The 144179-nt window shown below is 44.2% G+C and overlaps 1 protein-coding gene and 1 long non-coding RNA gene across 2 annotated transcripts; both read left to right on the top strand.

Moving 5' to 3' along the window:
• Window positions 1-3602: 3602 nt before the first annotated feature.
• On the top strand, window positions 3603-7102 carry LOC139683028 (uncharacterized). Its single transcript, XR_011699738.1, has 2 exons — window positions 3603-4302; window positions 5021-7102. It is a non-coding gene; the product is annotated as an uncharacterized lncRNA (long non-coding RNA).
• A 36275-nt stretch (window positions 7103-43377) lies between these two features.
• Window positions 43378-117703, top strand: LOC139683031 (splicing regulatory glutamine/lysine-rich protein 1-like). The gene is made up of 6 exons (XM_071577736.1): window positions 43378-43487; window positions 44298-44459; window positions 75584-76150; window positions 111560-111646; window positions 112341-112476; window positions 113852-117703. Exons 1-6 carry the CDS (start codon window positions 43378-43380, stop codon window positions 114002-114004), a joined length of 1215 nt encoding a protein of 404 aa, XP_071433837.1. The 3' UTR covers window positions 114005-117703.
• Window positions 117704-144179: the final 26476 nt, after the last annotated feature.

The raw sequence follows: 144179 nt of genomic DNA on the forward strand, positions 1-144179 counted from the left end.
AAGACAAATTCTACAGCGACCTGTGCCGCCTTACCCAAAAGGTTCCTGCAGATGATAAGATCATAATCCTTGGTGACTTCAACGCCGGAGTAGGTAAGAACTCTGAAGCCTGGAAAGGGGTCCTGGGCAAGCATGGCGTTGGAAACTGCAATGACAACGGACGCCTCCTGCTAGAGTTTTGTGCAGAACAGCAGCTCACCGTCACCAACACTATCTTTCAGACAGCCTGAAGACAACCTGGATGCATCCTCGATCCAAGCACTGGCACCTCATTGGCTATGTCTTAGTGCAACAGAGAAATGTTGGTGATGTCCGTCATACCCGAGTGATTCCTAGTGCAGAATGTCAAACAGACCACCGCCTTGTGCGTTGCAAACTTAACCTCCACTTCAAGCCCAAACCTAGGAGGGGTGGCATTCCAAGGAGAAGGCTCCAAGTTAACAATCTTCAAACAGCTACAGTGAGAGACAGCTTTCAGGTAAACCTTCAAACTAGACTTAAAGATAATCTCATAGATCCCTCTCCTGAAGCACTTTGGCAATACATTAAAAATAGCATCCTGCAGTCCTCTGCAGAGTCCTTAGGGTTCTCCTCCAAGAAAAACAGAGACTCATTTGATGAAAATAATCGAGAGATACAGGAATTGTTGAAGAAGAAGAGCCTGACCTATATACAGGAAGACAAGGTATGACTTTCCTAGCTCTGATTGGAGATCCATATCAGTGTATTTGATCAGGGCTTCTTGTAGTCTATTAAGATAGTCTGTTGGAGATTCATCCCTATTTTGTTTCACGGTATATATTTTTGACCAATTTAGGGATAGCATGTCACAAGCCATACAAAACCCAGTTCCGGCAATTTCTAAACTTTTCCACGTCAGCTTTCCTATTTGTGTTCCACCCAGGGTCTCGTAAAGAGAGAATTTCATCAACAGTGCCTTGCAGCTGGTTGGCTACTATGTGTGACTCAATTACATTTCTAGCAGCTCTTCGCACCATTTCCCTATCTGTTCTATCAAATAACGTCTCTAAGATAGTTTTGAAGTCTGGCCAGTCTGGGTTTTGAGACTTTATGTCTCTTTCTACAAAGTTAGCCATTTGTTCTGGATTATTCCTATATTCTCCAGCTCCAGCCCTCCATTGCTGCGGTTCAGTAAGAGAAAAAGGCACTTTTATTAAAACTGGACCATGAGCATTTACAGCTTGCCTTAGAGGAGCTTGCACAGCTGGATCTGACTCCTTTTTTGATCTGACTCGTGAAGCAACTGTGTAGGGGGAAATTTGAACAGCACAGGCCACGGCATGCTGCTAGAGGCCTGTATGCACAACCCAGCCTATGCAGGGTCACAGCGTCCTTGAGCCTGTTTCAAAAAGAAACAAACTTGCAGTAAACAGCAGCAGCGGACAGGTAGCAAGATGCAGGAGACCGCGAAACAAGCAGAGACATGGAGGCGCGTGGCTCGGAAGGAAGCACCAACTGAATTTTTATGTCAAGCGCGTGCTCTAAGGGCAAGGGCCAATTGGGTCGTATTGTGAGGCGCGTGGACACTAGCTATTAGCCAATAGGGCGCTTGTATTATTCGTGTGCTTTTAGAAATATGAGATATAAGTAAGTTTGTAATAAACAATAAAGTGAGCATTGACCATACCTCTGTGAGGATTCATCTTTGACTCCGCACCGGACCCCTGGAGGCTCCTTACCTTACAACTGCATCTCGAGCTGCAAGAGTTTCTCGAGTTCTTTTTCCTTGTTCCTTTGTGGTTGCTACTAGTATTTCTTTCCTGGGTCCCTTCTTTACAATTTCCTCCACAGAGCTGGTGTCCGATTCTATCTCTGTTGAGGATTCTGAATCTGTATCTTTATCTGTATCTGTAATTCTTTTATAGGGAAGTGTCCTTCTCCCTTTCCTTGCAACAGCCATTGGTTTTTTTCCTTATAGTACTGGAAGTATCTCTTTGGGATGGACCTGGTTCTTCAAAAGAGGTTACACCCCCTTTTGGGGCACCGTAATGCGTTGCAATTTGAGGGCCTGTAGTAGTAGCTGTCCCCACCCCAGCCCCCAAAGGACCAGGGCCCAGGAGGACAATGGCTGCCGAAACTGCTGCAGTTCCTGTGCCATCCCCTGTAACCATAGTGAGCGCCCTCCATCCCCCGCCCAACGTGGTCACGGCACCCTGTGAGGGAAAGGTGGCTTGATAGCTATAGCCTGTTGTCCCAGCAACAGCAGCCGTGGCGGGGCCTGCCTGAGCAGCGCCTGCTCCGCCCCCCCGTGCCCGCTGCAGTTTCAGCTCCAGAAAACCCCTGGGCGGGGCCAGCCACAGCGGCGGTCATCCCAGCCCCAGTCGCAGCCAGCGGCAGGGCCCACCCTGCCCGCCATGGCGGTGGAGGCGATCGGTCCCTAATTTGGGCCAGCCGTCGTGTCAGCGCCTGCCCTGGGCCCGACAGCAGCCGGCCCCTGGGCAGGGCCAGCTTCGGTCCCAGCCCCAGCTGCAGCCACACCCGCCCTGCCCACGACCACAGCCCCCGGGGCGGTGCCCTGCGCAGGGCCAGCCATAACAGAGGCAGTGCTCTGGGCTGGTCCCACCGCAGCCCCCCCAGAGGCCATGGTCTGGCCAGAGGCGGTCCCGGAGGCAGTCCCAGAGGTGGAGTCTTGGGCAGCCATAGCGGTGGCGGTGCCCCGGGCAGGGCCAGCCATCACGGGGACAGTGCTTTGGGCGGGGCTCACTGCTGCCCCCCCTCCGAGGTAGTGCTCTGGCCGGAGGCAGTACCGGTGGCAGCTGGGGCCGATCCCTTGGCAGGGCCAGTGCCCACAGTACCCGCTCTGGCCCCCCCGCGGCTTCCCTGGGCCCCTCTGCGGCTCTGGCGCCTGGGAATTGCCCCCAACGCAGATCTGGAGAGATTAATAAATCTAGATCTTCCAGGGATTCCATAACTGGCACTTGGGAATAGGAATCTTTTTTCCCTTTCACTTTTCACTTTTTCCCAACTCCATAATTGACATTTCTGTGGGTGTTTTCCTAGACTCAGTCTCTGATGTCATCTGGGAGCCACTGTTTCTTCTTGAATCTGGATGCTCAATTAGCATCAGAAATAGATCTGCATATCTTGCTTCCCTCCATCTTTGTTCTTTATGTAGATATGATAAAAGTTGCAGTACTAAATTACTCTAGAGAGATCCAAACGCTGGCCAATCTCCACCATTTCTCTTAGCATAAATTGGCCAAGCATTTGTACTTAATCTTATAAGTTCTTGTCTGGTTAGGTCTCACTCTGATCTCATCAACTCATACCAATATCTTAAAATAAATCCCAAAGGCATTTCCTTAGGAATTTTATGTCCGGTGGGATGCAGAAGCCCCATTTTCCGAGTAAACCGCAACTAAGAATGGAGAGAAGGCATGGTCTTCCCCCTCCTCCCCCCTTCCAACTCCATATAACTGATCTGTACAGTTATCCAGGGAGGGACACGGCCCTCTCTGCAAACGGAGTGGACCTGTTGGGCAAAATACAGGTTCTGGACACCTGCCAAAACCTATTGGGCTAGATATAAATTGGACAGCTGCCACTTTTGACAATTATGGGCAACTTCAGAAGATAAGGGAAGAATGCAGATACAGAAAAACCAATTGAAAGGAAGGAACTCAAAGTGACCCAGGTCTCTTGCCCACACTTTAGATCGGGGATAACTATAGAGAATTTTTTGCCGAATGTTGGAATTTTATATAGTATTTCACCTAGAAAGCAAGCCATATGCTGAACTGCCTATGTAAATAAGTGCTGTAGCCTTAAGAACTAATTAATGAGATCAGAAATGGCTGCTGCCGTCTTTCTCAGCAGATGTGCATGGTCAGCCAATTATGAAGAGCTTTGTAACATAAACAACATTGTTAGCCAATAATGAGTGCCAAAGTGTCAGCACCTGCAGAAGGTTACAGTCTTAAAGATGTATATTAGTGTGTGTGCGGAAGAATAAAGGGGCCTGTTGCTGCTAACTTCTGTGAAGTCGTCTCTCAGGTCCAAAAACCCGCCTCCCCCCGGATACAACTGGCGCCCGAAAACAGGTAGCCAGCCTTTCGCAAAATCTGGCTGGACCAGACGTGCGATTTCAGTCCGCAAAATCTGAAGAATTCAGACGTGCAGGACGCTGACCCACAGAATCCAGCCCCGGCTGGACGTGTGAGTGCCCTTGGAGACGAGGAAGAAGTTGGGAGGAAAGGTCGTTCGCCGTCAAAGGTCGTGGCCGGCACCCCGGACGTGCGGTAAGCTGCAAACTCGCATAATGGAGAACGGAGCAGCTCGAAAGTAAGTTTTAGAATTCCTCGCTATGCGAGAGCTGCCGAGTCCACCGAAAGGCTGGTGTATGGCTTAAGTAGACTAAAAAAGCAGAATTGCCTCGTTGCTCTTAGAAGGGGCAAAAAAGGCGGAAAGTAAGCAATAAACTTGAAAAAAGAACAAGAAAACAAACTGCTAATGAAAGCCAATAGGCAAAGGAATTAAAGTCAATCTAGCAAAAAGTCATAAACTGCCTTAAGCAGTATAAAGTGGCGAAGATGGGAACAGTCGTGGCTTGGCAGCTGTTACATAGATGCAAAAAGCCGCAACAGCTTTTCAGCCATCGCCTCTGGCTCGGGGGAGGAAAGAAACTTGGTAGTCGCCTGAAAACTCTGACAGCGACCCTGTTCCCAGCCCCCCAGCCCTGGCCGCCACCGCGCGAGTCCAGCTCCGCCGCTTTCGGGACTCGCTGCACCCCCCACCGCTCCCGCTCGCCCCTGCTGCCCTACCAAGGGTCCCAGCATCGGCGCAAAAAGGAAAAACAGCACAGAACGAGAAGTAAAAAGAAAAGCTCCGTATTAGTAAAATAGTATAGTCCCATCGCACCACGTGGGTTTTGTTTGTACCATCTTTGAGCTCTGCGTGTTCCTTTTCAGCTTGCAAAGTGCTGTAAAGTTGCCGAAAACTGTTGTCTTGACTCTGTTTTGCTTTGTTTCCATCTCTAACGCTGCAAAAGTGTTTTTTCCAGCCGCACTCCAACTTGCGTTATAAAAGAATTTTGTGCTGCGCAATTCGAACATGGCGCTTCTTCTCCAGCGGGGAGGAAAAGTTTTCCCCCCCCCCGGCTCTAAAGAAAGGGGGGAGAGCTTCTCGCATTAGATCATCGTCTCTTTCTGTCATGCGCAAGTCTCGCAAGGCATTCTGGGAGTTGTAGTTTGGACAGGTAAAGCTTTGCATTACGTCATCGGCTCCTTGCAAAGTCTTATGGGAAATGTAGTAATCTCGCAAAGAGCCTTGAGAATTGTAGTTCCAGCATACCCACCCCCGACGAACTGCAAGCCTGTCAGTGTTGCAAACAGCAAGTAGCCTCAACGAACTCACTTTAACAACCATCAGCTCAGTTTGCCTTTGAGACAACGGAACACAGACACCTGATGCCCTGCGATCACAGTCCTGCAGTACAGCATGCAAGACAGAATGCAGTGTCTTTCTCCAGCAATTCAGAGAGCAGCAGAGAAGTCTAAAAGAAATTTGTTGAACTGATTTTCTGTTAATTTAGCTTTTGTTAAATGGTTATAATGTGTTGTAGCATTTAATAATCTGGGGAAAAGTTTCTATTTTTCTCTCCACAGGTTGAAGTTAGCAATGGATAAGAACAACCAATTTCCTCTGACTGAATCAAGATCAGTTACCAGAACATTTGAGCAACTGGTTGAAGCTTTTAATTTGATCCCTCAAATTCAAAATTCAGAACACCTGATAGTAACTGATGTGTTTCCATTTGTTAGTGTTAAGCATTTTCCAAAAGTTCTTTTAAAACTACCAAAGTAAACTAAGACACATAATGGTATTGGTTATACAACATTAGATTAGTTAAGTTATGTTCTTTTTAATTAAAAAATGTAATTTATAGAAATACTGTTGTGTAGTATTGTTATATTTCTGTTAAGGTTTTGTGTTTCTTTTGGTGCACCAATGACAATGCCTGCAGGAATGTTTTTTCATTTGTTAAGAAAATTAAGTCGTTAAGCTAACAAAATAACATTTTTAATTTGTTAAGCAAATAAGGATTTTAAGTAAAGTTAAATAGTGTTTTTAATTTGTTAAAAAGCTAAAATATCAAGCAAAATAAGTTAAGTTACAGCATTAATTAAGTTATCTAAGTAATGTTCATTTAGTCCAAGTTTAAGTCATTAAAATTAAGTTACATTTATAGCTTATTGTCAACTAGTACCCTTCCTACATTAAGCTTGCTACATTACATAACAGCAGCCGTTAAGTTACTAGTGCTTATAATCAAAAAAAAAAAGGAGGAAAACTAAGTAAATGATTAAATAAATCTTAATAAAAAAATTTAGGTCACATAACTTGTCATCTGCAAAAGCAATGGAACTGTAAATGCTGTTTGTCGTTCTGCTGTTATGAATGAAGTTAGCTTTAATCTATTGCCAATTCAAGATATTTAGTTTACCTTTGTCAATGTAACCAGATAGCAAGAGCTTTGTGTTAGCTGATATCAAGTAAGAAACCCTTTTAAAACATGTTTAAGTAGCATTCTAAGTTCAATAGCTAATCAGTGCCTTATAGCATTAATAATGCCAGTATTTTATCTGTTTTAGCAACTAGTGTGAATAATGGTTCTCTTTCAAATTCTTAGTTTAATTCCTTAGAATTAATAAGTAGCTTCGTAATTTAATTAAGCAAGTCTTATTAGTGTTATTGCTGTGTGTATTAATATTAAGCTATTAAGATGTTTAAGTGTATTAAACAAGCCATTCTGTAAGCAGTAACCGGACATAGGCAGTTCAAAAAAAAAGGAGGGCATATGTTGGAATTTTATATAGTATTTCACCTAGAAAGCAAGCCATATGCTGAACTGCCTATGTAAATAAGTGCTGTAGCCTTAAGAACTAATTAATGAGATCAGAAATGGCTGCTGCCGTCTTTCTCAGCAGATGTGCATGGTCAGCCAATTATGAAGAGCTTTGTAACATAAACAACATTGTTAGCCAATAATGAGTGCCAAAGTGTCAGCACCTGCGGAAGGTTACAGTCTTAAAGATGTATATTAGTGTGTGTGCGGAAGAATAAAGGCGCCTGTTGCTGCTAATTTCTGTGAAGTCGTCTCTCAGGTCCAAAAACCCGCCTCCCTATGGTTACAGCCGAACTCAAATCCCCAGTCTTCCCTCCCTCGGGGTCTCTTCTATCTGCCCAGATTTTCAATAGCTAGCTAAAACCTTAACAAGATTAAAAACCTTCTATCTTACCTCCCACAAACAGGTCCGCTGAGTCGCAGGTGTTATCCCCTCAGTTGAGATGAAAGAAGAAAACCTCCTAATTCACGGCAGGGAGTTCTCCTTCTTTATGGATGGTTAATTTCTCAATCGAGAAAGGCCAGCCTAGCAACTTTGACTTCCTGGCCAATGCACCAAAACTGTTGCCTGTTCTTGTGAAAATAGAGACATGAAAAAAGTTTTAATGGAGAAAGATATACAGGTTACCTTTATTAGAAGCTTCTAAGGCGCACACCAGAAGGTCTTCACCCTGTGACCAGGAATGTTACAATTTTATAACTTCTCTAGTAATTTGCATGTGAGATATCGATAACCAACCATGATCTTTATTTGCCTCTGTGCCTCACCCATAGGGGTCCTCAGAACTGCCCCTTGGAGATCTTCCAGGACCTCTAGGCCTTCTTCTTGTGTTTTGTCTTTTCGCTATCTACAGCTGGCTTCCCACAAACAACATGGCCTTGGCAGGGCATGAGAAAGCTCACGATTTGTGAGAAAGAGCTTTAGTAACTGACTTTAGGATGTGAGCAACCTAGAAGGATCTATGCAACTTACATGATTCTAAAGATCTACAAAAACACACTAGAATCCTTAGGCATCACCACCACAGATATTTCACACTCCCTATTTCATAGAATCAATCATAGAATCATAGAATTGATTGGGTTGGAAAAGACCTCCGAGATCATCAAGTCCAACCCTTGGTCCACTCCAGTCCGTTTGTATGTATGGCTCAGCTTTGTGAACGAAGATTTGGGAAGGGCTCTACCCACATAGGTGTATCCTTTGAGCCTGCGCAGTGGTTGTTTTTTTTTTTAGGTGAGGCACAGCATGCGCAGAACTGGCCCCACCCTTTAACTCCTGAGGTTCATCTGCCACAGCCCAGTGAGCTTGGATGATGACAGTGAAGTCCTCAGGACTAGAACCTACAGCCCTGGGTCGGTATTGCCAGGAAGTGTCCCATCCAAGTAATAACCGGGGCTGACCCTACTTAGCTTCCGAGATCTGATGGGATCGGGTGTCAGGGAGGCATTTCACTGCCTACACTCCCTATTATCCACAAGCAAATGACATAGTCGAGAGGACAAGTGGCCTGCTTAAGCGATTCTTAAAGTTCCAAAATTCCAATTGGACTGGACGACTACGGGATGCTGTAAAAATGGTCAGTGACCGATGGGGAGTGAATGGATGCCCTAGACTCACAGCTTTTTGTCCACAGCCTCCCTCTTTGATACCAGCAGCATCAAAAACTACAAGTAATCAAGAACCCTCTCACTTTCCAGGACAATCTGTATTGGTAGAGCTGCCTACTGTGGGAGCCATACCCATAGTACTCATTACTCCCTTAAATATGTACACTTGGAGAGCAAAATATGCTTATGGCAAAGAACACAAAATAAGCTCTCAGTGGATTGTTCCTACATTTTGATGTTAGCCCTAGAAGGGGCCGGACAGACATTTTCTTTTCTTTTACAGGTAGCTGTTCAATGAAGAAAAATGCTCAGAACTGTGAATGAAAAGCCTTTGACTTGGACTATGGTTCACCATTCTGATATTGGGTTTGCTGGTAACTGTGGTTATAATATGTTGGTTACATTTGTCTGGTTATTTACCTTGTGCATGTGCTCAGCAGAGTAGACTTGGAGGCAAGAATCAACAAAACTTCACTTGGGAACTAGTCAAAGTGTTTGTGAAAATATGGAATCATACTGATGGAGGTATATGTGTAGCATTACCTGGATCTGCTGAGTAAGGTTTGCGATTTTTTAATAATACCATTGAATTTTCTTTTATTTTCAACACGGCCAATGTGACTGCTCCATTGTCCCAACCTGAACATTGGATAAGTAAAACAAAAGGAGCCCAGACACACTGGGGAGGTACTCCTATGGTTCATGGCGTTTACCAAATGTATAATCCTCCTTCTAATGCACCTCGTGAGTGGATATTAAACTGTAAACCCTGTAAAACTACACACCCAGGGATAAATGTGACCATCTCATCTCAAACTCAACCCCCTCATCCAGACATAATGGAGTAGAGGTGAAGTTGGACCTGAGACTATAACCTTTGAGGAATGTAATGGTATTCAACTGATGCCTAAAGGTTTTAGTGTGTATTTTGTAGATTTTTAGAGCTTTTAGAATTATGTAGGTCTTCCTGGGTTGCTCACATATTAGGTGGCATTAGAAGTTACTAAAACATTTTCTCATACATTCTTAAGCTCTCTCAAGGACATGGTGTTTTGAAAAAAACACCTGCAAGATCGCTTAGAGAGAAAACAATAGAGAGGGCCCAGAGTGGGCATCAGGGAAATTGGTACCCCCGGGTTGGCTATAAATATCAGATATGCTAATAACTGGAGGTTATAAAAACTGTAATATCCCTGAACACGTGTGCGCATACTTCGTGGTGTGCACCTGGAAGCTTCCAAATAAAGGTACATTTCTATCTTTCTCTGCTAATGTTTTGAGTGTCTTTTTGCAGGAATTTTAGGCATCAGTTTGGTGCAATTGGCCACGAAATCAGAGTTGATGAGTTGGCTTCTCTCGATCGAGAAATTTTCATCTAGAAAGAAGGGATTCTTCTCTGCTGGCAATTCTAGGAAGATTCCTTCACATCAACCAGGGAAGCAAACAGCTGCCAGCTGCAACTCGACGGATCCATGGGAGGTAAGATAGAAAAATAACCTGCTAAGGTTTCAGCTAGCTATGGGAATCTGGGCATAGGGAGATCTCCAAAGGACAGATTGGGGGGATAAGTGGACGAGTATTTGTTTATGGTTATCCTTGATCTCAGGGCGAAGGCATAGACTCAAATCTTGTGTGAATATTTTTTTTATCTCATCTCCTTCTGTTTTCTTCATTCTTTTCCTCTCTTGTAATTCGCCAGTAATTAATGCAGATTGGAGGCTGTCCAAGCTGTACTTGGACCAGTTAGGCTTTGGCAGGAGTCCAAAATCTGTATTTCGCCCAATCTGCCCTGTTTGGAAAGGGAGGAGTGTGTGCCTCTCAGAGTAGCTATAAAATAGTTGCATGGAGTAGAAAAAGGCGGGGGAGGGAGGGAAGCTGTTAAAGATTCAAACAAAGGTTGGGTGGGGGCTGGGAAGAATTTTTTCTCTCCCTCCCAACACAAAGGTCTGGGGAGAGTGGAGTGCCAAAACCGAGAACAAAGGGGACAGACAGGGGGTTTTCTGGGACTTCCTCTTTCCAGTCGCTTAGGGGAGAGAAAGCTAGCTTTGGCGGGGGCCACTGAGCTCCTTTTCCTCACTTGGTTCTTCCTGTTTTTTCCCCCTCAAACTTCTCCGTGCACCCCTGGGTTTCAGAGAGAGAGAGAGAGAACCTTTTGGACTTTGCTATGGGCTTTTCCTGGGGACTCGTTCCGTTCATCCCCAACCCCCCTAGCACCTCTGTCTTCGGAAAAAGGGACAAGGAGAGAGAGAGAGAGAGAGAGAGAGAGAGTGAGAAAGAGAAAGAGAAAGAGAAAGAGAGCACCCTACCTTCAGACAGTTCACTGTGATCATGGGACTGATATTGCTGAGTGAGTTTTTGAGGAGAAGGGGGTGGGAATACCTCACCCCTACCCTCTCTCCGTTTCCACCTCACTAGAGGACTTTGCTGCCAGCCGAGGCACAGCAGTTACCCCTGCTGTTTGTGAATATAATTACACCAAAGATCCAAAGACAAAATTCCATTTCATTTAAAGGGGTTGTTCTTTTCTTTGGGGGTACAGTTTAGTTGTGTATTCTGTCCCAGTTTTGGTGTATATATTTGTACTTAAGAGCTGTTATCCTCTGGGTTTTTTTTTCTTCCTTTGTTAAGTCATAAGTTTCGTTTTGATTAAAACTCCTACATTTCAAAGCAGTGGTGATTGTGTTTTGGGGAGCTCCTCTTCTCCTAGTCCATATAAATATCTTAGTTTCTTCTAAACTAAGACAGAAGCCTCCATTGTGGTACTGTGTGGTACTACTGGAGTTATATTTTTTACTTGAAAATATGGGTCCAAGGCATTCAGCAGGACAGGAAAACCCTAAGGAAGCTCCCTTAGGGTTAGTCTTAAAGGACTGGTATAATTTGGCTGACCCCATTGCCTCTGTCTTGAGCACCGCCTCTGGCATGAGCACTGCCCTGGGGGCTGGTGCCTTTGCTGGCCCCGCCACTGGCGCCGCCCCAGAGGCCGCTGCAGCCACCGGCCCAGCCCCTGTCACTGGCACCCCAGGTGCTGGCACTGCCTCCACCCCCAGAGTCAGCACTGCCCCCGGTGCTGTGGGCCACGACCAGCAGCCAGTCACTCCCACAGCAAAGGAGGGTGGGGTGAGGACTGTGGCTGCAGTGGAGACCAGGGCTGTGGTGGAGGTGGGGCATCGAGGAAGGGGGATGCAGGTCCCCCAGCTTCTGCCTTCCCAACTCACTCCTTTTTTGAGGATCCAGGCCCATCCAGAGAGAATATTTCCACTCCCATGAGGAAGGAAGCTGTTGCAAGGAGGGAAAGGAGGGGGCCTCCCTATGCTTCCTCATTGCAAAGAAGGGGCACAGATTCAGATTCCTCTACAGGGGAGGAATCAGACATTAACTCTGAGGAAGAAATCACAGTTGTAAAGAAGGAAACCAGAGAGGAAATGCCTATGACTACTGCGAGGAGAAGGGGAAAGAGAACTCATTAAGCTCTCCCAGCTTCCTGTTGCTTCATGAATAAGAGCAAAAACAAAAGAGTTTGATCCTGCTATATTGGGTCCTTTAATACAAGCTATGAGTAATTGTTGGTACAGTAAAATCAAAAGTGAGCAATTCAGATCTATAGAAGACCCTGTGAGACTGAAGGCAGCTAAGAATAAACAAGTCACAGCTGCTCGGAGGAGTTAGTTTCTCATGGGAGCTCCTCTGGTTTCTCACAGCACACTGGAGAGGTTCTTGAAAACATCTAGGGTAAGTTACTATAAACATGGGACTTGTGAGATAATGGGTTCTAACCAACTGAAGTTTCTAGCGTGGTGTTGTGCAACACGTTTTAGCCAATAAGCTGTAGTTCTAACCATATATAAACTGTGTGCTATGTGTAATAAAATGTCTTCACTATGAATCTCATAGATTTGTGTGAAGTCCAGTTCCTCCGCCATTTATTTTTTGTTTACTTCGAGTAATCAAGGTCCAGTTTTAATAAGAGTGTCCTTTACTCTTACTGAATTACAGTGACATAAAGCCACAGTTGGGGAATACAGAGGGAATCCAGAAAAGGTGGTCAGTTTTGCAGAAAGGGCTATTAGGTCACAAAACCCAGACTAGTGTGACTTGGAATCTATATTAGAAACGTTAATGATAAGACAGATAAAGATATGGTGAGAAGAGCTGCTCGAGCAGCAATTGATTCACATATGATGCCGAAAGGGTTTTTGTTCTGATTTTCACATTTTGTAGATTTTAGGAACACAGTAGTTGTAGATTTTTAGAGGGTTAATATTTCTAACAGTTTAATGCCTTTCTATCACTACCCCTGTCCCAGAACAGGGAGCTCAAATTCCTTTAGTTAATTAATCTTGTTTAGACTCCTTTCCAAGGTAAAGAGCTGAAGGATATCAGAAGGCCTACAGAATGAAACATAAATATAGGTCAGAGTAACCCAAAAGCCAGAATTGGATGAACTCCAAGAGACCTTTGTGTGCCTGAGGAAGAAGAGTTGATGAAGACAGAGGGTCTTGACGACCCCAGACCCAATTCCAGGGGGTTGGACCAGGGGTGGGACTGGGACTGGACTGAGAAATGTGTAAAGCAATGATTGGAGGGATCTTAGTATAAAAGCCATGGAAACAAGAACTGAGACACATGCATGTCATCCTGTATTCCTGTGGGCTGTAGGCCCTGTGTTATTAAAGGACCTTTACTTTTTATCTTACCCTACACTAACGTGCCTCGAAGTCCTGGTTTTTTGGGGGGAAGGGTCATTCACGGCATCACATATATCAGTCAATCAAAATCAAGGGAATATTGATGATATTTTCCCTCTATGGGACCCTAAGTGAAATCCAAATGACCCAGCCAATCAAGAAAAGTTAAAAACGTAGCAGATGTGGGTTATGTTTGGTTTGCAACATGCTATTCCTAAAGCAATGAATTGGTTGAAAATATATTCTATAAAACAAAATAAAGATGAATCCTCAATGGACTGTCTCCATAGGTTACAAGAAGCTATGATAAAATATACCAATGTAGACCTCCAATCAGAGGAAGGGAAGTCACGCCTGATTTTTCTGTATGTAGGTCAAGCTGCTGACGATATAAGGAAAAACTGCAAAAATTGAATGAAAAAACAGATATAGGTAAATATTTGGATGTAGCTTGGATGGTATTCAGAAATAGGGATTCACAAGGAAAGGAAGAAATAAATGAGTATCATCATAGATGTAAGTGTCCTGAATGCAAACCACACCAGGATAAAAGGATTAATAAGGAAAAGGAACCTAAGAAGAGTACTTCTACCCCTTTGAGACAGAGTCAATGTGCTTTTTGCAAAAAGGAAGGACACTGGAAAAAAGACTGTTCACTCATGAAGAAAAAGAAATTTCCAAATAAATATCCAGACCCAGTCTCCTAAATGCATGTGGATGAGGCCTGAAGAGGAGCAGAGGATTCTCCCCCAGCAGAACCTCTGGTTATAGCTAAGATGGGAAAGGACAACGTTGAGTTTTTGATGGACACGGGAGTGACATATTCTGTTTTAAATACTTTAGAAGGGAAACTGAGTCACAATACTATATGGGTGGTTGGTGCTACAGGGGTAACAGAAATGAGACCTTTCTTTCAACCTTTTATCACAACATCTAACTTCACACAGACACAGTTCTGAGTGTGTAGTAGTATGCAGTAAAGTTGTGGCAGCCAAAAACAAAGAGGGCATAGTTCGCAGGTGTCACACACAAGACAGTTTATTAAATCACTCCATGTAAAAAGGAAAAAGGGAAAAAATAAGTAAAGGTAAAAGCCAACTCTAACTTCAAATTACACAATATATATTGTAAAATCCCACCCACAGCCAAGTTTTATAGGTTGTATCACAGTGTCTATAAACCTTATTACAGCTTCTAATTGGATGTTACTTTCTGCACAGATGTTCTCTTTGCCGTGAGAAACTTATCTCTTCAACATTCTTTTCTCATGCCTGCTTCTCCCAAAACCTTCTTATCTCATTTTTGTTTTTGCTACCTTGCTAGTTTTTCTCACAGAACTAATTACCAGCTAGTAGGCCTCAGAATCTGTTTGCAGCTCCAAAACCTTTTCTAACTCAAAAAACCTTTTTTATCATTACATGAGTGGGCTTCTGCAAGGCTTAGAAACCTCTAGTTGTTAAATAAAGTAACTTGACTGCATCTAATTAAAATTTGAGAGGTTATTCCAAGTCCTCATTGTCGTAGGTTACAACAGAATTGAGTAATGGTGGAGAAAGGCACACTATATTTACATTAAGGTACCTTTATCCTCCCCTGTGCAGGGATCTTACAAAGTACAAGAAGAGTTACATACAGAACTACTTTAACAAACAGTTGCACACATTTTTAAAACTTATACACACCATTTAAACTATCTAACAACACACTGCTACAGCTAAATATTAACTAATATATATTTCATAAAATTGGTGGATCCACACAGTTGTTGTCTATCTTATTTTTAACTTTATTAATAGAGCTATTCATATGTATTTCTCCTCAGAGTTCAGCAGGTTTCTTCTCTCACTTTGCCATGAGCCCAAGGTCATCTGGGAGATTCCACTGTTATCTCTGAGGCTCCCATCTGGGAAGCAGCCCTTGGCTCGCCAGCCTGAAAACCTGCATGTTCTCCAACAACCTTTAATGTTCAAACTAAGTAAACACTGGGTAACTCACCAATTTCTCTATATGCCAAACTCTCCTAAACATTTACTGGGTAGGGATCTATTGGAGAAATTAAAAGCTGAAATTACATTCTGTGAGGGGGGAGAAATAAATACTATAATTCCAGAAACTAAATATGTCGAGGCAGCTACTCTTTTTGTACAGGAAAACTGTGGTGAGATCCCCACAGTGGTTGAGAGTGCTGTCATTCCTACTGTGTGGGCCAGCAACTACCCTCTGAAGTTAGACAGTCACAAGGGATTAGTACCTATAATTGAAAAGTTCCTTATGGCATCACAAATCACTCCACCCGCAGGAAAGCTGACTGGGTTGTCTGCTATGCCTTGGAAAAACACCAGAACCTTGGGAAGTGGCATCAAAAACAGAGCTTAAATCAAAGTTTGCAGATACCCCTTATCTGCTGTCTTTTGCATTTAAAAGAAATGTAGCCTGTATGTGTGCCTTTGCTCTGTGTCAAGACCTGTGAAGACCTATGTCACATTATTCCTTGTTCTTCTCCCCCTTGTGTCATGAATAATGGATTAACTTTAGGTTTCTGCTCTCCTCAGATAAACAAACTGTAAATTCCTTAGTTAGTCCAGCCCTCCTCTGTTTTGCATAACGCCTGCCCCTTAATTAAAATAACCCTGTATTATTCTGAAAGTCCTTACAATATATTGTCTTTATCCTTCCCTCAAATAAAGTCCATTATTGCTCGCCACAGTTCCTTAAATTTGGGTTATTGGTAGAATGTGAATCGAGGTACACCACACCCATATTGCCAGTAAAAAAGGCTGATGGTAAAAGCTATCAATTGGTGCAGGATTTAAGGTCCATTAATAAAATAACAGAGGACATTCACCCACTATTGGCCAACCCCTATACTCTTGTAATCAGACTGACATAGGATTTTGGGTGGTTTGCAGTACTTGATCTTAAAGATGCCTTCTTCTGCATCCCCGTACACAAAAATAGTAAAGAGCTTTTTGATTTTGAATGGGAAAATCCTGAAACAGGGAGAAAACCTCACCTAAACTGGGCTGTCCTATCCCAGGGCTTCAAAAATAATCCAAAAATATTCAGGAATCAGTTGGCAAAAGAGCTGGAGGACTGGAGAAGACAGCAACAGGAAGGAGTAGTTCTGCAATATGTGAACAACATCCTCATTGCTGCCAAGGATCGGGACAAATGCATCCAGCTCACTGTAAGTCTGTTGAACTTTTTGGGACTGAGTGGGTGTAGTGAGCCACCATGAGAATAGAAAGAAGGAGGCCTGGGAATTGTCAAGATAACTTTGTATTGTTTTATCTAAAGCCTTGATTTACTGTCCAGGGATGGAGCCAAGTTCTCAGCTTGTAATGCATGGAGTGTGAATGGGTTGCTTGAAACTCCCAAAGACTGTGTATGTGTGTCTGTGACTGGCCAGCTGTGAGTGTGTGTGGTAGTTTTAGTTAGGCCTTTTGGTAGGCCTCAGTTTTAGTAGGCTTGATGGTGCTAGGTAGATTAGGAAAGACAGGTGTCACCTGACTTAAGCAACCAAAGAAATATTTCATACCAGATGACACAAACTGGGATATAAATATAGTAAATTAGGAGGAGTTCTCTGAGTTTCTGATGGCTTCTCATCTGGGAAAGACGTATCGTGTTGTTCTCTTGGAGCAGGCCTCATCGTCACTTGCTGCTATGGTATCTTAGGAAAGGAAAAGGTGCAGTTTTAGTCTTCTCTCTGCTTGGGTCTGTCCCTGGGGGATTGAGTTCTCTTGAATGATTTGTAGCTAGAATGGTGAGATTTGTGTTCGGTGGGGGGTAGGGAGTTATTGTTTGTTATTTCTAACTTGTGTAAGTGTGTGTTATATTGTAGTCTTCTTTCAATTTTCTTTCTTCTGTATAAATATATATAATTAGTTTAAATCTTAGAGTTTTTCCCTCTCTCCCTTTTCTCAGCAAGGGGGGGGGTGGGGGGTGGGGGGAGAATGACTCTGTATTGGGCAGTTGGCATTTTGCCAGCTCAACCCAAGACAGGTAATTGGTGCCGAAACTCAGAAATGACTAAGGACCTTGGCAAGTGTCCTGAGAGCTTGGCAGGTTTCCTGGGAATTGTTTTATAAACTGTTGCGAATTTATCTCACGTTTTGAGTACATGGAGAAATCATAACATAAAGAATGGTTTCTTGCTGCTGGATGCTTGTTTTATCCCTTTTACTGACTGTCTTTGTGAGTTCAGACAGCTCCAATTGTATCTGCTGTGAATGTACCCAGTCCAGGGAGAGGCCTTACAGCCCAAGAGACCAGTCTTTCTCCCCTGCCCCACCTTGACAGAGAGTAAACCCCAAGCGTAGGTCATGTGGTGAACTGTGGTCCTTCCTGTGTGACCACGGGGAAGACATGAAGAGGTGAGACAGTGAATCTGTTTCTATGCTTGATGTCCAGGTTTGGAAATCAAAATGAAAGAAACCTAGTAAAAAAGCTGTCCACATCGTTGAAGCAGAGATCCCAGAAGAGAGTAAAGAACAGCAATAAGGCTGCCCTGCCTCCAGCCAGGAGGAGGAGGACAACTGAGTCAATTGGACATTGCTGAACCAGAGGAGTAGCCAAGGCTTTACCTCTACACTGACTTGTGGATGATAGCCAGTGCCCTGTGGGGAAGGCTAGACTGATGGAAGAAGACTAATTGGAAGCATGGAGAGGCCCATGTGGGATGTTGATATGTACTGGGACACTGACGCTTCAGTAGAATCTGTGGAGATTCGTCGTGTAGATGCTCATGTGCCCAAAAACTGAGCTAATGAGGAACATCACACGTGGACTAGTGTTGGTTCAGTAAAATCAAAAGTGAGCAATTCAGATCTATAGAAGACCCTGTGAGACTGAAGGCAGCTAAGAATAAACAAGTCACAGCTGCTCGGAGGAGTTAGTTTCTCATGGCAGCTCCTCAGGTTTCTCACAGCACACTGGAAAGGTTCTTGAAAACATCTAGGATGAGTTACTATAAACATGGGACTTGTGAGATAGTGGGTTCTAACCAATTGAAGTTTCTAGCGTGGTGTTCTGCAACTCTTTTTAGCCAATAAGCTGTAGTTCTAACCATATATAAACTGTGTGCTTTGTGTAATAAAATGTCTTCACTATGAATCTCATAGATTTGACTCCGGAGTTTTCAAGAGGTGTTCCTCCCATAGCTAGCTTCTCAGCCAGTCACCCTCTAAAGTAAACAAACTTTCGCAGAGAGAAAGGACTTCACAGTACAAATCTATGAGATTCAAAGTGAAGACATTTTATTTCAAACAGCACACGGTTTATATAGGGTTAGAGGTACATCCTATTGGCTAAAAAGGTCTCACCCCAACACCCTAGAACTTCTAATTGGTTAAAAGCCTATACCTCACAAGTCCAGTGTTTGTATTATCTCATCCCGATGTTTTGAGGTCCATGTCCGGAGATCAGGAAGGCAGTTGAGACGTTCTCATGAAAACACTTGCAAGGAGTGACTGTCGCCCAACGGACAAACAGCAGGTGTGTGTCCTTGCAAGCTTAAGTATCTGCATGATTCTCACGGAGCTGAAGCAGTTTGGATTGCTCAGAAATTCACTTTTTGCAAGCAATCTCACAACAACCCTCCTGCAAATGCTGTGTGCTTTGCCCTTCCCGAGGCTCAAGGGACAACTCCGTCCCTCCCAGGCGAAACCCCTCGCCCTCCCAGGCCAGGAAACTGGCTAGGCCCAAGGCCAGTTCACCCTCCCAGCCCCTCTGTATTCCTACCAGGGGCAAAAATCCCCCCCTTCCGTAGCCAAATGCTACAGAAACCCAAAGTAACTGCTCGTTATCTCACCTCCATGGTCCGGACCAGGTAATTAATGTGAGTCAGGTCCTGTAGTTTCCACCTTTTGGGCAGCCAAAACTGTTGCCATAAAAGTCTTTAAAAAGACTCTGAGCCAAGTTTTTGTAGGAGATAAGATAAAGGGCAGTCACTTTAATGAGCAACCTCGCTCATCCAGGAATACATAGACGCGCGCGTGTGCAAGCTTTAATTTCTATAGCTTTTATAATATAGTCTATTCAATCACTACCTTACACATGTCCAGTTCCACCTCCGTCCCCTCCCAGTTCCCACCCCCTGTTGAATTGAGGCTGGAGGTGTCAGGACCCTCTGTCTTCATCCACCTCCTCTTCTTCAACACATAAAGGTCTTTTGGACGCTCTCCAGTGCTTCGGGTCACTCTGCTCTATGTTTATGTTTCCCTCTGATATCCTCCAATCTTGTACCTTGAGAAAGAGACTAAATAGCTGGCAGATCTTAGTTGCCTGTTCTGGAGCAGGGATAGAGATAGAAGGACCTTATACTATAAGCTGCTAAATATTAACCCACTAAAATCTACAGTGTTACATTTACTGTGTTCCTAAAATCTGCAAAATATGAAAATTGGAAAATCAAAAACCTCTCCGGCATCAAAACCATTCCCCCTTGTCCTATCACTTGTAAAAAGTCCCTTTCCAGCCTTCTTGTAGGCTCCCTTCAGGTACTGGTGGCCACAATTCAGTCACCCCTAAGCCATCCCTTTTCCAGGCTGAACAATCTCAATTTTCTCAGCCTTTCCTCATAGGAGAGGTACTCCATCCCTCTGATCAACTTGGGGGCCCTCCTCTGGACTCACTCCAACAGGTCATTTCCTTCCTGTGCTGGGGACCTCAGAGCTGGATGCAGTGCTCCAGGTGGGGTCTCAGCACAGCAGAGTAGAGGGGGAGAATCACCTACCCCAACCTGCTGGTCACGCTTCTTTTGATGCAGCCCAGGCTACGATTGGCTTTCTGTTCTGCAAGTGTTCATTGCCAGCTCATGTCCAGCCTCTCATCCACCAGCCCCCTCAAGTCCTTCTCCACAGGGCTGCTCTTAATCTGTTCATCCCCCAGCCTGTATTGATACTGGGAGTTGCCCCAACCCAGGTGTTGCACCTTGCACTTGGTCTTGTAAAACCTCAGGAGGTTCCCATGGGCCCAATTCTCGAGCTTGTCCAGTTTCCCCTGCATGGTATTCCATCCCTTCAGGCATGTCAACCCTACTACTCAGCTTGGTGTTGCCTGCTGTTGCCTTAAGAGACCGCAGAAAACAAGACTCCAGCCAACTTAGTGCATGAGATAAGATAAAAAGGGTAGGTCCTTTAATTTCCAGGCCTAGGGCCTTCAGGAATACATATTGACACATGTCCCTGAACACTGGCTCCATAGTTTTTATCATAATGTCCATCCAATCCCCGCTGGCCTATCCCCAGTTCTGCCCCGTCCTGCCCCCTGGTGCACCTCATCAGGAATTGAGTCTGAGGAAGTCTGGGACCCTCTCTTCATCATGCTTCATCTTCCTCGCAGCACGCAGGGTACTTGGAGGCCATCCAGAGTTCTGGGCTTAGAGGTCACTCTGTCGACGTTTGTCTCATGGTGCAGGCCTTGATGTGTCTTTTAGCACTTCTACCTTGAAAACAAGTCTAAACTGCTAAAGGAATTTTGAGGGATTGATAAGAGTATGGGGTTAGTATGTATAAACATCGAACTTAAGCTACTAGAAATACTGGTACACTAAAATCTACATTCACTACAATTACAATTACTTCTAAAATCTATAAAAATTAAAAATATCAAAAATCAAAAAACCCTTTAGGCATCACTGCAAACTTGCTGAGGGTATACTCAATCCCTTCACCTATGTCATTAATGGAGATATTAAACAGTACTTGTCCCAATACGGACCCCTGAGTGACACCACTTGACACTGATGTCCGTTGGGACTGAGCCATTGACCACTACGCTCTGGATGTGACCATCCAACCAATTCCTTATCCATCTAAGAGTGTACCTGTCAAATCCATGTCTCTCCAATTTAGAGAGCAGGATGTTAGGGGGGACCGTGTCAGAGGCCTCACAGAAGTCCAGATAGATGATGTCTGTAGCCCTTCCCTTGCCTGCTGATGTAGTGACTCCATCATAGAAGGCCACTAGGTTGTTCATGCAGGACTTACCTTGGGTGTCCTGGGTTGAGCTGGCAAAATGCCAACTGTCCAAGACAGAGAAAAAGTGTTCCTCCCCCCCCAACCAGCCAAGGGAAAAAGAAGAGGGAGAGGGAAAAAAAAACCCTTCAAACCAGGTTTATGCTGAAACTAACTACATGTATTTATACAGAAAAGAGATAATTAAGAGGAAACTACAATATAACACACACTTACACAAGTTACATATATATAACAAGGAATAACTTCCCACTGCCCAATTAATACAAAGCAAAGTCTATTACACTAGATCTGTAAGTACTCTAAGAGACACATAGCAAGAAACAGAAAGAGTAACAACAAAAATGTTTCTGCTTCCCTGATTGCAAACAAAATGCAAGCAGAGGCAGCAGGGGCAAGAGCAAGGCCTGCTTCAAGACAAAAGCTGGATCACGTCCGGCTTGTACCTCGGCCATGGCAGAACTGACCAAGCCACTCCCACACACTGGATTTTACACCCTTTGAGATGATGTAGTATGGTATGGAATACAATATTATTGGCTAGAAGAAGTCAGCTGACAATTTCAGGCCTGGTTTGAACTGTAAAGCCTAACTTCTTGGCCTACTTGGTTAAACCCATAACACTGGGTGAAGCCATCCTGGTTATCTCGAATCCCCTCCCTGTCCCCTATGTGCCTTAGCATAGCTTCTAGGAGGATCTGTTCCATGATCTTCCCAGGCACAGAGGTGAGGCTGGCAGGTCAGTAGTTTCCAGGGTCCTCCTTTCTACCCTTTTTAAAGATGGATACAATGTTTCCCTTTTTCCAGTCACCTGGGACTTCCCCTGACTGCCAGGACTTTTCAAATATCATTGAGAGTGGCTTGGTAACTACATCAGCCAATTCCCTCAGGTCCCATAGACCGATGTGCATTCAGGTTCCTCAGGTGGTCATGAACCTGATCTTTACTTACAGTGGGAGGGACTTTTCTCTCCCAGTCCCCATTCTGCTGTCCATCCATTCAAGAGATGTGGGAAGAGGGGTTGCCATTGAAGACTGAGGCAAAGAAGTTGTTGAGTACCTCAGCCTTCTCCTTGTCTATTGTTACCAGTTTACCAGCATTGTTTATCGGGGAGCACACCTTTGACCTTCCTTTTCTGATTAATGTACATGTAGAAGCTCTTCCTGTTACTTGTGTCCCTTGCCAGGTTCAGTTCCAGCATCGCCTTAGCCTCCCTCATCCCATCCCTACTCAACTGAACTTCATCTCTATCCTCTTCTAGGTTACCTGTCCTGTTTCCACTGTCTGTGTGTTTGCTTTTTGCTGTCATGTGAAAAGGGGCAGAAATGCAAAGATTTCTTGTCCCACCTGTATTAATATATTTTTATTGGCTATAAGTGTCCCCAGAATATCAAAGCTTTTTAAAGCCCAAAACAGTCTGTCTGCATCTCACCTAAAGAGACCCTTTGCTAGACAGATTCACTGTCTGGTAGGACTTTTGGTACTCTGATATGAGGACGGTACTTAACAGCAATAGACAACCTTCTCCGTAAAGTTCTCCTACAAGTTATGAGGCTGCCTGTAGTAGTATGCAGTAAGGTTGTGGTGGCCAAAAACAAAGAGGGCACAGTTCGCAGGTGTCACACACAAGATAGTTTATTAGATCACTCCATGAAGAAAGGAAAAAAGGAAAAAATAGGTAAAGGTAAAAGCCAATTCTAACTTCAAATTACACAATATATATTGTAAAATCCCACCCATAGCCAAGTTCTATAGGTTGTATCACAGTGTCTATAAACCTTATTACAGCTTCTAACTGGATATTACTTTCTGCACAGATGTTCTCTTTGCCGTGAGAAACTTATCTCTTCAACATTCTTTTCTCATGCCTGCTTCTCCCAAAACCTTCTTATCTCATTTTTGTTTTTGCTACCTTGCTGGTTTTTCTCACAGAACTAATTACCAGCTAGTAGGCCTCAGAGTCTGCCTACAGCTCCAAAACCTTTCCTAACTCAAAAAAACTTTTTTATCCTTACAGCTGCCAGCACCAGAAACAAACTAGACTAACTGTAGCAGTTCACAAAATAACTTTTATTAATACAAATATGTGACAACTACTGTAGGGTTTGTGTCACCAGTGATAACGTTTAACTGCATGATTGCTCTTAACTAATAACAACAACCCCAAAACCAGAAGTATGCTCCATAAAACAGCACAACGACCTAAGCCTCAATACAAAACCCAAGCAACCCCTCCTCCATGACAGACCAATTTACAAAGACAAGAACAAAATCTAAACACATTTGTTAACAGAAAGCAAAAAAGAAAGAATATAGCTGCTTCCCACTAACACATATTTTAACTCACTAAGATAAGGAACTGCACACTTTAAAGCAAACCATGAACAACGAGCTGGCAATAAAGTACAGTGTAGGATAACAAAAAAAGAACATAAAGTAAGATATATACCCAGTAAGTTACAAAGTGTAGGGCAAGGTAAAATTGGTATCAAGGTAGCAAAGTAAATAAGGTATCTATGGGGTAAAGGTGAAAGACGGTAACCTATAAGGTATAAGGCATACAGTTGTTCCAGGGAGGGTTGGGAGGGATGCCAAAACTGAGACCAAAATACCATTGAAAGCTTAACAAAACAGTATTTTATTACAAGAGGTGGCCAAATAAATGGAAACCAGAGAGAGAGAGAGAGAGAGAGAGAGAGAGATGAGGAGGGAAATATACCCTACGTAATACACCCCCACTCACCCAGGTGTTACTCACAAGGTTGTCTTACTGACCCCAGAATGCCAAGACAGCCCAGAGCAGAGGCTGCATCCTCCAAGTGTCAGCAGGCTCACAAGACAGTGAGCGTCCCTTCCAGAGGCAACATTGTCCTTCATGTGAAGCGAGCAAACTCAGAGCATGAGCCATCTGCTTTTTACCCAATTTGCCAATGACGTCTCACCTGGGCAGGTGTGGCCAGCACTGCCCAGCCAGAGGCCCTGGGTCCCTCCCCCTGTTATGTAAGTGGTACTCCATCTGCTCATGTGTGTGAGCATTGGAATTTCCTTGCGCTTGCGTGTTATAATCCAGAGGGTCTTTATTAAATGGGTCTGGGGGCTTACTTCATCAGCCTTCTCTTCACTCTCTTCTCCAAATGCCCTTGAAGTGCCATCAGCCAATAGTGAGGGCCCAACTAATTTTAGTTTATACAAAATGCTGCCTTCAAGGACAAAGCTCTCGCTTATCAGTGCTTGTTTTCCCATAACTTGGCAGGAAAAAAATAAAGTCTCAACAGGTGGCTTGTCAGGGTAAGGTAGATTTGCGGCAGTCAGAGGAGGCAGAGACAAACTCAGGAAGCAGTTAGATCAGAAGGCTTACACTGAAGACAAAGGACTTTATTTTTAGTTACAGCTCTACTTTTATCTATTCCTGTATATAACATGCTAGCACACTATTGGCTAGTCAGTTCACCTAACATACATGGAAACATTTTACTGGTTACAAGGGATCCCACATTCTACAGGTGGCTCTCTGGTCCTTAAGGGTGCACTCATCAATTACCTCAGACCTTAGGAGATCCAATCCACACATACAATGTCACCCTCTACAATTACCCCTCTGTGTAATTGTGCCTCAAAAATGGCTGCAACAGTCTTCTGCAGGGCCCTTAGAAGAAGACTAACTGAGCTTGGTATTATTAGCAGCACATCTATCACGATCACAAAAATCAGCAATCCAGTCTTCACCATAGATAAAAACCATCCAGTTATAGCCCATCTATAGTCCACTGTTGTAGTTTGGGATTATTATGTAAATTCTCTCCCCTGCCACTTAACTGCCCATGCCAGCAGTTAACAAAAGAAATAGTTAACTGCTGATCACTTGGATGGGGGCAAGTTTGTCTCTTTTGGTTTTTTGGGGGGATCTTTTTTTTTTTTCTTAGCTCGGCAGAACGCGGGAGCAGTGGTGGCCGAGGAGGGAAGCCGCTCGGCTGGCTACTGCTGGGGCTTCTGGCTGAGACGCTGGTTTTTCTCCTCGCCGCTGCTGTTTCTGCTGGTTCCTGCATCTGGGATCCCGGCCTCTGTTGCAGTCTGACCACCGCCTGCACTGACCACCACCTGCACCGACCACCGCCTGCACTGTCACAGCCTGCCCGCCTCGGCCGGGGCAGTGACCCGGGAGAGAGAGAGGTGGGCAGCTGCTTTTGCAGGACACGCAGTGGTTCCCCATTTTCAGCTTTCCTTTTCCTTCATCTGGGACAAGAGACACAGAGTTCATCTGAGAGCTAACCACTCATCTGTCTCGCTGGAGAGGCACTTGGAATTACTGGGAACTCACTCCGCAGCCAGCCGGACTGTGACATTTGACACTGCTTAAGTATAACTTTCCTCCTGGAGGAAAACCTGCTGGGTTTTGTTGTTGTTTGTTTTTTTTTCTTTCTCTTGTGGTGTTGGGGAAGTGGGTTGCACTAGTCTGTTTACATATATATATATATATATATATATATATATATATATATATATCAGTTATCCTTCTTGTATTAAAATTCCTTTTCTTAAATTTGATAAAGAGTGGTGTGATTATCGTGGAGGAGGCCCCTCCCCCGCTTGTGGGTAAACATTTTGTTTTTTTTCCCCTCAAACCAAGACATTTCTTGGCGCCCATCGTGGGGCGGCTTGTAAAAAAAGAAGGATAACTGCTATTTAGTGGCACCATGTGGGTCTTGAGTTTAGGGTTCATCAGGACCATCCTGTATAATATATTGGCTTTTTGTTGGTACAAAGTCATGCCAAAAGGAGCGGCAGGTTTAAGTCTTATCAACAAATCAATGAGTAAAACTCAAATAGCCGCAATTGTTATTGAGTTCTTACTCTGGATTTATGGTGCCATGAATTCGATGCCTTTGGATGTCATGTGGGTGGTGTTCTCCAGGCTGTTTTCCTGCCGTAACCTAAGCTGCTACCTCTGGGGATTCAGTGATAATAGTACGGACCCTTGGGAAGGAACAAAGGGGAATTTTTTCTCCCAACCCTTTGTCCATTCCCCATTCAAGTCTGCTACAACAGCTTTTGAGATGTTTAAATTCTCCCTGGATGCCAGAGATATCTTGCTCTTTATGGTTTTTCTGCAAGGTTGTATCCCTGCGTCCTGCAGTATGTTTGAAGGTAGGGCCAGGGTTTTTTGAGAACGCATTCAGAAGCCTAGCCCAGTGAAGGGGGAAAAGCAAGAGAATAAAACCCCTGATGCCACAGTGAAGGGGGAAAAGGAAGAAAATAAAACCCCTGACGTCACAGTGAAGAGGGAGAAGGAAGAGGGTAAAACCCCTGACATTACAGTGATGCAGGATGGGGCTAAAAAAGGGGAAGAGGGTAAAACATCTGATGTTACAGTGACGCAGGACGAGGCTAAACCAGGAGGACAGGCCAAGCCTATGGAAGTTGCCCCTATCCAGAAAAGGAAATATAAGACCAAATCAGACCATCCAGCGGACGATGAGGGGGCTGCTGCACCTCCACAGCAAGCAGACCCAGAGCCTGAGTTCGTCACTGAGTCATTGTCATTTGATAATCTCCGTAGTTTGCGGAAAGACATTGCTTGACACCCGGGCGAGCCCATCCTGACTTGGTTGATCCGAGTTTGGGACCTTACGGGTGAAACCTTACAACTGGATGGTGCTGAAGCCAAGTTTTTGGGGGCTCTGGCCCAGGATGGGGCTATTGAACGGGTGTTCGTGAGGGAATCAAAGCCCCTTTCACTCTGGGCACGACTTCTAATGAGTGTAAGAGAGAAGTTTGTTTATAGAGAAATCCTGCAGGAACATCACATTAAGAAGACTTGGAAGACGATGGAAGAAGGAATTTTACACCTCAGGGAGATGGCAATGATGGACGTGCTTTTTGGAAGAGGTGGGCAAACCAATAATAACCCTGACAAGGTCAGATGCACACCACATATGTGGTGGAACCTTTCACACTCGGGGCCAGCTGAATACACCGATTTCTTGGCATCCATGTATAGGGAAGAGAACCAAGAAACAGTGGGCGCTGTAGCAAATAAGCTGCGGATATATGAAGGCATGACCCACAGCCCACTGCAGGCCCATATTTCTGCTGTAGAGACATTGGTTGAGAGTCTCAAGACACTGCCTGCAGAGGTAAAAGCGATCAGAGAGGAAATTAGGGAAATTCTCCAAGTGGCACCAGTGCGAATGAGAACCTCTGAAGTAAGAGCCAGACGCCCCCCAACCAGAGGAAGTGGACAGACCTCATGAACTGAGATGTGGTACTTCCTGGCCAAACATGGAGAAGACATGGGACGGTGGGATGGGAAACCCACCCATGCCCTTGCAGCCCGAGTACAAGAACTGAAGGAGAATGGAAGAAGGTCAGTGAGAGTAAGTGCAGTCCCAGTTTCCCACGGGCAAGAATCTGACCCACAGGAGGACACCTCCCAGGTGTACTCATCGAGAAAAGGTTTTGACTGCTATGACCAGGATCAGTGTTAGAGGGGCCCTGCCTCTAGCCAGGTAGAGGCACGGGACAACCGTGTCTATTGGACTGGGTGGATTCGATGGCCTGGTACATCAGACCCACAAAAGTATAAGACTTTGGTTGATACCAACGCTCAATGCACATTAATGCATTCAGGACCTGTGGGCTCAGAAACTATTTCTATTTCTGGGGTGACAGGGGGATCTCAAGAGTTGACTGTGCTAGAAGCTGAAGTGAGCTTGACAGGGAGAGATTTGCAGAAACACACCATTGTGACTGGTCCAGCCGCCCCATGTATCCTGGGCATTGACTACCTCAGGAATGGATATTTTAAGGACCCAAAGGGGCATAGATGGGTTTTTGGAATAGCCACTGTAGAGACAGAAGGGATTGAACAATTGAACTCATTGCCAGGTCTCTCAGAAAGTCCTTCTGCTGTCGGACTGTTGAAAGTTGAGGAACAGCAGGTGCCAACCGCCACCACAACAGTGCACCGTCGGCAATACCGAACGAACCGCGATGCTGTGATCCCCATCCATAAGATGATCTGTGAACTGGAGAGCCAAGGGGTGGTCAGCAAAACCCACTCACCCTTCAACAGCCCCATCTGGCCTGTGCGTAAGTCTGATGGAGAATGGAGATTGACTGTGGACTATCGTGGCTTGAATGAAGTTACCCCACCGCTGAGTGCCGCTGTGCCGGACATGCTGGAGCTCCAGTATGAGCTGGAGTCCAAGGCAGGAAAGCGGTATGCCACTATTGACATTGCTAATGCATTCTTCTCCATTCCTGTGGCACCAGAGTGCAGGCCACAGTTTGCTTTTACGTGGAGGGGCGTGCAGTACACCTGGAACCGACTACCCCAGGGGTGGAAACACAGTCCCACCATCTGTCATGGACTGATCCAGACTGCACTGGAGAAGGGTGAGGCTCCAGAACACCTGCAATACACTGATGACATCATTGTGTGGGGGGACACAGCAGAAGAGGTTTTTCAGAAAGGAGAGAAAATCATCCAGATCCTTTTGGGAGCTGGCTTTGCCATCAAACAGAGTAAGGTTAAAGGACCAGCCCAAGAAATCCAGTTCCTGGGAGTGAAGTGGCAGGATGGACACCATCAGATTCCAACAGAAGTCATCAATAAGATCACAGCAATGTCTCCACCTACCAGCAAAAAGGAAACACAAGCCTTCCTGGGTGCCATAGGGTTCTGGAGGATGCATATCCCAGCATACAATCAGATCATAAGCCCTCTCTACTTGGTAACCCGTAAGAAGAATGATTTCCACTGGGGCCCTGAGCAGCAACAAGCCTTTGACCAGATCAAGCATGAGATTGCTCAGGCTGTAGCCCTTGGACCAGTCAGGACAGGACCAGACATACAGAACATGCTCTACTCCGCTGCTGGGAATAATGGCCTGTCTTGGAGCCTTTGGCAGAAGGTGCCTGGTGAGACTCGATGCTGACCACTTGGATTCTGGAGCCAAGGCTACAGAGGATCTGAAGCCAACTATACCCCAACAGAGAAAGAGATCCTAGCCACCTATGAAGGAGTTCAAGCCGCCTCAGAGGTGATTGGCACAGAAGCACAGCTCTTTCTGGCACCTCGACTACCAGTGCTGAAGTGGATGTTTTCAGGACAGGCTGCTTCTACACATCACGCCACTGATGCTACCTGGAGCAAGTGGATTGCCCTGATTACGCAGCGCGCCCGTATAGGAAAATCAAATCGCCCTGGGATCCTGGAAATCATCACAAACTGGCCTGAAGGTGAAAACTTTGGTTTAGCAGATGAAGAGGAAGAGCAGGTGACACGTGCAGAAGAAGCTCCACCATACAATCAATTGCCAAAAGAGGAAATGCGCTACGCCCTCTTCACCGATGGTTCCTGTCGCATTGTAGGGACTAATCGCAAATGGAAAGCAGCTGTATGGAGTCCCACCCGACAAGTTGCAGAAGCTACTGAAGGAGAAGGTGGGTCGAGTCAGTTTGCAGAGCTTAAAGCCGTGCAGTTGGCCCTGGACATTGCTGAACGAGAGAAATGGCCAAAGCTTTACCTCTACACCGACTCATGGATGGTGGCCAATGCTCTCTGGGGATGGCTAGACCGATGGAAGAAAACCAATTGGAAATGCAGAGGGAAACCCATCTGGGCTGCCGATATATGGCAAGATATTGCCACCCGAGTAGAGAAGCTGATTGTGAGAGTCCGCCACGTAGATGCACACGTGCCCAAAAATCGAGCCAGTGAGGAACATCTCAACAACCAACAGGCAGACCGAGCTGCGCAAGTGAAAGTATCACAGACAGATCTGGACTGGCAGCACAAGGGAGAGCTGTTCTTGGCTCGATGGGCCCATGATGCCTCGGGCCATCAGGGCAGAGATGCCACTTATAAATGGGCACGAGATCGAGGGGTGGATTTAACCATGGACATTATCTCTCAGGTTATCCATGTCTGTGAGACATGTGCTGCCATTAAGCAGGCTAAGAGAGTGAAGCCCCTGTGGTATGGTGGACGCTGGGATAAGTATAAGTACGGGGAGGCCTGGCAGGTTGACTACATGACACTGCCACAGACCTGCAAAGGCAAGCGCTATGTGCTCACCATGGTGGAAGCAACCACAGGGTGGCTGGAGACACACCCAGTGCCTCACACCACTGCCAGCAACACCATCCTAGGCCTGGAAAAACAAGTCCTGTGGCGACATGGCACCCCAGAGCGAATTGAGTCAGATAATGGAACTCATTTCAAGAACAGCTTAGTTGCTACCTGGGCGAGAGAGCACGGCATTGAGTGGGTGTATCATATCCCCTACCATGCACCAGCTGCCAGGAAAGTTGAACGGTGTAATGGACTGTTGAAAACCACTTTGAAGGCGTTGGGTGGAGGGACTTTCAAACACTGGGATCAACACTTAGCAAAGGCTACATGGCTAGTCAACACTAGAGGCTCTGTCAACGGAGTCAGTCCTGTCCAATCAGAACCCCTTCACACTGTAGATGGAGACAAAGTCCCTGTAATACACCTGAGAGGTATGCTAGGGAAAACAGTCTGGATCAACCCTGCCTCAGGCAAAGGCAAACCCATTCGTGGGGTTGTCTTTGCTCAAGGATCTGGTTCCATCTGGTGGGTGATGCAGGAAGATGGAGAGACACGATGTATACCTCAAGGGGAACTTATCTCTGGGTAAACGACCCATATTACTGTATTTGTAAACATTTAAATATTTGAAAGAAAATTTAAGTTTAATGTAGAGTATTGGCATGGAAGAGAATTTAGGGGTGGATAATGTTGTAGTTTGGGATTATTATGTAAATTCTCTCCCCTGCCACTTAACTGCCCATGCCAGCAGTTAACAAAAGAAATAGTTAACTACTGATCACTTGGATGGGGGCAGGTTTGTCTCTTTTGGTTTTTTGGGGACATCTTTTTTTTTTCTTAGCTCGGCAGAACGCGGGAGCAGTGGTGGCCGAGGAGGGAAGCCGCTCGGCTGGCTACTGCTGGGGCTTCTGGCTGAGACGCTGGTTTTTCTCCTTGCTGCTGCTGTTTCTGCTGGTTCCTGCATCTGGGATCCCGGCCTCTGTTGCAGTCTGACCACCGCCTGCACTGACCACCGCCTGCACCGTCACAGCCTGCCCGCCTCGGCCGGGGCAGTGACCCGGGAGAGAGAGAGGTGGGCAGCTGCTTTTGCAGGACACTCGGTGGTTCCCCATTTTCAGCTTTCCTTTTCCTTCATCTGGGACAAGAGACACAGAGTTCATCTGAGAGCTAACCACTCGTCTGCCTCGCTGGAGAGGGACTGGGAATTACTGGGAACTCACTCCGCAGCCAGCTAGACTGTGACATTTGACACTGCTTAAGTATAACTTTCCTCCTGGAGGAAAACCTGCTGGGTTTTGTTGTTGTTTGTTTTTTTTTCTTTCTCTTGTGGTGTTGGGGAAGTGGGTTGCACTAGTCTGTTTACATATATATATATATATATATATGTATATATATATATATATATATATCAGTTATCCTTCTTGTATTAAAATTCCTTTTCTTAAATTTGATAAAGAGTGGTGTGATTATCGTGGAGGAGGCCCCTCCCCCACTTGTGGGTAAACATTTTGGTTTTTTTCCCCTCAAACCAAGACATCCACCTTTGAAGCAATTTGTTTAGCTACCTTCATCCATCATTCACTCTTTCAATTCTTTCACTGTTTTTTTTTAAGCTCATACAACACAAGCTTTCAAAATTCTCACATTTATTACCTTGGGCCAGTAACATAACCTTAATTGCTGCTCTATATTGCAATGTAGCATGCTTAACACTATCTACTAACAGTATTAGTTAACAATGCACTCAAAGCCACAGATGTAGCATTACTCTGTTTACTTGACTAATACCTTAATATTCTACCAAATTAACATTAGTCTGCTTACTTAACATCCTAATTTTTTTAACAAACTAAAAACATTATTCTATTTACTTAACATCTTAATTTTCTTAAATAATTAAAAAGATTCCTGTAGGCAATGCCACAGGTACATTACAACACTTAGAAATCTTAACAGAAATATAAGCACACCAAACAATAGTATTTCTATAAACTGGTTATGTTCCATTAATATTCTACATCTACAAAACCAGATCCTAACAATTCTGATTCTTGTAGTACTTGTGTTACTTGTGGTAAATATGCATTTGGTCCCAGTTGTTCACATTAGTAACAGTGAGGGATTCCAGTAACATGAGTAACACCCCACTTGTCTAAAAAATTCTTAGTTTGTTGTGCTATATAAGCAGGACCATTATCTGTTTTAATTTCCTTTGGTACTCCTAAAACTGCAAAAGCTCTTTGAAAATGCCTAATGTCATCAGATGGAGATACATCAATTGCTAATTGGTGTTTTGGATTTAAATCTGAGGGATCAAATTGAAAGCATAAAGGTAAACTGCTTATTAATTTCTTGAACTCTATTGAAATTTAAGGAAAACTATCTTTTAAGGTTCAGTCAGGGGAATTGCTGTTTGTATCCATCGCTGACTTCAACCTGTGGAGACAAAACCAGAAACTTTTCTCCAAGTTATTAAAAGCTCACAATGCTCTATATCTTTTTAACAAGAGACAGATTAACAGAGGAATTGATTAAGAATGGGATTTCTTGCAGGCTTCTCTTGATGCTCTCTGCCTTGCTCTGAGGGATGCTGCAGTCTTTCTTCTCATGATTGATTTTAGAGCTCCAATCTTAGGGCTTGAGGTGGCTGCATTCCACTTTGCTGAAAACAAGACCCAGCCGCTGCGTGTTGTATTCAGTGCAGCTGTCTGGTAAGAGTTATGCTTTATCTCAATCGGCTGTTTGTTTGAACTACAATACCCAGAGATGCTTTGCGAGAACTGAAGCATGTGACAGGAAGTTAGATGACATGCAGAGATCTTCTCTGTGTGCGGGTGTCCCCCCTGAAGTAAAAAATGTCAATTTTTTGAGCTCCCAAGGGTCCGGCGCGAGAGTCAAAGACGTCGCCTTCACAGAAGTATCGTCAATGCCCTAATTTTATTCTTTATAACACATAAACTTAAATCTCATACTTCTAAAAGCACGTGAATAATACAAGCACATTATTGGTTAATAGTTGGTGTCTATGCCTTACAACGTGATTTGATTGGTCTCTGCTTGCTGCTGCTTACTGCAAGTCTATTTTCTTTTGAAGCTATTTCAAGGCCACAGGCTTTGCTATGTTCTGCATAGACTGGGTTGGGCATACAAGCTTCTAAGTTCAAATTTCTCCTTACAAATGCCCTTTTTTCTTTTTGCACAACCCAGGCTCGATTAATTGCTTTTAAGAATAATTGTTTTATACAGCTTAAAGCATAGCTAAGTATAAGCAAGCAGATAAAAATGGCAATTAAACATATAATACTTTGTTTAAGCAAATTTTGTAGCTACTTGGTAATTGTCTTGGTTTGAGGGGAAAAAAACCCAAAATGTTTACCCACAAGCAGGGGAGGGGGCCTTCTCCACAATAATCATGCCACTCTTTATCAAATTTAAGAAAAAAAGGAATTTTAATAGAAGAAGGATAACTGTTCTTAACTGCTATATATAAACAGACTAGTGCAAACCGCTTCCCCAACACCACAAGAGAGAAAAAAAAAACCACCAACAACAAAACTCAGCAGGTTTTCCTCCAGGAGGAAAGTTATACTTAAGCAGTGTCAAATGTCACAGTCCGGCTGGCTGCGGAGTGAGTTCCCAGTAGTTCCCAGTCCCTCTCCAGCGAGACAGACGAGTGGTGAGCTCCCAGATGAACTCTGTGTCTCTTGTCCCAGATGAAGGAAAAAAGAAAGCTGAAAGTGGGGAACCACCGCGTGTCCTGCAAAAGCAGCTGCAAACCTCTCTCTCTCCTGGGTCACTGCCCCAGCCGGGGCGGGCAGGCTGTGACGGTGCAGGCGGTGGTCAGTGCAGGCGGTGGTCAGGCTGGAACAGAGGCTGGGATCCCACATGCAGGAACCGGGAGAAACAGCCACGATGAGGAGAAAAGCAGCAGCTCAGCCAGAAGCCCCAGCAGTGCCAGCAGAGCCACTTCTCTCCTCGGCAGCCACCGCTCCTCCCTTCCACCGAGCTAAGCAAAAAAAAGGTGTCCCCAAAAAACAAAAGAGACAAACCTGCCCCCATCCAAGTGATCAGTAGTTAACTACTTCTTTTGTTAACTGCTGGCATGGGCAGTTAGTGGCAGGGGAGAGAATTTACATAATAATCCCAAACTACAACAGTAATGCTTAACAATTTAAGTTAATTACTGGAGAAGTTGAAATTGTTAATTGTTGAAAACTGTTTTGCAGTTGCTCAAGGCTTTCATGTATACTTTGGGAATGACTAGATAGGCTTACACAACACGTTTCTTTACAGCCTTTGCATCTATGGCTTTGAGCTAACAGTAGGAAGTTTATGGCTACTTCATTTTGCAGAACTGCATGTTTGATGCTATCTACATTAGTGGTTAATTTTGAAAGAGTTTTTGGCGTTACGTTTAGTTCTTTTGCTGTTTAATAAGCTAATTGTTAAATTAACTTTAAAGTTTTTGCGGTGACTTATTAAACATGTCTTAAACGGGTCTTTCGGTGTTGCTATAGAGAGACAAAAATAATTTTCTTTAGTTTTTTTAGCAATTAAAGCAATAGAACTAAAATAACTATAGTGTTTTGAAAACTGAATAACTAACTATTAAATTTTAACTTTTTTAACTAAAAATTAAAAGCAGATAATGTTACTATTAGCTTTTTCATATAGCTTTTTAGCTATCTAAAAATCTGCATGAAAAGACACTGAATGATTTGACAAATTTATGCAGCACGTCAATTCTTTGAAACTAAGGACTTGAGTTAAAAGCTGTGCTGAAAGCAAAGAAAATCAAAAGCAACTTTAATTTGCAATAATGCATACTTAATAGTTATCTAAATCAGTGGTAAGGCAAGGCATCTAAATTCTTCAGGTAGTTCTTTGGTCCTTAAAGATGCATTCATCAGTCATTTCAGACATTAGAGGATAGATACACACACAGAGTCATTCTGACAGTTCTCTCTTTCTGTAATTGTGCCATAAAAAATAGCAGCAGTAGCCTTCTGCAGGGCCCTTGCAGAAGACCAGTTGCACTTGGTGTTAACCACAGCACAACTGTCACAATCACAAAAATTCACAATCTAGTTTTTCTCATAGATAAAAACTTTTTAGTTGTAATTCATCTGTAGTTCATTTTGAAGCAATTTGTTTAGCTACTTTCATTTATTATTCACTTCATTATTCACTTTATCATTCACTCTCACTTTCACTGTTCTCCCCCTTTTTTGTTTTTTTAAGATTAATTTAATTATTTATTTATTTTTCACCAATTTTTTTTCTTTTTTGCTTTATCTACTGTTCTATCCTCCTTTTTATTTTTAGAACTAGTAACTTAAATGTTGCTGTATTTGTAATGTAGCAAGCTTAATTTTATATAGTAAAAGTATTAGTTATTAATACAGTTAAAGCTATAAATGTAACTTTATTTTAATGACTTAAACTTTTACTAAATTAACATTACTTTCTAACTCAGTTAATACTTTAACTTTTAACTTATTCTGTTAAACATTTTAACTTTTTAACTAATTAAAAAGACTATTCTATTTTATTTAAAATTCTTTTTTTTAACAAATCAAAAATATCATTTTATTAGCTTAACAAATTAATTATTTTAATAAAAGAAAAAACATTATTTTACTTGCTTAGCATCATTATTTATAACAAATGAAAAAACATTTTTGCTGGCATTGTCATTGATGCATCAAGAAAAACTTAAAAACTAACAGAAATATAACAACATCACACAACATTATTTTTAAAAACGGGTTATGTTGCACTGAGTCTTATAATCATAAAAACAGATTTTAACATTTTTAAGTTTTGCAATTCTAGTGTTACTTGTGGTAAATAGGCATTTTTGTATTTAAAAGAACATATTTTAATTAATTTAATGTTTTATAACTAAAACTATTATTTGTTTTAATTTACTTTGGCATTCTAAAAAAAAAGCTTTGTTTTGAAAATGCTTAAAACTAACAGATGGAAACACATCAAGTATTATCAGGTGTTATGAATTTTGAATCTGAAGGATTAAATTTAAAAGTTTTAATCAGTCCCTTTAAAGTTCTGTCATCTGATCTTGATTCAGTCAGAGGAAACTTGTTGTTTTTATCCATCGCTGACTTCAACCTGTGGAGACAAAAATAGAAACTTTTTCCTAGATTATTAAATGCTTACAACACTTTATAACCATTTAATAAATGCTGAATTAACAAGGGAATTAGTTTAACAGATCTCTTTTAGGCTTCTGTGTTGCTGTCTGAATTGCTGGAGAAAGATGCTGCATTCTGTCTTGCATGTTGTATTGCAGAACTGTGATCGCAGGGCATCAGGTGCTTGTGTTCCCTTGTTTCAAAGGCAAACTGGCTGATGTGTGTTAAGGTCTGTTTAGGCTGCTTGTTTTCTCTTACGCTGACACAGTTTGGGTCTGTTACGTGCATGCTGGAACCACAATTCCCAAGGTCCTTTGCGAGACTACTACATTTCCCATAAGACCTTGCAAGGAGCTGATGACGTAATGCAAGGCTCTGCCTGTCCAACTACAACAACCACAATGCTTTGCGGGACTTGAGCATGACAGAAAAAGCTGATGATGTAATGCGAGAAGGCTTTCCCCCTCCTCTTGGAGCCGGGGGGGGGGGGGGGCGGTGGGGGGGAGGGAGCGCCATGTTGTTGCGCAGCAAAAATTCTCTCGCAACAGCGAGCTTGAATGCGGCTGGAAAAAAACACTTTTGCAGCGTCAGAGATGGAAACAAAGCAAAACAGAATTAAGACAGCAGGTTTTGGCAACTTACAGTTTTTACGCAGGCTGAAGAAAACATGTGGAGCTTGGAGATGGTATAGAACAAAGCGTACGTGGTGCGTGATGACCAGCAGCCACGTTTGGGGTTATACTGTCCTTTAGCAAGTACAGATTTTTTCTCAATTCTCGTTTTGTGCTGTTTTTCTTTCTTGTGCTGATTTTGGGACTTATCACAGGACGGCGGAGGGGGAGGCAAGGGCAGCGATCCTCAAAAACGTCGGGAGCTGGGGCTGCAACGCTGGTGAGGGAGCTGAGGGGCTAAAGAGGTGGCAGTGGCTTTCCACAGGGATTAGAGCGGACTCGCGCGGCAGCGGGGTCAGGGCAGGCAACGCGGCTGGGAGCGGGAAGCAGCGGGGGCAAGGGGAAAGCCAGAGCTTGTGCGCGACTTCCAAAGATGTCTCCACAAGGTGGCTTGCAGCGAGGGGCTGTGGCGGCTACAGGAGCTGTTTGCCATCACCACGAAAAAAGTTAGCAGTCCCTTTAGATTTTATGTTCTGCAATGTGCTCTTTGCAAGTTTCTTCTTAATAACGAGTTTATACTAGAGGCTTTTCCTTATGGTTTCCCGTGTAAACAATTTAAAATGCTGAAACACCAGGAAAAAAAGTTCCTATTTTGCATTTATTTTACGAGCTTTTCATAAAGCTTCTCGCTAATTGCCTTCCCTTGCTTAGCAAGAATACCTAGCAAAAGCCGTTTTGCAGCAGCGAATTTCGGCTTCCATTTTTTCAATAAGCCAAAGTTTTTGATAGGAGGGAAGAGAGCGACTCACTTTTGCTTACTGCGGACTTCGATACCGCTGGTAGCCTCTCCTATCTCCGCCTCCTCAGCTTCCACGACCAGCATAACTCAGCAAACACCGATCACAGCTCCCTTGTCCAGTCTCCGATCGACCTGTGGGGATGATTTATCGCCACTTCTTTGCCCGCATTCTCCACCACTTAAAGTAAAAAATGTTGATTTTTTGAGCTCCCAAGGGTCCGGCGCGAGAGTCAAAGACGTCGCCTTCACAGAAGTATCGTCAATGCCCTAATTTTATTGTTTATAACACACAAACTTATATCTCATACTTCTAAAAGCACGTGAATAATACAAGCACATTATTGGTTAATAGTTGGTGTCTATGCCTTACAACACGATTTGATTGGTCTCTGCTTGCTGCTGCTTACTGCAAGTCTATTTTCTTTTGAAGCTATTTCAAGGCCACAGGCTTTGCTATGTTCTGCATAGACTGGGTTGGGCATACAAGCTTCTAAGTTCAAATTTCTCCCTGCGACACCTCCCCTCCCTGGAGGAAGTCCGCGCCATTTTGAAATACGCAGCAAAAATTTTTCTCACAAGCAGAAGTTGAAAATAAGCTGTGAATAAATTTCTGAAGCTTCTCAGAGAGAAAAGCGGAGGAAAACAGAACCAAAACAGCAGTTTGTGGTAACTCAGAGCTTTCCGCAGGCTTAGAAGGTAATAAGTCTGTTTTATAGATGCAATAAAAAACTGTTCTTTCTTGAAAGTGGAGTTTATTTTCTTAAGCCAAATGGTATTTGCTTATCAGTTCAGCTTGTCAGAGTTTAAGTGCTAATTAGTACAAGTTTAGCTACTAACGAGGTGCTTGATTTATTGTTGCTGAACAGAAAGCTGTTTCAAAGTTAACTCCTTTCTTGTCAAAAAACATTACAAAAAGCGAATTTAAGCTCATTTTTCTTAGCTCAACAGAGAAAATTCTGTTGTGCCGTCATGTTCCTTAGAGGATTTCTTAGCAATCTTCACATTGTTAACAATTCAGTGGCTTTTTCCTAACCCCTTAAAAACTTCCAGGGTCTGTCAAGTCTCTACATTAAAAGCAGCTTATATAAAAGCATTTTGTCTGTGCACTTTAAGCATTCTTTTCTATGAAGATAATTACTAAGAATTCCTCCCCCTATGCTTCGCTCTATCCCGAGGTCTAACGATCGGGGGGAGCAGGGGATTAGTAGCTGACACAACATCAGTAGCAGTTTCGACTTTAAGAATTTCTTTCGAGTTACTTTCAGTTCCAGCTTTAGCAATTTCTTTTAAGTTACTTTGGTCCTGTACTTCTGACTCATTATTTTTCTTATCACTCTCTTGTTTATTCAAATGCACCTTTCAAAGTATTTCTTAAAATTCTTCATGTCATAAATAAATCAGTGGCCTCTTTTGAGCCTTTAGCAGCTTCTTCGAAAAGCAGCGTACCAAGGGATTTCTATGTCTTTATGCTAAACAGCGATTGAACTCAGTTGCAGACTTTATTTACGATCCCATAAAAGTATCCCTCTGACACATAGTTCAGACACTGCGAGGCCTTGCATTTTTTTTCCATGGAGATAAAACCAGAACCTCCTTTCTGGAAATTAGTCCTCCCAGGATTGCCCCCAATGGCTCACCTGAAAAAATCACAGGTGTTCTCTGTCAAGTCCGGACTGTTGAAATATATATATTTATTTATATTGCTCTTCCCATGCCCTTATATGTGAATTCCACAGAGAAAACTCTGCTTCATTGGGGAAACCACCTAACAGGTATTAATCTCCATCGTAAATTATGGAGATCGTTGATCCGGGTCGTCGGCACATCGGCACGTCGAGGGTCACCATTTGTCGGGGTAAGGTAGATTTGCGGCGGTCAGAGGAGGCAGAGACAAACTCAGGAAGCAGTTAGATCAGAAGGTTTACACTGAAGACAAAGGACTATAATTTTAGTTAAAGCTTTACTTTTATCTACTCTTGCACATAACATGCCAGCACACTATTGGTTAGTCAGTTCACTAAGCATACATGGAAACATTTTACTGGTTACAAGGTATCCCACATTCTACAGGTGGCTCTCTGGTCCTTAAGGGTGCATTCATCAATTACCTCAGACCTTAGGAGATCCACACACACACTGTCAACCCCTACAGCGGCTGGCCAAAGCACAGACCAAAAGTATTAGCATCTAATGAAGCCCAGATACAATGGTGTAAGGTATAAGGCATAGAAAAGCAGAATAGATGGTTGCTCACCCCTACAGTGTCCGACAGAGTGGGAGGAGACAGGGCAACTCGTTGGTTACCTCCACAGAGATGATGGAACTTCTCCCCCAGTTTTGCTCATGTCCAATCTCTTTTTATACCTTTTTTTTCTTAGGCAGTTTGTGTGACTATAGCAAATAATAATTTTTGGGGTGATAGACAGATGATATAGGCCTATGGGTCAGCTCCTTGTGTTCCTGTAGGATGTTGCGAAGAAAGGCCATGCTATTTCCATAACACTCCATTCTTTGTTAATCCTATCAGGCTGTTGCTGGAAGTCTCCTCATTTTGTTGAGGACTTTTGGGAAGCCACTGGGGTCTCTTAGTCCCTTCTTGTGTAACCCATTATCATCTGACAATGGTTTCTGGGAATGCCCCCTCCAGGTGCTGAGGTGTATCCCGTATCCGATCAGGATGGTCATCGTGGCCTTGAACTGGTCTATAACCCTATACTTGCCCTTTAGTTTGACCAGCAGTTCCCTACTCAGCCATGCCAGTCTGTTGCCTTCCTTTCCTGATTTCTTGCTCCTGGAGATTGCCAGCTCTTGCACTCTATGGAAGGCTTCCTTAAAGATCTGCCACTCTTCTCCACTTCCTTATCCCCGAGGGCAGTTTCCTAGGGGATTCCACTGACTCTCTCCCTGAAGAGCTGGAAATTTGCTTTCCTGAAGTTCACGGGCCTAACTTTACTCCTTACCTGACCCATATTCCTCAGGACTGTGAACTCCACCAATGCATGATCCCTGCAGCCCGGGCTGCCTCCAGTCCTGATGTCCCCAATTAACTCACTTACCTTGGTGACCATCAGATCCAATATCGCAACCCCTCTGGTAGGGCTGTCTATTACCTGGCTCAAGAAGTTATCCTCCATGCATTCCAGGAGTCTCCTGGATTGCCTAAAGCCCACTGTGCTACTTTCCCAGCAGATGTCGGGTGGTTGAAATCCCCCAGCAGGGCAAAAGTCTGTGAGCATAATGCCTCCTGTAGCTGGAGCAAGAAAGCTTCGTCAGTAGGCCTTCCTTGATCAAGTGGCCTGTAGTTAGACACCAACCACAAGGTTCCCTTTATTGCCTCAGTCTCTGATTCTTACCCACAGGCTTTCGACCTGCTCATGGCTGTTCTTCAGAGACAGCTCTTCACGCTCATTCCACCTCTTGATATAGAGGGCAACCCCTCTGCCTCTCCTTCCTCTCTTCTGAACAGCCTGTAGCTATCGATAGTCACACTCCAGTCATGGGACATGTCCCACCAAGTTTCAGTAATTGCAACAAGGTTGTAGGTTTCTAGCAGCATGGTGGCTTGTAATGCCTCCTGTTTGTTGCCCATGCTGTGTGCATTGGTGTAAAGGCATCTCAGCTGGGCTGTCGTGCATGTCGCCTTCCTAGAAGAACACCCCTTAATTCCTGTGAGATAATTTCCTGGTGTTTCCTTGTTGGCTTTTATTAGCTCACAAGTCCATGGCTTGTCCCCATAATACTGAATGTGTTCCAGTGTGGCCAGCACACTTCAGAGTCAAGGGGGTGTAGATGCACTTCTGCTGGGCTATTGATTTCACTCCCAACCCTGGCATGCCACCCCTTGATTCATCTCTGCTGAGCCTGGTTTTATCCCCTTCCCCCTTCAAATCTAGTTTAAAGCCCTCTCAATCAGCCCTGCCAACTCATAGACTAGAATCCTTTTCCCCCTTTTAGACCAGCAAATCCCATCTGTTTCCAGCAGGCCTGGTGCTGTATAAATCACCTCATGATTGAAAAAGTCAAAATTTTACTGATGGCACCAGTCTTTAAGCCATGGGTTGACCAGGTGGGTTCTCCTGTTCCTTTCGGCATTCTTCCCTGCTACCAAAGGAATCAAGGAAAACACCACCTGTGCTCCTGTCCCTTCAACCAGTTGCCCCAGTGCTTTGAAGTAATTTTTGATTGCCCTAGGACTTCTCTCATCAACCTTGTTTCTGCTGACCTGGACAACCAGCAGTGGGTAGTAATCAGAGGGCCAAATTAGTCTAGGGAGTCTTCTGATAATATCCCTTACCTAGGCCCCAGGGAGGCAACAGATTTCCCTATGAGATGGGTCCAGTTGGCATATGGGGCTCTCGGTTCCCCTCAGAAGGGAGTCACCCACTACAATTACCCTTCTTTCTTTCTTAACACCCGTAGTTGTGATGCATCAGGTTGACTGACTTGTTCTGGGCAACCCTCCAGATAGACCTTCACCTCCACTATCATTTGCCTGAACCTCGAGTTCCAGAGCCTCATACCTATTCTGTAAGGGCGCTTGGGAAGGTGAGGGAGGCCAGGAGATTCTACTACCACCCCAAGCAGGGACCTGTTTCCATTCCCTCCATCTTTTAAGTCCTCTCCTTCTGTCTGATGGCGAGAGGGTTGGGGATCCTCTGGATCTTCCTGAGATTTCATCTGCTGAATTTCTCTCAGGGATGGAAGGGTGTGACTCCACCAGTCTGTTTTTCTCACACTCCTTGATACTCCTCAGCCTCTGTACTTCCTCTTTAAGCTCTGCCACTAGGCTGAGCAGATCATCTACCTGGTCACACCACACATGGGTGTTGCCTCTGCTGTCCTCTGATATTATTGCCGGGAGTACATGAGTATTACTGTAAGGAAAGGAGCCACAAGTTTACAGCGCGGAGTCAAAGATTCTCCTCACAGAGGTAATGATCAATGCTCAGTTTATTGTTTATTACATACTTTCTTATATCTCATACTTCTAAAAGCACGTGAATAATACAAGTGTACTATTGGCTAAGAGTTACTGTCCATGCGCCCCCGTCTCTGCCTGTTTTGCACGGCCACCTGCATCTTGCTATCTGTCTGCTGGTATTATTCACCGCAAGTTTTGTTTACTTTAGACACAGACTGAAGGACTCTGTGGGCTCACTGCAACCTGCACAGGTGGGGTTGTGCAAGCAGGCTTCTAGCAGCATGCTATGGCCTGTGCTGTTCAGATATTCCTCAACATTACTGTATTGGGTTTCTGTGGCCAGGCTTTTGGTAGCAGGGGGGCTACAGGGGTGGCTTCTATTAGAAGCTGCTAGAAGCTTCCCCCATGTCTGGTGGAGCCAATACCAGCTGGCTCCAGGATGGGCTTCCTGCTGCTGGGCAAGGCTGAGTCAATTAGGAATGATAGTGACGCCTCTGTGATAACATATTTAAAAATGGAAAGAAAGTTATTGCGCAGATGAAAATTGCAGCAAGGGAAGAGCAGAGTGAGAACATGCAAATAACAATGTAGACACCAAGGTCAGTGGAGAAGGATGGGGAGGAGGTAAACCTGGCACCGGAGCTGAGGCCCCTACAGCCCATGGTGTAGACCATGGAGCAGACTGTCCCCCTGCAGACCATGGAGGATCATTGGGGTGCAGAGATCCATCTGCAGTCCATGGAGGAGCCCACGCCAGAGCGGGTGGATATGCGAAGGAGGCTGTGATCTCGTGGGAGGCCCATGTTGGAGCAGGATCCTGCAGCCTGTGGAGTGAGGAGCCCACGCTGGAGCAAGTTTTCCATGGTAGGCCTTGTGGCCCTGTGGGGGACCCCCCGCTGGAGCAGCCTGTGCCTGAAGGACTGAATCCCATGGAGAAGTGACCCACGGGACAGTAGTTTTGAGAAGAACTGTTGCCCATGGGATGACCTCACCCCGGAGAGGTTTGTGGAAGACTGTTTCCCATGGGAGGGACCCCACGGGAAGCAGGGGAAGGACTCCTCTCCCTGACAGCGACAGAAACAACAGACCATAACCCCCATTCCCCATCTCCCTGCACCGCTGGCGGGGAGGAGGTAGAACTTGGAAGGAAGGAGGGGTGGGGGGAAGGTGTTTTTAAGATTATTTCTCACTCTTCTGGTCTGATCTTCTTAGTAATAAATTTAATTAATATCCCCACTTTGAGTCTGATTTGTATGTGATGATGATCAGTAAGTGACCTCTCCCTGTTCTTAACACATGAATCCCTCGTTTGTGTTTTTTCTCTCCTCTGTCCAGTTGCAGAGGGGAGGGAGAGAGCAGCATTAGTGGGTACCTGGCATCCAGCCAGGGTCAACCCACTACAATTACTTAAATGGTGCATTATTTCAAAGGAGAGCATGTGCACCTGGTGAAGCTTAAAGTATCCATTTTTACAAAAAATGTTGGTAGGCAGTATATTACTGAGGTGTACCTCTATGTAATTTTATGTAGTGAGGCAAGATTTAGAGGGAGAGGGTCTTATTTCCTTCTTGGTCCACCTAATTTTTATGAAGTTTAAATATTAAAGTATTTTTCTCCTGGCAATATTCATATAGAAGTAGATCTCACAACACGTCACTCTCAAGACATAAGGACAGACGCGGATCCAGAAGTCCCCTGAAAAAACGGTCTAGATCTAGGGAAAGGTGGAGATCAAGAAGTCACTCTCATTCTCGGTCAGTCCCATTCCTGAGAAATAATACTGTTCTTCCTGGCACATAGTACGAAGTTTTCAAAAAAAAAATCTAACAAACCTTTCAGGTGATGGCAAAGGATCATAGAATCAATTGAGTTGGAAAAGACCTCCGAGATCATCAAGTCCAACCCTTGGTCCAACTCCAGTCCGTTTACCAGATCATGGCACTCAGTGCCACATCCAATCTCAATTTTAAAACCTCCAGGGATGGTAAATCCACCACCTCTCTGGGCAGGCCATTCCAATGCCTGATTACTCTCTCTGTAAAGAATTTTTTTCTTATATCCTACTTAAATTTCCCCTGGCAGAGCTTAAGCCCCTGCCCCCGTGTCCTATTCCTGAGTGCCTGGGAGAAGAGACCAACCCCCACCTGGCTAGAACTTCCCTTCAGGTAGTTATAGACAGTGATGAGGTCACCTCTAAGCCTCCTCTTCTCCAGGCTAAACAACCCCAGCTCCCTCAGCCTCTCCCCATGGGACTTGTGCTCCAGTCCCTTCACCAGCCTTGTTGCTCTTCTCTGGACACGCTCCAGCACCTCAATATCTTTCCTGAACTGAGGGGCCCAGAACTGAACACAGTACTCAAGGTGTGGCCTCACCAACACAGAGTACAGGAGGAGGATCACTGCCCTGGTCTTGCTATCTACAATATTTTTGATACAGGACAGGGTACCATTGGCCTTCTTGGCCACCTGGGCACACGGTTGGCTCATGTTGAGCTTCCTGTCAATTAGTACCCCCAGATCCCTTTCTGCCTGGCTGCTCTCCAGCCGCTCTGTCCCCAACCTGTAGCGCTGCATGGGGTTGTTGTGGCCAAAGTGCAGGACCTGGCACTTGGCCTTGTTAAACCTCATCCCACTGGAATCAGCCCATCACTCAAGTCTATTCAGATCCCTCTGCAGAGCCCTCCTGCCTTCCAGCACTCCCTCCCAACTAGGTGTCATCAGCAAATTTGGTGATGATGGTCTCAATCCCCTCATCTAAATCATCAATAAAGATGTTAAATGGGAATGGGCCCAACACTGCCCTCTGGGGAACACCACTAGTGACCGGCCGCCAGCTGGATGCAGCTCTGTTCACCAGCACTCTCTGGGCCCGGCCCCCCAGCCAGCTCCTAATCCAGCAGAGGGTACACTTGTCCAAGCCATGGGCTACCAGCTTTTCCAGGATTATATTATGGGAGACAGTGTCAAAGGCCTTGCTGAAGTCTAGATAGACCACATCCACAGCCCTACCCTCATCCACCAGGTCGGTCACCTGATCGTAAAAGGAGATCAGGTTGGTCAGACAGGACCTGCCCCTCCTAAACCCATGCTGGCTGGGTCTAATCCCTTGTCCATCCTGAAGGTGCTGTGTGATTGCACTCAGGATGAACTGCTCCATAACCCTGCCAGGCACGGAGGTCAGGCTGACAGGCCTGTAGTTGCCAGGGTCCTCCTTGTAGCCCTTTTTGTGGATTGGGGTGACATTGGCCAACTTCCAATCATCTGGGACCTCCCCAGAGAGCCAGGACTGTTGGATGATGATGGAGAGTGGCTTGGCAAGCTCTTCTGCCAGCTCCCTCATCACCCTGGAATGGATCCCATAGACTTGTGAGGATCCAGCTGGCTCAGTAAGTAACTATATCCTCCTGGAATACAGGGGGGCTATTCAGCTCCCTCTCTCTGTCTACCAGCTCCAGAGGCCAGTTGTCTTGAGGGCCACCTGTGTTACTGGTAAAATCTGAGGCAAAGTAGGTTTTAAAAACCTCAGCCTTCTCCTCAACTTTGTTAACTATATTTCCCTCCAAGTCCAACAGAGAATGGAGGTTTTCCTTGCCCCTCCTTTTGTTATTAATGTATTTATAGAAGCACTTTTTGTTATCCCTAACAGAATTGGGCAAATTAACTTCAAATTCCACTTTTCTTTCCCTGTTTTTTTTTTTTTGCATGACCGAGCTCTCTTCATAAATTCTTCATAAGTAGCCAGCCCTTTTTTCCACAGTCAGTAAACTTTCTTTTTATCCTTGATTTCCTTCAGAATCTTCCTATTTAACCAAGCTGGCCATTCTTCCCCTCCGGCTGGCCTTTCGGCACACTGGTATAGCCTGTTCCTGCGCACTCAAAATTTCCTGCTTGAAACATGTCCATCCCTCCTGGACCCCCTTGTTTTTAAGGGTTGTTTCCCAGGGTATGCTCTGAATTAGTCTTTTAAATAGGCCAAAATCTGCCCTCCGGAAGTCCAGTGTAGAGGTTTTAATGATGGCTCTCCTTGCATCTCTGCATGTTGGAAATTCTACAATTTCATGGTCGCTGTGCCCCAGACAGCCTCCAACCACTACATCATTCACCAGCCCCTCTCTCTTTGTAAACAGTAGTTCTAGCAGGGCCTTACCCCTGGTAGGCTCATTTGCCAGTTGAAGGAAATTGTCCTCTATACACTCCAGGAACCTCCTTGACTCCCTCTTCTCTGCAGTATGGAGCTCCCAGCAGATATCTGGCAGGTTAAAGTCACCCACAAGAACAAGGGCTGGAGATTTTGAGACATCTGCCAGCTGCTTGTAGAATAATTCATCTCCTTCATCATCCTGGTTGGGCGGTCTGTAACAGACACCCACAAAGATGTCAGCCTTGTTGGCCTTGCCCCTGATTCTGGTCCACTGGCACTCAACCTTGTCACTGCTGACCTCAACTTCAACAGAGTCAAGAGACTCTCTAACATAGAAAGCCACCCCTCCACCTCTCCTTCCCTGCCTGTCCTTTCTGAAGAGCCTGTCGCTCCCCATAGCAGCACTTCAGTTGTGTGAGTAATCCCATCATGTTTCTGTGACAGCAACTATGTCATAGTTTTCCTGCTGCACTATGGCTTCCAGCTCCTCTTGTTTGTTTCCCATACTGCGTGCATGTCGCAGGTTTGGCCTAGCTGTTGCCAACCCTGGACTGGCCCCCCCCTTCCCCCTCCCAGAACCTTCCCAGCAAAGGAAAGGGAAAAAAAAACTGAAAAGAAACGCACTTTAAAGAAACTGAACTGAATAAAAAGAATAAATTATATTTACTAACATTTACAAACCACACTGTATACACAATACATAGGATCTCACCCCCCAGGGGAGAGGGGAAGGGAGAAAAGGGGATTGATTAGCTGGGAAATAGGGAAGACACCAACCCAACCCAGAGAAACCGAATGAATCAAAACAAATACAATTAAAAACTCAAGGAAGGGGAACAAGAATGAAACAATCTCACCCAGGACAGGAGAAACACCAGGGACCAGAGGGACCAGACTTCCACCACCTCCCTCCAACTCCTCAGCCAAGGACCGGAACAAAGGAACAACCACTCCCCCACTGCTACGTGGAAGACACGTGTGGAATACTTGTAACTTCCTTAGATACAATGGTTACTGGGGAAGCCATGGGTCAAACCATTACATTCTCCACCCCTTATTCCACACTGGTCTTTCCACGCAATCTTTGTATTATTGCATTTGCTTATATCCCACACACATATATATATATATATATAGTCCATATGCGGTCCTTCAAGGCAGATGTCTTGTCATCAAGGATCAACACCAGCATAAGTTCAGCTTTAGTCCATTGCCTTTTGGTTAGAGTCACAGTTCCAAGTTGAGGCCTAGTCCACAGTTTAGGGCTGCCTTATCGTTGGACATCATGGGATACCAGTACCGGCTTTGTTTGGGTTCTTTCCTCGTCTCGTGTCTGGTTTTCTGCAAAACACAACTCAAAGCACAACATTAGTTCTTCCCCAAGGCTAGATTGCCTTGGGGCACACACTGGATCTCACCATCCTTCCTCATTACCCACCAGGTGTTTCCGGACCCTTGGGCAAAAACAATCCCACAAATGGGTTTGTCTTGGCCCAAGGGAGGGGTAATCCAGACAGATTTCCCTAACATGCCTCTCAAGTGAATCGCTGGAACTTTGTCTCCATCTACCGTGTGGAGGGATTCTGCTTGGGCAGGACCAGCTCGATTGACAGAGCCTCTGGTGTTAACCAACCAGGTGGCCTTGGCTAAATGCTTATCCCAGTTCTTGAAGGTTCCTCCACCTAGTGCCTTCAGAGTTGTTTTTAACAGTCCATTGCACCTTTCAACCTTTCCAGCAGCAGGTGCATGATATGGAATGTGATATACCCATTCAATACCATGCTCCCGTGCCCAAGTGGCCACTAGATTGTTCTTGAAATGAGTCCCATTATCTGACTCAATGCGATCTGGAGTGCCATGCCTCCACAAGACCTGTTTCTCAAGGCCCAAGATAGTATTCCGGGCTGTTGCATGTGGTACTGAATATGTCTCTAACCATCCGGTGGTCGCTTCCACCATGGTAAGCACATAGCGCTTACCTTGGCTAGTCTGTGGCAATGTGATGTAGTCAACCTGCCAGGCCTCTCCGTATTTATACTTGTCCCAGCGTCCACCATACCAAAGGGGCTTCAACCTTTTTGCCTGCTTAATGGCAGCACAGGTTTCACAATCGCGGATAACCTGGGAAATAGTGTCTATAGTTAAATCCACCCCTCGGTCTCGCGCCCATTTGTAGGTTGCATCCCGGCCTTGATGGCCTGAAGCATCATGGGCCCATTGAGCTAGGAACAATTCTCCCTTTTGCTGCCAATCGAGGTCTACTTGTGACACCTCAATCTGTGCAGCTCGGTCTGCCTGTCTGTTATTATCTTGTTCCTCGTTAGCTCGACTTTTGGGCACATGGGCATCTACATGGCGGACTCTCACGTTCAATTTCTTTACTCTGGCAGCAATGTCTTGCCACAGATTTGCAGCCCAGATGGGCTTCCCTCTACGCCTCCAATTCATCTTCTCCCACCGATCTAGCCATCCCCAGAGAGCATTTGTTATCATCCATGAGTCGGTATACAAGTAAAGCCTTGGCCATCCTTCTCTTTCTGCAATGTCTAGGGCCAATTGGACAGCTTTGAGTTCTGCAAACTGACTCGATTCGCCTTTCCCCTCAGTGGCTTCTGCCACCCGCTGGGTGGGATTCCACACAGCTGCTCTCCACTTCCGGCTCCTCCCTACGATACGGCAAGAACCATCAGTGAAAAGGGCATAACGTGTTTCTTCATCTGGCAGCTGAATATATGGTGGAGCTTCTTCAGCTCGACTCACTGACTCTTCCTCTTCTTCATCTGCCAGGCTGAAGTTCCCACCTTCAGGCCAATTGGTTATAATTTCTAGAATTCCAGGGCGATTCGAGCTCCCAATTCGAACACGTTGTGTAATCAAAGCAATCCACTTGCTCCACGTGGCATCGGTGGCATGGTGTGTAGGGGGCACTTTTCCCTTAAACATCCAGCTTAACACTGGTAGTCGAGGTGCCAGGAAAAGCTGGGCTTCAGTACCAATTACCTCTGAGGCTGCTCGTATGCCTTCATATGCCGCTAGGATTTCCTTCTCCATAGGGGTGTAATTGGCCTCAGAGCCTTTGTAGCTTCGGCTCCAGAAACCAAGTGGTCGCCCTCGTGTCTCACCAGGCACCTTTTGCCAGAGGCTCCAGGAGGGACCTTTATCTCCAGCTGTGGAATAAAGTACATTCTTCACATCTGGTCCCGTCCTGACTGGTCCAAGAGCCACGGCATGTGCGATTTCTTGTTTGATCTGCTTGAAAGCCTGTTGTTGTTCAGGACCCCATTGGAAAATGTTCTTTTTACGGGTCACAAAATAGAGAGGGCTCACAATCTGGCTGTACTCTGGGATGTGCATTCGCCAGAAGCCTATGGCTCCCAGAAACGCTTGGGTCTCTTTCTTGTTAGTCGGTGGAGCCATTGCTACAATCTTATTGATGACGTCGGTTGGAATCTGGCGACATCCATCTTGCCATTTCACCCCAAGGAACTGAATCTCTCTGGCAGGTCCCTTGACCTTGCTCTTTTTGATGGCAAAACCAGCTTTGAGGAGAATCTGAATAATCTTTCGTCCTTTTTCAAAAACTTCTTCTGCTGTGTCTCCCCATACAATGACATCATCAATATACTGGATGTGTTCTGGGGCCCCACCCTTCTCCAATGTGGCCTGGATCAGCCCATGACAAATGGTTGGACTGTGTTTCCACCCCTGGGGCAATCGGTTCCAAGTGTACTGCACGCCCCTCCAGGTGAAAGCAAACTGTGGCCTGCACTCTGGAGCCAGAGGAACGGAGAAGAATGCATTAGCAATGTCAATAGTGGCATACCACTTTGCTGCTTTGGACTCCAGCTCATACTGGAGCTCCAACATATCTGGCACAGCAGCACTCAACGGTGGCGTAACTTCATTCAGGCCACGATAGTCCACAGTCAATCTCCATTCTCCATCTGATTTACGTACAGGCCAGATAGGGCTGTTGAAGGGTGAGTGTGTTCTGCTGACCACCCCTTGGCTCTCCAGCTTCCTGATCATTTTATGGATGGGAATCACAGCATCTCGGTTTGTACGATACTGTCGCCTATGTACAGTTGCAGTGGCCATCGGTACTTCTTGATCATTGACTCGGAGTAATCCCACAGCAGAAGGGTCTTCTGAGAGACCAGGGAGAGTAGACAACTGTTTGGACTCTCCTTCAATCACTGTGGCTACACCAAAAGCCCACCGGTACCCCTTCGGGTCCTTAAAGTGTCCTCTTTTTAAATAGTCCATACCAAGAATGCTAGGGGCTTCTGGTCCTGTCACAATGGAATGCTTTTCCCATTGGTCTCCTGTTAGGCTCATGTCAGCCTCTACCACCGACAGGTCCTGAGACCCTCCGGTTACTCCAGAAATAGACACAGTCTCTGTACCCTCATGTTCTGATGGCATTAATGTACATTGGGCACCAGTATCTACCAAAGCTCGATATTTCTGAGGATCCGATGTGCCAGGCCATCGAACCCACACAGCCCAGTAAACCCGATTATCATCCTCGTCCCTCTCCTCCTCCTGGCAGGAGGCAGGGCCCCTCTATTGTTGTTTCTGGTCGGAGCATTCTCCATCTGACGTGTGTGATGCTCTGTCAGAGGCTCCTTCATCAGCATGGGGGGAGTTGTTTCTTTTGCGTCTCGGAGATCGATGTTTCTTTTCCGGGGTCTTTGCTTCAACTATGTGGACAGCTTTCTTGCCAGCTACTTTCCGTTTTAATTCTTGCACTCGGGCTTTAAGTTTAGAGGTGGGTTCACCGTGCCATTTTTTCATGTTTTCCCCTAGTTCGCGCAGAAGGGCCCACAAGAAACCACGCTCACTTTGTGTCTTACTCCTGGGGCTTCCAGTTTTCTCTCGTGCTGCATGAGATGACCGAGAACGGGAGCGGGAATGAGAACGAGAACTGGAACGAGAATAAGAACGAGACCTTTCTTTGCGACCTCTAGAACGTCTGTGTCTAGGTTCTTCTTCATACACAGAGCGTCTAGTATTCCTCTGATGGTCTCTAGTTCTCCCTCGTGCTGCATGAGGTGACCAAGAACGGGAACGGGACCGAGAACGAGAACAGGAACTTGAATGAGAATGAGAACGAGACCTTTCTTTGCGACCTCTAGTACCTTTGCCTCTAGGTTCTTCTTCATACACAGAGCGTCTAGGATTCCTCCCTACCCTTTCCCCACTGTAGAGGGAAGAATGCTGGTGGTTAGAGGGGACTCTCATGGTTTCTGATATTCTCCGTATCCAGTGACACATTCTGTCAACGTGTATCTCATTCTCGTCCATACTTAGAGGGTATGCAGATATCAGACATGGCATATAAGACTTAGGGGCCCCATTCATCACCTTATCCCACATCGGCTGTGTGCATGGCATCTTCTCTGGGACCAAGATGTCATAGTAATTTGGATCGGAGTATATAATCTCCAGCATGGCCAGTTCCCGCAGATACTGGATGCCTTCTTCTGCAGTATTCCACTCTCTCGGAGCACTCACCAAATACTCTTTAAATGGGTATCTTGCCCTCACGGCACGGAGGATTCGGGTCCAGAGACTGGATGCCATCTCCCCCTGTCCCATTTCCTGTTCTATTTCACGGTCTCGGGCAAGAGATCCCAATTGTTGTGCTTCATGACCTTCCAGCACATGACTACTGGCCCCCTGGTCCCAACATCGCACCAGCCAGGTGAGGATGCGTTCATCGGGCCACCGACTGTAATCCCTTCGTATATCTCGAATCTCCTTTGGGGTCAATGATCGTATAATTTCACTTTCCCTCATTATTTCCTGTCCATCTCTCCCACGTACTATTCTCTCTACCTGTGTTTTTACTCTTCCACTCCTTCGTGGAACCTCTCTCACTTCCTTTCTGACCCTCTCACGAGAAGATGGGGATTGTTCAGGCCGTGAAGATGAGCTTCTATGGTGTTCACTCCGGGAGGATGGGCTCCTACGTCGCCCACGCTGTGGAGAGAGACTTCTACTTCGTTCGAGCCGTGGGGAAAGACTCCTAGCTCGTGCACCCCGTAAAAGGGAGCTCCTGCGTTGTTCATCAGGTCTGATGAATGGAGGTAGCACATAGTCTTTGGAAGGCCGGGGTAAGGGCCTTCCCCGGTCATCTATTCCCTCAAATGTAGGTCTAGTATGGGGAGGCGGAATCATACTTCCAAGGGAGGGTTGCCTTTGGAGAGGCTGAAATGGTCCTTCCTCAGGCTGACGGAAGCGCGTTGACCTCCTCTCTTCCTCCACTGGGTACTTGCGTGTGTAGTCAGAGCACCAATCGTCGAATGTTATTCTATCCCAGGATGCTCGCACCGTCCCTTTCCTTTCTCCAGGCATGCCTCTGGTCTCTTTTGGGCGTGCCCCCAGTCCCATTAGGTGTGCCCCATCCCTTGTGACCACTCCTCCCTCTCTGGCGGCTGCTCCCTCTTCTACTGTGACTATTCTTTCCTCTTGTGCCGTCGCTCCTTCCATCGTCACAGTAGTTTCTTCCTCTCTCGCAGCTGCTTCTTCGTCTACTTCTTCTTCTTCTTCTTTTTCTTCTTCTTCTTGTTCCTCTTCTTCTTCTTCTTGTTCCAATTGCAGAGGTGGCTCTATGGGTTTTGTAGTCTCCTTTGTCCTCGTTGTTTTCTTCTTTATGGGGGCAATGATAATCTTCCAGTCCATAACTTCAGTTTGAGTTCCCACAGAGCGAATAGGAACTGTATCCGCGTCGGCTTGAGTTTGAGCTTCAACTGTGGTCTTGGTGGGTTTAGTAGGAATGGCCGCTTCCAGATCTGCAGCTTGAGTCTGAGTTCCCACAGAGCGAATAGAAACTGTATCGACGTCGGCCTGAGTCTGAGCTTCAACTGTGGTCTTAGCAGGCTTAATAGAGATGGCAACCTCCAGATCTACGGCTTGAGTCTGAATTTCTACGGAACAACTGGAAGCTGTATTAGCTTCAGCTTGCGTCTGGGTTTCAGCCGTGGTTGTAGCGGGGACAGCAGAAATAGCCTTGTCCAGATTTGCAGCCTGAGTTTGGGTTTCTGTCGAGCAAACAGAGGCTGTATTAGCTTCAGCTTGCGTCTGAGTTTCAGCTGTGGTTGTAGAAGGGACAGCAGAAATGGCCTTGTCCAGATTTGAAACCTGAGTTTGGGTTTCTACTGAGCAAACAGAGGCTGAAACTTGAGTTTGGGTCCCTACAGAGTGAATGGGGGCTTTGTTGGCCTCTGTTTGAGTCTGAGTCTCAACTGTAGTTTTAGCAGGGACAGCGGAGGTAGCCATGTCCGGGTCTGCAGCTTGAGTTTGGGTTTCTACAGATGGGACGGAGGCTGTATTAGTTTCAGCTGCTTGAGTTTGGGTCTCTACAGAAACAACATCGACCTCATGCTGTGTTTGGACTTCACTTTCGGTAGCCTGAACGGGGACTGCACAGGTCTCGGATGGCATATCTCCATATTCTATCCTGTCCTCAAGCCAGTGACAGTAGTCTATGGCACATCGATAAGCACTAGCCAAGCCCCAACACAAAGCAGAGACTCGCGTATACGGGTCCTCATAGGAAAAACACTCTTCTGATAAACAGCGGGCCACCTCGGCAGAGTCACACACTTCTTCTGGCGTGAACTTCCAAAGAGCGGAGGGTGAGATACGCCCTAGCACTTTACCGAGATCCGACCAAGGCCCATCCCACCCAGGGACTGGCCTGTCCAAAGCCCCTTCCAAAGTTCCAGCGAGTCCCCCAGAGGCATAGCCTTTCTTAGGTCTGAAACAAGGGAAGCAACAAAGTGCCAGCATTCTTCCAATCTTATACAACAGTTTCATTACCTTCATAAACACTAGTGCTGTCACAACACAATTTAGGTAATAACTGGGACCAATTGTAACAGTAGGGATCTCTCTCAATAGTCCATTAATGTCATAATTTAACAGACCTTTAATGTCAAGATTCAGGAGGGCCTTACATGGATGACAATTATCAGGCAGACCTAGGTATGTCCCTAGGAGACCTCTCAGAGTGGGAGTAAGCATTAGCACCATCAGTGTGTAAAAGAATAGAAAGACACTTAACAGGAGGCCTTTCACTACAAGAGACTGCCAGGCCATGCCAGCATGGTTGGACTGACCTCCTCTGGTACCTCTCAGGTATTTGCTAAAAAGGGTGAAAACCATTCTTTCTATTGTTTACCTTATGCCTGAGTCCTCTGTTCCCAAACAAAAACCTTGTTTATAACAAAAAGATACTCTTTTGATAATACCACTTCAGTTGGCAGTTCTCCCGGCCACTGTTCTCTAAACAGAGAATTGTTTACCAAACAACTCAAGGTCAGTATCTCGGTGGAACCTCCAATAATGTCGCAGGTTTGGCCTAGCTGTTGCCAACCCTGGACTGGCCCCCCCCCTTCCCCCTCCCAGAACCTTCCCAGCAAAGGAAAGGGAAAAAAAACTGAAAAGAAACGCACTTTAAAGAAACTGAACTGAATAAAAAGAATAAATTATATTTACTAACATTTACAAACCACACTGTATACACAATACATAGGATCTCACCCCCCAGGGGAGAGGGGAAGGGAGAAAAGGGGATTGATTAGCTGGGAAATAGGGAAGACACCAACCCAACCCAGAGAAACCGAATGAATCAAAACAAATACAATTAAAAACTCAAGGAAGGGGAACAAGAATGAAACAATCTCACCCAGGACAGGAGAAACACCAGGGACCAGAGGGACCAGACTTCCACCACCTCCCTCCAACTCCTCAGCCAAGGACCGGAACAAAGGAACAACCACTCCCCCACTGCTACGTGGAAGACACGTGTGGAATACTTGTAACTTCCTTAGATACAATGGTTACTGGGGAAGCCATGGGTCAAACCATTACAGTGCATTAGTGTACATGCACTTCAGCTGGGCTGCTGATTTCACTCTTAACTCAGGCTTTCCATTCTTAGGCTGATCTTTGGAGAACCCAGTTTCAATCCCTTCCCCCTTCAAACCCAGTTTAATGCCCTCCTGGTTAGCCCTGCCAACTTATGGGCTACAGTCCTCTTGCTCTTCCTTGAAGGATGAAGCCCATCTGATTTGAGGAGACTGGGTACCATGGAGTTTGCCCCATGGTCAAAAACCTCAAAATTTCGACGGTGGCACCAGTCCTTTAGCCACCTGTTGATGAGATGAGCTTTTCTACTCCTCTCATTATTTAACTCCTCATCCATCCCAGATGCACAGGAACTAAGGCAAATATCACCTGCGCTCCTGTTCCATGAACTGACCGACCCAGTCCTTTAAAGTCTTTTTGAATCATCCTGGAATTTCTTCCACTAATGTCCTTGCTGCCAGCTTGGACTGCTAACAGGGGATAATAGTCTGAAGGCTGAATTAGTTCAGGAAGTCTCCTACTAATATCCCTCACCCTGGCCCCGGAAAGGCAGCAGATCTCCCTGTGGGATGGGTCTGGATGACATATAGGGCCCTCTGTCCCCTTCAGAAGAGAGTCACTGACTACAACCACCCTTCTTTTTCTCCTTATAGCTGCGGTTGTAATCCGTCTTGTAGTTGGTGTCGAGCCAGGAGGCTCTCCAGGCAAATCTTCTTGGCTGTTTTCTGCCTGACTTTCTGGGTCCAGGGCTTCATATCTATTCTTTAAGGGCACCCAGGGTTGTGATGGGGTTCGAGAGAGGGTTCTTTTACCTCTCCGATCAGGGACCTGTTTCCATTCCCCCCCATCAATTTGGTCTGCTCCATCTGCCTTATGACAGGAGGGGCAGGGCTTCGTTACCTCTTGTTGGACTCCCTTAGGGGTCAAAAGGGTTTGACTCCACCAGTCAATTTCCTTTTCACTCTCTGTAATGCATCTTAGTCTCTCTACCTCTTCCTTAAGCTCTGCCACCAGGCACAGCAAGTCATTGACCTGCTCACATTGTACACAGGTGCCTCCCACACCATTCTCTGGTACCAATGCCAGGCTCACACACTCTGCACAGCCAGAGGCCTGGGTGGCTGCATCCATCTTGGAGGGTAGTGTCTGTGTAGGCACACTCCATGTAATAACAGCAGCAGTGGTTTTCATTTTTCTGGAAACCATTACTAGCTTTAGTGAAGTTGGGGAAAGAGAAAAAAAACCCAACAAACAAAAAACAAAACCAGAAAAACCCCAACAACAAACTCACCTATGAGAGCTGGTTGTGCCCTGTCTGCTAGCCCTGCCACGCCCCTGTTTACCTGCTCCTGTTGGATGCATGAGCAACTGCTGTCACTGGTGCTCCTTTGGAGGCTCTTATATAGCCTCCCCTAGCACCCGCTAACGAGCCTGACCCACCCCTCACTCACCTGAATCCGTTTGGAGGAGTAGCCATGCCCAGGCAGGAAATGGAATGGAATCCCTAAATGCTTTAGCCAGTCCCTAGGGCTTTGTTTGTGGAACAAAAGAATAGAAAGTAATTTTTTTGTTCTGAGTGTACTGATTTTTGCTGAGATTTAGTTAATTTTCTTCATAGTAGTTCATTTAGTGTCTACAGGTGTAGTAGGCTGACCTGGCAAAATGCCAAGTACCAACTATAGAGTCAGAGGCCCCCACCGCTGAGGGAAAGGGAGGAAAAAACCCTAGAATTAAAACTTAAAATGGCAAGGTTTTTATATTTACACAGAAGAGATAAAATTAAAAGCCAAATGCAATATAACACATAAATACAAAGGTAAGAAGAAACAACAATAACTCCACACTGCGTCGCCTACCCAGTAATACAGATTCCACCACCCAGACCCACAAAAACACCCCAAAAGACTCTTCCTGAGAAACATCCAACAAGAGAGGAGAAAAACCAACAATAAAAAATGTTTACTTCCCCAAACCAAAACAGCTGTGAAGTAGCGGTCAGCGGCAGTGAGGCCTGGTCTCGCAGAACAACACAACACGTCCTTCCCAGTCAAGTAGCTGTGAAGGAAAAGGCAGAGGCACCTCCCTCACTTGCTTTTATACCTGATTTGATGTCAGATGATATGAAATATCTCTTTGGTTGCTTAAGTCTGATGCCCAAAGAGGAAGAATAAAACTGTTTAGAGACAGAATTTTGGTCAATAAACAGCAAAGGTATTTATTGGTGCAACGTTGGGGAACTCTCCGATTAACATCTGGAAATAGAGTTCCAAAGTCAACAGTGCAAAGCTACAGTATTTATACATTTTCTGTGAGAGACTGCAACATTTCTACATGAATATTCATATTATTGCAACACATAATTATAATATTGCAACACTTAGTTGTACTATTCATAGCAGGCGGAGTCCAGGCGGAGTCAGGGGTGTGGTTGTCTTTTTGAGGAATATTCTGGTGGGAGATCCTGTTACTTCATCTGGCAGTGGTCATATTTCTGGTCCTCATCCTCAGTGAACTTTTCAACTTTGCTTGGGTTTTGCTGACTTTAAGATGGGCTTTGCCAAAAATGGTGCTTTGAGTTTCTTATCTTCTTTCTTTAGGTCAGTCTGTTCTGTTATATATCTAAGTATGCATATTTTGTCTTGTTTTGGATGAGTCTCAAGCCTTATCTCTTTGGGTAATTCCTCATGCCTGGCTTGTCTAAATGTTGGGTACTTTCCTGTCTTAACTACCTTTTAAGGGTTATTTTACACAACTCTTTAGGTTCTGGGTTTTGCTCTGCTTCATTTCCCCCCTTTTCTTATGGCTTACGGATTCTTCCATCAAGCATGAAAGAGTTCCGATAGGTTTGTATCATGATCCACATTGTTTGTGTTCTTTTAATGATGGTGCTTACTTTGAACCATAGATACACATTCAGGAGTGTTAGCAGGATGGTACTTACTGCTATGGCTATCATTGGATGTACTAGGGAGTGGAACACCTGAGTTGCAGTAGGGGAGCGTCCTGTTAGGATATCCCACCATTGATGTTCTCTTTCTTGTTCTACCTTTGTCAGGATAGTTATGTCTGCTGCGTCATGTTCTACTTGCCATAGCATGCGTTGAGTGCTCTTATTTACTCCCTGTATTAGCTTTTCTATGTCAGGATGTTTAAGCATTTTTCTAAGAAGCTCAGTGTTCATGCCTATTTGCAGGTTGGGTATATTGTGATACAGACTATAATCTACTTCTATTAACTGCCTAGTGGTTACAGGAACAGTGTAATTAAAGTCACAGCCTATGATGTGAGTAAAGTTGCATACACAGAAATTAGTACCGTTAGTTGCTTCGTGGCAATGGTCAACAGTAAGGCTGGTACAAGGAGTCCTAATACATGCGCATCCATTACCGATATAGTAGACCTGCGATCGGGTTTGATTTTGGGGAAGCATTTCAAAAGTGCAGATGCTATTTTCAGCATCTAAGCACAGGTCTTCCCCTTCTACAATGGTGTTTTCGCAGATATAACCTAGGTGTCCCTTAAGGATACATGTCTCTAGGCTAACTGACTGCCATTTGCCTTTAATGTGGTCGTAACTTGCCCAGACATTATGATTTATCGGTCGTACTAAAACATTCTGATGTATCAACCCTAAAGTTAAAACAGGAAAAATTGCTCGTTCTTTTGCGGCACTGATCGTGAGCACATACGCCTCAATTTGTTCATGCTGAGGGTTATAAGTGAAATTTACTAAATGACACCAAGCTTGATGATCTTTCTCGAACTGAGTAGTGGAACTGTTTCTGGCTATTATTTCTCGTATTTCCTGGGGCAAAATTCCTGAGGTTCCTTCTCGTAGAATTCCTGCTGCTACGGATTGCACCCACTGTTGCGTTTGGATGCATTGCAGGGCTAGTGCAACTGTCCTACTAATATCACCAGCATAATCTGCAATTTTGAGGAAATCTTCAGCTGTATGATTAGCTACTAGGGTCAGTAGTTTAGCCGCTACTGATTGCGTTTCAGCCAGAGCAAGCGTAGATGAGCTTAGGGGAACTTTAAGCTCTCCTAAATTTGAAGTGGCTGAGCTTAACTTATTTATCAACACTTCTTGATCAATCGTGTTCAGTACTCCTAATCCTGTTCCTAACCACCCAGTCACATCTCTGCGGGTTCGTTTGGGATACGACCTGACTGCTAGCCATGCATTCCAGCCTGTAAGGCTTTGGTGTATAAAGGGCCAACATTCCCCTTGCAACTGCGATACATTTACCTGAACATTGACTTGAATTTTCTTTAGTGAATATGCGGGATCTAACAATAGCTTCTGCCCGTTTGAGTGCCTTATTACTTGAGGTCCAATGAAGGTCAGGTTATGCATTCTTTTACAATTTGGGATAGAGGCTGTGGGAGTTGTGGGAACGTTAGTTGTTGTTTCTATAGGTAAGGCAATGGTAGGATTTTCTATGACTTGGATCATGAACATTTCAGATGTAGCTTGATCTTTGCTGATCCATATGAGAGGTACCGTAACTGGTTGGGCTAAAACTATTTTGAGCTCACACTTTGCCTCACTATTGTCTCTTACTTTGTCCCATAAACAACTGACTGGGCCAGGTCTCTGGATCCAAACAGAGTGCTGGGTGTCTTTCATGTGGCTAGATGTAAGTACTGAGTTTTTCTTTGGTGTTATGGTCAATTTAACTTGTTCAGTCCCTTGCCCTAACATGTTAATGGCCTTGCACCCTATTTGAATTTCTTCTCCTTTTCCCCCGGTTATGCTGTCTAACTTACCCTGGACTTCCTGCCATTCTTGTGGCATATATGACTGGTTGTTATGTAAGACATAGATAGCTAGGCTTGGCTCAGGGTCCTGGTCGGTGTGTGGCACATCAATCCATGGGCGTGTTTCAATTATTCGTGTGTTAGTCCATGGCCATTCTAGCGCGGGGTCTTGTGACGAGGTCATACTTATCCAAAGTCCGGGAATCAATGCTAGAAGTTTGGTCAGGTCCATCTTTTCAAAGTCGTCTCGGGGATCCTTTTCTGTTTTCTTACGATTCAACGTTCAACCTCCCCCAGAACTCCTGGTCCAGTCTATAGGGAGTTGAAGGAACAGAAACAGTTGCTGTTGTTAGTCTTTCCCACGATTCTTCGCTGTAACTTTGCCATGGGTTGGCTCTAACTTGTGCCCCACAATATTGAGTTAACACTCTGGTTGAGTCTTCACTGAGAATCCTTTGTACAGCGGTCCTGGTTCGATACTCAAAATCAATTAAGTCCCAGTGTTCTTTGTTCTCTACTACCAATGCTGCTGTTTCCCACCACTCTAACTCCGAGTCCCGTGGTGACCAATGTTGCTCTATTAAATTTCTATAATTTTCCAAAATGAATTGGTTAAAATTGTCATCACAATTTTCACAAATACCGATTACTCTATAGAAATTTTGATGAATGCACCAGATTTGCTGACATCCGCCACAAAGTATTTTGTACCAGATATAGTGGCGCTTATGCCACTCACGTTTACATTGGTGACCTGGTCCTTTTGGCCATCTTTGTCTGATTCGTGGTGACCGTGACCAACCTCTTCCCCTGGTCCGGGCTAACTCCTGGGCTAATGGTATTACCTCCCAGGGTTTTACTTTTGGTCTAAGTTCTGTAATTATTGTTAATAAGACTCTTATCCAACAATGTTTCTGTACGTTAGTGAAACTCGGACCCATTTCCCGAGGAGGAGTTTTCTTGCTTGGGCTCTGGGGCTTTCTTAACTCGTGAGTAGTGGATCCAGGTAGGCCGTTCCTTTATCCGGACTGCAGTAAAGGTGGTCAGCAACACCTGGAACGGTCCTTCCCACTTTTCTTGTAGGGGTTTTCCTAAAAGATTCTGAAGATATACCAAATCACCAGGGTTAAACGGGTGCAATTTACTGTCAGGCTGTTTGGGTTGTTGTTCTATTACTATCGTGGCGTTTTTATCAAAATGTTTTCCTATTGCAGTAACATAATCATATACATATTGGTTACCTACTTGATCTATAGCTTCACTGTTTACAATTTGCATTGCATAGGGTCGCCCATAGAGAATTTCAAAGGGACTCAGTTTCTCTTTTGATCTTGGCTTGACCCTCAATCTGATTAAAGCAATAGGCAAAGCTTGGTACCATTGTAAGTTAGTTTCTTGGCATATTTTAGCAATTTGTGGTTTGATAAGATGGTTCATTTTTTCCACTTGCCCACTAGCTTGTGGCCTATAGGGCGTATGCAGTTGCCATTTGATTTGTAATGCTTTGCTTATTGCCTTTACAACTTTTGCACAGAAATGTGTTCCTCGATCCGAGGAAATGCCCTTAGGCACGCCAAACCTTGGTATGATTTCATTCAGTAAAACTTTAATCACCTCTCTTTCTTTGCATGTTCTACACGGAAAGGCTTCAGGCCACCCAGAAAATGTGTCCATTAAAACTAAAAGATATCTGTACCCCCCTTTTCTTGGGAGTTTGGAGAAATCAATTTGCCACATTTCTCCTGGGAATTTTCCTTTGTTAATTGCCCCTAAGTGTATTTTGGTTCCAGTGTTTGGATTGTTTTATCAGGCAACGCTCACACTGGGAGGTCACTTGCTTTATGGTAGTGATGCCGTGAATGACCCTTCCCCCCAAAAACAGGACTTCGAGCCACGTTAGTGTAGGGTAAGATAAAAAGTAAAGGTCCTTTAATATCACAGGGCCTACAGGCCACAGGAATACAGGATGACATGCATGTGTGTTAGTTCTTGTTTCCATGGCTTTTATAATAAGATCCTTCCAACCATTGCTTTACACATTTTTCAGTCCAGCCCCAGTCCCACCCCTGGTCCAACCCCCTGGAATTGGGTCTGGGGTCGTCAAGACCCTCTGTCTTCATCAACTCTTCTTCCTCAGGCACACAAAGGTCTCTTGGAGTTCATCCAATTCTGACTTTTGGGTTACTCTGACCTATGTTTATGTTTCGTTCTGTAGGCCTTCTGATATCCTTCAGCTCTTTACCTTGGAAAGGAGTCTAAACAAGATTAATTAACTAAAGGAATTTGAGCTCCCTGTTCTGGGACAGGGGTAGTGATAGAAAGGCATTAAACTTAAACTGTTAGAAATATTAACCCTCTAAAAATCTACAACTACTGTGTTCCTAAAATCTACAAAATGTGCAAATCAGAACAAAAACCCTTTCGGCATCAGTAGTATAGAATTTCTGTCCTGCTATTCTAGCTTTCAGGTGCTGATAGAGGGGATCTGGACCTCAATGGGTTTTCTCATGTTCTGTTTTTATAAATTGCCACATTAATTTTCCTGGTAATACTAACTGTCCTGTTTCTAATTGGCCCCATCCATTATCTAGTAGCTTAACTTTATTTCTTTGTATCCATCTATGATCTGCTTCCTGATATTCTGGTTGGAAGTTGGTATTTAACTCCCCAGGTCCTAATGCGGCTATTAGTGACTCTTGGCTCTTTGTAGCAGCCAGCTTAGCCTCTGCGTCGGCTTTCCTATTACCTATTTCTGGGACGGTGTTACCTTTCAGGTGTCCCTTACAAAGCATCACGGACACTTGTTCCGGGAGCTGGACAGCTTCTAGTAATCGTAGAATTTCTTCCGCATGCTTTATGGTCTTTCCTTGGGCAGTCAATCGTCCCCGTTCTTTCCAGATCGCTCCACGAGCATGCACAACAGAAAAGGCATATTTAGAATGTGTCCATACGTTTATACATTGTCCTTCTGCTAACTCAAGAGCTTGAGTGAGAGCTATCAGTTCTGCCTTCTGTGCAGAGGTTCCTTCCAGTAAGGGATTTGACTCGATTACCTGCTCCGTTGTGGTTACTGCATAACCAGCCATTCTCACGCCTTGCTTCACAAAACTGCTGCCATCTGAGAACCAGTTTTCTGCTCCTGGGATTGGTTCTTCTTTGAGATCTGGACGGCTGGAGTACACTGCTTCGATAGTTTCTATGCAGTCATGTTCAAGTGGTTCTCCTGACATTCTTCCTTCTAAGAATGAAGCTGGATTGACAATGTTAGTCACTTGAATCGTTACGTTGTCTGATTCAACCAGTATCGCCTGGTACTTTAGGAATCTCGAAGGTGACAACCAATGGCCACCCTTTTGTTCTAATACTGCTGATACAGTATGGGACACTAACACTGTCATCTTTTGCCCCAAGGTGAGCTTCCTGGCCTCTTCAATGTTTAGAATTATGGCAGCCACTGCCCTCAGACATGTAGCCCATCCTTTGCTCACCTCATCTAGTTTTTTTGAGAAGTATGCTATGGCCCTTTTATATGGTCCCAATTGTTGGGCCAGCACTCCTAGGGCCATTCCTTGGCGTTCATGTGAAAACAGCCAAAATGGCTTCGTCACATCTGGCAAGCCTAAGGTTGGTGCCTTCATGAGTTCTTGTTTTAGTCTTTTGAAGGCTGCATTTTCTTCAGGGATCCATTCTACAGTTCTTTTGGTGTCTTTAAGTAAGTCATATAGAGGCTTAGCCAATACCCCATATTGGTATATCCACAACCGGCACCATCCAGTCATGCCTAGGAAGGCTCGTAAATCTCTGGCTGTCTCTGTCCTGGGCATTTGGCATATAGCTTTTTTTCTTGCTGTTCCTAGGGACCTTTGTGCTTTTGAAATTTCATATCCTAAATACACGACTTGTTTTTGTACTAATTGCGCTTTCTGCTGAGAGACTCGATATCCGTTTAAGCCCAGGAAATTTAAGAGAGAAATTGTCCATTCTACACATTCTTCTTCAGTTTTTGTAGCCACAAGCAGGTCATCCATGTTTTGTAGAAGAACGCCATCTCCCAGTGGTCGTTCCCACTGTTCTAATTCTTTAGCCAATTGGTTTCCAAAGATTGTGGGACTATTTTTGTATCCCTGTGGTAACACCATCCAAGTTAATTGAGTTTTTCTTCCTTCAATAGATTCCCACTCAAAAGCAAAAATTTTCTGACTTTCTGATGCTAAGGGAAGGCAAAAGAATGCATCTTTTAAATCTAACACTGTAAACCAGATTAAACTATCTTTCAATTTGGTTAAGAGGGTATATGGATTAGCTACTACTGGATGTATGATTTTCGCAATTTCATTTACAGCCCTTAGATCCTGTACTAGCCTGTATGTTCCATTCGGTTCCTTAACTGGCAGGATGGGTGTAATAAATTCTGACTCGCATTCTATTAACAATCCTAACTCTAGGAATTTCTTTATTACGGGTGTTATTCCTTCTCTATCTTCTAACTTCAGTGGATATTGCTTTATGTTTACTGGTTTTGCCCCGGTATTAGTTCGATTTTTATGGGTATTGCTTGCTTTGACCTCCCAGGTGTATCGGTCACCCATACCAAGGGCTATGCTTTATCCATAATTCGCTTATTATTTCCATCGTTTTGCTCTGGCTCAATGCAGCTCACAGCCAAACTTAGGGCAGCTATCCACTTGTCCTCATCTACCATAAATTCAAGTTCTCCTTTATTAAAGTTAATAACTGCTCCCAAGTTTTCTAGCAAATCTCTCCCCAACAGGGGCTTAGGAGAGTTAGGCAAATACAAGAATTGGTGTATACCCATTTGTTTCCCAATCTTGTACTTTAGGGGTCTTAGAAAGAATGCTTTTTCTGGTTGGCCTGTCACTTCTATAACTTGTACAGATTCATCACTTTTTGGTACCAGTTTTTGATTTAAGACCAAAAATGTTGCTCCAGTGTTGATTAAAAAGTCTAACTCTCTGTTACCTTCCCCTAGCTTTAACCAGTGGATCTGCTAGGGTACAACCCACCGGTCCCCTTCATTCATTGTTTTGATGTGCAATGGTGGTGGTGGGGGAGTTTTCAAGATTTGTTGCCAAAAGGGGGCAGTCCCGTTTCCAGTGACCTATTTGCAGACAGTAGGAACACTGGTTCGGTCCTATTCTCGATATATGGGTACCTCCTCTCCCACGCATGGGGTTGCCACGGCCTCTACCCCTGGCATTAAATCCAGGGAACTTTCCACTGGGTCCCACAGGGCACTGACCATACGTTCCAGGGAATTCTTGGGCCATAGCTACCAAATGTGGTTTCTTTACTGGTTTCTTTTCTTCCTTTTCTCTGTTATTATACACTTTCCAAGCTTCAGTCATCAGTTTTTCTAGGTTTTTATTATCTGGGTGTTCTAATTTCTGCAATTTCCTTCTAATGTCTGGATTGCTTTGTCCTATAAACAATCCTATCAATTGTGTTGTGCCTACTTCTGAGGCCGGATCTAAGGGTGTATATCTGTGCTGGTTTAAAGGTGAACCAGCAGGGGAAATGAACTCACCACAAGAGAGATTATAAGTCAGACCTAAAATTTAATAATAATATTACAATAACAACACTGACACACAAGGGAGATTGCTTTCAACTCACAATACCCCAGCAGTATAACCCAGTGTCCTGGGGCACGAACCCAAGGGGGTTTGTTTGCCCTTGTGCTGAGACCCCTGTGGCTCCCCCCAGTCCAGAGCAAAAGGAAAAGAAAAACCTGTTGGTGCAGGCGAGGGCTGTGGCCTGGGCGAGAGCGGTGATCTCCTCCTGTCAAGGTCCTGCTGCTACTCTGGATCCGACGAGAGGTTCCCGAGGTCTTCTTACCCACCACTTATGTACCCTCAGGGAGCACTCAGTCCCTCCCCCTGGGCGGGGACTCACACAATGGGTGATTAACTCTGGGAGCCAGGGGGTGTTGAGCTGTTGATGGCCCATTAGCAGCTCCGCCCCCTCAGGCTGGGTGTGAAGGTGCTAATGACTCCCTGGGCAGCTGCTGCTAATGGCCCATTGACCTTGGGGAATGAATAGAGGGGGTAGAATACACAGCTTTGATCACCCCCACACAGGGTTAGCTGGTCCCTCCTGCTGAACTAGGACATTATCGTCTCATTGCTACTCTGAGTCTATCTAAGTAATCTGAGGGTGATTCCCCTGTCTTTTGCCTAGTCTCATATAAAGCATCCCAATTTATTGCCTTGGGTATCGCATTTCTCAAACCTTCTCCAATTATATCTCTATATTGCCTCAACAATTCGTATTGTTCTGGATGGTTAATGTCCCATCCTGGATCATCCCTTGGGAAAATATCTATTAGATTTCCATGCAAGGATCGTGCATATGTCCTTGCCGCGTTCAATACTAAATCTTTCTCGGTAGGAGTGAGTGCATTTAGTAGAAGGTCTATATCTTCCCAATCGATATCCTGATTCCTGGCTATTAGTTCAAATCTTTGGGCTATACTCTCCGGGTTTTCTCTGAAACTTTTTACAGTCTCTTTCCATCTATCTAAGTCACCTGAGGAGAAGGGTACCTTTATTCTCCCTTGCTCTCCTTTGAGGTTCATTACCTGTCTAAGAGGTGCAACCACCCAGGGCTGGGTATCAGCTCCTCTTCCTGCCTTCCCTTTACTGATTTTTTGTTTTATTGCCCTAGTTTGATATGGGTGACTTTCTCCCTCTTTTGGGTCGTCACTATCGCTACTGCTTTCTACCAGGCTGGGCATCGTTGCTCTTTTTGGAGTTCTGTATTCTATTCTATCTCGTTTTAGTGTTATGCTCGGCATTGCCATATCTCCTTTCAGGCTCTCGGTTGTCTTCTCTTTTGTCCTTCTTTGGGTTTTGCAATCTACATCTTGCTTCTTAGGCTCCCTCGGCACTGTAGTGTTTTCCACTAAGCTCTCGGTGTCTGTCTTATCTCCTGGCCTTCTTACTATCTCTGGTGTTTTCGGTGGTGTCTTGATTTCTGTCATGTTGGCCGTTTCTGTTTTACCCTTTTCCTGTGTTGTTTCACCTGGAGTTTCATACTCCACACTATCTCGCTTTACTGCTACACCTGGTGTTGTGGGAGTGTCCTTTGCTGCATCTGCTCTTGTGGAAGCCTTGAATGCTTGAAACCTTTGTATTAGGTCTTTTAAATCTGTAAAGCTTTCTTTTTCACTGTCACTGTCTTTTCTCTATATATATTTAAGACACCGTTTGCCAACGCTACAGGCATCACAGCAGCGTTCTTTGACTAGATTTCTTCTGATCCCTCTGTAATGCTAACACTAAAGGGTCCTGGGGTGGGATATTTATTCCACAGTCTCTCTGCCACTCTGGTTTATCTCTTAAGGTGAAAAACATATCACAATACATTGTTTCATCCCATTTTTGTAATCTACAGAGGAACAGCATGAGCTGTAAAATTGTATTATAATTGAGGCTTCCTTCTGGTGGCCACTTTTCTCCCTCATCTAGAGTATATAAGGGCCACCAGTCCTGGCAATATTTAAGCAGCTTCTTTTTGCTTATGTTTCCACCTGGAACCCCTCCCAGTTCTTTCCAGTGCTTTAGGATACACCCTAGGGGAGTTTTTAAGTCTATTTCCTTAATTTCTTTGTTCTGGGGACAACCCATTATCACAATTTCAGTAGTTTTTTTATTTCCCCGCAGCTTAGACAATCAGGGGCTTAGAATTATCAATCACTTCGTCCATCTCCAGCTGGCCTTCTCGCGAAGGATGCGGAACCGTGGATCGGGACTCCTCACTTGCTTCACAGTTAGACTGCGTCTCACTCACTCTTCCACTCTTTTGCACACTCAATATTAGATTTATAATTCTGTGTTACCGGGAGAAGTCACAAGATGTTGCTGTGGACCGCGAAATACTGGTCTTCTGATGGTCCTTCGATTTTTGTTGTTTTGAAGCTATAAAAATGTGTTTCTCCTAAATTACAACAGATCTGGATGTATTTGGACAAAGACTAAGCTTCGAGTTCTTTCACAAAAATATTCCACCCACTTAACTTCCCTTAAAGCTTGTGTCCTGGGTTGAGCTGGCAAAATGCCAACTGTCCAGGACAGGGTGAAAAGGGTTCCTCCTCCCCCCAGCCAGCTAAGGGGAAAAGAAGAGGGAGAGAGGGAAAAAAAAAAAACTTCCAAAGCCAGGTCTATGCTGAAACTAACTACATGTATTTATACAGAAAGGAGAAAATTAAGAGGATACTACAATATAACACACACTTACACAAGTTATGTATAACAAGAAATAACTTCCCACTTCCCAGTAAACACACGTTCTACCATTTTAACTACAAATCATTCTAGAGAAGTTGGTTCTTCAGAGACAGACTTAAGCAGAGAGAAAAGCTAAGAACAAACATTTTACTTCCCTCAGATAACATGATGTTAAGCCGGTGCTCTGGGCTTGGGCCTCCCCATCCCTCCTGGGACAGCAGAGTGTCTTGCTGGCACCACAGCTGTGAAGCAACTGCCCAAGCCACACCCACACACCAGCTCTTACCCCTTTTGAGATGATGCAATATGGTATGGAATACAATATTATTGGCTAGAAGAAGTCAGCTGTTAGCTAGCTCAGCCCAGCTCAAGTCAGCTGACAATTCCCAGGCCTAGCTGAACTTTAAAACCTAAATTTAGGCCCACCTGGCTAAACCCATAACAGCTTGATTCAAAAAGCAATGGTCACACTTTATATAAGATATTCCTGGCTCGCAGTTTGCCCCAAAGATTACCTTATTGCAATAATTACACCTAGCAACTATATATAATGAATAGTCGCAAAGTGGACAGATTTTAATCTGTGGTTTCGAGGAGCTGTGTCCATCCACTGTTAGTTTTTCAGTATCCTTCCCCATCAAAAATGACAATACTAAGCCTATCTCATATCTAGAAGGAACTATACAGACAACTAAAAAAATGTCGATATTTTTTGAGCTCCCGAGGGTTTGGGCATGAGAGTCAAAGATGTGTCCTTCATAGAAGTATCATCAGTGCTCTGATTTATTGTTTATATTACACACACACATATCGCATACTGAGTCCACGAATAGTACAGGAATATTATTGGTCAATGGCTAGGGTGTGCTTGGTTTACCACACAACGGGATTGGTACTTTTCTCAAATCTATGCCCTTCTGTATCAATGTGTTTACCTGCTTCTTCTAACGGCTGCCGCATTCTTTCTATTGTTTACTGCTCTTCTTGAAGCAGGCTTAAAGATGCAGGGGCCCTGTTTCCCTTGCCATGGGCTGGGTTGTGCACATAAACTTCTAAGTTCAAATTTTTCCCTACAGACAACATAGAAAATGACAGTTTCACAAAGGCACTTCTGATCAGAAGTTAGCAGCAATCTAGAAGTGCTTAATGCCCTCCCAGATGACACATAGCAGTTTGAAACAATTAAACTACCACAATTAACAGGATTACATTCACCATACAACTTATAACAAAATCACACACAACAATTAACAAAATTACACACAACATACAGCTTATAACATGTTAACCCTTAATAGCTCTGTGGCCACTGTTTTTGTGGGACTCAAACCTACATTCCTCTGTGGGACTCAAACCCACATTTTTAGAAGAACTCAAACCCCCACGGAACTCAGAACCTGGGGACTTGAACCACCAGTTCTGGGGGCGTCCCCCACGTCCCGTTTATCTTTACAGTAATATTCCTCTATTTTGAATATAGTTACAAATACCTTTTAATCCTTCAGGAAGTTCTTGTCCAACGGTGCATGAAGCCAAGGGGTTGGGGAGACTGTCGACAGAAAATTCGGTCGTGGGTCCCCTCAGCGTCCCCAGACTCCCGGATTCCAGCACAGGTGGAGCCGACTCTCCTGCCCGGCTCGCCAAATTATGATGCCCAAAGAGGCAGAATAAAACTGTTTAGAGACAGAATTTTGGTCAATAAACACCAAAGGTATTTATTGGTGCAACGTTGGGGAACTCTCCGATTAATATCTGGAAATAGAGTTCCAAAGTCAACAGTGCAAAGCCACAGTAATTATACATATTCTGTGAGAGATTGCAACATTTCTACATGAATATTCATATTATTGCAACACATAATTATAATATTGCAACACATAGTTATACTATTCATAGCAGGCAGAGTCAGGGGCATGGTTGTCTTTTTGAGGAATATTCTGGTGGGAGATCCTGTTACTTCATCTGGCAGTGGTCATATTTCTGCTCCTCATCCTCAGTGAACTTTTCAGCTTTGCTTGGGTTTTGCTGACTTTAAGATGGGCTTTGCCAAAAATGGTGCTTTGAGTTTCTTATCTTCTTTCTTTAGGTCAGTCTGTTCTGTTATATATCTAAGTATGCATATTTTATCCTGTTTTGGATGAGTCTCAAGCCTCATCTCTTTGGGTAATTCCTCATGCCTGGCTTGTCTAAATGTTGGGTACTTTCCTGTCTTAACTACCTTTTAAGGGTTATTTTACACAACTCTTTAGGTTCTGGGTTTTGCTCTGCTTCAATCAGGTGACACTTGTCTCTTCATATCTACGTAGCACATCTCAGGGCCTACTAAATTGAGTCCTACCAACAGTAAGGCCTAACTAAAACTACCACAACAGGGTTTAAACCACAACGCTGAGGTACCTAAAGTTTGATGGCAAAGTCTACTCTACCTTTATACCAACATCAAGCTGATTAAAATTAAGTAACTTTAATTGCCGGACTTGAACCAATGAATTAGTTATATTCTGTGTAGCCTAAGTGTCCTCAGAATATCAAAGCGTTTTAAAGCCCAAAACAGTCTGTCTGCATCTCACCTAAAGAGACCCTTTGCTAGACAGATTCACTGTCTGGAAGGACTTTTGATACTCTGATATGAGACTCCACTTAATAGCAAGAGAGAACCTTTTCTGTAAAGTTCTCTTAGATGTTATAAGGCTGCCAGCACCACAAACAAACTGGACTAACTTAGCAGTTCCCGAAATAACTTTTATTAATACAAGTATGTAACAATTACTATATGGGTCATTTTGTCAGTGATAACGTTTAATCTGCATGGTTGCACTTAACTCATAAGAAAAATCCAAAACCAGAAACACACTCCGCAAAACAGCACAAAAACCTAAGCCTCAATACAAACCTCCAGCAACAATACAAAACTCAAACAACCTCCCCTCCCCCCCCCCCAACAGATCAATTCACCAAGACTAGAACAAAATCTAAACACACTAGTTAACACAAAGCAAAAAGAATATAGCCACTTCCCACTAACACACATTTTAAAGGAACTAAGATAAGGGACTGCACACCTTAAAGGAAACCACTAATGACGAGTCAGCAGTAAAGTACAGTGCAACAAAACAAAACAACAAATAAAAAGTAAGCTATATAACAGGTAAGATACAAAGTGTAGGGCAAGGTAAAATTAGTCAAAGTATAATTACCAAAGTAGCAAAGTATAATTAGTAGATAAGGTTTCTTTGGGGTAGAGGTGAAAGATGTTAATCTATTATAAAGTATAAGGTAGATAAGGATACCCAGTGAGTTACGAGGTGTAAGGCAAGGTAAAATTAGTTGCAAAGTACAGTTAAGGTGTCTATGAAATAAAGATAATAAAAGATATAGCAAGGTAAGATTGTTAAATAAGGTAGCTATAGGGTAAAAGTAAAAGATGGTAATCTATAAGGGTATAAGGTATAGGGGTATAAGGTAAAGTATAAGGTGATAGGCATTATAAGAGTATAAGGCATAGGAAAACAGAATACATGGTTGCTCACCCCTACATTGTCCAAACTAGGGGGGAGGAGACAGGGCAACTCACTGATTATCCCCTCAGAGATGATGGCATTTCTCCCTGGTTTTTGCTCATGTCCAATCTCTTTTTATACTTTTTTTCCTTAGGCAGTTTGAGTGACTATAGTCAATAATAGTTTTGGGATGATAGACAGATGACTTAGGCCTAAGGGTTGGCTCCCTGTGTCTCCATAGGAGGTAGCAAAGAAAGGCCATGCTATTTCCATAACACTCCATTCTTGGTTAATCCTATCAGTCTGGCTTGAGCACTTTCTGGAAGCCATTGGGGTTTCTTTGTCCGTTCTTGTGTAGCCTATTATCATCCAACAATGGTTTTTGGGAATACCCCTCCAGGGGCTGAGGTGTTTCCTGTAACTGATCAGGAGGTTATCAGGGATATCATCCCACACCTGTGCTACCAAAAAAGTGGATGATGCTTCTTCAGCCTTGTCAACAGTTATAGTTTGGATTCAAGCTGAACTTGATCCTGCATTCTCAGAACATGTATAAAGTTTTTGTGCATGGGATTTTATTTTTGCCTTTGACTATTTCATATTGGTCATACACTGCTGTAGGCACAAATGCATATGTCTGTTATGTGACACATTTCAGCATCTAATACACCCATATTTTACCTAGTCTATTAATTTTTAAGTCTGATTGTCTACTTATTGAACTGTGAAATTAAAAAAAAGAATTCCTTTATCTCATTGGATGATAATGTAATTTTCTGAGGGGTAAAATAGTGAATGTTCACAAAACAAAAGTGCCTGTAAAAGTAGCTTCATGAACAGAAGCCTCGGTACTTTTCTTTCTGTTTCATCTCTTTAATTCCCCTGACTCATTTAAAGGGAGCTTCATACTTAGGTTGTGCAGTTGTCTCTTGTTTTCTGAGGAAAAAAGTTTTGTAGGAAAGAGAACTGCAGATCTGTGGACCTCAGTGGGAGCAGTTGGAAGTAGGCTACATAGCTGGGCTTCATTGATGGATCCTTTAGACTCTGTTACTGTTGTCTGGAGCTTCTTGAGATATCTACTCACTGGAAGGGGCAAATCCAATGAAATCCCTGTGATAAATAACTGGAAAATGTGTCTTGGGTCATTGTGAAACCCCTTGCTATTGCAGGGATTGTGTGCTGATTCATCTTTGATAGCAAAACCCACTTTGAAATAAATAAGTGATAAGAAGCTTTTTGTCTGGGCAAACACTTGCCTGACTTGTTTGTGTAAAATGAGCCATTTATAGTCTTACGTTCATAGTCAACACCTTCCAATTTCCATATTAGTGACTGGGCGAAATCTTGGGCAGAGCTTTTCTTTCTTTGGCTTTGAATTTGGGTGGTGGTCTCTTGACTTCATCCCTCGGGTGGTCTTGGAAGTGTCTTCATCACTGTTGGACTTCTGCCTTTTCTTTGTTCAATGACATGACCTGTCAAACTTGTAAAATCTTGGCTTTAACTCTCCAAAATCTTGGATCTTTACCATTTCATCCTGTTGAAGTGTCTAGCTTACTTCAATGTATGGCTTCTAATCCATGGTACACTGGTCTCTATAATTGCTAGACAGTACGTACGAGAAGAAAGCAACTCCATCACTTCATGCTGTTCCATGAGTTAAGTGGCCTTGCTATGCAAACAACATTTTGCAAAGCAGAATTAGAAATTTCACAAAACTAGGGTTTTTTTGGGTCTCTTTTCTCTTTCAATCTTCATGATCTTACATTTCTTCTGTGAGACATCTAAAGAGGTATTTGCCAAAACCTGTTGGGAACCTAAGTCTTCAGGTCACAGACCATGAAACAAGCCTACTATTTATTAGTAGCCAAAACACTTTTTCCAATGAAGAAAGGTGGAGGTTGTATATATATATATATATATATATATATATATATATATATATATATATGTCCTAGAGGCAGGTCTAGGATTCACGTGTCTCCTTTGTTAGAAAGATGGTTCAGAGTCTCATACTTCCAAATAATCCTTTACCAAAATGTAATCTTTCAGTCAAAGCTGTGATCTAAATGCGTGCTGTTTTGGGCACCATAATGTAAGACAGATATAAACCTATTTGAAAGCATCCAAAGGAGGGCTACAAAGATGATAAAGGATCTAGAGGGGAAGCCATACAAGGAGCGGTTGAGGTCAATTGGCTTTTTCAGCCTGGAGGAGGCTGAGGGGAGACCTCATCGCAGTCTACAGCTTGCTCTCAAAGCTGAGAGGCAGGCACCGATCTTTTCTCTCTGGCAACCAGTGACAGGACCTGAGGGGAACAGCACGAAGCTGTGTCAGGGGAGGTTTAGGTTGGATATCAGGAAAAGATTCTTCACCCAGAGGGTGATTGGGCACTTGATCAGGCTCCCCAGGAAATTGGTCACAGCACATAGCCTGCCAGAGTTCAAGAAGCATTTGGGCAATGCTCTCAGGCATGTGTGTGATTCTCGGGATTGTCTTGTGCAGGGCCAGGAGTTGGACTTTGATGATCCTAGTGGGTCCCTTCCAACTCAGGATATTCCATGATTCTATGATTAATAAATTTGTGTTTGGCTTGACTACTAGAACATCCAATGGAATTTTTCTCACTGTTTTTTTGAACATGTATCATTCTCCCTATCCCAAAGAAGCTGACTTGTTCTGTTACCTTGCTTCTATTTTTATGGTCTTATTGATTTTTCAATAATTTTCAAATTCCTAATGACATTACAGATAATTAAATTGTCTTGATTGAGTTTTGACCTTACATCTACCTTTTGAGGGAATGTGGTGACATTTTATCCCTGTGTTTTTGTTTCTCTGTATTAACTGATGTTGGATTTCCAAGCAGTTACAAGATATTTATGAGAGAACATTGTAGAATAAAGACTTCAGTTCGGTCAGCTGTCATTATTCACGTGGGAGTGGTTCATCTGCAGTCCATTTTTCATGGATACATATTTAGTAAAGAACGGATTTACAAATTGTAAAGTTTGTCTCTCTCCTGACAAAATGTAGAAAATTTATGTATGTGTGGTAACAGAGCTGTGAGGTGAAAAGACATATTCTGTCAAAGTGTAATAATATCACTTTGAACATCACAGTTTGATTTGATTTTTGCCCCCCCTTCCCCAATTCGATTTCCGAATTTTTCCTATTTAATAGCCTCTCCCTCATGGTGAACAGGGGTGACAAATGAAAAATTTGAATAATTACTATTTTTCAACAGAAACACATTTTTTCTCTTGAAAAATTAATGTGTGCTAAAGAGTTAGTTACTATTTTTATTGGAAAGCTCAAATATTAATTAATGGATTTGTGTTTGGCTTTTCACAGAGACAAGAAAAGAGACAAAGAAAAGGTCAAGGAAAAAGAAAAGACCAAAGAAAAGGAGAGAGACCGAGACAAAGAGAAGGAGAGAAACTGGGAAAAAGACAAAGAAAGGGAAAGAGAACAAGATAAAGAGAGAAACAAGGATAAGGACAAGGATAAGGACCTGGAGAGAGAGAAAGAGCGGCATAAAGATCGAGAGAGAGTCAGAGACAAGGATAGGGAAAGAGACAGGGACAAGGATGTGGACAAAGATAGGGACAGAGACAAGAACAGGGGAAAGGACAAAGATAATGAGAAGGAAAAAGACAGAGAAGAGGTAGACCAGAACAAGGAAAAAGATGCTGTTACGAAAGAGAGGGACAAGGACATAGATAAGATTAAGGACAAGGAGGGAGATAAGGACAAAGGGCAAAAAGCGAAAGACAGAGACAAAGAAAAGGAGAAACATGAGAAGGAGAAGAAGGAGCAAGAAAGAGAAAAAGAGAGAGATGATAAAAAGAAGAAAGAGAAGAGTTCCACAACACCCCCAAGAAGCTATAGCTCTTCAAGAAAATCTCATAGCTCCACCAGGTTTGTTTAGAATTTTTTTAATGCTTTTTTGGACTTGACAGTACAGAGATGCACCATGTAAAATGCACATCCTAATTTTTATGTGTCAATACCACCATGTCATTTACTAATTCAGTTTGTATTTCTTCTGTTTTTTAGATTTCCCTATAAAGTAAGATCTATTACAAAGAGCTCTATATCATAGAATCATAGAATCAGTTGGGTTGGAAAAGACCTCCGAGATCGTGAAGTCCAACCCTTAATCCAACCCCACTTTGATTACTAGATCATGGCACTCGGTGCCACGTCCACTCTCACCTTAAAAACCTCCAAGATCGGAGAATCCACCACCTCCCTGGGCAAGCCATTCCAAAGCCTGACCACTCTCTCTGTAAAGAACTTCTTCCTGATATCCAACCTAAACCTCCCTTGGCAGAGCCTAAGTCCATGCCCTCTTGTCCTACTGTTGGTTGCCTGAGAGAAGAGACCAATCCCCACTCAGCTACAACATCCTTTCAGGTAGTTGTAGAGAGTGATAAGGTACCCCCTGAGCCTCCTCTTCTGCAGGCTAAACAAACACAGGTCCCTCAGCCTTTCCTCACAGGACTTGTGCTCCAGTCCCTTCACCAGCCTCATCGCTCCTCTCTGGACCTGCTCCAGCACCTCAATATCTTTCCTGAACTGAGGGGCCCAGAATTGAACACAATACTCAAGGTGTGGCCTCACCAACGCAGAGTACAGGGGAAGGATCACTTCTCTGGTCCTGCTGGCCACACTATTTTTGATACAGGACAGGATCCCATTGGCCTTCTTGGCCACCTGGGCATACTGTTGGCTCATGTTGAGCTTCCTGTCAATTAGTACCCCCAGATCCCTTTCTGCCTGGCTGCTCTCCAGCCACTCTATGCCCAGCCTGTTGCGCTGCATGGGGTTGTTGTGGCCAAAGTGCAGGACCCGGCACTTGGCTTTGTTAAACCCCATCCCATTGGAATCAGCCCATCTCTCAAGTCTATCCAGATCCCTCTGCAGAGCCCTCCTTCCTTCCAGCAGGTCGACACTCCCTCCCAACTAGGTGTCATCTGCAAACTTGCTAATGATGGACTCAATCCCCTCATCTAAATCATCAATAAAGATGTTAAACAAAGCTGGGCCCAACACGGATTCCTGGGGGACACCACTGTTGACCGGCCGCCAGCTGAACACAGCCCCATTCACCAGCACTCTCTGGGCCCGGACATCCAGCCAGCTCTTAACCCAGCACAGAGTGCCCCTGTCCAAGCCATGGACTACCAGCTTTTCCAGCAGTATGCTGTGGGAGACAGTGTCAAAGGCCTTGCTGAGGTCCAGATAGACCACATCCACAGCCTTTCCCTCATCCACCAGGTGGGTCACCTGATCATAAAAGGAGATCAGGTTTGTCAGACAGGACCTGTCCTTCCTAAATCCATGCTGGCTGGGTCTGAGTCCTTGCCTATCCTGTAGGTGCTGTGTGATCACACTCAGGATGATCTGCTCCATAACCTTGCCAGGCACCGAGGTCAGGCTGACAGGCCTGTAGTTTCCCGGATACTCCTTGCAGCCCTTTTTGTGGATTGGTGTAACATTTGCCAACTTCCAATCATCTGGGACCTCCCCAGAGAGCCAGGACTGTTGGAAGATGATGGAGAGCGGCTTGGCAAGCTCTTCTACCAGCTCCCTCATTACCCTAGGGTGGATCCCATCTGGTCCTAAAGTAAACAATTTATAAATGGCAGAGGAACTGGACTACACCAACAAGCTTATGAAGTTTATAGTGAAGACCTTTTATTACACAAAGCACACAGTTTATATAGGGTTAGGACTACAGCTTATTGGCTAAAAGAGTTACCACCACGCCAGATACTTCAATTGGTTAAAGCCTATCTCTCACAAGTCCCATGTTTATATTATTTCATCCTGGTGGTTTTCGTGCACCTGCAGAGTCCTGTGAATTCCTACTATGTGAGTTCTTGGGGAGTAACCTCCTCCCTATCAGCCAGCAGCAGCTGAGCTCCTTGCTGCCTCTGGCTGATAGCTCACTCACAGGGTTTTTCTATAGATGTGAATTGCTCACTTTTGATTTTACTGTAACAACATGGTCCCATTGACTTCTGAGGATCCAAGTGTTTCAGTAAATCACTAAGTGTATCCTCCTGGAATTTAGGGGGGTTATTCAGCTTCCTGTCATTGTCTATCAGCTCCAAAGGCCTGTTGTCCTGAGGGCCACCTGTCTTGCTGGTGAAAACTGAGGCAAAGTAGGTGTTAAGTACCTCAGCCTTCTCCATCCTGATTAACTATGTTTCCCCTTGAGTCTAGCAAAGAATGGAGGTTTTCCTTGCCCCTCCTTTTGTTATTGATGTATTTATAGAAGCACTTTTTGTTGTTCCTAACAGAAGTAGCCAAATTTATTTCAAATTGCACTTTTTTCTCCCTAATTTTCTTTCTACAAGACCTAACTAAGTCTCTAAACTCTTCATGAGTAGCCAGCCCTTTCTTCGACAGTCAGTAAGCTCTCCTTTTTCCCCTGATTTCCTTCAGAATATCCCTGTTCAACCAAGCTGGTTGTCTTCCCCACAGGCTGGCCTTTCGGCACACTGGGACAGCCCGTTCCTGTGCACTCAAGACTTCCTTCTTGAAGTACGTCCATCCCTCCTGTACCCCCTTATTTTCAAGGGTTGTTTCCCAGGGTATGCTCTGAACCAGTCTTCTGAATAGGCCGAAATCTGCCCTCCGGAAGTCCAGCATAGAAGTTTTATTTATGGCTCTCCTCACATCCCTGAGTATTGAAAACTCTACTGCATGGTCACTGTGCCCCAGACAGCCTCTGACTACAACATCTCCCACCAGCCCCTCTCTGTTTCTAAACAGCAGATCTAGCAGGGCCCCACCCCTAGTAGGTTCATTTACCAGCTGAAGCAGGAAATTGTCCTCTATACACTCCAGGAACCTCCTAGACTGCCTCTTCTCTGCAGTATTAAGCTCCCAGCAGATATCTGGCAGGTTAAAGTCACCCACAAGAACAAGGGCTGGAGATTTTGAGACATCTGCCAGCTGCTTGTAGAATAATTCATCCCCTTCATCATCCTGGTTGGGTGGCCTATAACAGACTCCGACCAGGATGTCAGTCTGGTTGGCCTTTCCCCTGATTCTGGTCCACAGGCACTCAACTTTATTGTTAATGACCTCAAGTTCTACAGAGTCAAGAGACTCTCTTGTTGCAGACCAGGCTCTAGTGAGACCGCACACACCAATATGATGTCCAAGCAAGGTCAAAGTTTATTCAAAAATACAGGTATATATCACCTTAAGTGACCCCGCCCCAGGTACAATGGTCTGATTCCATAGGTTGAGGCTGGAAACATGTCCTTTTAAGGTGAAAATTAAACTTATAGGGTGGTCCTTCAGACCCACCAAAATCAGGGGCGGCAACATCTCCCCCTTTTGTTTCAAAGAACAAAGCAAAAATGCAAACAACATAATACACATAATAACACTGTAATTTTAAATCTTAGCTCCTTAGCTAACTTATCCAACGGGGAAATTGTTACCATTAGGATACTACCTAGACTCGTGCATATTGCAACTTGAACTGAAAAGCTGAAAACTTGAAAATTGAGAAAAAACATTTTGAAAATCTTAGATTTTACTAATTCAAGACTTAACAGGGTATTTTGCGGGTTACACATCCCTACCTCCCCCTCTCTTTTTAAAATAGACCTTTGGACGGAGGTACAGTAACTTTTGTAAACTAACACAAACTAATACATGACTAAGACATGTATGCTTGGAATTTACAAACTTACAACTAGTGCAAAACAAGAAACTTTTCTTTCACGTGTGAAATTGTGGTCTTTTTGTGCAGTCGTCACCTCACAAACCACTGTAAACAAAACTACAGATTTTATTAAATTTTATGCAAAGTGTCCAAGAGTGCAGAGTGACTTTACTTTGCAAAGAAGCAAGTTCAGTCCAGCTGAGCTAAATCTTCTTATGCAATATTTCAAGGTCAATTCTCAAAACTTCTGTGTGGCCACTACAGAGGTCTGAGAATAGCCTCGAGTCTCAGTCATTTTATACACTCTTGGTAAAGCAGTAATGCTGTGTGGAAACAAGTGTGAATTTACAGAGAAAATTCACAAAGGCTAAACATAACCACTTACATTCTGCAGAAAATGTTTAGCAGCTGAGGTGACAGGTGTCTTTACCCCTACAGCCTGCTGGGCAACTTGGCAGTGCAATAAGCTCAAAACTGCACTTTAACTGAAAATTAACAGAATTTCAAACTTTCAGCTTTCAGGATTTGTTTGTAACCTGGAGATACAGACTAAACAACATGCTTACTTGAACTGGACTGTTCTTGTTTGATTGGACAGTTAATGACTAGTCCTACAAATAAGAACAATCAAACAAATCATAATAACAACTAGAATTAATACTCCTTGTATTAGTGCTGCTTCTTGCTAGCTGATTAGGCTCAGGGAATGAACCCATTTCTTTAAAGGAGAAATGTTAACTGTTAGCTTGTCAAAATTATTTTTCACTGCTTGTGCTTCTTTGGAGTGTTTGCTTAATTCTGTGGAACATATCTCTTCAAACTCATCACATTGGTAACCATGAATCATCAACAAAAACCTTAGGGCTTCTCTATTTTGTAATACTGCTTGTTCTATCTTATTAGCATCTGTTGAGAAATCATTAAGCATTTTGGCAATGATGTTTAGTTGTTCCTGCACCCAATAGTTAAGCATTCGTACCAAACGTAATGCTCTGTCTACACTAACTGGGGAAAACACTGATGCTAGCAAATTTCCTGTATCACTCCAATGTTCTATGGTGTTTTCCTCAGCTTGAGGACTAGACCACTTAACATGCTCTTGTATTGATTGTGTAAATTTGGTCAGCTTGCCTAAATAACAAGGTCCACTTTTTACATGGGCAGGTATTCTAGGCCATACCTTTTGTGTGAACCAATCTTGGTTTTGGGTAGCTTGTATTTTGTGAGCCAACAATATTCCAACACCAACTGCAATTGCTGTAACTCTTATTATGAGGAGTGACATCTGTGCTTCCCACAGGAAAATATTGCTGTGACCAGTGTTTGTTTGACCATTCTGATACACTAGAATGCACAGGGTGAAATTCAACACATGACTCATTTCCAGGGAGAGCTCCTACTCACTTCAGCTCTTGGGGATCCTTCTCCAAGGAAGTATTCAATTGCCATATGATATCTGCTATGGTTTCTCCAGTACTACTGCAGGACACTTTTGCTTCCTCAATACCAAAAGGAATGAAATCTTTGATGTTATGATAAGGTATTCCTATAAGGCACACTTTGTTTAGTTCTCCTGCTTTAACTATGTTATTTGAGCAGAAATTTTCCAGATTTGCCTGTTGAGAAAGCATTATCCATACATTTTGATTAGTAACAGCAACAAGACAAGACACAAATGCAAGAGATACACTTAGATACTCTCTGGATTTAACTACCCTTTGTATTATGGTGGCTAGATGCTTTTCATCTGGCTTGACAATAGCTGTGAAAGCTTCTGAAATGGTCTTTTGAGTTACCAGAGGCTTCCCTGTTCTAGGAAGGTTAGAAAAAGCAGCTAGGGCAGCATTCTTGGATCTTTCAAATCCCTTTTTTACTACATCGTGATTCCCGGCTCCCCCTAGCATGTCCCAAACAGAGACTTCTTTTTCTTTCGGTGCTATGCTTTTAAACAGCTGTGCTGTTGCTTTCCATTCTGGGATGCAGCCAGTGGGTGTGGCTGTCGGCGATGGAGGCTGCAGATACCAGGTTGCCGGCGCAGGGGAACTCCCTACCGGCGCAGGGGGTTCCAGTGCCGGTGTCGGCGGCTGCGGGCAGCACGCGGCTATTGGGGAGGCGGTCCCCGCCGGCGCTGCAGAGCTTGGGTCCCGCGCGCCCGGCGCCGTTGGAACTTGCTCTCAGGACGCATGCGCTGTGGATGGCGCGGAGTGAAGGGGACGCCCAGGGGGGGCTCCGGTGGCTCCACTTCACTGGGGAGGAGTCTCTCCCCTCTCCATGATGCCATCAATGGGCGTATCCATCCACGCAGGAAGTGGTGGGGGTGGCGCGGAACTGATCCGCCCCATGGGTGGGCTAATTCCTCCCGTCGGGTTGACGTGGAGCCGATCTCGGCCCCTGTGGGCTATGGGGGACCCGCGCCTCGTGCATGCGCTTTGATTGGCAGGCAGTAGGGAGGGGGGTTGGGCGGTCCTGGAGCCACACCGCTGAATGCACGCGCAGCCTCTTTGTTTGGCTCAGCCGCGTGGTGACTTTTCGCAGGCTTTGCGATCACGTGGTCTCTTTGTTTTCCTGGCCACGCAGTTTCTAGTCCCGCTGAAATGTCTTCCGCGGCAGTTTCCTGCCTCAACGGAGCGACTCCGGCATATCCGCAGGGCGGCAGGGAACGCGGCGGCGGGGCGACCCCAGCCCGGAGGTACCCGCAGGGCATTGGTGGCGGTGGCGGCGGCGCCAAAGGTGGATGGACAGGAGTAAAGATGCTTTCCCTCATCTCTCTCTCGGCTGAGGGCACTCCCCATCGCGTTTTCTCGGACTCAGGATATAAATAAAAGTAATGGCTGAACGTTTTCTGCGGCGTGTCTCGTGGGGTTCCAGGGTTGCTGCTGAGGTCCGGCCGCTTCTCTTGGCTTTTTGCGGCGACAAATGGCATGGAAAAGCCTTGATCCCATGGCTGCTGTGATTCCGTCGGGTTTTCCGGAGCGGAGCCAGGCAGTGCCGCGTGTGGGTACGGGAACGGCACAGCGCTGGCCTCGCGGCTCGGCGTTGGGCTCCGTGCTTCTGGATAGGGCGGTAGCAATGCCGAAGGGAATGGCAGCAGGGGTCCGACGAGCGGCGCGGGCGGCAGCAGTGTGGCAGAGGGGTGCCGCGGCAGGGGGCCCGCGGGCGGCGGCACCCACGGCGGTGCAGAAGGGTGCTCAGGGGAAAAGCCGCTCTGCAGGAGGAAACTTTTTTCCTTTTTCTCAGGTAGCTCGAGGTTTTTACAGGCTTGCTCCACCTCAAACAGCATCTTCCTTATAGCTGTATATGACAGAAGAAGCGGCAAAAATTCTTCGGGAGCAGTTTGCGCTAAATTCCACAAATCTGCCCTGATATTGTCACACAATTCTATGGAAAACGTGGAATTGGCATCAGTTAAATGCCCCCGACTAAAGGACCAGTCCAAAAATTTTTGTAATGCTTGTTTTTCAATGTTTGTTTTTGTAACATGAGCTAATTTTTCAGATTTATCAAGCAATAAGTTCGTTTTAGTCGACTTGGAATTTCCCATGTTTCTTTAACTCACTGGTTTAAAGGTCATGGTTCTTTCAGTCCACATTCTTCCAGCAGCTCTCAAGGCCACTACAAAAAACTCCCGAGTTTACGGGAGACAGAAGCTCTTGGAGGCTTCTCCACAAAGCACCCAAGAAACTGGGGCACAGCAGCTCTCAGGGGCCACTACTTAAGGTTCTAGGCAGGTCTGCAGGTGGCTTCCATGTCCTCAAATCACGTCGAGGTCCACCAAATGTTGCAGACCAGGCTCTAGTGAGACCGCACACACCAATATGATGTACAAGCAAATCCAAAGTTTATTCAAAAATACAGGTATATATCACCTTAACTGACCCCGCCCCAGGTACAATGGTCTGATTCCATAGGTTGAGGCTGGAAACATGTTCTTTTAAGGTGAAAATGAAACTTATAGGGTGGTCCTTCAGACCTACCAAAATCAGGGGCGGCAACACTCTCTAATATATAGAGCCACCACTCCACCTCTTCTACCCTGCCTGTCCTTTCTGAAGAGCTTGTCGCCCCCCATAGCAGCACTCCAGTCGTGTGAGTCATCCCACCATGTTTCTGTGACAGCAACTATGTCATAGTTTTCCTGTTGCACTATGGCTTCCAGCTCCTCTTGTTTGTTTCCCATACTGTGTGCATTAGTGTACATGCACTTCTGGTGGGCTGCTGATTTCACTCAACTCAGGCTTTCCATTCTTAGGCTGATCTTTGGCGAGCCCAGTTTCAATCCCTTCCCCCTTCAAACCTAGTTTAAAGCCCTCCTAACCAACCCTGCCAACTTATGGGCCACAGTTCATTTGCCCTTCCTAGATAGATGAAGTCCATCTGGTTTGAAGAGACTAGGCAACATGGAGTTTGCCTCATGATCAAAAGAACCAAAATTTTGACCGTAGCATCAGTCCCTAAGCCACCTATTGTTAAGCTGGGGTTTCCTATACCCCTCCTCATTCATCCCAGCTAGCACAGGAACTGAGGCAATTACTACCTGTGCTCTTGTCCCTTGAAGTGATCGGGCCAGCGCCTTAAAATCTTTTCTAATTACCCTGGTACTTCTTTCATTGATGTAATCACTTCCAGCCTGGACAACCAACAGTGGGTAATAGTCTGAGGGTTGAATTAGCTTAGGAAGTCTCTTAGTAATAGCCCTCACCCTGGCCCCATGAAGGCAGCTAACCTCCCTGTGAGATGGGTCTGGCCAACATATAGGGCCCTCAGTTCCCCTCAAAAGGGAGTCACCGATTACAACAACCCTCCTCTTTTTCCTTGTATCTGTATTTGTGATCCATCTGGCAGACGGGGGGGATAACCAGAAGACCCTGTAGACAGATCTTCCTCCAGACTGTCCTCCATCAGACTTTCTGAGTCCAGGGCCATATACCTGTTTTTTAAGGGCACCCCGGTAGGTGAAAGGAGTCGAGAGGGGGTTTTTTTGCCTCTACAACCAGGCACCTGTTTCCATTTCTCCCCATCCATATGATCATAGAATCATAGAATCGATTGGGTTGGAAAAGACCTCCAAGATCATCAAGTCCAAGCCTTGGTCCTACTCCAGTCCATTTACCAGATCATGGCACTCAGTGCCACGTCCAATCTCAGTTTAAAAACCTCCAGGGATGGTGAATCCACCACTTCTCTGGGCAGGCCATTCCAATGCCCGATTACTCTCTCTGTAAAGAATATTTTTCTGATATCAAAGTTAAATTTCCCCTGGCAGAGCTTAAGCCCGTGCCCCCTTGTCCTATTGGTGAGTGCCTGGGAGAAGAGACCAACCCCCACCTGGCTAGAACATCCCTTCAGGTATAGACAGTGATGAGGTCAACTCTAAGCCTACTCGAGGCTAAACAACCCTAGCTTCCTTTAGCCTTTCCCTGTAGGACTTATGCTCCAGATCTGTTCTATCTGCCTGATAGCAGGAGGGGCAGGATTTCACCACCCCCTGCTGGGCTTCCTTAGGGGTCAAAAGGGTGTCACTCCATCGGTCAATTTCCCTTTCACTCTCCCTTATGCTTCTGAGCTTTTCCACCTCTTCCTTTAGCTCTGCCACCAGGCACAGCAAATCGTTCACCTGCTCACATCGCATGCAGGTGCTTCTCACACTGTCCTCCAGTAGCAGTTCCAGGCTCAAACAGTCTATGCAGCCAGAGGCCTGAGTGGCTGCATCCTTTTTAGAGGATTCTGTCTGTGTTGACACACTTCTACTGGTAACAGTGGCAATGGCGTTCATTTTTTTTTAAACCATGACTGCCTGGAGCTGTGGGAGAAAAAAAAAACAACCAACAAAAACCCAAGAAATCACCTAGTCTTGTGCCCTGCCTGCTTGCTCTGCCTGTGCGAACTGCCAGGCCACACCCTCACTGCCAGGCCACACCCCTGTTTGCCGTGCTCCCCAGAGATGTTTCTAAAGCCTTCTCCAACCCCTGCTAATGAGCAAGCCCCACTTCTCACTCACCTGAAAACAGTTGGAGGAGAAGCAGCCAAACAGCAGCAGGAAATGATGCTTGATAGAAAATAGTTTCTTGTTGGGCACATGGTACTTGTCTTTCACATAACTGTATAGTAGTCCTTGAGGACAGTAAGTAAATGGTTCTTATGCCATTTCTCTGTGTTGGAGCCACCCAAAAGTTATGATACAGGGACATTAAACATCATCTTTGTCCTGATGAAAGTTTGAGTCACCAGTACCTAATTTCTTGGTTACTTACATACTGTACAGTGTTGGTCTGTAAAGCAATTTGTTGGGTTTATGAACAGTTGGGTGGTAGTATTTGCCACTTGGCTATCTTAAGGATGGCGAGCAATGAATTTTCTTGGCTGAATGGCTGAACAGCAGGAGGCAAGCATGTCACTTGGCTGGCTAACCATTCAGAAAGTGAATGTATGTATCTCAGTTGGAAGATAAGGATACCTTGTTTAGATGGTTAAATGTCCAGATACCAGTAAAATTTAACATTTCTCAACCATGCTGATAGTACACAGAAAAGCAGTTGAGATTAATCTATCTGTTGTTTTTGCCTTTGAGGGAGGGTAAACTGGGTGGAAGTCTGGGTAAATTCAATCCAGCAAAAGGAGACTGTAAGTGGACTAACTCAGGCATATTCTAAAAGCATAGCAGCTAACTGAAGTTCAGAAGTTTTGGTGGAAAAAGTCCTTTCCAAATACCTCAGCAATTACTGAGTTCAATAATATCATGTGTCAAATTTAGATAGCAAGTTTTATCTGTTACCTTGAGAGAACAAAATGCTGGATGAATTGGGAAAAGTTCTACATATTATAATCATTTCCCTGGACAAAAGCTCCCTCTCCTCAGCTGGACAGGGGAGAGAAAATAAGATGGAAAAGAACTCGTAGATTGAGATAAGGCACTTTACTAAAGCAAAAGCAAAAGTTTGCATGCTCACAAACAAAGAAAAACATTAATTTTATTCTCTACTTCCCATCAGCAAGCAATGTCCGGCCACTTCCCAGTAAGCAGGGCTTCAGCACATGTAGTGGTTGCTCTGGAAGGCAAACATTGTAAATAACAAATGCCCCCTTTTCCACTCCCTTTTCCTCCCCTTTTTCTTAGCTTTTATATATGAGCTGACATTATTGGTATGGAAGGCAGTTAAATGCCACCCTGACACCCGATCCCGACAGGTCTCAGAAGCTTAGCAGGGTCAGCCCCGGTCAGTGCTTGGATGGGAGACCTCCTGGGAATACCGGGGGCTGTAGGTTCTAGTCCTGAGGACTTCACTGTTGCCATCCAAGCTCACTCGGCTGTGGCAGATGAACTTTAGGAGCTAAAGGCTGGGGCCAGTTCTGCGCACGCTGTGCCTTACCTAAAAAATCCACTGCACAGGCTCGAAAGACACACCCAGGTGGGGAGAGTCCTTCCCAAATCTTCATTCACGAAGCCGAGCCATGATGATTGGTATGGATTTGGTCAGTTTTGGTCAGCTGGCCTAGTTGTGTCCCCTCTGTCGTGGTTTAGGAATAATATTCCCCAATTTAGTGTTCCCACTTTAACACTCCCAACCATGTGTCACTCACTCACTCCCCCCCTCCCCCTCCCCCCCTGCAGCAGACTGGAAGAGGAAAATTAGAGGCACAAAAAGTAAAGATCACAGGTTGAAATAAGAACAATTTACTGGAAACAACAATGAAATAGGAAATGAACAGTAACAACAACAATACTAATAACAATGTACAAGAAAGAGGCAAACTATTTAGATGCGATTGCTCACCATGCAAAGTCTGGTAATACGTGAACCACCGCCACACTACCCCAACTACAAGAAGTGATATAGAATAACCACTCCTCCTGGCTACTGAAAAAATTACCCCTTTCCTGGCCAGAACCAGGATGTTATCTATCCATTATTCTATACCACCTACATCATGCCCAGATCCTACACCTTCCAACTATATAGAAACATACATATACACACAAACACGGATATAATTTCCTTAGTCAATGGCCATCCCTCCAAGATGCCTATTGAAGTTGATGTCGTGAGAGACCCCAGCAAAGCAGGACTCTGAGCCAAGTTAGTGTGGGATAAGATAAAAGTGAAAAGCCCTTTAATATCAGGCCTAGGGCCCACAGGAATACATATTGACATGCACCCCGAACACTGATTTCTATGGTTTTTATAATATTGTCTACCCAATCCCCAGTTCACACATCTCTCGGTCTAGCCTTGTTCTGCCCCTGGTCACACCTCCTCAGGATTTGAGTTAGGGGTCAGTGGGACCCTTTCTTCATCATTTTCCTCTTCTTCAGCACACATAGGGCTTGGAGGTTTTCCAGTGTTCTTAGACCCAAGGTTGTTGGCTCATGTTTATGTCTCATTCTGCAGGCCTTTCTGATATTCTTCAGCTTTCTGCTTTGAAGAAAGTCTAAACAGCAAAAAGAATTTGAGCTACTGATACGTGGCAGAGGTTGGCATGTATAAACATTGAACTTAAGCTGTTAGAAATATTAGCACACTAAATCTACATTTTACTACAGTTACAAGTACTTCTAAAATCGATAAAAATGAAAAAATCAAAAAATCCAAAACCCCTTAGGCATCAAGGTCATTTAGTCCATTAATGTGAGTTCTATCTGTCCTAGATGTCTTCCAGGGAAGGAAGGCTGCTGTGCTGTTGGCTCGTTGCAAGCTGCATCAAGAGCTCACGACTGGTGTATCTGGAGCAGTCCATACTCATTGTCCATGGTGGTTATGACATACAGCAGCAATGTCATTCAGCAACCAATATTACATATACAATTCAACATCACAGACTGTTCTCATCCAAAAATCAAATCCCCTTGAGGTACACATCGTGTTTCCCTGTCCCTCTGCATTACCCACCAAGCGCACCCAGGTCCTTGAGCAAACACAATCCCATGGATGGGTTTACCTTTGCTTGAGGCAGGACTAATCCAAACTGCCTTCCCTAACACATTACTGATATGCACCACAGGGACTTTATCCCTTTCTACGGTATGTGCAGGTTTTGACTGGGAAGGGCCAGCTCGATTGGTAGAGCCTCTAGTGTTAACTAACCAAGTGGCCTCCACTAAATGTAGATCCCAACGTTTGAAGGTTCCACCACCCATTGCTTTCAATGTGATTCTTAACAGTCCATTGTACTGTTCAATTTTCCCAGCAGCTGGTGCATGACTGGGAATATGATATACCCACACAATGCTAGGCTCTCTGGCCCAGGTGTCTATGAGGCTATTTTTGAAAAGAGTCCCATTGTCTGAATCAATTCGTTCTGGAGTTTCATGTTGCCACAGGACTTGCTTTCCAAGGCCCAGGATGGTGTTCTGGACAGTGACATGAGGCACAGATTATGTCTCCAGCCATCCAGTGTTTGTTTCCACCATTGTAAGAATGTAATGCTTGCCTTGGCAAGCTTGTGGGAGTGTGATGTAATCAGTCTGCCAGACCTCCCCATATTTATATTTTGACCATTGCCCACCATACCACAGAGGCTTTACCTGCTTGGCCTGCTTGATGGCAGCACATGTGTCACAGTCATGGATAACCTGTGAGACGCTGTCCATGGTTAGATCCACCCCTCGATCATGAGCCCATCTGTATGTTGCATCTCTTCCCTGATGACCTGAGTCGTCATGGGCCCACCAAGCCAGAAATACGTTGCCAGTCCAAATCCGCCTGAGACAATTTAATCTTGGCATCCTGATGCACCTGTCCATTGTTGCAAGGTTCTTCAGTAGCCTGACTCTTGGGTACATGTGCATCTACCTGACAGACTTTAACAGCCATCTTCTCTACCTGGGCAACAATGCCTTCCCACAATTTAGCAGCCCAGATGGGTTTACCTCTGCGCTGTCAATTGGTCTTTTTCCGTTAGTCTAGACACCCCCACAGAGGATTTGCTACCATCCACAAGTCAATGCAGAGGTAGAATGCTGGCCATTTCTCTCATTTAGAAATATCTAAAGCCAGCTGGACAGCTTTCACCTCTGCAACCTGACTTGATCCATCTTGTCCCTCAATAGCTTCTGAGACTCCCTGCATAGGACTCCATACAGCACCTTCCATTTTCAATGTACCCCTATGATATGGCAGGAACTATCAGTGGAGAGAGCGTATCGCTTTTCATTTTCAGGTAGCTGATTATATGGTGGGGCCTCCTCAGCATATTTTACCTTTTCCTCTGATGATGATGATGATAATCTGAAATTTTTGCCTTTGGGCTAGTTCATGATGACTTCCAAGATCTCTGGACAATTGGGGTTTCCTATCTGAGATCACTGTATGATCAGTGCAATCCACTTACTCCACATAACATCAGTGACATGATATGCGGGAGGGACTTTTCCCTTTGTACATCCAGCCCAGCACTGGCAGTCAGGATGCCAGGAGGAGCTGTACTTTGGTGACAATCACTCCTGACGCAGGTCAAACCCCTTCATAAGCTGCCAGTATCTGTTTTCAGTTGGGGTGTTGTCATGGGGGGGATGGAAATCTTAGACAAAGTTTATTAGAGAAGCCTTCTTCTTGAGCTACGAGGCGCAGAAAGGACCTCCTTGCTTTCTAAACTTCTTAGAGAGGAGCCTGGGTGCGGCTGGATCCAATCTTAGCCCCAGACTTTGTCAACGGTTTTAATTTAAGGAATTATAGTGGTGTGATTGAATCACTTTGTCCTGCAGATTTTAATGATGGCAAATCATATATATTTATATAAAATGAATTGTTTATTATGACAGATGAACAGACAAAGATCTTAATCAGAATTATTTACTACACAGTATAAAAGCTAAAAACTATAGGATAGGATAGGATAGGATAGGATAGGATAGGATAGGATAGGATAGGATAGGATAGGATAGGATAGGATAGTGTGCTATATCAAAGAAATTATATCAAAGCAATTATATAAAATCTAGCAAAAAGAAACAATCATTAAGTAGAGATTTGATGTAACTCACCATACCGATGCTTGTAGGCAGATCACTTTTGCTTAACACCTGGGGAGTAACCATGAAGAGGCATCCCTGCTTCATGGGAGAAGCTCCACACACTCCAAGAAAGTATGTAGAAGAATCCGCCATGTGAAAGTTGGACTGGGCTTTTATAGCTATAAAGTGATTGACTGCCAGTCATATATCTCCATGTCAGCTAGCAGCTTATCTGTCAAATCTTGCTTCAAAAAGCAGGATGTGTGTTTGCAGTTTGCTGAACCAGGATGGTTTTAGCATAATTCAACACTAGAAGCAGCACCATGGCACTACCAGTAGCTCACCACAGATAGCTTTCATTGTTTGGTTTCTCTGACCGGATTCCTTACCAAGGCAGATAAGCCTTATCAAGGCAGAGCATCCTGCTACAAGTGTAACAGGCCTTGGATCCTTTGTACCCGACTCCAGAACCCCAGACGTCATCCTCGAGTCTCCCGGGGTACTTTTTGCCAGACACTCCAGGAAGGACCATTCTCCCCACTGCAGTGTAGAGCACATTTTTCACATCTTGTCCTGTCCTGACTGGCCCATGGTCTACTGCATGAACAATCTCCTGTTGAATTAGTTGTAGTAGGTTGACCTTGGCTGGATGCCAGGTGCCCACCCAGCCGCTCTATCACTCCCCTTCCCAGCTGGAACAAGTTTTATTCTCTACTTATCAGCAGCGATGTCCGGCCACATCCCAGGAAGCAGGGCTTCAGCACATGTAATGGTTTCTTAGCAGGCAGCCATTGGAAACAATGAATGCCCCCCTTCCTGCTCCTTTCCTTAGATTTTATATCTGAACTGATGTCATATGGCATGGAATATCCCTTTGGTGAGTTTGGGTCAGCTGGCCTGGTTGTGTCCCCTCCCAGAATCTTGCCCTCGATTGGGGGAGGAATGTTACAGTGCTGATGCTGTGCTCAGCAGTATCCAAAACACTGGTGTGTTATCAACACCCTTCTAGCTACCAATGCAAAGCACAGCCCTGGGAGGGCTGCTAAGGGGAAATGAACTCCATCTCAGCCAGACCCAATACATTTGTTCAAAAGCTTGTTATTGTTCAGGATCCCACTTGAAATCGTTCTTCCGGGTCACATGATAGAGAAGGCTTACAATCTGACTATATTCTGGAATATGCATCTTCCAAAAACTCACAGCGCCTATGAAACCTCTGGTTTCCTTTTTGCTGGCTGATGGGCACATAGCTGCTATTTTGTTGACCATGTCCATTGGAATCTGATGACATCTATCTTGCCATTTTACTACTAAAAAATGAATTTCCTGAGCAGGTCCCTTGACCTTACTTTACTTTATGGCAAAAAGCAGCCTTCAGGAGGATTTGGATTATCTTCTCCCCTTTCTTAAAAGCTTCCTCTGCTGTGTTGTCCATCCTGATGATATCATCAATGTATTTCAACCGTTCTGGAGCCTCAGCCTTTTCCAGTGCAGTCTGGATCAGTCCATGGCAAGTAGCTGGGCTGTGTTTCCATCCCTGGGACAGTCGGTTCCAGGTGTACTGGATGCCCCTCCAGGTGAAGGCAAACTGTGGCCTGCACTCTGCTGCCAAAGGAATGGAGAAAAATGCATTAGCAATGTCAGTGGTGGCACCACTTTGATGCCTTGGACTCCTGTTCGTACTATAGTTCCAGCATGTCTGACACAGAATCACTCAGTGGTGATATGGCTTCGTTCAGGCAATGATAGTCTACTGTCAATCTCCACTCTCAACTGGACTTATGCACTGGCCGTATAAGACTATTAAAGGGTGAGCGAGTCTTGCTGACCATTCCCTGGTTCTCCAGTTCACAGATCATCTCACCAGTGGGGCTCACAGTCCCAGTTGGTGCAGTATTGTCGAAGGTGCACTGTTGTGGTAGCAATTTTTACCTTTTGTTCTTCAACCCTCAGCAGTCCCACAGCAGAAGGGTCCTCTGAGAGACCAGGCAAGGTATTCAGCTGTTTAATTTCCTCTGTATTCACAGCAGCTATCCAAAAATCCCAGTAATGCCCTTTTGGGCCCTTGAAATACCCTCTTGTGAGGTAATGCATGCCAAGGATGCACAGGGCCTCTGGGCCAGTCACAATGGGGTGGTTTTGCCATTCATTCCCAGTCAGGATCACTTCAACTTCCAGTACAGTCAGCTTTTGGGATCCCACTGTCACCCCAGAAATAGAGATGGATTCTGTCCCTACATATCTCGGCATCGGTATACTGTGTGCCAGTGTCAACTAAAGCCTTATGCTCTCATGGGTCTGATGTGCCAGGTCATCGGATCCACACAGTCCAATAGATCTGATTGTCCCTTTCCTCCACCTGGCTGGAGGCAGATCCTCTTTAGTCCTGATCATACTACTCATTGCTCATATCTTGTAAATATGAACTGGAGGTCCCTTCGAGAGGATCGGAAGTAACATCAGCCCTCCTATTCTATCTGAGAACTTGCCCACTGGAAACTGGAGTGGCATTTATCCTTGAAGAATTTCCTTCAGTGGTTGTTCTCCCTCTCAACTCATGTAACCATGCTGCTAGGGCAGAGGTGGGTTTTCCATCCCACTTTCTCACATTCTCTCTGTGGTCACACAGGTAAAACCACAGGTTACCTCATGGTGTGTACCCTCTCTCTCAAGTAAGGGGGCATTTGCTCCCAATAGCAGAGACTCTGGTCCACACTTGCAGGGCACGGAACATTTCCTCTCTAACTTGCTAGAGTCTTTCAAGTCTGTCCACAGTGTTGGACAGTCTTTCCACAGCCGAAACGCAGGTTACTAGTGGGGAAAAGATGATCTTCATATTGCTTGAGCTGGGTTGTCACCTGAAGCACTGTTTGTTCTCCTTCTTTCATTGACATCCATGCTAATGAGTTGACATACAACAATGGTGTGCTCTGTATGAACTTCCGCCATATGGACTGTGGACACTGGACCTCATCTGGATCTACAGGGGACTGCTTGTTATTTGAATCTTTATGGATTACCTTCAGCACAGCTAATTCTTTCTTACCTCTGAGGGTGCTGTCTAGTATCAAGCAGTGTCTGATAAATAGTAGCCAGGGCCCAGCACATTGCATAACTTCATGCCTTTCTGGAACTGCCACAGCATTTTTCTTGCAAATATTGTGCCACTTTATCAGGGTCCTATAGTGTTTCAGAGGTGAACTTCCAAATCATTGTAGCACGATAGTCCTTCAAAAGCTGGCCCATTTTCTCCCACATTCCATGCCACTCATTACTATCCACCCTTGGGGCAGATCTATGAATAACCTCCCTAAAAATCTTTTTTGTAACTCTAAACATGGTGTGGACTGCGCTGAGGAGACCTGGCAAACTTAGCAACAAGACCATGCTTTCTTTAACATCCAAAGGGAATTCTGAATTCTCAAAAGCTGTTGTAACAGGCCTGAAGGAGGAAAAGGGGGTGAAAAGCTGGGAAAATCATCCTTCCCTGTTTCCCCCACAGACTGGGGACAATTGTTAATGGACTCACAAAGGTTGCGCACAACCCTTCATGCCCTAGGTTGGGTGCTGTCTTGGGTTGAGCTGGCAAAATGCCAACTGCCCAATACAGTCAGTCTCCCTCCCCCCCCCCCCTTGCTGAGAAAAGGGAGAAAGAAAAAAACTCTCTGTAGACACTGATCTTTGTACTTTTCTTCAGGTGTTTATTGGACCAGACTCTTTTATGGAGTTTTCCCAAGGCTCTGTATGCCTTTGCTAGCCTGTTGTCTATCTCTTTGTCGATCTTACCGTCTGAGGAAATGATACTTCCCAGACAGGTGAACTGCTGGACTGACTTAAGCTCTGATTCGCCTATGGTGATGTGGGGATGATAGAAGACTTCCTGAGGTGCAGGTTGGTAGAGAACTTCTGTCTTCTTCAAGCTGACTTCCAGCCCAAAAAGCTCAGCAGCCTCTGCAAAGCAGGATGTTAAGCACTGCAGAGCTGCTTCTGTGTGAGCAACGAGGGCGGCATCATCAGCAAAAAGCAGCTCGCGGACAAGGTGATTCACGGTCTTGGTGTGGGCCTTCAGTCGCCTTAGGTTGAATAGGCTTCCATCGGTACGATATTGGATGTAGATGCCATTTTCTTCATCGAGTTCTGCTGTGGCTCTTTGGAGCATCATGCTGAAGAAGATTGTGAATAGAGTTGGTGCAAGAACGCAACCTTGTTTCACACCACTGGTTATTGGAAAGGGCTCAGAGAGTGCATCGCTGTATCTGACTTGTCCACGCTGATCCTCATGTAGCAGGATGATCATTTTGAGGAACCTGGGGGGACATCCTAAACGTTCCAAGATCTGCCACAGGCCTTTTCTGCTCACAGTGTCAAAAGCTTTGGTGTGGTCAGCGAAGGTTACATAGAGTCCTTTGTTCTGGTCCAGATCCATAAAGCACCCCAAAAGACATCCAGCAAGGCAAAAGAGAGAGAATAACAATAAAATGTTTACTTCCCTGAACTCAAACAAAATGCAAAGTAGCAGTGGGCAGCAACCAAGGCCCACTTCAGCAAGGCAGCATCTGCATGTCTTGCCTCTACCTCAGCCATGATGGGAACTGAGAGAACACCTCCTACTCTATTTATATCTCAGTTTGCGTCATCTGGTATGAAATATTTCTTTGGTTGCTTAAGTCAGGTGACACCTCTCTGTCTTAATCTATGTAACATTATCAGGCTTACTAAAACTAAGGCTTACCAAAAGGCCTAACTAAAACTACCACAGATGCCAATTAAAGCTTTTTTCGTTTAGGAATGGTATTCCCCAATTTAGTGTTCCCACTAAAACATGGATCTCCCACGGTCTGCAGGTGGAGCTCTGCTCCACCATGGGCCTGCATGGGTTTCAGGGAGACAACCTGCCTCACCATGGTCTTCACCATGGGCTGCAGGGGATTATCTGCTCTGGTATCTGGAGCACCTGCTCACCCTGCTTTTCACTGTCCTAGATGTCTGCAGAGTTGTTTCTTTTATATGTTATCACTCTTCTCTGTGGCTGCAATTGCTCCAGCACAGAAAGTTTTCCCCCTTCTTAAACATGCTCTCATAGAGGCACTACTGTTGTCACTGATTGGCTTAGCCTTGGCCACTAGTGGATCTGTCTTGGAGCTGGATTGCACTGGCTCTGCTGGACATGGGGGAAGCTTCTAGCAGCTGCTCACAGAAGCCACCCCTGTAGCATCCTCCACTACCAAAACCATGCCATATAAACCAAATACAGCCATGTGTAACTTATATAATAGCCTCTGTGCAACACAGGCAGTTCTAATGTCAAATAGCAAGTGTACTTCGCTGGATGTTACAAAACATTCATACTCTGCAACAGTTACACTCTCTTTTAATCATCTTGCTACTTAAGAAAGCATCAGCGAAAGTTGAAATGTCATGTACTTGGGTAAAGAATTCTAGTGAAAATCAATGCATCTCTTCTAATAGACTCACAATACAAAGGCCTACTTTGATAAGAAATTAATTTTTTGTACAGATGCCAGTAAGCAGAGAAAATGTTCTTTTTGAAGATCATAGAATCATTAAGGTTGGAAAAAACCTCTAAGATCATTGAGTCCAACCATTAACCTAGCACCACCATGTTCACCAGTAAACCATGTCCCCAGGTGCCAAATCCATATGCCCTCTGAACACTGACATGGATGGTGATTCCGCCACTTCCTTGGGCAGCCTATTCCAACGCCTGATCATTCTTTCAACAAAGAAATTTTTCCTAATATCCAATCTAAACCTCCCCTGGCAAATCTTGAGGCCATTTCCTCTAGTCCTGTCACTTCTTACCTGGGAGAAGAGACCGACCCCCATCTGGCTACAACCTCCTTTCAGATAGTTGTTTAGAGCGATAAGGTCCCCCCTGAGCCTCCTTTTCTCCAGGCTAATCTACCCCAGATTCCTCAGCTGCTCCTCATAAGATTTGTGCTTTAGACCCTTCACCAGCTTTGTTGCCCTTTTTTGGACACAGTCCAGCACTTCAGTGTCTTTCTTATAGTGAGGGGCCGAAAACTGAACACAGTATTTGAGGTGTGGCCTCACCAGTGCTGAGTACAGGGGGTCAATCACTTCCTTAGTCCTGCTGGCCACACTATTGCTGATACAGGCCAGGATGCCATTGGCCTTCTTGGCCACTTGGGCATGCTGCTGGCTCATGTTCAGCTGGCTGTTGACCAAGACCCCCAGGTCTTTTTCTGACAGGCAGCTTTCCAGACACTCTCTCAAGCCTGTAGCTTTGCATGGGGTTGTTCTGACCCAAGTGCATGACTCAGTACTTCACCTTATTGAACCTCATATAGTTGACCTTGGCCCCTTGATCCAGCTTTCCAGGACCCTCTGTAGACCCTTCCTACCATCAAGGAGATAAACATGCCTACCCATCTTGATGTCCTCTGCCAACTTGCTGAGGGTGCACTTGATTCCCTCATCCAGATCATTGATAAAGACATTAAACAGGACTGGGCCCAGTACTGAGCCCTGGGGAACACTTGTGACTGGCTGCCAACTGGATTTAACTCCATTCACCACCACTCTTTGGGCCCGGCCATCCAGCCAGTTTTTTACCCAGTGAACAGGGCATTTGTCCAAGCCATGAACAGCCAGTTTCTCTGGGAGAATGCTTTGGAAGACAGTGTCAAATGCTTTGCTAAGGTCCAGGTTGATCAAGATAAGGATAGTCAAGCAGGACCTGCCTTTTATAAACCCATGCTGGCTGGACCTGATCCTCTGGTTGTTCTGCATGTGCCACCTGATGGCATTCAAGGCAATCTGCTCCACGACCTTCCCTGGCACCAAGGTTAGACTGACAGGCCTGTAGTTCCCCACATTCTTCTGGCCCTTCTTGTAGATGGGCATCACACTGGCAAACTTCCAGCCAATTGGGACCTCTCTGCTTAACCAGGACTCCTAGTAAATGATTGAAAGTGGATTGATAAGCTCTTCTGACAGCTCCCTCAGTACCCTTGGGCGGATCCCATTAGGACCCATAGACTTGTATGTGTCTAAGTGGCATAGTAGGTCTCGAACCAATTCCTCCTCGGTTATGGGGGCTTCATTCTGCTCCCCATCTCTATCTTCCTAAGGAAGCCCAGCAGGAGGTGGTGAAGCCCAGCCCCTCCTGCCATCAGGCTGACAGAACAGACCATAGGAATGGGGACGAATGGAAACAGGTGCCTGGTCATAGAGGCAAAAACACCCCCTCTCGACCCCTTTCACCTGCCAAGATGCCCTTAAAAAACAGGTATATGGCCCTGGACTTGGACTGTCTGTTGGAGGACAGTCAGGAGGAGGATCAGTCTACAAGGTCTTCTGGTTACCCCCAGTCTACCGGACGGGTTACAACTACAAGTAAGAGGAAAAAGAGAAGGGTTGTTGTAATCGGTGACTCCCTTCTGAGGGGAACTGAGGGCCCTATATGTCGGCCAGACCCATCCCACAGGGAGGTTTGCTGCCTTCCCGGGGCCAGGGTGAGGGATATTACCAAAAGACTTCCTAAGCTTATCCAACCCTCAGACTATTACCCGCTGTTGGTTGTCCAGGCTGGAAGTGATGACATTAATAAAAGGAGTACCAGAGTAATTAAAAAAGATTTCAAGGCACTGACCCGATCTCTTCATGGGACAGGAGCACAGGTAGTAATTGGCTCAGTTCCTGTGCTAGCCGGGATGAATGAGGAGAGATTTAGGAAAGCCCAGCTTACCAATAGGTGGCTTAGGGGATGGTGCTATCGTCAAAATTTTGGGTTTTTTGATCATGGCGCAAACTCTGTGTTGCCCAGTCTCGTCAAAGCAGATGGGCTCCATTTATCTAGGAAGGGCAAAAGAACTGGAGCCCATAAGTTGGCAGGGTTAGCTAGGAGGGATTTAAATTAGGTTTGAAGGGGGAAGGGACGGCAACTGGGCTCTCCAGAGATAAGCCTAAGGGCGTAGAGCCCGAGTTGTAAATGAAATCAATGGCCCAGCTGAAGTGCATGTACACCAATGCATGCAGTATGGGAAATGTTGCCGTAAAAGTCTGTAAAAAAGACTCCGAGACAAGTTTTGTAGGAGATAAGATAATCGGCAGGCACTTTAATGAGCAACCCCGCTCATCCAGGAATACATCGACGAGCGCGCAAGCAAGCTCTAAGTTCTATAGTTTTTATAATATAACCTATCCAATCACTACTGTCCACGTGTCCAGTTCCACCTCTGTCCCCTCCCAGTTCCCACCCCTGTTGAATTGGGGCTGGGGTCGTTGGGACCCTCTGTCTTCATCCACCTCCTCTTCTTCAGCACACAAAGGTCTCTTGGACGCTCTCCAGGGCTTCGGGTCACACTGCTCCATGTTTATGTTCTCTTCTGATATGCTTTAATCAAGTACCTTGAGAGAGAGACTAAATAGCTGGCAGATCTCAGCTGCCTGTTCTGGAGCAGGGGTAGAGATAGAAGGATTTTATGCTACAAGCTGCTAAATATTAATTCACTAAAATCTACAGCATTACATCTACTGTGTCTCTAAAATCTACAAAATATGAAAATTGAAAAGTTAAAAAAACCCTTTCGGCATCAGAAACAAACAAGAGGAGCTGGAAGCCATAGTGCAGCAGAAAAACTATGACATAGTTGCTGTCACAGAAACGTGGTGGGATGAATCACATGACTGGTGTGCTGCTATGGGGGGCTACAAGCTCTTCAGAAAGGACAGGCAGGGAAGGAGAGGTGGAGGGGTGGCTTTATATGTTAGAGAGTCTCTTGACTCTGTTGAAGTTGAGGTTAGCAGTGACAAGGTCGAGTGCCTGTGGGCCAGAATCAGGGAGAAGGCCAACAAGGCTGACACCCTTGTGGGAGTCTGTAACAGACCGCCCAACCAGGATGATGAAGGAGATGAATTATTCTACAAGCACCTGGCGGATGTCTCAAAATCCCCAGCCCTTGTTCTTGTGTGAGACTTTAACCTGCCAGATATCTGCTGGGAGCTTCATACTGCAGAGAAGAGGGAGTCAAGGAGGTTCCTGGAGTGTATAGAGGACAATTTCCTTCATCAACTGGTAAATGAGCCTACCAGGGGTAAGGCCCCGCTAGACCTACTGTTTACAAACAGAGAGGGGCTGGTAGATGATGAAGTGGTTGGATGCCGCCTGCGGCATAGTGACCATGAAATAATAGAATTTTAAGTCCTCAGGGATGTAAGGAGAGCCACCATTAAAACCTCTACTTTGGACTTCCAGAGAGTAGATTTTGGCCTATTCAAAAAACTGATTCAGAGCATACCCTGGGAAACAACCCTTAAAGGTAAGGGGGTCCAGGAGGGATGGACATGTTTTAAGAAGGAAATTTTGAGTGCGCAGGAACAGGCTATACCAGTGTGCCGAAAGGCCAGCCGGAGGGGAAGAAGGCCAGCTTGGTTAAAAAGAGAGATTCTGAAAGAAATCAGGGATAAAAAGAAAGTTTACAGACTATGGAAGAAAGGGCTGGCTACTTATGAAGAATTTACAGATAGAGCTAGGTCATGCAGGAAAAAATTAGGGAAAGAAAAGTGGAATTTGAAGTAATTTTGGCTATTTCAGTTACGGATCAATAAAAGTCCTTTTATAAATACATTAAAAACAAAAGGAGGGGCAAGGAAAACCTCCATTCTCTGTTGGACTTCGAGGGAAATATAGTTAAGGAAGATGAGGAGAAGACTGAGGTACTTAACACCTATTTTGCCTCAGTTTTCACCAGTAAGACAGGTGGCCCTCAAGACAACTGGCCTCTGGAGCTGGTAGACAGGGAGAGGGAGCTGAATAGCCCCCCTGTATTCCAGGAGGATATAGTTACTGACTTACTGAGCCAGCTGGATCCTAACAAGTCTATGGGACCAGATGGGATCCATCCCAGGGTGATGAGGGAGCTGGCAGAAGAGCTTGCCAAACCGCTCTCCATCATCTTCCAACAGTCCTGGCTCTCTGGGGAGGTCCCAGATGATTGGAGGTTGGCGAATGTCACCCCAATCCACAAAAAGGGCTGCAAGCAGGACCCTGGCAACTACAGGCCTGTCAGCCTGACCTCGGTGCCTGGCAGGGTTATGGAGCAGTTCATCCTGAGTGCAATCACACAGCACCGTCAGGGTGGACAAGGGATTAGACCCAGGCAGCATGGGTTTAGGAGGGGCAGGTCCTGTCTGACCAACCTGATCTCTTTTTATGATCAGGTGACCCACCTGGTGGATGAGGGGAAGGCTGTGGATGTGGTCTATCTGGACTTCAGCAAGGCCTTTGACACTGTCTCCCATAATATACTCCTGGAAAAGCTGGTAGCCCATGGCCTGGACAAGTGTACCCTCTCCTGGATTAGGAGCTGGCTGGAGGGTCGGGCACAGAGAGTGCTGGTGAATGGAGCTGCATCCAGCTGGCGGCCAGTCACCAGTGGTGTTCCCCAGGGGTCTGTGTTGGGTCCAGCCCTGTTTAACATCTTTATTGATGATTTAGATGAGGGGATTGAGTCCATCATCAGCAAATATGCTGATGACACCAAGCTGGGAGGGAGTGTCAACCTGCTGGAAGGCAGGAGGGGTCTGCAGAGGGATCTGGATAGACTTGAGAGATGGGCTGATTCCAGTGGGATGAAGTTCAACAAGGCCAAGCGCCGGGTCCTGCACTTTGGCCACAACAACCCCCTGCCGAGCTACAGGCTGGGCACAGAGTGGCTGGAGAGCAGCCAGGCAGAAAGGGACCTTGGGGTACTAATGGACAGGAAGCTCAACATGAGCCAACAGTATGCCCAGGTGGCCAAGAAGGCCAATGGGATCCTGTCCTGTATCAAAAATAGCGTGGCCAGCAGGACCAGGGAAGTGATCCTTCCCCTGTACTCTGCGATGGTGAGGCCACACCTTGAGTACTGTGTTCAGTTCTGGGCCCCTCAGTTCAGAAAGGATATTGAGGTGCTGGAGCAAGTCCAGAGAAGAGCAACAAGGCTGGTGAAGGGACTGGAGCACAAATCGTATGGGGAGAGGCTGAGGGAGCTGGGGTTGTTCAGCCTGGGGAAGAGGAGGCTCAGAGGTGACCTCATCACTGTCTATAACTACCTGAAGGGAAGTTATAGCCAGGTGGGGGCTGGTCTCTTCTCCCAGGCACTCAGCAATAGGACAAGGGGGCATGGGCTTAAGCTCTGCCAGGGGAAATTTAAGTTGGATATCAGAAAAAAATTCTTTCCAGAGAGAGGAATCAGGCATTGGAATGGGCTGCCCAGAGAGGTGGTGGATTCACCATCCCTGGAGGTTTTTAAACTGAGATTGGACATGGCACTGAGTGCCATGATCTAGTAAATGGACTGGAGTTGGACCAAGGGTTGGACTTGATGATCTCAGAGGTCTTTTCCAACCCAATCGATTCTATGATTCTATGATTGATTCTATGATTCTCGCTTGTTATTAAAGACTGAGGCAAAGAAAGCATTAATTACCTCAACCTTTTCCTCATCCTTTGTCACTTTTTCCCTCTGCATCCAGTAAGGATGGAGATTCTCCTTGGCCCTTCTTTTGTTGCTGATATATTTGTAAAAACCATTTTTGTTGTCTTTTACAGCAGTAGCCAGATTAAGTTCCAGTTGGGCTTTGGTCCCTCTAATTTTCTCCCGCATAACCTCACAACATTCTTGCAGTCATCCTGAGTTGCTTGCCCCTCCTTCCAAAGGTGATACATTCTCTTTTTTTCCCTGAGTTTGAGCCAAAGTTCTGTGTTCAGCTAGGCTTGTTTTGTTCACCACTGATTGGTCTTTCATCACATGGAAATGGCCTGCTCCTATACCTTTAAGATTTCCTTTTTGAAGAATGTCCAGCCTTCCTGGACTCCTTTGCCCTTCAGGACTGCCTTCCAAGGGACTCTGTTAATCAGTGTCCTAAACAGGCCAAAATCTGCCCTCTGAAATTCCAAGTTGGCAGTTCTGGTGGCACCCCTCCTTACTTCTCAAAAAACTCAAAACTCTTATCATTTCATGATCACTTTGTCTAAGAAAGCCTCCAGCCGTCACATCACCCACCAGTCCTTTTCTATTCACAAACAGCAAGTCCAGCAGGGTGCTTTCCCTAGTTGGCTGACTCACCAGATGAGGATGGAGGATAAATGAAATACATTTTTTATGTCTAAATATATATATGTCATATAAGGTGGAGAGGGCTGGGATTGTTTAGCCTGGAGAAGAGAAGGCTGCTGGGGATATCTTATCAGTGAATATCTGAGGAGAGTGTGTGAAGACTGAGCCTGACTCATCTCAGTGATGGCCAGTGGTGGGGTAAGAGGCAATGGGAAATAAAAGTATTTTCTAATGTTTTGTTACAGTTGCAAGCCAGGGAAGAGAGTTATAGCAATGAATATTCATACCATTACATCATTTGAAGGGGGCTTCCCCTCCCTCTTGGTGCGGAAAGTTGGAGGGAAGGGGCGGTGTTGCCATAGGTAGAAGTTTCTGGGGTCTCAGCCATGGCTGGAAGGCCTCCCTAACTGGGCAGAACAGCAGAAAAGCCATGCCGGGAAACAGAAGTGTGCCATCTTGCCTCCAGTACCGAAGCAGTGTAGACTGTCTCCAAAATACTCATGGCAAAATGTGGCCACTTATGCCACCTGCCGATTTTCCTCCTCCCGTTTCTCCTCCAGAGTGGTAGTACGGAGTTGTGGTGCTGAAGCGGACAGCTCCAAGGTACGACTGAGCCAGCCGGGAGCCACTCTGCTTTGCTCACTGCTCGCCTGGCGCGGGACAGCTGACCCTCCCGCTGCTCTAAAGCCAGGGAACAGAGACTTCAAACTGGTACCACCGTTGCAGTTAAGACCTGAAGGAGGTGGTTGGTGGGGAAAAAACCCTCTGTCATTTTGTTCCCAGGGGGCCACGTGGGTGGTGGATTCCCCTCTTTGTGGGTTAACCATTTCCTCTGTATCTTTGTAGTTACTATTTCCTTTTAGCAAACTATTATATTTTCACTTATAACCTCCTCACATTGTTTTTGTCCCTCCATAAAATGGTAGGGAGTTAATCTTATTGGAGTTCCTGCCTCCCAGTAATTGTCTTTAAACCAAGACACATTAAAATTGCGTGTTTCCTGGGTAACCTGGAACCAGTTTGTGGAGTATCCATGCTAGGAGACATTAAAAACCTGAATGGACATAACCCTGATCTACCGTGGGAGTGTGGGGATCTTGACTAGGTGGACTCCAGAGGGCTCTTCCAACCTCAGTAATTCTGTTATTTGTCAATAGGTTGGGGTAGCAAGTCCCAGTTAGCTTGTATTTAGGGATGTATGTTTACTTTGGGGATTGCCTAGTTTAAATGGTTGCAAACCATTCAGGAGAAGATTGTTCAACAACCTGGCATTTCAGCTATCTGGATTTACACTGCAACATTGAGTTGGGACTGTTTTTGAAGATACAGATCCTTTTTCTGAAGAGTGCAAAATATTGAAAAAATAGTCTTCTCGTCTTTATTTTGTAGAAGGGGTGGAGGTGGAATGGAACATACAATATCTTCTAAGAACTAGGTGGCAGCTCATCTTGCTTTACTGACAAACAACATGCAAGTGCTAGTAATCAGATGGTAATTTTTGATTCCTAGCTGAAGGAAGAGAATCACAGAATATGCTGAGTTGGAAGGGACCCACAAGGATCATCAAATCCAACTCTTAGCCCTGCACAAGACCATCCCCAAGAGTCACATGATGTGCCCAAGAGTATTGTTCATATGCTTCTTGAACTTTGGCAGGCTTAGTGCTGTGACCATTTCCCTAGGGAGCCTGTTCAGTACTCGATCACCCCCTGGGTGAAGAACCTTTTTCTAATATCCAGCCTAAACCTCCCCTGACACAACTTTAGGCCATTCCCTCAGGTTCTGTCACTGGTCACCTGTGCTGGTTTAAAGGTGAACCAGCAGGGAAAATGAACTCACCATGAGAGATATTATAAAGTCAGAGGCTAAAATTTAATAATAATATTACAATAACTACACTGACACAAAGAGAAATTGCTTTCAACTCACAAAACCTAGCAGTATAACCCACTGTCCTGGGGCACAAACCCAAAGGGGTTTGTTAGCCCTTGTGATGGGACCCGCGTGGTTCCCTCCAAGTCCAACGCAAAAAAGAAGTGAGAAACCTGTTGGTGCAGATGATGGCTGTAGTCTGGTCGAGAGTGGTGGTCTCCTCCTGTTGAGGTCCTGCTGCTCCTCTAGATCCGACAAGAGGTTTCCGAGGTCTTCTTACCCACCACTTATGTACCCTCAGGGAGCACCCAGTCCCTCCCCCAGGGCAGGGACTCACACAATGGGTGATTAACTCTGGGAGTCATGGGGTATCCCACACAGTGATAGCTGGTCCCACCTGCTAAACTAGGACATCACCACAGAGGAGAGATCAGTGTCTTCTCCTCCTCTTTCTCTCACAAGGAAGTTGTAACTGCAATAAGGTCTCCCCTCAGTCTTCCTCTTCTCCAGGCTGAACAGACCAAGTGCCCTCAGTCTCTCCTCATGTGGCTTCCCCTCAAGGCCCTTCACCATCTTCTTTGCCCTCCTTTGGATGCTCTCTAATAGCTTAATATCTTTCCTTTATTGCGGTGATCAAAACTGCACACAATATTCAAGGGGAGGCCGCACCAGTGCAGATTAGAGCAGGAAAATCCCCTCCCTTGACCAGCTGGCAATGCTTTACCTGGTGTACCCCAGGACCTGGTTGGCTCTCCTGGCTGCTGGGACACTGTTGACTCATACTCAACTTGCCTTCAACCAGGAGCCCCAGGTCCCTTTCCACAGCACTGCTGAGACACAGACTAGTGGAAAAGGCTCCTTATCCAAGAGACATCTACAGGTTAGCAAAGGAGATAGGCACAGACTTTGTCCAAAGAAAAGACTTCTTGATGGCTGATCTTCCTTCCTAACCCAGTAATGGCCCAACCTAAAGCTGGTAATATCAAGTCCAGTCAGTCTTACTCATTAACTATTATTTGTCTGGGGTTTTTTTTCACATTTTTCCTTTGTTTTTACCTAAAGAAGGAAGAGGAACCCCATATTATTCCACTGGCAATTTCTGCTGGCATTAGCAAGTCTCAGATTGGGGTCAAAACCAAAATTTGTGCCTTAATTAGGGTCAAACAGAATATAAAGTAGCTGAAAGCTAGCTACCTCTGTGATCACAGAATCATAGAATGATGTGGGTTGGAAGGGACCTTGAACATCATCTAGTTCCAAATCCCCTGCCATGGGCAGGTACCCTTTCCACTAGACCAGGTTGCTCAGGGCCCCATCCAACTCCACCTTGAACACTTCCAGGGATGAGGCATCCACAACTTCTCTGGGCAACCAGTTCCAGGGCCTCACCACCTTCACAGTAAAGAATTTCTTCCTAATATCTAATGTAAACCTACCCTCTTTCAGTTTAAAGCCATTCCCCCTTGTCCTATTACTACATGCTCTTGCAAAGAGTAGGCCTCATTTAGGTGCTAGAAGGCTGCTATAAGGTCTCCCTGAAGCCTTCTCTTCTCCAGGCTGAACAGGCCCAACTCTCTCAGCCTGTCTTCATAGGAGTGGTGCTTCAGCCCTTTGATCATCTTTGTAGTCCTCCTTTGGACTTGCTCCAACAGGTCCATGTTCCTCTTATGTTGGGGGCCCCAGAGCTGAATGCAGTATTCCAGGTAGAATCTCACTGTTAAGGAAACCTTCCTGTCTGACCATTCAGGAATTTCTCTGGCAGTCACACTCCTACCACCGGAGACTTTAACTGCTAGGACTGAAGCCCGTTCACAGCAGGTGATTCCAGTGAGCCAACGGGTGCCCCGCTTGACTCCCTACACAGAATCACAGAATTGCTGGGATTGGAAGGGATCTCTGGAGATTATCTAGTCCAACCTCCCTGCCAAGGCAGGGTCACCTAGAGCAAGTTACACAGGAATGTGTCCAGGTGGGTTTCAAATTTCTCCAGAGAGGGAGAATCCATTACCTCCCTGGGCAGCCTGTTCCAGTGCTCTGCCACCCTCAATGTAAAGAAGTTCTTCCTCATGTTGAGGTAGAACTTCTTGTGTTTTAATTTATGACCATTGCTCCTCATCCCGTCACTGGGCACCACTGAAAAGAGTCTGGCACCATCCTTTTGACCCTCACTTTTGAGATACTTATATGTAGTAATGAGATCCTTTCTCAGTCTTCTCTCCTCTAGACTAAACAGGCCCAACTCCAGACCCCCATCATCTTTGTGGCCCTCTGCTGGACCCTCTTCAGTAGTTCCTTGTCTTTCTTGTACTGAGGAGCTCAGAACTGGACACAGTACTCAAGATGTGGCCTCACCAGGGCCGAGTAGACGCCTGAACTCCACAGACACAGTTCTTAATTGAGCCTTTTGTAAGGCTTTAAGAGGCCTCTACCTCTATCATTAAATAAAGCACTGACTGCATCTAGTTTTATGGGGTTTTCTGGTAGTTTATTTTGTAATCCTCCTTGTCATGAGTTACAGTTCCCAGGGAATCTCAGAAAGAAGGGAAGAAGAGAGAGCTATGTTTACATTAACACTTTTTTATCCATTCCTGTGCAGGAATCTACAAGCTACAGGAGGGACTATATGTAGAACTATTTTTTCACAAGGTTACACACAATTCTAAAACCTACACACTCCATGCAAGCTATCTAACATCACACAGCTATAGGTAATGATTAAGTAATATATATTTCACAAAAATTGCTAGATCTAAACAGTCTTTATGCAACTTATTTTAACCTTATAAAAGAGCTCTTTTAATGTTACTCTGTGGAGTTTCTACAGGCTTCTTTTTCTGTGTGGGCCCAAGGTCTCCAAATAGATTCCATTCTTATCTCAGAAGCTGACACCTGCAAATTTGTCCTTGGTCCACTAGCTTGAAAAGGCATATGTTCCCCAACAGATCACCTCCCTTGACCCGCTGGCCACACTCTTCCTAACACGCTCCAGGATACCATTGGCCCTCCTGGTTGCAAGGGCAGACTGCTGGCCCATGGTCACCTTGTCATCCACCGACTTCCAGGTCTTTCTCAGCAGAACTGCTCCCTAGTAGGCCAGCCCTCAACCTGTACTGGTACTTGGGGTTATTCCTCCCCAGATGCAGGACCCTACACTTGCCCTTATTGAACCTCATTAGGTTTCTCTCTGCCCAACTCTCAAAGTTCCACTGAATGGCAGTACAGTCTTCAGGTATATCAGCCACTCCTCCCAGTTTTGTATCATCAGCAAACTTGCTGAGGGTGCATTCTATCCCTTTATCCAGGTCATTGATAAACAAGTTTGTTATCTTTATACACCCCACTCACATGCAGTCAGGCCAGGTTTCCTTACCAGTTCAACCCCAGGTTTCCTATAACAGTGTCTCAGACATCTGGTTCCTTAAAGCAATTTATTCATGGCACAGTAACACAGAAACAGCTTGAGCTGGTACCTCCAAAGAGAGACCCTAAACAACAGAATCCCTTGAGCTTTTATACCCTTGTAGTCTATCCACATGATAGTCTGGGGTCTTCCTGCTGAGTCCTTGGCTCCTGCTGTGCCTCTGAGTGTCCGGTCACCTGGCTGGCACTACAGGTCCCCTTGCCCTTTGTTGTGCAAAGTGTCAGCACCAGGTCATGGCCTCTTCCTGGGGCTCCTGCTATTTCCCGCCACTCAGAGCTCAATCTGCAGCTTGCAGAGCAGATGCACACCGAGCTACCTGTGCTAAATGTATTCCTCAACATTCATGAGAACTGAGTAGAGAGAGAGTTAGTCCATACTACCACCATTCTTCCAAGTACTACTAGTTGGAGACAGGTGTTGAGAAATATCTCTGCCTCAAAGCTTCTGTTTGGCTCAGAATTAAAAAATTCTAGCACCACTAGACCTGATGTTGGTCTAAGGCAAATCTTGGAGCAATTTCTAGTGAACTTTATTTAAAGCAACAGGAAGTTGCCTCCAGTCATGAGCCTGTGGAATTTTTCCTTTGAGACAAGAATGTTAGTTCTGTGTATGATTTAGAATCACAGGATCAGTATCAAAGTTTTCAAACTACTTTTCCTTAAATTCTTTTCCTTAAATTCTGCTGTATTAGTGTTCCTTAAGTGTTAATAAAAACAGATACACAAATATCTTTTTGTTGACAAATGTCACAGAGAGGTAGAAATGTTATCAGACACAGCTGTAGTTCTTCAACTTGAAATATGAAAAGCAGAAACTGAAAAATAGATTTCATGAATAAACAGTTTCTAGTTGGAACCCAATTACTAGGGTGCTTACTTGATTGCTTACAGATATGTATGCAGGAAAACAAAATAAAGGGTATATAGTTGATAAGCAAAAACGTCTCAAAAATAACTGCTAAGAGAAGATTTTTATTCTAATAGCAGCAAAGGTATTTATTGACAAGGTTGGAGGCAAGCCAGTTCATACTGGGCAAAAACGTGCCTAACTTGTCTGTGGAAAATAAGCTATTTTATAGTCTTAAGTCCATAGTTAACACCTTCTAATTTCCATATTAATGACTAGGCGGAATCTTGGGCGGAGCTTTCTTTTTGGCTTCGAATTTGGCTAGTGGTCTCCTGACTTCATCCCTCGGGGTGGTCTTGAAGTGTCTTCATCACTGCTGGACTTTTGCCTTTTCTTTGTTCGATGACATGACCTGTAAAACTTGCAAAACCTTGGCTCTAACTCTACAAAATCTTGGCTCTTTACCATTTCATCCTATTGAAATGTCTAGCTTAGTTTAATGTATGTCTTCTAACCATGGTACACTGGTCTCTATAACTACTAGACAATTTGTACCAGAACAAAGTGGCTCTAGCACTCCATGCTGTTCAGTGGCCTTGCTGTGCAAACAACATTTTGCAGAGCAGAAATAGAAATGTCACAGAACTAGGGGTTTTTGGTCTCTTTTCTCTTTCATAGTCAATGTAGACCAAGTGGGACCACTGTCAGAATAGTTCCCAATTTGAAAAAATTTCAAATGTTCCCATTTAAAAAAAGGTAATGATAAATGTGAGGATTTTTCAAATTAGGTTCATGTTAACCAGTTAAACAGCTGATCAATAATTAAGGGTTTTTTTCCATGATTTTGAGGCCACTTTATATTTTTGTTTACCAAAGATTGAATCAAGCTTAAGAGCTTGCTGAACAAAATAGTTATGAACTTTTGTCCTGTGCAGCTTCAGGAGATCAGGCTAGATGATACTGTCAGAGTATGAATACAAATAGTGATACTAGGTATATCTTAATAGATCCTTCTGTAATTTATCTAAGAACTGTTGTTTTCTTGGCCTTTCTAAATATTAAAGAAAATCAGTGTGAATTGCAAAAGCTGGTATGCATACATGTAGCTTTTGTGGTGTATCTTAAAATGCCGTGTCAATTAGTTTTTAACTTCCCTGTTTTCTTTGTTGGTTCTTCCTGTCTGCTTCTCCTGCTCTATGAAGAGGTGATAGGAGAGAGTCACCTTTGACAGACAGGTTCTAGGTTTATGTTGAATGAAGCTTTTACTTGCTCGATTTTGACTTTATTTTAACATGTGCCTCAGTAAGTTTGCAACCAGTTATTTAATAATGTGCTATTCTATTCAAGATCAGACTCCATAATGGCAAGTTAAGCAAATTTTATACGTCAGTGTAAAACAGCTGTTTTGTAAAATACTAAGAGCTCTAGTGCATTATAGAATGATGCAAAGATTTGCTGAGCATGGACTGCTAGAAAAACAATAGATATTAACATTTTCATTTTGATTTTGACAACAGCTTGAGATTCATTTTGCACTGCTTGCTACTAAACCAATGCAAATGTTAGCTTATATATTCAGGAATTAAATTTCAGTCATGCTGAACTGAAATTCCAGTGATCTTAAGCTTGCAATGTTCATTTTTGAAGTTTGTATTGCTCAAGTTTGTCTTTGTCCTAATGTGGCTTTTCACTCAATTGGATTATTTTCCTGACTGAAGAAACTCTTACTTAATACAGGATTAGTGAATTCAGTGTATTTCCATTGTTATCACATAAAAGTACAAGCCTGTGAGTGAGGATGAAGTCTGGGCTGCAGGCAGCTTGGATTTTGGCCTTGAGTGGATTTAATTATGGCATGGGAAAGCAGAGAGGAGGAAGAACACCTGCAAAATAACAAGATGTGTTTTGAGAACTGCCAACACAGAGAGAGATATCAGCCATCTATCAAGACTCAAGTCAAGGCGTGTGAACAAAACACTTTTAACCAATTAAAAATTATATATGTGCATGTGGACAGAGACAGGGACTATAAAGAGTTAAGGCTTCTGTTTAGGGGGGTTGCTTGGGCTGCTTGAGCTCCTTGGTTTTCTTGAGCTCTTGGGCCTCTGGGCGTGCTTGCTGCTTGTAGTTATTAGTTGTTAATAAAGTAGTTACTTGCCGGCAGTTGGAGTACGCCTCTTAATACAGACCGTCACATGTGAGGATAAGCATAAAACTAAAATCTGAAAGGCACAATGTTTTTTTCCTACTTCCCACTTCCATTCTCTCTTTTCCCATCAAACTGAAATATATTAATTTTTTTTTTTTGCTTTGTACAATTCATATATTATTGGCCATATACAATGTTAAACTCAGGAATATTTGCGTAGTTGTGTCAGATCATTTTCTGAGCTTTCTGGTTTTATGCAGTTCCTGAGTTAATTATTTTTCTTCTTTGATGATGTTTAATTTCTTGGTCCTCCAGAGAAAGGTGTAAAAGGAAGAGCAGAAGTTTCTCCAAGTCTCCTAAAGCAAGAAAAAAAAAGTCTTCACAAACTCCTTCTCCGAGAAGGTCAGTTTGACATAAACATAAAAGTTAATGAGCAGTAAAGGAGGAAAAAGTTATAGTATTTTTGTTAAATTGAAATGTGATACAGAGATCAGTGTTATGAAAGGAGCTAACTCAATTTGTGTTTCTTCATGGTTTGTTTTTTTGTTCCTATGGAAGAAACTCTTTAGCAATAATTTTCTAAGGAAAAGGTCTATTTTTTAATAAACATAACGCTCAAAGGTGGATGCAGATACATATATTGAAAACAATTTAAGAAGTATTTTCATTGATTTACTGCCTATTCATTAATCTTCTCAGATAATTTCAATTGATCAGTATGATTCAGTTCTAATTTAAAACAGACCAAAAAGCCCTTTATGGATTTGGTATGCTGGAGAGTTTTAAATCTGTTAGCAATGCAAATTTCCTTCAAATCAATAAAAGCCCTTCATTGGATACAGAATGATTTGGTTTTCTCTTTTCAAATACCATGTATACTGAACACATGCATTCTTTAGCTATCTTCCCTTGTCATTATGAAGGGGGTTTTGTCATGCTTGAAAGTGACTAAACCTTTCTGAAAGAAAGCAAACTAGGATACTAACATTCGTATTTATTGTGCAATTTACTGTACAGTACAGTCAGAGTATGCGTTGGTAGTACATTTGTTGCTGTTGGATCAAATTCTGATTTGAGTAAAAATTTTCTTAAACAGAAACAAGAAAGAAAAAAAAAGGGAAAAAGAGAAAAGTAATGAAAGAAGAGACAGGGAATACTCAACCTCCAAGAAAATAATTAGTAAAGAAAAAGAGGGAAAGGAGAAATCTGACAAAAGCACCACTACTTTGAAGGTAAGCAGTGAGACCAAGTGATAAGCAGAGGACTGAAAATGGAACAATTATTGGAATTTCCTCCCTTTATCTTTTCTTCACCCTTCTTTTCCCCCTGTTTGCCTTATCAAAGTATTGCCACTTGGTGGAGCTTGTGTGAATAGGTTACTGAAACACTTTGTTTTGGTTTCTCTTTTCTGTTCTGTGCCATATATTAGGAATTGGCTGGCTGCCTATCTATATGAGCAGGCATAAAGGACTGACTAAGCATCAGGGTTTGGGGTTAGTTTGCCTATGTCGTATTTTAACCCCTGGCCAACAACTAAACACCACAGAGCTGCTTGCTCACTCACTCCTCACTGATGTAATGAGGGAGAAAATCAGATGACTAAAATGGAGAAAACTTGTGGGTTGAGATAAAGGCAGTTTAATAGGTCAAGCAAATTCTGCACACACAAGCAAAACAAACCAAGGAATTCATTTACCACTTTCCATCAGCAGGTAGGTGTTCAGCCATCCCCAGGATATCAGGGCTCCATCATGCATAGCAATTACTTGGGAAGACAAACACCATTCCTAAGAATGTCCCTCTTTCCTCCTCCTTCTCCCAGCTTTTAATTCCTATGAAGAAAATTGGCTCTATCCCAGCCAAAACCAGCACAGGTTGTCAATCTGAAAAGATTTTTAATAAACTTTCACTCTGCAGTTCAGTCTCTCCCTGGTTGCTTTCATCCCAGACTGCATATCTGACTGCAGGAGTAAAGTTGAAGATTTGAGGAAAGAGTAGTATGGGATTTTTTCCTTGCAAAATAGAAGATAGCATGATTAAGAAAAGAAATATCTTCAAATGTTCAATCTTAGAATTTGAAAAGCAGCATGCTTCTAAAGAGTAGCTTGTGGCACTCAGAATTATTTAACTGTTATAAACCAGCTGATTTAGGTGACTCCACATGCTTAAGTAATTGTCTTACTCAAGAACTCTCTTTAAATTTATCAGGTGTTTGACAAAAAATATAAAAGAAAAATTGCAATTCTATTTTATTTTAAAAATATGTTGAAGTCCTAATATCTGGAGCTGACTCTCACAGGTGCCATGATGCTGCTTGTTCTGTATTACTGGAATATTGATCATAAAGACAGATGACTTTATGGCAATGATTTCTTGGGTGACAGGTTGTTATGAGTGCCTAGCTTCTGCCAATTAAAAAAGGAAAGACTTTTTTTAAATTAAAAATTAATTAATTTAAAAATTAAAAAAATCCCCTGACACCTCTGTTCTGAACATTGCTGAAACAAGGTGTATAAAGATTGAGGCAATCAAAATATCCGTAGTTGATTGGAAGTCATATCCTGTAATGCTAAGAGAATGATTTTTTTTTTATTTTATCTTTCATAGGACAAAGATCACACTGAAGAGGATCGGAATTCAGAAACCCGCACAGAAGTAGGCAATGGAGATACAGAAAGGACTGATGAAATCAAACTACAACAGAATGGGAACTGTCAACCAAATGACGAAAACCTCTCAATTAAGATGGAAGAGTTTTAAAGCAAAGAATGGACCTCTGACTCAACTAAGGGATGAAATCTGAAGCTTTTTAGTTCCCAGAACGAGGAAGAAAATGACAATGTAATCAACCTGAACATGGTGATAGTACTAGTAGCTCTTCCAATTGTAGTGATTTCGATTGTCAATTTCTTGGTGTAAAGCAAGAGAGCATGAACCAGTAGTTATACCATGAAAAGGCAGATACCATCAAAATTATTCATGTCTGAAAATCCATGAATCTCCATGATGGCTGTACTTATTTGTAAAATGTTTAGTTTTTCCATAAGCTGTTACAAATAAGTAGAAAATGAAAGATGTTAACCTGTAATATAAAAAAAAGGTGAATATATGCATTGAAGATTCTTCAAACCGGGGGTATTGAATCCAAGGGAGGAGACTTCTGTCTGAGGTCTCCGCCCCTCCACATTGTCTCAAACCAAGACAGCTGTAAATGAAAATTATTTTTAAACAAACACACTTTTATGGGTTTTATGTTAAATGCCCAGTGACTAGTTTGTTTTTCATTTGCTTACTGCTTGAGATTCTTGTGTTTTATTTAAAACAGTTGCTTACTGTTATTGTTAAAACAATTGTTTCTTTTAAAGTACTTGAACAATGCATGATACTTTTTTGTTTCAAAAAGGAACATTGCCATGTTAGAGATACTAGGTTAGCTTATTGGGTTATTTTGGGGTTGTTTTGTTTTTTTGTTTATTTTTGTCCATCCAGAAGTGAGCACATAGGTATGATTTTAGAACTTACAGCTTTGTTTTGAGCTGTACTGCAGTGTGTCCAGCTGAAAATACTACAGATGCCATTATGAAAATAATTTTTTTTCTTATTTGTTTTAAAAAATATGGGAGCAGGAGCAGAAGCTTTAGTGCCTTCTTGAAATAATATGGTATTTTCTAGAAGTGTTTGTGCAATTATTCATTTTCATCTAAATCTTACAAGAATGCAAGTTATTTGTCAGAGCTTGTTAAAATACTAAAACTCGATTTTTACCTTTTTTTTTAAGAGATTTATAGGTGAAATAAAAGATGCATTTGGGGGATCACTACCGTACAAAAGCAGTAGCTGAATACAAAGCATTTTCTTATGACCTGCTTCAAAGACAGCCCTTTAGACATTTAATTTACATTTGGATGGCCTTGTTACCTTTCCATCATCATCATCTCTGATACCTGTTGGGTGATATAAAAGGAATTGTATGCAAAGCTGAGGGGGTAAATCATTTGGGAAAAAAAGTTTAATTTACAAAGGAGTTATATGGTAGAGATTCTGTTTTCATTCTTTAAAGACAAAGCATGAAGGAACAGAATAATAAAGCAAATATTTTTGTCATGCTAAAACAAGGCTTGTGGTCTCTGGACTAACTTAATCAGTTTCATCATTGTGAGACTGAGAGTCATACCTTTAAAATTTATACCTAAAATCAAGTAGATTATTTTCAAAAGAATACAATCAAATTAGTTAATTGCCTTACCTCATGGGAAGTTACTTCTTTCAGTTAAAAGCAATTAATATCATATTAGCTATTTACTTTTAATTTGGTTTTGCTTTCCTTTGCATAGGTAATTCCTACCATGGAAAAACCCAAAAATATTATAGGGTATGAAAAATAACCAAATTTGATTGTAAGCTGCTTAATCACTTTTTTTTTAAATAGGATTTTATCTTCTTGAGACTGTGTACATTTAAGACTATAGAAAATGCTTTACTTATAGGCACTCATTTTTGTGATGTTTAAGCCACATGCTGCTGACTGGTAAGCAGCTTATTCTAATAAAAGAATGACAAATTTGTATGCTTATAGAAAGACTGTGAAGGATTGTGTCTGCAACAACAGCTGTTTTATTTATGATGTGTAAGTAGCATAGAGCAAAGAAATTCTTTGTATACTTGTTATCCTTGGTACCATTTCACTAATAAAATTAAATAAAATTTAGAGGGAAGTTTCTGCTCTTACATACTTTCAGCTGATCTGGTCTTATTCAGGCAGTTTCTTTGATTCGAAATGGAGGTACAAATGAAAATGTACATGCATTATTTATAATATCTTTGAAAAGCTAAGTTTCTCATTTGGGAGAAATTAGAATTTTTGTAACGTATCACATTTCAGGTGAGATTAGTTTGGTTTCCTGAGTTTTGTTATTCTGAAATTGCGTAGCTCTATTATATAGCAGTTACAGAATATGTAAAGGATTGTGTACAGATAGCTAAGAAACATGCCTTTGAAAATTAATAGTTAAGGATGAAAGCCTTAATAGCTAATGTATCACATGTGTAAGTTGATATGCAGCACATTGTTATATTGTATGTGAATTAATTGTTCCCTTACAAAAATTTTTGGAGTTTGGGTTTTTTTATAAAAAAAGCAAAGAAAAAAAAGCAAATCCACCAAGTGCATAAATTCTCTCCCCAGCCCAAGTCATATTTTCTTACTATTCTGTATTTTCTGATTTTGCTTTGTAAATACTATGCAAATCTGTAAAATAGTAATTATATCTATTTGTATTGGGTGATTTACAGTTTCCCTCCTCCTAAAAAGCCACCACTAGAGAACTATTCTGTGAAATTCTTATCTCTGCAGAGGGTAGCTAATTTTTAAACCAGTAGCGTAGCACAGTGATGAAGTTCCTGCTTGCTCCACCAGGATCGTGTGCATCATCCATTAAATGTGTACATCTTCCACTAAAAGTTCATTGCCTTCATCATTAATAAGTTTGCATGCTGCCCTGCCAGGTCAGGTTTATTGCTTTTGCACTTTATAAATTAGATGAAATTGAGAAGAGGTTTCAAAAACAGTGTAGTTCATGATAGCTGTATTGTTTTAAATGTAATTGTATTTGAATCAGCCTTTATTTGAAAATGCTATGATTCATAATTGCTCAGAACACTGATGATATGGTACCATTTTTCTAAGATTAATGTAAAGCACTTATGTGGAAGCTTCCATTAGTGACCACAGTTGTTTCAAAATGGTGTTTCCAGAAAGCAGATAGGATTTTATTTTGGATTTTAACAGGAAGGTAGCAGAAGACAACTTCCGGTGGATGAAGCAGGATTTCATTTCAAAATAGAGGTGGCTATGGCTTAGATAAATGCATTGAAGTAAATGGCAAACTCAGATGTGAAGGATGAAATTCTGTTTGCAAACACTGTTAGTAGCATGGTGTTAAAAAATCTTGGTTTTCAGATTCCAGAATTAGAACTAAGAGGGGAAAAAAGCATCTAAGTTGTAAACTAGAAACATCTGAACAATACCTGAGATAATGGTGAGACATGAGTTACGCATGAATTCTGAACAACGAAGTATTTAAAAATTGGGCAGAATATGGGTCCCATCTGCTACTTGGTGATACTTTTAGTTTTATAGCAATGGATTTTTGGTATTGTCATAATTTTAAAAGTGAGAATTGGACTTAGTGAAATAAATGCTGGGATATGTAAATAGCAAAACTAATGTAAAACAGTAGGGGCTCACTTTAGAGAGATATAGCTTTCTTACCAGAGAATGGAGTGTGGACAGATGAAATTTGTAGATATTGTTAGTGTTATTACCTAAAGAGAATCTAAAACTTAATTTTGTTTGCTATTATGTACACAGGAAAAAAGTTTTCAGCCTGTATCTTAGGTTTATTTTTATATGTTGAAAAGTGTAATTAAAATAATATTGGAAACTAAAAGCACTGTATAAAAGGGATTTTTTTAAATATAAGAGAAATATACTTTCAATTGTGTTTAGAATTAAACTCCTAAAATTGTTTCTGTATGAGGTATTTATTTTTATCTCAAATTCAAGAATGCTTCAGTTGTGGGTAAGTCTTATTGCAGGATCCAGGCATGCTAGTATGGGGTCTTCTGCTGTAATCTCTGCAATATAAAACAGCTTAATAAACTTGCCTGACCATATGTGAGGCAGCTACTTTCCCCCTAGTTTGAGGAGGCACAGCTCTAAATTAAATTCTGTATTATTTATGTTGCCATGAGTGCTCCCAAAAACAGGACTTCGAGCCAAGTTAATGTAGGATAAGGTAAAAAGGTACATTCTTTAATGGCCAGGCTTGGGGCTTTTAGGAATACATGATGACATCTTCGTGCTGCCCCCTTCCTCCTAGAACACTGATTTCCATGGGTTTTATAATATTGCCCACCCAATCTTTCAGTCCAGCCCCAGTCCCATCCCTGTGCCATCCCCCAGGATTTTGGGGCTGGGGTCACTGGGACCCTCTGTTCTTCATCAGCTCTTCTTCCTCGGGCTTTGGAGTTCTTCCAGTGTTCTTAGACTCAAGGTTGTTGGTTTATGTTCGGTCTTGTTTTGCAGGCCTTTCTGATAGTTGTCAGCTCTTGTACCTTGAAGAGAGCCTAAATAGCTAAAAGAATTTGAGCTACTAATCTGTGGTAGGGGTTAGGATGTATAAACAATGAACTTAAGCTGTTACAAATATGAACACTACATTTGCTACAGTTACAAATACTTCTAAAATCTATAAAAATGAAAAATCAGAAAACTCCTTTGGCATCATTAAGTAAATAATACAGTTGAGAAGCTATCTATAAACCTGAGTTTTCACAATGTTTTCTGAAACCATGAACTCTTACTACCCGAGAGGGGGAAAAATATCATGGCAGTTTTAAGACTGTTGAACTTAATATAGGAGGACATTGACAGCAAAAATAAGTTTTTAGCTGTTTACATATTTTCTTCTGGAAAGTTTAGGCTTACAGTTAGTTTTTTATTAACTGCATTTTTTTCAATTATTCTAGTGCTAAATAATTACTTTCTAAAGTGGTGTAAATTGACTAAAAAAGTGATAGTCTTTTAAAATTGATTTTTTTTTTGTTGTACATGGCTTTTCTGTCTAATTATTTTAAGAAAACAGGCAGACATGAGTGTTAGTATTAGACTTTCCTTAATTGTGCTGCTTCAGTTTCAGACTTGGGAAGACTCCATGCTTCTCCTCCTCTTCTGTTGTTCTCTCTTTAATTCTGCTTTTTTTTTTTTTTAATAAAGCCTAAAAAAACCCTTTAATTCTGAAGTAATATTTTAAAGGTTTGATTAAAGATACTGGATTTAGAAGTTCAAAGCAAATGCATTGGTCCACATGAAATGTGAAGATTGAATGAATGCATAAGATCTGCTTTCATCAGATTTGTCTATTACTGTGGAGACCTAGCATTTTCCATAACTGCTCCTTTACTTTGTTCAATTTTAAGGGGCTACTGTTATTTTACTAAGACTCATTTAATAAGTCTTCTGCGCTGTTGTTATTTAATCGCAGCTGGCAACTAAGCATCATGCAGCCACTTGCTCACTTCCCCCTGCCTTCCCAGTGGAATGGGGAGGAGAATCAAAAAAACATAAAACCTGTGTGATGAGATAAGACCAATTTAATAATTGGAAAAAATAAATAATAATTAAAATAATCATAAAAGGAAAAAGGGAGACAGGGATAAAACCCAGGAAAAACAAGTGATGCACAGTACAATTGCTCACCACCTGCTGACCAATGCCCAGTCTGTCCCCAAGCAGTGATTGGTGGCTCATGGCCAACTCCCCCCCGTTTATATACTGAGCATGATGTTCCATGGTATGGAATACCCTTTTGGCCAGTTCGGGTCAGCTGTCCCAGCTATGCTCCCCCACAGTTTATTGTGCACCTCCTCGCTGGCAGAGCATGAGACACTGAGAGGTCCTTGAATTAGGGTAAGCAATACTTAGCAGCAACCAAAACATCAGTGTGTTATCAACATTAGTCTCATATTGAATCCAAAACACAGCACTGTACCAGCTACTAAGAAGAAAATTAACTTTGCCCCACCTGAAACCAGGACTGTATCCAGCCCTTATTCCACACCATTTATGTCAGGCCAGGTCCCACACTTTCCAACACACCATCACCTTTCCTCTCTTTTTATAGATGCACACAGAGATATTATTCCCTTAGTCTATGGGCCATCTCTATAAAAGTCCATCGAGTTAATTTTGTCCATGACCTCAGGTTCTATCTGTCATTACAGTCTTTCAGGGCAGGAAAGATGGTGTGCGGTGTTGTCACACGTTAAAGCCAGCTTGCCCAGTTTCTTCAAAGTTCATTCTTCATTAATGTGGTGATCAAAGGGGAGTCAGATTCACATCCCCAAATCTGGAGTGGTAGAGACAAGCGTTAAAAGATGCGAAGTGTGGTGATGGGCATATACCCACCATGGAAGTGATAATAAACAGTATTGATGCCTAAAATTCCTGCAAAATCGGCACTCAGAACGACATTAGTGGAGAAAGATAGATAAGTACTTTCATTAGAAGCTTCTAAGGTGCACACCATGAAACATGCACACATGATAAGGGATCTTACAGGTTTTATATTCTTCCGGCTATTAGCATATATGATATCTATAGCCAATCTGAGGTTCCAATTTCTCTAATACCCCACCCATAGAGGTCCTTAAAACTGTCCCCTGGAGAAGCTCCAAGGGCTCTAGCCCTCTCCACTGTTTTGTCTTGAAGCTATCTTGCAGGTGGCTTCTTCAAAACACCATGAACTTGGGAAGGCTTCAGAATATGTAAGAAAATGTTTTAGTAACTTCTAATGCCACCTCATATGTGAGCAAACCAGGAAGATCCATGTAACCTGTATAATTCTAAAAATCTACAACATATACACTAAAATTCTTAGGCATCATTTCCCCACTTTAGAGACTTGACAAAACTTTTGTTTTGTCCAGTCTCTGTCATTTATACATAACTTATTTAACTCTATACCAAAAAGATTAATAACAAGTATAGCATCAAATCAGGCAGCTAGCTATTATGCAAAACACTCATGATAAATATAACTAATATAAACGGTTGTTTTTCCAGGTCTAATTTGGTAACGATGAAGTAAGTTTGCTGAAGATATTACCTAAGCTTAATGAGACATCTTCGAGAGTTACCCGATTTAGAATTTGAATTTGTTTCCAAATTTCAGCCAAATTCATAATACAAATTCAACAACAATTTTGTATGACATTTTGACTAGAACCAAATGCAAATTTTGGTTCCAAACCTGATTCATGCTTACCAGCAATACAGAGAATACATACAGAAAGAGTAATTTAAAATACATTTTCTCTATCTGTGACAGTCTCTGTTGCACTTGTTCCAGGAGCAGAGGCATTCCTAGCTCTGGAGTAGTAAGTCCAGGGATCCACTCAAACAGAAAACCTGCTTTGCAGAATTATGATCCATTTTGTTGTCCAAGATGACATGCTGCTAATTTTCTAAGTGCTCCTGGAGTGTGAACCACAGGGGTACACCTGTCTCCTTGACTGTGGTGTGGGTAGTTAACAGTACTTGAGATGACCCTTTTCCACCATTCAACATAGACTCAGTTCTCAGGCTGGAACAGATGAACAGGAGTGTCCAATCCCTTGGGTCTGGATAACACAAATCTCTGGAGTTTCTGTAAGGTAGAGTCTAAACCATTAAATAATTTTGCAAATCAATTTTCCTTTATGTGAATATGAGGATTATAGGAACTTATATCTCTCTGCCTTGGCTATAGGCAAGGCCTGGACCCATGACATAGATGTCTCTTGACAAATTTTGCTTATTTGTGTTTTGGGAATACCATTCATACTTTACGGGGGTTAACAGTGGGTCTGCGGACCCCCTAATGTCTGAGGTAATTGATGAAGAGATTGATATGGAGCAGTTCAGAGTGTATTTTTGAATGAAAGCAGTTTGGAGTGCACCCTTAAGGAGGAGAGAGCCACCTGTAGAATGTGAGATACCTTGTAGCCAGTAGGATGTTTCCATGTATGCTTAACTGAACTGACTAGCCAATTATGGGATGACACGCTGTGGAAGAAAGTAGATAAAAGTAAAGCTGTAACTAAAAATAAAGTTCTTTGTCTTTGGTGCAAGCCTTCTGATCAAACCGCTGCCTGAGCCTGTCTCTGCCTCCTCTGACCGCAGCGAATCAACCTTACCCTGACAATACTTCACTACTCACGTACGGTCTTGTGATGGGTTTGATTTTTGATTTTTTCAATTTTATATATTTTAGAAGTACTTGTAACTGTAGTGAAAATGCAGATTTAGTGTGTTAGTATTTCTAGCAGCTTGAGTTCAATGTTTATGTATTCTATCCCATATCAATTTCTAAAATTCCATTAGTTATTTAGACTTCTTTTCAAGGTAGAAGGCTGAATAATATCTTAAGGCCTGTGCTACGAGACATAAACATAAGCCAAAGACCTCGAAACCAGAACACTGGAAAACCTCCAACATGTGCTGAGGAAGAGAAAGATGATGAAAAGAAAGTCCCACTATTCCCCAGACTCAAATCCTGATGGGGTGTGCTGGGGGCGGGACGGGGCTGGACCAAGGAGATGTGTGAATAGGGGATTGGGTGAACAATATTATAAAAACATAGAAAATCAGTGTTCGGGGCACGTCATCATGTATTCCTGAAAGCCCTAAGCCTAGACATTAAAGAATCTACCTTTTTATCTTGTCCCACACTAACTTGGCTCGGAGTCCTCTTTTTGCAGTCTCTCAAAGCATCAGGTTTGATAAACCCCAAAACCCAGATCAAGCTTTAATTTTTAGTAGGTCCAAACCAGATTTTAGTAGGCCTTGCAGGGCCTAGATGCAGGCTGGATCAGCTGACATTAATCAGCCAATGGTGTATTTCACATTATATGATGCCAAAATCAGTATAAAAGACAGTGTGGGGGATGCCTCGATCTCTTTTCCTTTCTGCTCTCATGCTGTGTGGAACTGCCGCCACAGAGTGTTGGGGAAATTAGGCCTCCGCAGTGCCCTTATTGGGAAAGTAAACATTTTTCTTGTTAGCTTTTCTCTTTCTCTTGCTTGGCTATCTCCTCAAGAGACGGGAGATCTGTAAGATAACCGTTTGTTGGGTTGGAGTTGGGAATTCCTTCATTATTTATTGTTAGCTTTTTACCCTTGTGTATATGTATATATTGCACTGTTTTGTTTTAATTTCCCCTTTTCTGTGTAAATACCCAATACATAAATCATTCTGGTTTAAGTTTCATTTTCAGATTTTTTTCTTTTTTCCTTGGGAAGGGGAAACTGCATTAATGTGGTGAATACTTGGCATTTTTCCAAGGTCAAACCACAACAGGTCTATAAGAAGTGTCCAAATCCCAGACAATTTTGAAAAAGAACCTCAAATCTTAGAATTCTTGTATCTTGACTGTGATGCCGTGAGTGACACACACACACACACACCCACCCCAAAAACAGGACTCCGAGCCACTTTAGTGTAGGGTAAGATAAAAAGTAAAGGTCCTGTAATATCACAGGCCTACGGCCTACAGGAATACATGATGACATGCATGTGCTCCAGTTCTTGTTTTCATGGCTTTTATAATAAGATCCCACCAATCATTGCTTTACACATTTCTCAGTCCAGCCCCAGTCCCACCCCTGGTCCAACCCCTGGAATTGGGTCTGGGGTCGTCAAGACCCTCTGTCTTCATCAGCTCCTCTTCCTCGGGCACACAAAGGTCCCTTGGAGTTCATCCAGTTCTGACTTCTGGGTCACTCTGACCTGTGTTTATGTTTCGTTCTGTAGGCCTTCTGATAACCTTCAGCTCTACCTTGGAAAGGAGTCTAAACAAGATTAATCAACTAAAGGAATTTGAGCTCCCTGTTCTGGGACAGGGGTAGTGATAGAAAGGCATTAAACTTAGGCTGTTAGAAATATTAACGCTCTAAAAATCTACAACTACTGTGTTCCTAAAATCTACAAAATGTGAAAATAAGAACAAAAAAACCCCTTCGGCAACACTCCCCCCTTTTAGAAACAGACAAAACTCAAAAATTTTGTCTAGGTTCTACTACTTAAGCTTAGCATTACACTAAAAGATAAACAAAAACTACAGTATTAAATCTTACAGCTAGCTATTATGCAAAACACTAATGATAAACATAACTAAACACTTGGTTTACGTTCAGTAACCACGAAGTAGGTTTGTGAAGACTTTCCAAGAGTTACCTGATTTAGAATTTTGCTTTGCTTCTGAGTTGCAGCTAAATTTTATTCTTTCTTGTAAGAACAGCAACTAGTGTTAATGACTTTACACATTCCTTCTTGTGAGGCTAGAAGGAAATTGAGGGCTATTTGATTTTGTAGTACCACATGAGACAAACTATGGACTTTTCTGAAGCTGCAATAGCATCTGAGGGCTGATTTTGGATTATTTCAATGACAGTGTTTTTCCAATTGACTTACTTTTAGAGATGGGATCTCCAGGTCTCTGGAATTCCATAGGATTTTCTAAAGTTTGTTTCATTCATCAAAATGCCAATTAGGGCCAATTGCATTTCTTATCAATTGCTGGTATTTGAGTACAAATACAGCAGTCAGTTTTTGAAGGATTTTAGATATGTGACTAGGGTCACATGCAAGTTTTGATTCCAAATTTCAGCTAAATTCATAATGCAAATTTAGCAATCCTTTTGGTGTTTTGGCTAAAGCCAAATGCAACTGCAAGTTTTGGTTTCAAACTTAATTCATGGTTAGTAGCAATGCAAACAATACATACAAAAAGTAATTTAAGAAAGTAATAGTCTCTGTTGCCCTTGTTCGAGGGGCAGAGGACTTCTGTCCTACAGTAAGTCCAGGAAACCTGCTATGCAAAGAAAGCAGTCTATTTTGTATTGCGGACGGGTCCAAAGGAGACCGCACACACCAATATGGTGTTCAGGCAAATCCCAACTTTATTCAAATTAGACAACATTTATAACCTGAGGTAACCCCGCCCCGGGCACAACACATCTGACTCCACAGGCTAAAGTTAGAAACATGTACTTATAAGGTAAAGTCCAAAGCCCCTTCCAGGTGAGATGCTGGGCTTGTTGTTGTTTGACCTCTGAGTCCGGTGTCACGTGGTTCTTCTGGACCCACCGGAGTCAGTGGGCGGCAACAGTTTTGTCTTTTAGGATGACATCAAGTTGTTGATCTTCTAAGTGGTCCTGGGATGTGAATCACAGAGGTACAGTTTTGTCTTTGACTATGGTGTAGTTAGTTGACAGTACTTGAGATGACTCTCTAGTCAGCATGCAGATGTCAGTGTCCCATCTTTCAACAGTTGTCAGTCTGGAACAGGAATGTCCATTTTTATGGGCTTTTGAAGTTTCTGCAAAGTAAAATGAAATCTAGACCATTTAATAATTTTGCAAACTAAATTTTTCTTATGTGAATATGAAGAATCAATGAAACGGTTGTTTTTCTGCCTTAGCTATAGGCAAGGCTGGGGTATGTAAGGTGTCTTATGTCTCTCGTATCTCTTGACAAATTTTGCTAATTTGAGTTTTAGGAGTGTGCAATTTTGCAAATCTCAGGCAATTTTCAAAGGAATCTCGAATTTCAGAATTCTTGCATTCCGACGATACAAAAACCAGATTCAGCTTTTATAACATGAAGGGATTGACTGCTAGCCACAAATTTACAGGCCTATCAGGAGCTTACTACAGGCAAGGTGTGTCTGGAGTTTCTGCAACACCAAACATCATCTTGGCACTAGTAATCGCTCCTCACAGAGTGCTTGCATCCTCTGAGTATATTTCAGGCCCCATCGAGGTCAGACCATCCTGCCACAGCCTGCCCTGACTACAGTCAGTCCCCTTCACTTCGCGGAGTAGCTGTACAGGAGCTCCTTGCCTCCGTGTATAAAAGCATTTTCACTGCCGAATTGTATATGTTTATGTTAGCATGTTAAATAAGAATGGCATCTTCACATAATTGTGAGCCATAATGCGGGTCTCTAAAAGATCATTTTGCTGAAAGAAATCCAAGAGACATAAGAGCATGAAAAAGTTTTCAGGATATGACTGAAATTCACTTAATTAGGCTAAAATAGGGTACAAGCATCACTTAAATGACTTAAACAAGCTATTCAGCTATGATGTTACCAGTTCATTTCAAAGATTGCAGGCTTAGATGTAACTCAGTGTTCATGAGAGAGTCCACTAAATCAGTTCTTTTAATCCTTCAGCTGCAGTGTTGTGACTCAGTTGCTTTCTCGTCTTGTAACACAGGACACACAGGACTTGTTCTGCTTCTTTGAGGCTCAGTGCTTCACACACTGTAACAGACACTAGATGATAAGATGTTAGAGACAAGCTTACAATAAACAAATTTGAAGTTACAATCACACAAACTCCAGTGTAAAATTCTCAAATCAGATTTAGAGAAATTTCTCTTACATGTAACAGCAATTAAGGAGAAGACACGGTTGTTCTACACAATGCTTGCACAATGATGTTTTCCTCAACTTTACTCCCAGTTGGATTCTTGAGAGGCATGTCCTTCAGGTCTGGTGGTGACAGACTCCTTTGGTTGTCTGCAAATAATCATATTCTAATAGCAGATGGTTAGTTACATTAAAGGCAAAAATACACAGGTGGCAACTATTGATTGCTTTTTGCACCAGTATGACACTGGTCCTAGTTCTCAGCAGCCTCAGAGCTATGCTGAGACAGACATGCTACAAGCTCGAGTAGCTTAGAGCAAACTCAGAACACAGAGACTAACACAGAAAGGTTATTGGCCTCACTTTGGCAGTCTGTCTCGGTGTATCAGGTGTTGAGGCTTCTTTAGAATGGAAATGAGAAAACTGCAAACACAGACAATCTTTAAACAGGATACAGGCTCTTAAGTTAGTGCTTTAACATTCATCTAGTTTGGAATGAACTGAGTTTGTTCAGGCAGCTTGTAACATAGTAACACTATCACCCTTTTTGCTCCCCCCTTTCCGGTCTCGGTGGCAGGGGTAGAGGGAAAATGCTGGAAATGCTCTCGGGGGTAGAGGAACTCGCCCCTCTTTTCCTGCAGTTAGAAATTTTGCACACCTGGGCAAGGCAGTTGAGATGATCAGGCTGCCTGCCTGCTTGGTGGGGAGTCCTGAATTCCAGGACAAGGTGTCGAGGCAGGTATGGATTGTTAGCGACAGGGATAGAAGGGAAAGGGTCGCCCATGGCCCCCCGCTGTTGGTCTGGGCAAGGTCTCATCCGTAGGTGCTGACCCTGGGCCTATGCTGGCATCTGCTATTGGCATAGTACTGGCTTTGAGCACAGCTTCCCTGGCCCTCTTTGTCGGGGCCACGCTGCCTCTGAAGGGAACGGTCCCGTCCCTGACCATGCTGGCCACAGTAGTTTCCGTTGCCATGGAAACCGTAGCGTCCAGAGCTGCTGCCGGTGTTGCCCCCGGCTCTGGCCCTGCCGTGCAGTGCTGCCCACCTGGCTCTTTGCCGGCTTCACTCGCTGCTCCAAGGGGAGCAACGCTGACAGGAGTTAGTTCTACGGTCCCGGGGGTGGACCTGCCCGGGATCGGGGGTCCTGGACAGTGTTCTAGTTCTTTTCTTTCCCAAAAGCTACTCATGCTTTGTTTACAAGGGGTTTCAATAGCAACACTCTCTGCTCCATTTCTAGTGAGGGAGCACAAAGAAAACTTTCTTTTCCTTGCTTTCCCAGGAGGAGGCAAAGATGAAGATGCCTTCCTCCCTCCAGGTCCACTTTGGCTCAGCTTTGCTCTTAACTCTGCATTATAAAGGTGACACAAAGCTTCCTCTCCAACCGCAGACAATAGGCAAACTAGCACTGATTTTTCTCTCTCCCCACCACGAACAAGGGAAGGGAAAGCAGGAAGGAGACCACGTCTCTCTGCTCCTGTGCTTTTTGCAATCTTGGTGTCAGAAGCGGCTCTTGCCACCCTGCCTCTCTGCACAGGACACGCTGTCTGCCGGGCAGGGGCAGAGCTGGCCACGCCACCTGTCCCTGCCTTTGCATAGTCACGAACGGCAGAGGCAGGAGATGGGGGAAGGGACGGTGCTGTCTCTCCCTCCCTGCTTTTCTCCGCGGTCTCTGCTAAAGCCCTCTTCGCCTTCCTTTCTGCCGCCACAGCTGCTGAAGGGGCAGCAAAGCCAGTGCCTGCTCCGCTCTCAGCAGGGGGAGAGCCCAGCACGGAGGAGCAGCCCATGGCCGAGCGAGACTGATCTTGCCCTTGCTGCAGCCGCCTCTCGGTTACAAGCACCTCTTTTCCGTTGGTACCCTCAGGACTTTTTGCTGCTCCAGCTGCCCAAGAGGAAGCTCTGTTTGCTTGGCCAGCAAGCCCTGCTTGTTCATCTCCCAGTCCCGGGGATGTATGTGCCGCCTCCCCCGCACTCGCTCTATCTGCTTGCCTGGCTAACCCGCTCCTGCAGCCACTCTTGCAGCTGCTGGCTCTGCCGCTTTCCAAGGCCAAACCTGCTGTGCCTGGCCCCTCTCTGCTGGCTCTGCTCACCACTATGCGCTTCTCTCAGTGTCTCCGGGAGCAGCCTCAGTGCATCCCTGTATCCGCTGGGACAGACTCCTGGGGGGCTCTGGGGGTCCCGGCCCGTTCTCAAAGTTTCCTCTTTCCCAAAAGCTGCTGGGCTTCTGGTTACTCATTTGTTTACAGGGGGTCTCTATGGCAACTCTCTCTCCTCCCTCTCCGATAGGGGAACACAGAGAAAACACCTTCCTCTTTGCCTCCTCAGGAGGTGGCAAAGGTACTTTCTTTCTCAACAGAACGGAAACATTCCCTCTCTCTGCCTTTGGGGACACAGACCCTTCATGGTCTTTAAAAGAAAAGTAAGTTAGAAAGTTGAGATTATTGCTTTTGTTAATCTTCCAGGCTAGGACTAGCCTTGAATCCAAGAAGCTGTGCCACAGCCACACTTGTCTTGGCTTCTCCCATCCCAGCTCCCTGAGCTCAGGGACAGCCGCTCTATTCCAGAAACTCAGCTTTGCCTTAGCCTTTCCACCAGGCTGGCCCCAGCTTATTTTTGCTTTTCTTTCTTCACTACAGAGGTGCTGATACAAAGCGTCTTTTTCAACAACAGACAAGATGCAAACCACTGCTTCATTAAAACACGAAACTGACTGCTCTCTCACACAGCTATGAACGGAGAAAGGGAAGGCAGGAAGGAGATTGTTCTCCTCTGCAATCCTGATGTTATCCACTGCTCTGGCCTCCCTGTTCTTCTGTGCCGGACAAGCTGGCTGCTGGGCAAGGGCAGTGTCTGCTGCTCTTCCCTCGCTTGTCTCTGTCTCTGCATAGCTGGAAATGCCAGAGGTGGGGAAAGGGGGAAGAGAGGGTGCTGCCTCCCTCTGTACAGCTCGGGCCGACTGCTGGGCAGCAGAAGGGGAGGAAGGGGGAAATGAGCCTGCTGCTTCCTGCCCCACACTGCTCTCTGCAGTCCCTGCAACATTCCTTTTGGCCCCCCTTTCCAGGGCTGCCTTATCTGTGACTGTGCTTACCAGAGCAACCTCGGGAAAGCCTCCCCGCTCTCCATATTTGATCTCTTCCACTGTTTCTCTTTTCGTAACACTTGCCTTCTCAAAGATGTTTCAGGGCTTGTTAGATCTTTCCATTTCCGCAAAACCAAAGCTAGAGGGGCCTCCACCGGAGTTTCCTCTTCCATGGATTGCGTACAACCCATGCTGACAAGTTACAGGCAAGGGAAAAACCTTTCCAGCACCCAGATTCGAACTGTTGGCCTCAGGAATACCAAGCAAGCTCACTCCTCCAAGTGCCATGTTACCGTTTCAGGCTAAGACAGAGTGATGTAATCCCAGAGAGATATTCCTCTCCTTTCCAGCTGCATTCAGCTAACATGAAACCCCCGAGCACTCTGCCTTGCCCTTCCCGAAGCAACAAGGGACCAAACCGTCCCTCACCCAGGCAAAACACCCTTTTGCCCACCAGGCTGAGAAAACTGACTGGCCAGATGAGTTCTACCTCCCAGCCCAACCTATTCCCAGTTCCGGGGGAAAACCTTCCCTTAGTTTGCTAGCAAAAATACCCAAAGGAACTGCTCCTTTTATCTTACCTGGTTGTTAGGAGTTTCAAAGGTCACTGAAGGAATCCTCCAAAATGTGCCGGCAGTAGAGAATACCTGCAGGATGAAACTTCTTGCTCTGGAGTCCCTCGTGGTTCCAGGGTGCTGGATTCTCTGATTTCCACCTTTGGATGCCAAACTGATGCCGTAAAAGTCTCCGTGGTCCAGACCAGGTAATTGAGGTGAATCACGTCCTGTTTCCACCTTCCGGGCAGCCAAACTGATGCCGTGAGTGACACACACACACACCGCACCCCCCCCCCCCCCCCCCCCCCCCCCGCTCCCAAAAACAGGACTCCGAGTCACTTTAGTGTAGGGTAAGATAAAAAGTAAAGGTCCTTTAATATCACAGGCCTACGGCCTACATGATGACATGCATGTGCTCCAGTTCTTGTTTTCATGGCTTTTATAATAAGATCCCTCCAATCATTGCTTTACACATTTCTCAGTCCAGCCCCAGTCCCACCCCTGGTCCAACCCCTGGAATTGGGTCTGGGGTCGTCAAGACCCTCTGTCTTCATCAGCTCCTCTTCCTCGGGCACACAAAGGTCCCTTGGAGTTCATCCAGTTCTGACTTCTGGGGCACTCACAGCATCACTGTATGAGAGGGATTCAGTTTTTATAGTATGAAGTGGCTGACTGCTAGTCACAAATTTATGGGCCAGTTAGGAGTCAAAGGCAGGGTGTGTCTGGAGTTTGATGCAACACCAAACAAGATCCTGGACCTACCAATTGCTCCTCACAGAGAGCTTTCATTCTCTGAACAGATTCCAGGCCCTACCGAGGACAGGCCATCCTGCCACAGTCTGCCCCTGACTGTAGTCAATCTTCTTCACCTCATGGAGTGGCAGTGCAGGTGCCTCTTGCCTCCATGTTATAAAAGTGTCTTCATCAATACCAAACTGTATATGTGTATGTTAACATGTTAAATCAGTCAGTATCAAATGTTCTGAGCTATACTATGGGATTTCTCAGAAGACCATTCTGCTGAAAGGAATCCAAGAGACACACAAGCATGAAGAAAGTATTCAGGACATGATTGAAATTCACTTAACTAGTATATTCATTAAAACAAGGTACAAGCTAGACAAATCATTTAAACAACTTAAACCTTCAAGCTACGATGCTACCAGATTATCTCAAAGATTTCAGGCGAGATGCAAGCCAGGGTCCATAGGAGGGTCCACAAACATCAGTCCTGCAAGTGCAGTACTGCAAACTAGCCACCCTCTTGGCTTCTAACACAGGACTCCTCTTCTGTGAGGTTCGGTACCTCACAAACAGCTCAAAGACACTAGATGGCAAAACATTTTAGAGACAAATTCAAAGTAGTGTTTAGGATGATTGACTGATCCAGGTACAATTCTGCAAACACAAAGAATAGATTATTTAATATTATTAATTTCTGATTCAATTCAATCTTATCTACAGTGATCTTACAACTTTGCTTTTCTCCTTCAAGTCTTGATTACTTCTCTCTGGCCTGAGATCTCAGGAATTCCTATCACAGTCCAAAACTTTCTGTCTTGATGTATCACATGTTAAGGCTTCTTGTCTTGATTACCTCATTTGTAGTTGTTAAGGCATGTTCTGTAATTTTTTTACCCTCTTGCACAAAGCTGTTTCTATCAATATATTACTCCCAGACTGGGTTTTCCAGTGACACATCCTTCAAGTCTGGTCAGTTTGAAAGAGAAAAGAGACCAAAAAACCCTAGTTTCGTGAGATTTCTAGTTCTGCTTTGCAAAATGTTGCTTGCATTGCAAGGCTGCTGGAAAAGTGAAAAAGTGCTGGAGTCGCTTTTTTTCTGGTACGTACTGTCTAGCAATTATAAAAACCAATGTCCCATGTATTAGAAACCATACATTAAAGTAAGCTAAACACTTCAATAGGATGAAATGGTAAGGATCCGAGATTTTGTAGAGTTAAAGTCAAGACCACCCCGAGGGATGAAGTCAGGAGACCACTAGCCAAATTCGAAGCCAGAAAGAAAGCTCCGCCCAAGATTTCGCCCAGTCATTAATATGGAAATCAGAAGGTGATAACTATGAACTTAAGACTATAAATGGCTCATTTTACACAAACAAGTTAGGCAAGTTTTTTCCCAGTATGAACTGGCTTGCCTCCAGTGTTGTCAATAAATACCTTTGCTGCTAAAAAAAAGACAAATGTTTCAGTTATTTATTTTGACGCGTTTATCGCTATCAGATTTGGCTCCCCAGATGTGACGTTTCCACCTGGCTGCATAATCCGTTGGTGATTGGGGACTCCCTGGGCGCCCCTAGGTGACTTTTACCTTGAGGGGCTCTCCCTTCTTCAGTGGCTTTTACAGGGTTGGAAAAGAACTCGCTGCATTTTGACAAAAGGTATTTATGTTTTCCTCTCCTGTAACCTGAAAGATAACAAGAGAGGTCTTGTTGCAGGAGTGAATGGGGTTGTGAGACATCCTTCCCAGAGTTCATCTTCCTGCCTACACCTGTACCTGTATCTGTACCTGTATAGGATCCTTTTAATCCTCCGGAGGAGAAGGGGCTGTGTTGCCAGAGGAAACAGGCTGTGCCCCTGGTATTAAATTCCTCCAGAAGGAGTAGGCAATGTCCCCTTTAAAAGGGAATTATTCCCTGTACAGAGCTAACTCTCTGTACCTGTAATTCCAGAATCCTGTTTCTCTGTTTCCTGTGTTAGAAGAACCAGTCTGTGCATCAGGTGTTAAAATCCTACAGACGCAGCTGGCAGTTCTGTGCACTCTTACAGCATTGCTTTTTCTGTGTAAATTGTGGCCTTGTCCTCTCTGCTATCGTCTAAGTTCTTGTGTGTGTCTGAGCTTTTGCCCAGGTGTTGTTACAGTAAAATCAAAAGTGAGCAATTCAGATCTATAGAAAACCCTGTGAGACTTAGCTATCAGCCAGAAGCAGCAAAGAGCTCAGCTGCTGCTGGCTGGTAGGGAGGATGTTTACTCCCCAAGAATTCACATAGTAGGAATTCACAGGACTGCAGGTGCACGAAAACAGCCAGGATGAAATAATATAAACATGGGACTTGTGAGAGAGAGGTTCTAACCAATTGAAGTTTCTAGCGTGGTGGTGTGTAACTCTTTTAGCCAATAAGCTGTAGTCCTAACCCTATATAAACTGTGTGCCATGTGTAATAAATGTCTTCACTATGAATCTCATAGATTGGTGTGAAGTCCAGTTCCTCCGCCGTTTATTTTTTGTTTACTTTACCCAGGTTTGAAGTATGTCTGAGCCAAGCCTTTGTGTGTAACAGTTCTTGTGTGCATTTTTGTTTCGAATAATTTATGTATGATTAGTGAATGAGATGGAGGTAAAAGTTATTGTGTATCTGAGCTGTCTTGTATATTGTGAAAAAGTATGTTGAGGTGTTAGAATGATTTGAAGTATCTGTGTGCTTAGTGAATGAATAAGACATAGCTGGCCACTACTCGAGTGTGAAGTCTATGTATGTACTTTATGTTTGTTTTAGAAATAAGCAGTGTTGTGTGTTTTAAGAGTTGTGTGTGTGGTTTTGTGTTGGTTTATTTGTTTTTAGAGAAATTATTATATGTTTGAAATAAATTTTTGTTTATAACCCCTCTGACAATGTGGGCTAGTATGCTGTAGATGTGTGGTACCTCTGATAGATTGCTTCTAAAGATACCACACTAGATAAAGTCTAAAATTAAGATTTGTGGGGGTAGTTACTGTCTTTTGTGTTGTTGTTTTATTTTTGGTAAAATTGAGAGGTCTGTGTGTATTGTCTTATTTCTTTTAAAAGGTTAAAAGCCTTGTGTGAAGTTATTGTTTCCTGTGTTGCTTTAATTGTTTTCAGAAGTTACTGTATACCTAAAACATCTAAGAGCATATCGTTGAAAGTATTACCCTGCCAAAATGTGGCAGTGTTGGAAAATTAACTATAAACATACCACACTGGATAAGATTTAAAATTTGTTTGATTTGCGATTATTATATGTAAGAGTTTTATACAATAGATGTTGTGATATTTAAAATTGTAGTAGCAGCTCCAATATAAAAATATAAATATTAGAAGAAACTGTTGCTGCTTGACACTGGAACTACAGTTTTTGTTTTAAATCAAGAATTGATACTTAAAAGTGATAAATTTGTTCAAGTCACAGGTGTGCAACTGGTCAAACAGAAAAAGCTTCCTTGTGAAACCCCCTAAGTTTAAAATCATAAAATAAATGGAGTACATCAGTTTTTATATTTACCAAATTTATACAAATATTTATCGAACAAAGATTTGTTAGAAAATCTAGAAGCTGTAATCAAATTTAAGCAAAGTAAAACTGAATTCAAGATAACAGAAAAACAACTAATAACAGCTTTGAGTTTAGCTATAAACTGTGTAAAACCAAACCAGAATAATTAAAATATTAATCAAATTTTAGATTAAGTGCATCCTGAGTCTGGGCTACTAACACACCAAGTAAGTCAAAATGGGCAAGCCCCATCTAAATAGAAGTACGACCAAGAGCAAAACCAGTAATTAGCCTAGAGAATAAGAAAAAAAACAACCAACAAAAAAAAACCCAACAAGAACTGAGAACAAAAGGTAAGTATTAGATTTAAAAGACGTTCTTTTCTGTCTTCCCTTAGCTAAAGAAAGCCAGAAAATATTTGCATTTAAGTAAGAAAGCTTTAATATATTTCCTAAAAAAAAACCCCAAAACACCACTCACAGCAGGTTAGTTGGACAATGTTACCTCAAAGATTTTAAAATCTGAAACAATAGCAGTTGCCACCGGGAGAAAGTATGCTTCTACAGTATATAGAGAACTTATTAATAACCACTGAAAAACACGAAGATTGTATTCTGTAGACAGGAAGTTTGCTAAATGAGTACTGAGTCTCTCAACAGGAAAAAGCAGCTAGTACAGAAGCAAGAGTTACACCTGAGATATGAAGTTTCTAGAGACAACGCTCCCCAAGAACAGCAAGAAAAGAAGCCTACTGCCAGACACCTGAACCACAAACAGTGAGAAATCTTCAAGCCTTTCTGGACGTGACAGGCCGGTGTGTCAGCAGTGCTGGAGCAGAAAGGTAATCACTGGCTTCACTCTCTCAATTCCTGAAATACCAAGCTATCCTGGTAATGGGTCCTGTGTTGAGTTTCATCCTGTCTATTCTAGCGTGACAGAATGGAAAAAAGAACATTGGTCTCAGCAATACTTTCCTGTGGGAAGCACAGACTTTACACCTCATAATAAAAGTTATACCAATGGCAGCTGGTGCTGGAATATTATTGGTTCAAAAGATACAGGTTTTCCAGAAACGAGACTTGTTTGTACAAAAGGTAACCAGAGAAGGGCATTGCCTCCTGGATATTTCTTGATTTGTGGTAATAGAGCATGGAATAGCATACCTGCCCAGGTAAAAGGTGGACCTTGCTATTTAGGTATGCTAACCAAATTTACACAATCAATGCAAAATCGTGTTTGGTGGTCTAAAGACTTTAGCCCTCAAGCTGACAATAACGCATTAGAACATTGGAGTGACACAGGAAATTTGCTAGCATCAGTGTTTGCCCCAATTGGGGTAGACAAAGCACTATGTTTGGTACGAATGTTAAACTACTGGGTACTAGAATAACTAAACATCATTACCAAAACGCTTGATAATTTTTCAACAGATGCTAATAAGATACAACAAGCAGTATTGCAAAATAGAGAAACTCTAAATTTCTTGCTAAGGATTCATGGTTACAGCTGTGATGAATTTGAAAGAATGTGTCACACAGAATTAGCCATGCATTCCAAACAAGTTCATGATAAAATACAAATGGTAAAACATAATTTTAACAAGTTGACTACCAACATTTCTCCTTTAGAAAGATGGGTTTATTCTCTGAGCTTAATCAGTTAGCAAAATATTTTGCTGGAACAAGGAGCTTTAGTTCTGGCTGTTATTATGACTTGTTTGATTGCTATTGTTAGTAGGACTTGTCGTTAACTATCCGTAACTTCAACCAAATGAGAACAGTCCAGTTCAAGTTGGCATGTTGTTAGCCTGTACCTCCAAGTTCCTAAGGGCACAAAAGTGTCTGAAAGTTTGTCAGGTGCACACTGTTAATTTCAGCTAAGTGAATAAGAATAAGCTTGAGCAGTTTTGAATTCGTTGCACTGCTAAGCTGCGCAGCAGAGCTGCAGGGGTAAGGACACCTGTCCCCTCAGCTGCAAAACATCTTTTGGAGAGTGTAAGATCATCAGCACTTGCTCTACTTACAGTGTTAACCATGTTTAGCCTCTGTAAATTTTCTTTGCACGTTAATGCTTTGTTTCCAGACAGTATTGCTGTAGTCCCAAGAGTGTCTGACGTGACTGAGAATCAAGGCTTCTCTCTCAGAAACTCTGCGATGGCCACGCAGACGTTTTGAGAACTGACCTTGAAAGGCTGCATAAGAGAATTTGGCTCAGCTGGACTGAACCTGCCTCTTTGCTCATTGAAGTCACTCTGTACTCATCATGGACACTTTGCACAAAATGGACATTGCTAAGGAGCCTCTGTTTGGTTTAGTCTCCTGGCACAGGAACAGTGGTCCGTGCGGTGACGATCGCACAAATGGATCTTCATAATCCACGTGGAGAAAAAGTTCATGTTTATGCGCATAACGTTGTAATGGTTGTAAGTTTGTAAGTTGTTAGTAATAAGCAAGCCTTACATGCCTCAGTTTGTGTGTTGCTAACATTAGCAATCTCACTTACTCCACCTGGTTAAAGAGGTACTGTACTATGACTTGATAAATGTTACTGTACCCTGTTCAAAAGTCTTGTACCCCGAAGGCTTAGGAAGGCAATAAAGTTACCAACAAGTGTTACTCAGCAAACCCAACGTGTGTTCGTGCACAAAACCATTGGGGGATTTGTTGGAGAGGCTTGGCCCTAGCCCCTTCACTTGCACGACCCCACGTTAGGACCTAGCAAGCTAGCAAGGTCAAGGTGACCTTGGGGCAGCCCGAAGGAGGAGGTAAACAACCCAAGACAGCGACAGCCTGTCACCAGAGGTTGGGCTGCCCAGCGCATGGCCAGGTCATAGTAGCTGGCTTTCAGCCAATGAAAAGAGACCCTTGCCTCGTGCACAGACCTCTTGACCTATCCCTAAGCTGTCCCAGTTCACGCGTACCCCAGAAAACATTATATAAGCTGTTCGCCCCTCCAATAAAGTTATGCTGAACGTTCTTTTAACCTTTTGGAGCCTGGAGTTTTATCTCTGTGAGAATTCATCCAGGTATCCGGACTCTGAAACCCAGGGTCACGTTGGGGTTGGGCAGGCTGGGACAAGGAAAAACCTCTCGCTACAACAAATAGCTCAGCTTTTTCCCTATATTACATCTCAACGTGTAACATGTCAAAAAATAACCCAAATACTAAAACCAAAATACAAGAAAGAGCAATAAACAAAAGACACTTTAAAAGTGAAATTTGGCAAACTGACTTTTAAGTTCCTAAGAAAAGGGGAGGGGAATTTGTTATCTTCTGGTTTTCACAAATACCTTTTCTGAGTGACCAGAAACATTCCTGTGCAAAACTAACAAATCAAGAGAAGCTATTAAAATTCTGTTAAATGAAATAATACTACCTGATTGTACACTGTATTTATGTACCTTTAGTGATTAAGTATATATTAAGAAGGCAGTTAAATGCCTCGCTGACATCTGATCCCGTCAGGTCTCGGAAGCTCAGCAGGGTCAGGCCCAGTTAGTACTTGGATGGGAGACCTCCTGGGCATACCAGGTGCTGTAGGTTCTAGTCCTGAGGACTTCACTGTCACTGTCCAAGCTCACTCGGCCGTGGCAGATGAACCTCAGGAGCAAAGGGTGGGGCCAGTTCTGCGCACGCTGTGCCTCACCTAAAAAATCCACTGCGCGGGCTCGAAGGACACACCCACGTGGGCAGACCTCTTCCCAAATCTTCATTCCTGAAGCCTGGCCACGATATATTTAAAATTTTTCAGGAGACCCTCTACAGAAAAAAATGGAATAGACTGTTTCAAGTGTTGCTAACCCCATTCACTCCAGTCTGGATAAAAGAAAAGCCTACCTAGAGAGCTCCTGAGAGAAAAAAATGGACCTCAGAACCTGTGAGGCCAACTACCCTCAAATTCACTCAACACAAGTTGTTGGACTTTTGATAAGTATAATGACTTTAACATGTTATAAACGATCACCCAAATAGCCAATCATTAGGTATAAAGGGTAGTTTAACTTTATAAATAATGAAAGCTATAGAGTAAACAGCGCGGCGCTGGGTGCACTGGGAGTCTGCTCCATCGGTGACACCCATTTGAGCTCGCAGGCTCCTTTTTTATACAGTCAAAGCAGGTTTATTTTTAACCAGTTCCAATAAATGATTTTCTTCTTTCTCCGTGTTGAGATCCTTTCATCTGATTCTTCCTGTTGCTTCTCCGTGGTCGTGGTCATGGGGGCTGGGATCTTCTTTGGTGTGATTCTTAACTTAAAATTTAACTAGAGACAATCTTGTTAGTTAAGCCTTATCTGTTGTTTTGAGGTGTTTCTTCCTTATTTTGATTGGGTTTACTTCTCCATTGTATTTAGGTATTCTTGGATTGTCTTTGGTCTGTGCTGTATTTATTTTACTTCAGAAGGCTGCTTAGTTATTAACTTTAGTTCTTTTCTTTTTCTACTTTTTATACATTATTTGATAAGCTCATACACATTTTGTTGCTAAATCTTTACTGCATCAAGCTACATAGAATTCTTGTTATGTTCTTGACACAAATTAAGTCCTATATTTATCACAATTACAAGCTTTTATTTTTAAATAGGCACAGTCTAAAGCCTTTATTAAATATTTTAGTAGTGTGAGATAGCAGTATAAGTATTTTATGTAAGCAATAGCTGTGTATGAGTTAGAATTTTGTATGATTACATGTTGTGTCACGATGTACCTGAATTGCAGAATTGGTGTGATAGATGAAATTTATTAATTTGCTAAACTCAAACTGAAATTGTATTTGATGATTTTTATTTGAATGTAGAAGCATATATATGTTTAAAAATCTGTTGAAACCCAGAGCGGGACAGACTTCTTTCGCAGGAGCCACAAAGATAAGAAACCTTGATTAAAGAACAAAAGAACCGAAACCACAACCTTCCAGAGCCCCACCGCAGGGGGTTGGGAGAAGCCTACCTCTGGCTCGGATCCCTGGAGTCCGCATTCCCGTAACCCCCCCTCCCGCTCCCCCCTCGGTCCATCCTGGTTTCGGTACTTCTCAGCCTGGCACCTACCCCCTTCTCCCCTCCCAGTTTTTCCCTTATTGAGCCTCCCCCACCCTCGGACACGAGTTTCGCTATAGTGCCCTTTCCCCCCCTTCCCAAGCCAGCACCCGGACAACTCCCCCGACCCTGTGCTCTGTCTCGGTCCCGCTGGTCTCCCCAAATCCAAACCCATGCTGCCCACTGTCTCCCCAAACGGTCCCCGCACCAGATCTGTGCGGCCCCATGCCGGCTAAAGCACCCTCCACACCCCATAACCCCGTTCCCACCACAGTGCCAGAGTCTTGTCTGACAGACACTCGCCAGCCGCCCCGCTGGGAACCAAATCTCGTAACCCCAGCCCGGTTTTGCTAGCCCCACTGGTCTCCGTCCTCCCCCTTTTTTTATTTCCCCAGTCCATCCCGGTTTCTTCACCCAGCCGGCACCGCTGCCGGTGCTGACCCCAAGCCCCAAGGCTGCTCGTGCCAGCCACCGGCTTGTGCCTGCCCGGATCTGCCCACGGCTGCCAAACCGTGCCGTTCCTCCCCGGCCCTGCACAGACCCGGCGCAGCTCCGTGCCGCACCAAAGCTCCACAAGCCAGAAAACTTCTGTTGAGCTCCCGGTCCCCGTCCTCTTCCCCACCTCGGTCCATCCCGGGTCTCCCCCCCACAACCGCCCTTCTCCCTTGGAAACGGCGCCGCGTCCACTCTCCCCATCCCGGGTTATCCACACTCCAGTTCACTGGGGATTTTTAATAAATAAAATTCCGGTCTCCTGCCAAGCCCGCCGCTGATTCAGCATATGAGACAGGTCAGCCACCGCCTGGAGTGGCTGCCGTGTCTGCGGATCCCTCCACGCTGCATCAAGACGTCTGCTGCCACCACCCACGTCGCTCCCAGAGCCACCTCAGCCCTGCGGCCGCATCAGGGTGAACCACCACCGCAGTGCTGTGACCAGACCCCTACTTGGAGTAGCCCGGTCATCTTGGAAGCTCCATTACCGCCATCTTCAGCTTGCCGCATGGAAGGTCACGAGACCAGCCCAGCGGCCGCTGAACAGCAACTATTACGCAATACCTCAAGCTTACACAACGCAGAATGTTGCGCCACAGAACTGAGCATGCGCAGAAGGGACACAGTTTGCGTAACTCTTACGAAATACAGGAACTGGGCATGCGCAAAAGAGCAACAGGTTGCACAACTCTTGCGAAAAGCATGAACTGCGTCTGCGCAAGGGGGCGTGGCCTACGCCAAAAAAGTGAATATAAACGAGGTTTTGGCCCAGGTCCAGGACGAACCTTTTGGGAGCTGGTCTCCTAGGTCGTCCAGTGCTCTGCCACGCTGCAAGCACTGTATTGCTCCTCTCTTGCCTTCACAAAGAGCTGAAATCACTGAGGCTGGGGCTAACTGAGCTGGACATTGATATCACTTATTAAAATCAATTTCTGTTTGTTCTTTTTTTCTTAATAAATAATATGACTTATTTTATCTTTATTAAATAAAATAAATGCTGATATTCTAGCCAACGCCTAGCTGCCTATAACAATTGGCATGGATATCAACCTGTTTAAAGAAATGCTAAGACACCTAAACAAAACAACTCGGCACATTCTATGGCAAATTAAACACTATACTGAAAGTAATAAAACTATCTTAACCAAAGTTGAACAAGTAGAGACTCACCACTGGTGAGACATTTTTTATAGGATGTTCACCCACCGCCTCACAAGTCTTTAAAGTCCCGGGGGCACCCAATCACAGTTGTAGCAGCAGCAATAATCTTGCTGACACTACTCAATGTGTGGCTATGGTACAAATTAAGCACTATAGCCAGAAAAATATAAGTGATATTGGCAATGGTACATGCATATCAAAACCTAATAGAACTAAAACTGAACAAAAGACTTCGTACACTTTGAAACACAGGGGGGACTGAAAGAGAAAAGAGACCAAAACCCCTAGTTTTGTGAAATTTCTAGTTCTGCTTTGCAAAATGTTGTTTGCTTAACAAGGCCGCTGGAAAAGTGAAAAAGTGCTGGAGTCGCTTTGTTCTGGTATGCACTGTCTAGCAATTATAAAAACCAGTGTTCCATGTATTAGAAACCATACATTAAGGTAAGCTAGATGTTGCTACAGAAAAATGAAGAGTGAGCAATTCAGATCTATGTGGGATCCTTTGAGACTGGGGGAGCTGTGCAGCGTTGGAGGGAGGGAGAGGGGTCTCTGCTTTCCCGTCTTCCGGAGGGATGCAGAGAAGGGAGACAGAGACAGGAGTCCAGGCAAGAGCATGTTTAATGGGACAATTCAACAGGTATTATAAGATCTCAGGGGGAAGATCCCAGATTTGAGGCTGGATTGGGTAAAAACTTAGGAAGGGGCAGGGTCAAAGGTGCATTAACCAATGGATTTAGGACAGAGGCAGGGCCGGACGCACTCCCGGCCCTGCCCCCCACCCCAGTCACAAGGCACAGGGGTCCCACACGGGGCTTCCCACCTTGGAATCGCAGGGTAGAGAGGGGAGTGGGACCTGGGAGCCCTAGGAACCCCGGGGCTCCTGAGTGGGGGCAGGCACCGCCTAGCCCAGGACCAGGCAAACTAGCTTAATGGGTACTCATCAAGAGAACAAAGAAAGCTCCAGGGATACAATGAACAGGGTGTGGTGGTCTTCAGCACAACACAAACAAGGTAACAGAACCAGGCAGGGAATTGCAACAAAAAAGACCTTATTACAAGTAAAACTACACTTTAAAATTTCAACAGCAAGTCTCTTAGTTGTTCAAGGTGTTTTTTCCAGCGCTGTCCTCCTTGGGATTCATTTCAGCATTTTCCTACAGGTAGCTATCAGCTAAGAAGCAGCAAGGAGCACAGCTGCTGCTAGGTGATAGGGAGGAGGGTTACTCCCCAGGAATTCACACAGTAGTTTCTCAGAGGACTCTGCAGGTGATTGAAAACAGCTAGGATGAGATAATATAAACATTGGACTGGTGAGATACGGATTATAACCAATTAAAGTTTCTGGCTTGATGGTGTGAGGTTCAACATAGCCAATGGTGTGTAGCTTTAACCCTCTATAAACTGTGTGCAGTGTGTAATAAACGGCATTCACTCGATCACATTGATCTGTGTGTGTGATAGATGAAATTTATTAATTTGCTAAACACAAATTAAAATTGTATTTGATGATTTTTATTTGAATGTAGAAGTATATATATATGTTTAAAAATCTGTTGAAACCCAGCGCGGGACAGGCTTCTTTTGCAGGAGCCCCAAAGATAAGAAACCTTGATTAAAGAACAAAAGAACCGAAACCACAACTTGCCAGAGCCCCACCGCAGGGGGATGGGAGAAGCCTACCTCTGGCTCGGATCCCTGGAGTCTGCATTCCCGTCCCCCCCCTCCCCCCTTGTCCATTCTGGTTTTGGTACTTCTCAGCCCGGTGCTTACCCCCTTCTCCCCCCAAGTTTTTCCCTTATCGAGCCTCCCCCACCCTCCGACGCGAGTTTCGCTATAGTGCCCTTTCCCCCCCTTCCCAAGCCAGCGCCCGGACAACCCCCCTCCGAGCCTGTGCTCTGTCTCGGTCCCGCTGGTCTCCCCAAATCCGGCAAAGCCCTTCTCCAAACCCATGCTGCCCACCGTCTCCCCAAACGGTCCCCGCACCAGATCTGTGAGGCCCCACGCCGGCTAAAGCACCCTTCCACACCCCAGAACCCCGTTCCCACCACAGTGCCAGAGTCTTGTCTGACAGACACTCGCCAGCCGCCCCGCTGGGAACCAAATCCCGTAACCCCAGCCCAGTTTTGCTAGCACCGCTGGTCTCCGTCCCCCCCTTTTCTCCCCCAGTCCATCCCGGTTTCTTCACCCAGCCGGCGCCGCGGCCGGTGCTGACCCCAACCGCAAGGCTGCTCGTGCCAGCCACCGGCTTGTGCCTGCCCGGCTCTGCCCACGGCTGCCAAGCCGTGCCGTTCCACGCCGGCCCTGCACAGACCCGGCGCAGCTCCGTGCCGCACCAAAGCTCCACAAGCCAGAAAACTTCTGTTGAGCTCCCGGTCCCCGTCCCCCTCCCCACCTCGGTCCATCCCGGGTCTCCCCCCCGCAACCGCCCTTCTCCCTTGGAAATGGCGTCGCGTCCACTCTCCCCATCCTGGGCTATCCACACCCCAGTTCACTGGATTTTTTAATAAATAAAATTCCGGTCTCCCGCCAAGCCCGCCACTGGTTCAGCATATGAGACAGGTCAGCCACCGCCTGGAGTGGTCGCCGTGCCCGCGGACCCCTCCACACTGCAGCAGGACCTCTGCTGCTGCCACCACCCACGTCGCTCCCAGAGCCACCTCGGCCCTGCGGCCGCATCAGAGTGAACCACCACCGCAATGCTGTGACCAGACCCCTGCTTGGAGCAGCTCGGTCATCTTGGAAGCTCCATTATCACCATCTTCAGCTTGCCACATGGAGGGTCACGAGACCAGCCCAGCGGCCGCTGAACAGCAACTATTACGCAATACCTCAAGCTTACACAACGCAGAATGTTGCGCCACAGAACTGAGCATGCGCAGAAGGGACACAGTTTGCGTAACTCTTACGAAATACAGGAACTGGGCATGCGTAAAAGAGCAATAGGTTGCACAACTCTTGCGAAATGCACGAACTGCATCTGCGCAAGGGGGCGTGGCCTACACCAGAAAAGTGAATATAAGGAAAGTTCTGGCCCAGGTCCAGGACGAACCTTTTGGGAGCTGGTCTCCTGGGTCGTCCAGTGCTCTGCCACGCTGCAAGCACTGTATTGCTCCTCTCTTGCCTTCACAAAGAGCTGAAATCACTGAGGCTGGGGCTAACTGAGCTGGACACTGATATCACTTATTAAAATCAATTTCTGTTTGTTCTTTTTTTCCTAATAAATAATATTACTTATTTTATCCTTTTTAAATAAAATAAATGCCAACGCCTAGGTGCCTATAACATGTGTGATGTCCAGTTCCTCCGCCATATATTCATTTATTTATTTAGCTAGACACTTAAATAGGATGAAATGGTAAGGATCCAAGATTTTGTAGAGTTAAAGCCA

The sequence above is a fragment of the Pithys albifrons genome, chromosome 26, assembly GCF_047495875.1.
Source record: "Pithys albifrons albifrons isolate INPA30051 chromosome 26, PitAlb_v1, whole genome shotgun sequence".
Taxonomy (NCBI): Eukaryota; Metazoa; Chordata; class Aves; order Passeriformes; family Thamnophilidae; genus Pithys; species Pithys albifrons.

What these genes read in the sequence shown, in the direction of transcription:
- LOC139683031 (XM_071577736.1), top strand. Translation starts at nt 43,378, where the DNA reads ATGGAGCAGACTGTCCCCCTGCAGACCATGGAGGATCATTGGGGTGCA. An exon ending in GTGGATATGCGAAGGAGGCT is followed by an intron (nt 43,488 to 44,297) that starts GTGATCTCGTGG and finishes ATTTTTATGAAG; the next exon opens with TTTAAATATTAAAGTATTTT. An exon ending in AAAGCACCACTACTTTGAAG is followed by an intron (nt 112,477 to 113,851) that starts GTAAGCAGTGAG and finishes TATCTTTCATAG; the next exon opens with GACAAAGATCACACTGAAGA.